Raw genomic sequence first — 144,179 nt, 5'->3', positions numbered from 1 at the left:
CCGAGGTTTTTTTGGGGGGAGCCAGAGGGTGAATTCTTCATCGCAACCGTAGCGTAGCCATGACTTGGAGTGGCCGAGGCGTTCCTTCGTGTTTTCCGTGTTGACTCGACCAACCAATTTTTTGCCTCACTGAGCCTGCTTATTTGATAGGGTGTGATCACGCAGAAGCACACACCTGGCAGCCGAATGAATGGCAGGCGAGACTGCCACACAGGGGTCCTATTGATGACATCATTGCCGGGCTTCTGGTCACTCCACCCTGTGTGTGTTCACAGAGCCGTTCACTTGCACCACGGCCCTTTCACAGACGTGACGCCTCTGCTGCTTGTTTTTTAAAGGTGATTCAATTTCGTTGGCTCCGTCGCTGCACAAAATAGGTTTTCATAAGAGATTCTGTAGATTTTTGCCAGCACAGTGAACAATGGAATGCCTGTGACCTTCGGTCGGTTCAGCGCGGACGTCTGTAAGCGAATGAAAGCCCACTTCGACGCTGCAGAATGGGCCACATGAAATGCTGCAAATGCAAATAAATGCTGCCGTAATGACGCTGCTCAAACGGCCGATCCCATTAAATGTAATAGACGTGATCCAAACATGCCCCCCACCCCTTGTGAGAGAAATTGCTTGAAAATTCTCGTGTGAGGAAAAGTTGAGTTCAGCTCAACTTTGGCTCTAACGATCGGCAGATTATACAGTCTGGGGACGATGAGTGAGAGGAGAGCAGCGAGACTGCCAGCTTTTGATAACTGCCTGGGACGTGTGTGCGAATCGAGGGTTATGAATCGGTGGGTGTTGCTCAGATGACAGAGCCATTTTTAAATCAGTACCGACTGGAACATCTGGATGATTATTAAAACCATAAAGATTTTGGACAAAAATGGGGCATTCTGAGTTCCTCAAATGGTTTTGATGGCACTTTATGATCTCCTTTTGAAGTCTTTGCATCTGATCTATAACTCAGACTATAGATTAGCGTTTCCTCCGTCGCACCCAATCAGAACGTACATAAGATGAAGAAGGCAGATGAAACATTGTTTTGGCCCACGTGCAAAATAATACATGTGGTGGAAAAGCTAAGATTGTGCAGAACCCTGAACACACCATCCCCACAGTAAAACATGGTGGTGGCACTATCATGCTCAGGATATTTTTTTATAGCAGGCACAGGAAGTTGCTCAGAGTTATTGGACAGATAAAACTAAATACAAATCTAATCTTCAAGAAAACCTTTCAGAGGCTACAAAGATTTCGAGTCTGGGGTGAAAGTTCAACTTACAGAAAGATAACAAATTCCAAATTAAAGTTGTTGCACTTTGTAATTATGATATTTCATGCAATTATCATATTTAAAAAATAAAGGAAACAGCTTGTCAGTTTAGCAAACTGCTTCATATGTGTGTTCTCAGCAGGAGCAAGACGTAAGTTTACTGAAACATGTAACTGTATATATCCCTAGAGGCAAATAATAAAACTTTCCCCACTTAGTCACAGAATAGAAAGTAAAATCGCTTTTTGTCATGAGTTAACCTCATGTTGGAGCAAAAATAATTGTGTTTGTGTTTGAATTCTTCAAATAAAAATTACCATGAGATCAAAATCCTGACCAAGTAACACTTATCACAAGTTACAAGGTTAAGTTAATAGTTTTACAATTAAAACTGCCCTCCCCAAGTTAAAGTACATACATGGCTTTGGTTATACTAGTGTAATGTAATATCAGATCAATGCACAAACTGTAACATGTTTTCTGTTACAAAACAATGAGGCAGTTTAATGCCTGACCTGATTTGAAAGTCATGGCATAAGAAAAGGAGTGATTTCTTAGACACGAGTTGAGCAGAATATGGCCAAAAGACTCTCCTAAATTTCCTTTTTCATGTCTTTTTTTTTCTTTTATCCCCTTCACATCGTCCTATCCCACCCCTCTTTTTGCGGCTCCTGACCCACCCAGTCCTGCACACTCCCCTCCTTCCTTTCCGCTTTTACCCACAGACACTTGCTTTTTTGTATGAAAGGGGGTTAACCCGACGAACAATCCAGTCTGTCTTTTCCCGAAATAAGCCAGTGGGAGAGGGATCGGTGGAGAGTAAGCCAGAGAGATTGGAGCAGAGAGGTGCGCAGCCTCTGGTTATAAGTCTCTGGAGTGGGACCCCGACAGCCTTCAGCTCCAAACACACAGCCTTGCTGCTCGCCTGCCTGACCTGACTGACTGACACACTGAGTTTCCCTCCACTCCCTCTCCCTCTTCTGTCCTGCTCCTTCCCTCCTACTTTCCACCCTGGAGAGTGAGAGTGCACAGATTGGGAAGGTGCTCCTCAGACCTGCGCCTGGATCGCTTGAAGACAGCATAGAGAGGATTTTTCCCTTGTCCTTCACTTTCATTCTCTCCCTGGGTTTTGCCGTCTCTTCCAAGCACGTGGTTGGACTTTGTTTTTAGATTTTTCTCTCCAGACTCAGAAGAAAAAAAAAAGAAGTTTGAAAATAGAGTTTGCTTCATCTGCAGCAGAGAATATCCAGTTTTTGAGGTTTATTTATTTACTTCTTTGGTTGTTTTCATCCTTTTTGTCTATTCGACTCTCTGCACTTGCAGCAGCACTGGACCAGTTTAGAGTGCCAGCTCTTTGCCCTGAAGGACGCCTCTGCTTATTTTTGGCTGCATGTTTACTGACTATCTGATACTGCCACATCCTATGGGAGACACGCGTGGCTGAACCAAGGAGGGCGGCAGAAGAGAGAGACCCATCTGAGGAGCACACCTACAGCTGCCCTGACCCACCTGCCCTACTACCCCCCTCCAACCACCCCCCCGCCCCCCACACAGAGGGTGAGGTAAGCGCTACCTGTGCTCACATTTCCTCTGGCTCCGCTTGCATCCTCACGTCCTGTCATCATTCCATTTTATCACATGTGGCTGAGGTGAGCCGGGCCAAGAGAAACAGAAGGAGGGAGCAGGAAAGGGGGAAAAAATGTATAAAAAACAGATTCAGCATCTCAGTCATAAGAGCTGAGTAAATCTCCTCAACCCTAAGCTAGTGCACTAAGTACAAAACTCGAAGATTAAGAAGAATGTGGCTGGAGTTTGATCACCAAACCTCCCCTTGACAACCTTCGTTTGAATGTCCTTATAGTATGTGTGTGTGTGTATATATATATATATATATATATACAGTATACAGCTCAGTCATCTGGAAAGTAATGGCATTCTAAATTCTTCTTTGTGGCTGCAAATTCCAGCCCTGGACTTAGATGGTCTTCCTTCATCCCACATGTTTTGGGGGTGTCAATAATAATAATGTTAAGCAGGCGTGGCATGTCTAAGAACAGTGAGGCAGCAGGTTATGTTTAAGAACAGATGCGATGCAAATGGTCTTCAATGGAATGAATCTCACACAAATATGTAAGTGATAGTATATATATATGTATATATATATATACAGTATATATATACACACCCATGATGCCAGAATTACCAACTGCTATTATTTGCTTCTCTCCTTTCTCTACTCCTCTCATTTCTCCTCCACTGTTGCTTAATTCCATCCATTGTGACGCCTCTGGCAAGCGATGCTGCATTCCTTTGGTAACAACATCCCTTCACCAAAAACTCAGAGAGGACAGATAGTTGTGACTCCAAGTCTTTGGGTGTCCCATATGGAACACAAAAAGTCTCTGAGAGGAAGAAAGGAAGGGGGAAAAAAGAGGAACCAAACACAGCGTTGCCAAGAACTCCTGTTACGATGACGGTTAGTGCGCCAACTTGTAGGTCACTGCACCGGGAAGCGTTCTAAGAAAAAGCCTGTTGATCCCGACTTTTAACATCCAAAAACGGTTGGCACCATCTCTCTATTTTCTGTCATGTGTGGAAAGAAATTGACTACAGGTGTAGAAATGAGTCAAACTATTGCAAGTGTTTCTGCAGGTATTTATATCTACTGTGACACGGAATACACACCAAACTCAAAGAATGTCATGCTTCACGGGATATGACAAGACTGATGTCCCACACTCTCTTTGCCTCGACTGAACTAATTCTAGGTTAATGAATACTACTTTGTGCAATTTGTTGTAATGGTTGCTGTAGTTTTTTTTCCTTCTTTTTCTTTCAAAAGACAAGCATGTGGGTGATGCCATCCTTGTCTGCTGTTGATAAAGCAGTCCTTTGCTCCAGGCTTTCAGTGATTCACAGTGTCCACCGGGTGGAAGATGGCCAGCCATGGCTCTGACTGGAGGCTGCGAGCAGCTCAAGTGTGCGCTCGTGCAAGCTATTTCTCTCTAAAACCACATATGCCAGGATCCAACCAGCTGCCTATTCATGCCTCTTGTGCAAAGTACCAAAGCGCAACCGAGCGTACACAAACAACAGTCATGCTGGATGTTGTCGAGGGCACACGCGGTGTACTTTAGCTATTGTGAAGTGCAAACAACTGCATGAGTTTAACACTCACTTTAAAAACCTTTTTTTTTTAACAGAGTAACACACCCCCACTCTGTTTTTCTCCCTCTGTCTGTTTGTCTGAATGTCTGCAGAAGGGATATCTTTGGTTTCAGCTGTCTCTGCACTGATGACCTTTCAAGCTCATCCTTTCTGGCTTGTAAAACACCCTGCAGTTTGTGACCACAAGGGGGCAGTGTAGCTTCCAGCTTCCCATCCAATGCTCACTCAAAACACATGGCGTTGTGTACAAAAGGAGGATTCATGTTGAACCGGTGAATATATTTAAGGTTGCGTCCTTCCGCACTCACATTCTGTGAGCGTAGCAGCCACCCTGCTGTCCTGAGTCTGTTTGAAGGATGCAAATTTGCTGTTCAGTGTTTATTTCCTTTCTGCTCCCATAAAGTTTTTTTTTTGTGCGTGTGTGCTCTGCTGAGATTCGTAATGCTTTTACTTGTGCACTTCTGTTCAAGACTCGGCCAGCACATGTGCCTCCACTACTTTCAGCGTTAACAGGAAATGAAGGAGAATGCCAGTCATTCTGTAGCAGAAGCAAACGCCCTACTAGCCCTTTACTGTACTGGAATCCAAAACACCTCCTGGACGCAAGAACACACACAAAGAAGCATACGCACACACTTCTCTTATCAGAGTCTTTTGTTCCATTATGCCTCTCGGGGCAGAGAAAGTGAAAATGGGCGACTGCTATCGTTTAAAATCAGGCTTTGAGAGTGTTTTTTATTAAGTACATTGCTCCCCCCCCCCCCCCCTCCTTAGCTAGAATCTGTAATTTCAACCCCAAATGTTCAATGAGTCTTCAGCGCACATTAGAAGGAATGCTAACCAGTTCTGGTGAAACACTGAGTGAGGAACTGCAGTGAAGGGTGGTGGGAACCGAATACAGGTTCTGGTCTTAATCAAGGCTTGGACCAAATCGTTCAAGACTAATAGGCTGGATTTGTTTTTCAAACTAAAAAGGGGAGCGAGAAAGAAAAGACAGGCTCAGTAAAATCTATAAACACTTTTTTTTTCTGTGCAGATGCTTAAAGGTTTGCACTTTTGCTTCATTTGATTTGTTTATTCAGTTTATGCTTGTTTTTACTCAACCGGTAGCCCTCTTGGCCTGGACAGCTAGATGACATATGTGGAAATTAGTCTGCATTGAGCCGATATGGTGAACTGACACAAATATCTTCCCCTTCAAACCGGATGGGGCAGCTTCTTACTAGAGAGACTGTTTTGACTCTGTGTGAGCCAAGGGACCAGCACATGAACAAAAGGGAAATTGAAAAGTAGAGTCTAATTATCTCTCAAGTGGAAGCTTCACTTATTGTTTTGTGATTTATTTGCCTGCTATTCCATATCTTCGTTTATCAATATCCCTCTCGTGGTTTCAGCCTCTCATAACTGTCTGGAGCAGAGGAAGTTTTTCCACTGGGTTGGCAGCAACAGGAGGATGGAGAGAGAGACAGGGAGAGAGAGAGAGAGACAGAGAGCGAACAGTAGGGAGGCTTGGCAGACACCCCTTGTTATTTTTCCTCCGCCTCCCATTGACTCTGTCAGCGCTTGGTTCGGTCTTAGACGGGGCCGTGAGAGCAGAATGGGTTGAGAACAGCGTCTATCAGTCAGGACTTATCACAGGAACTCTGGTAGAACAAAAACTGTGGTCAAGGTAGAAGTTGTCAACACCACATCACCACGATTTCCCCACCCCTAATCTTTTTGGCCTTGTTACGATTGTCAAAGCAAATTTGTTTTCTAAGGCCAGATGCTGATTGGCATCACTGAAATGCAGACAAGGAACAGAATGCATTAAAAGCGAGGCAGTTTAAGTTCCCTCAATGGTCTTTTTTTTTTTTTCTGGAACAGCATCTTGCGTTTCCAAACGGAATCCCAGCACAAACAAAAAGAACTGCTCTGCTGGTCAGACAGAACCGCTGGTCTATGGACTGTGATATCTTCATTTTTACTGCTCAGTCCTCGTTTTCTTTGGTTTTCACTCATTTCTGATTGGATGCTGTTTCACTTGACATTTCTGATATCTGTGGCGGCCTTCTGCCATGCAGGAGTTGAGTCCGTAAAATGAGGGGAATCGATAACACAAGCTAAAAATGACCTAGTGGAAATTGGGTACTTGAGTGGATTTGACTGAATTTTTTGTGTTTTTATCTCTTTGGTTAATTATTTATCACAGCAAATGAGTGCTTCCTACATTGAAGGAAGAAAAGATAATCTCAATATTTATCAATACTTTGATTTGTCAGGTGAGTGACCAGTCAGTTAAAGTCGTTACGAGAATTGTTACTTTTATTTTTATTTGTCATAAATCATGCAATTCTATTTCCTGCCAATATATTTAGTGTCATACTGTCATGGAAAAGTAAAATTCCCTGTCATGATGGAGCAGAACGTCAGGAATTTTACCCCACTGATCTCAATATACGTGACTCTTTTTAGAACCTGCTCACATAAAAAGTGAAAAGAAACATCTCTAAGCTATGCCAGAACACTGGTGTTGTGCATCTGTGTTGATATTTTATTATTTGAAGTATTGAATTTGCCTTTATATATATATATATATATATATATATATATATATATATATATATATATATATATATATATATATATATATATATATATATACACACACAGTAAATAGACAATTATTTTGTCAAGAAATGTCTTATTAGACATTATGAGGTAGTTGTCCTTATTTTTTCATCTGAAGAATAGAAATAAATAATTTTACCCTATTTCCCTTTACATGTTATATGTCATCCTTTTAAACCCACTCTGAGAAGCCTTAATGTTAGACATTAGTCACTTTAATCCATTTATTTGGGTTCACAACCCTACCTTGTATGATTTGTGCAACTCAAAACCCTTAACCCTTTCCATATTTAATGAGCCTAGTACTGGATTAGTCCATATTTGATCGAAGGCAAGATTAGCAAAGCACTCAGCTTGGTTGCGTGTTATTACCCAGGCCATTTTTGAGCGCATTGAAATTGTGCTGTGCTGGTCGGTAATGGCAGTAAAAGCACGGGTGTCTTATAATCATTCGATGCATGTGGGGAGGCTTAGTATACCCCTCCTGTTTTTTACTATGCTACCTCATTGCCCCTCTGTTCACTGTCTGGCAAGGGTTTTGTTTGGGGCTTTCAAAAGCAGGACATAGGGCCAACTCTTTACAGGATCAACTACTCAGTATAAAACTCCCATTATCCCTCTTTTCATCATGTTACAGACAACCCTCCAAAGTCAAGTATTTATTTTTCTTATTTCACTTTTGATCCATTATGGATATATATCTCCCTGTTGGGTCAATAGCGAATAAGAGGTTGGGAACAAGTCCTCTGAGACTGTTAGAAAAGCTCAAGACTCTGTTATTGTTCAGTCTGAACTTGAACAAGACGTGTGCGTAGGTGTTCGTAAGAAGAAAAAAAAGAAAACGAGAAAAAGAGACCGGGGTTATTGTGGTGTTAAGATCCCCTTGGATCGGGGTCGTAAAAAGTTTTTTATTTCACAGAGACAGACTCTCTGGAGTAGGAAATGGATGCTTTGCAAGTGACACATGCATCATATGATCGCACGCGGAGGATTTCTCCCCACTCTCCGGTAGAAGGCAACAGCTTCAGAAAAATATGTGATCAATCAACAAGGCTTGTTCCACCACTTATGTCCAAAACTTTACTGGTGCCTTTTATTTTATTCAAACAATTTCCTGTGTCAGACCCACTTAAATATGGTAGTTTCTTAATCTACAAATAATACTCAAGATGACTGCCCGTGTCGTTCTCTACTGGAGGAGAAAATTCCAAACACCTTACTTCATTGGGGTTTTCTTTTTTTAGGACGGGGACATTTTTATTTCCTCTCCATCGTGCACAACTGACTGGCAGCTTGAAACACACAAAAGAAGAGGGGAATCTTACTTTATATACCATAATACTGAGAAAGAACAGTAAATGTAAAAAAAAGAGCAGAATTGGGATAACTAAGAACCTATTAACATTGTTGCAAACCTTGGAACTAAAATCTGGCTTACATTTATAAATACCAGAAGTGAACATAGTTTAATATTTGAAAGACAAGTTCAGACGTCATCAACTTCCTCCTGACTAGCTCCACTCTGCCAGTCTTGACTGGTTAACCCTGATTACAGGTTGATTTCTTAACCTGTAACAATAAATCACAAGTTAATTGTGAATTCTGCGGCACTTCTGAGAAGCTTAATAATAAACCATCTGGATGACAAACCATCCGGCTTCCCAGATTTCAGTATTTTTTCGACTGCGGGTGCATTCAAAACGTGTATGAAGCTGTTTCTCCGTAAAAACCAAAAGTCGTGGGTGGTTGCTTCAAGGAAAACATTTATATGTAAAGGCAGATCTAAACACAGAATTAATGATCTTGTGGTATTTTGCATGGGAAAGCAAAACAAGGAGTAAACAAACTGGTGGAAAAGTGGGCCTTCAGAGACATTTGTAGCATAGAAATTTGGCATTGTTTGGCACACATTTTTCTGATGTCTGGAATTCCATAAATGATTGTCATTGCACACAGTGTTTTCAAAATTCTACATGTTGGTCTAAATGTCTCTTTTTATTTAGATATATGTCTTTTGTTGGTGAGACCTTCAGCCCCCAGGTTTGAGATAGTTTTTCACACACACTGTTGGAGTTAGAGGAAATTGAATTCAAACACACCATATTTGTGACCTCTGTTAGTTCCAAGACCTAGAAGCTGTGGGTATCTGAAGTGGTGGATAGTTTGGTGAACAGTATGGAGCACTGGGGTCACTTTTACAGCCTATTCAATGCTTGGTTGTTCCAGGTACTGGGTGGATTTCACCAAGGTTACCCCCTTCTTCACCAAACCTCACTGTTGTGTTTATAATCAGGAGAGTACCTAGTGGTTTTCCAGACCCCTCCTGCTAATGGAAACCCTGGGACAGCTCATACAAACTAGTTCTTCATGCCTAGGAATGCCTTGGAGTCCCACAGGTGGAGTTAAAGAGTGCTGCTGGAAAGGGAGGCATCAGGAGTCCCTTCCTAGACATGTCACGTCCATTCTACCTAATCTCTGAAGTAGAAGAAAATAGACAGACTGCAGGGAAAGACCCCTAGCCGTTGCAGTTTTGTTAATTTTTTCATCATTACCCCGTACGAAGCACCTCATTAAGAAATAACAAACTCCCAGAAGTGTATTTAATTTGATCAATTAAATGTGACAAAGACTTGGGTACAGTGAATTGATCAATTGAAAAGCAACCAAAACATTGGTTTTCAGAATTCTTTTCATCTCATTACAGCTGAATGCCTTTTCTCCCAGACTTTATGTTTGGATGTTGTGGCTCAGAAACAAAATCTTTTCTATGCAAACCATGCGCCGATTGACCAACTTGTATTTCATACCGCAGTGCTCAAAGGCATTAATGAAAGTACAGCACAGCCATTCCTTCGGGGCTTTTGTCCTAATCATTTCCTGTAATCACCAGCGTAGTGAGGCGATAAAATGGAAAAGCAACTTTGGACTTATTTCAGCTCATTTGAGGTAATTCTTTTTGAGCGTTGCTTTAGGGACTGTGCTGTTGACTAAACCTCGGTCTGTAGGGGCGTGTGCATGTGTGTGTCTGCGTAGTTACAACTGAACTCCCCTTGTTTTGGTTTATCCCTGCTATAGATGTAATATGTCGCAGGGTTAGACAGCATACATGATGCAGTTTGGCTGCTTAAAAAAGCAGCTGGAAATGAATTAGTTTCTCAAATAGTCCCATGAGGGGTTACAGTTCTGCTTCAAGAAAACGACGTGCTAAGCAGAGTTTCAAAGGATTTATTTTTTTTATATGTCGTAAAGAGAAAGACCAGGAATTGTTGCATTAAAAAGACTGCTCTCTAGCTCATTGTCAGCCTTTAACTTAAATTTCTCGGTGAATGCAAAGTTATGTTACAGAGGTACGGTATTCAAGTGACAGGCAAGTTACAAATTGCTGTGAAACGGCATGAAACTGTTTTGAACCTTCCTTAAAGTGCCAGACATGCTAAAATTACTCCAGGAGTGTATTGACAACTCATCTAGCAGGTCCCAAACAACCGTCCATAAAACATTTAAAGCACTGCAGACCTCACGTGTCTGATCATGTTTCAACATTAGGTTTTAAGGCGAAAACAGCGACTGTCTTAGGGGAACACAAAGGCATCACATATGCTAAAAACATCTTGATAGTCCCCAAGACTTTGCTTGTATTACAACCAAAGGTTGTAGTATGATGAGCTGGAGCTGATTAGTTGCTTTTGGACATCTGCGACTTGCCGTAAGTGACAGAGTCATTAATTTTGCTCTATGCCACAAAAAATTAGAACATTTAAAAAAAAAAAAAAAAAGTGAATGAGAATGTCCACCCATCAACTCATCACCTGAGACTCAGGAATACTTACGTTATTCAGCAGAACAAAATTTTGCCTCTGAATGGCTAGGAAGAAAAGAAGGTTTTGGTCTGAAGTTAAAATTTGATTACGATACTGTGGCATGACCTTAAAACAGGCCATCCATGATATTTTGAAAACAATCCAAGCTAAATTCTAGAGCGGGCCAAAATTGTTCCACAGAAATGAAAAAAGCAGAATTGCCAGTAACTGCAAATCCTTGATGGCAGAAAAAGTATTAGGTTTAGGGGGAAATTACTTTTTCACATACGGTCAGGTCGGTTTGGCTGGTTTTGTCCACATGTTCTGCCCTTTACTTTATTGTAAAATAGGATCTTAGTTTTAAATTTTGTGTTAGAGTAATACGGCTTTTATTTTGAAGGTCAAGGTAGGTCTGGGACAGGAAGTCAGCCATTTCAATAGTTTTCTTTTGCTCAGTCACACGAGGTGAATCTGTCACAATCAGCTTTTTGTTTACGCCATCGACATCACCGTCTGTAAGTTTTCATTTAATATTCAAGAGTAGATTTTATTTGATATCTTACTTGTTAAGAATGTGTTCTTTGTTTTAACTCTTTTCTACTCATAATAAATGCAGCTATTTTATTTATGTTACAGTTTACTCCATGTCATACGAGTACTTGGGTCACCAGAATAAAGCACAAGTAAAGAACCTGCATCCGGACTCAGGTGTTCATTTTATTGGAGTTGGACTTGCTGCTAAATTGTGTTGGTAAACACACAAGGAGAGCAGAAAACCACAAATAGATGAAATTGTCAGCTGAAACCTGGAATTTCTGTTTACTCAGGTCATGCTTGTTAAGTGACCTGAAACAAATAATCGTGACAGACGAGCAAAAACAGAAAAAAAAAATCTCTAAGAGAGGAAACACTTTTTCCACATCACTGCAAATGTTACACAGCAATACTGGTGTGACTGTGGCGACAGCGGTAGGAGTTTGACCTATGACTAGTAGGTTGATGGTTTGAACCCCAACTCTGTCCGTCTCAGTCATTGCATTCTCTGGCTAAATATTTCCCTGCCTGTCTTCTGTCAGACTACCCCAGGGTAACTGTGGCAAAAGTGTATTTTTCCACCATCAGAGCATGAATGTGTGTATGAAGGGGTGACTGAATGTTTTGTAAAGTACTACACAAGTACAGGCCATTTACCATACTTCATTTCTTCAAATCAACTATATTTAGCAATTGGTTAATTCATCGGTGCAAAGATGCAACATTTGAATTCACTTGAATGGGATTGGTTTTAATAAAACAAAAGCTAATCTAAAAATGCATTAGTTTTCCATTAGGCAAAGACCCCATGAAATTAGTCCAAATACATACATGAGCCGAATGAAATACGGGATTTCTGGTAGACGATGTATTTCAGAGATGGCAAAGTGAGAGAACACAAAAACTTCACCTCAAGCTGATAATAACCATGCATGTCTGTGATTGTTTGAAAACTGAGAGAGAGCTACAGAAATACAGCCACCTCTGGAGGATGTTCTCCGGCCAACCAACATAATCCTTAATTACAGAGGGTTTTGAATCAATTACCACTTACTTTCATGTGGTTTGCAGATGGCAATGCTCCTTCTTGCGCACCACACACTTTTCTTGCTCCTTTGTCTGCAAGATGCCTGAAAAAAAACAAAAAAAACTAAGTGCAGCGTTGCCTCATTGATAATTTGAACCAGAAAAATGATCATTTCCTAACAATAGGGCTGGACTGTTTCACCGAGACAAACCCGAAACCAGTCCCAGCTTCGCAAATTTTTAGCTGGATCGCTCCCAACACTGGGCAGAAACCGCACAAACCCTGGTCTTCCTGACATGTGGTGAAAGTGTGATAGAGGTATGGAAAACATGAGCAACGGGGATAGAAAGGAGGGCTGACGATGGATAGAAAGTAGAACCTGATGAAAATGGAATTTGGAACGGGACGAAGTGATAGCAGAATGCAGACGAGGATGAGTGAAAGAGCAGGAATGACGTGAATCAGATGGAAGCGTAAATGAGAGAAGAAAAAATCACTGCCACTTGATTTGAAACCATGTGGCGTCTTTGTAGTTTAAGCCAATGTCAACAGAAATTTTTAGGGGGTCATGTGTTTGTTTAGACACTGAGTATTTGTGATGAATTACCCTTTGCCACAGACTCATTGTTCATCACCCGGGTGACATTTTATTCAAGCCAAGTGGAAGGGTCAGTAATGCCCCTGAAATCCTGCAATAGGATAAATGTTCAACGCCGACTTAAAAGTTGAAACCTTTTTTAAGTGTTAAGTGATTACTCATTTTGTCGCACAATATAGGATCCATCCAATCTGCTGTTATCAACGTTATTTACAGAAGATTAGGCTTCATCTATGTTATTTTCTGACTAGAAGGTGAGCGGGATGAATGATAAGGAGCAAGACGAGGATGCGCTGATGTCTGCCAGATTGTTGTATTGAGAGGATGTGTTTTGAATACTTTGTCCCTGTCTTGTGACCGGCTCCTGATTTAAACCTCATGCTTGAAGCAGAGGCATTAAAGAGAAAGCGGGAGTAGAAAGTTCTGAGGGCCGCAGTAGCATTGAGAAATCTTTACATTTTCTCTTTCTTCAGTACTTCTACCCCCACCTGGCACTTTGAAGGCATTTAGTTTTTCAAGCCTTCTGTTTTTTACAACCGGTGCCTGCTGGACTTTCACTCTCACCCCTTTTATCAACATCAAATCCAGCTGCTGTTTTTGAAAAAGACGCAGAAAAGAAAAAAAAATGAAGCAATAAATGATAGGCTGATAAATGTATGTAGCGAATAAACTGGCAACATGTATGAGCTTGTGTTGTTTACAAAGGCTTTTAAAGTGTTGGTTTTGCAATCTGATAACTTGAATTTGACTTAATTTTTATGGCGGCCTGGAATTTACAAATCCTGCATTGGCTGTGGGGTTGGCCTTCTGCATTTTTGCAACTGATGTAGTTTCTTTTTACGTCAGGAATGGTAGAGTCTGGAGGTCCATGACACCTAGGTTGCAATCTGTAACCTTGCCACAAGATGTCACTAATATGCACAACTCAATAGCCGATTTAACAAGGCACTTCAGGAGCAGAGTTGAAGAGAGACACCTTCTGGATGCCTCAATGTGATTTCTGAATGAAATCACACTGCCAGCATTCATTTTGGAGACCATATTGGTAAGACATGAAATTAGAAGTGGACTCCAGATCGGATTATAGCCCATAGTTAGTTACCTTTACTAGTTCACCCTTTAGGCCTGGGTAAAATCCTAGCGGGGCTCGCATACAAATGTTAGACGGGGAGACACCAAAAGCAGCCCCTACTACCATTTTTGCCTAGGTATTGCTATTATTTAAGGTTTTCATTTGGTACATATTAAAGTAACAAAACACAATCCATCAAATCCTTGAAACCCTTTTGCAACTGGCTTGCAGATAAGAACATAAAAGTTGCAAACCTTTCTTTAGTGCACAGATGTTTTCTGTTTGCAGCATATAAAAACCGACATCTGTAAATTAAAGAAATTTGTAAAATATTAGAAGCACTTGGAAAACCATAGATCTGTATGCTTATTACTTTTCTGACAAAGGATCAGTCATGACATTTCTTCTAAAGGGATGCCGAGTGGAAAAAGCCAGGTGTAACAAAGTAAAAATCCACCAACTTTTTTTTCTGAGGCGGTACCTGGTCCAAACTCTTTTGCCAAATGTAGGAAGAGTTCATATTCCCCCTCCAAATGAATACAGTATTCTTTAACAATTTCCTAGTTAGATTTTCCAAAGGGGGGATGTATATATGTGTATCTTATTAAAAAAAACAGACTCTCTGGCATCTCTCTCTTGTTCCCGTATTTAATACTCTTGATCACAAATGTTTTTTTGTCTTTTTATTACTTCCCCCATAATCACATGGCTCATTTTAGATTACAACTCAGGTATTGCTTTTACTCCAATACCACATCCATACTTAAATGAAATCTCTTCGTTGATGTTTATGCATAAATTCAGAAGAGCCAATACAGAAAAATGGGAAGGTTTTACAAAGCCAAACAGAAGCAGTGATTTGAAGATTGTGGTCTCAATTACTATCTAAATTGAGATTGTAACCAAACCACGTGCTAATAGGACGTCAACAAACCGTAAAATATATGATGCTAGTGCCTTTTTGTTACTAACAGCGTCTGTTTGTGTCCCTTTTGGGCAACTTCACTTCCTAGCAGTTTGAGTCGCGTCTCTTCTGATTGCCTGTTTCTGATTCACACCTAAATATCCTTATCAAAGAGACAGGATGCCTCCTATCCTTTAATAGTGGAGCAACCCTCTGCATATCTGCTTCATTTGGAAATGTATACATATTTTAATGCATTAACTCTACAGACGTTAACAAGGTGTAAAACACATGACCCTGGTACAGAGGCCTCTGTCCTCGATGCGGTCATTACGGGTTCGAGTCCCAGCCAGTACTTGGTGTGTTTTTTTCTATTTTTCATGGTGAACACAGAAGAAAAGTTCACTATATGCACTAAATAAGTCCTTCATAAAATTAAAACGATAAGTAGAACTGTGCTGAGTCCTTTGGGTTAAATTTATATGCGGTGAAGAAGAAGATGAGCTTGAGGCTTTGGGCTGCATGTGGGTCTTTATGAAGCTACACAGTCACACCATGGAACAGAATACTTATATATTATAATAGCAATAAGATAATCCAACTGCATTGAAGACTTTTCTCCTATAGAGGACACTTCCTCACTCAAATTGCCAGGAAGTGAAGTTGCCCCGAAGGGACAAACGCAGACTCTGTTTGCGCCTAAACAAAAAGTCACAAACGGCGCATATTTTCCATTCCTGGATTTCCATTTTTTAAATCTAGCTAAGCACACAGTCAGATTTTTTTCTTTTTTTTTCTCCTGCAGACCAGCTTTCAGTTGATGGTATTTTTGCAAACTGCCCACACAAACAGTTACGGTCTTTTGGAATTTTGGGAAATTCTCAAAATGTATATTTGTATAATACTTATATAAATATATATACAGTTTCCCCTGATTATACAGTTTTCACTTTGCGTCAAGAGTTGGCATGAAAAACACCTCTGGTTTGGTCACATTTATCGACCTGTTGGTCATATGCATTTATAAGAGGAAGAGCACACCATGGAGAGGTCACCAGTCAATCACAGGGCAACACAGAAACACCACAATAGAAAAACCATGAACCCACACACTCACTCCTAAGAGCAATGTAGAGAGACCAACTAACATAAAATACTTTTATTGGAAGCACTTAGAGAGAACCAATTCATGGTTGAGGAGAACATGTAATCTCCACACAAAATGACTGAGCAAGTACCTTCTTTCTGAAAGGCAACAGTGTCAACTATTGTGCCAAAATGCAGCCCCAAATAAATTGTAAACACAGTAAATTTTATGTTTTAATGAAGCATCTGACCTAGTATCCAGGGTGGAGTTATTAAAAAATATATTTTTGGTGATTTCTGTGAGAAAGAACTGAATGAATTTATTGTGGATTTTCTCGAACCCAGATAACAAAAATATACAGAGCAGCATTAGCCAAGATTTCAAAATCCTGGAACAATTATTATGAAGCATGGTGGTGCCAACATTATGCTGAGGGTTATGCTAACAGCACAGCCGCATTGCATCAGGCATGTGAAATAACAAAGATGTAAAGATGGACGGCTGCGTCGATATTATTCGACTTCAACTTATCAGTTGAAGTCTAGCTGATATTACTAGACTTCAACTGGCTGATATTACATATCAGCTAGATATATAAATATCTAGCTGATGTGAGTCTCACACAACCAGAGTCACACACCAGGCTGTGCTGGTGTAGATTCTCATTGGTCCAGAACCTGTTTAGGAAGAAGGCAACTGGAGTTTTTGTCTTATTTATTGGAGACATTCTTTCAAGCCTTTTGGCTTGTGTCTGGAACTGTGTGTTCCATAAAGAACAAAGATCCAAAATAAGATAGGGCGCTTGTTTGTACAAGGATGCTAAACGTTTCTGCAAAGTGGGCTGCCTTTTCGTAAGCTATAATAAGGAGACACCAGTTTAGCATATTTGTCTTAAAGCAGGATAAAATCAACGTTCCAACCACCATTGAGAGGAGGATTTTTTTTTCATTTGCTTATTGATGTTGCCTTTAGCAGTATGAACACTTCATCAGCTGTCATAGTGATCTCGCAAAGATTGTATTTGACCCACAGTTGTAGTCATGTTACTAACCTTATAGGCAGATTTACTGTTTACGTTGCTTGTGAAAGAGCTACTGTGCTACATAACAGAGGACCAGAGCTCCACCAGGCAGAAGCTTGAGGCTAGATCCTTTTTTTTTCTCCTCACTGCAGCTTTCCATGTTGATCACTGGTGCATGTCGGACCATTGGGAGAACAACGCATGGGAATGTACTCGGCAGAGTCCACATCGATTAATCTGCTAATCTACTCCATGTGACCCTCCTCCTGCTTGCCTTCACCCTTACGTATTACACAGCTCAAAATACGATTATTGTAATGCTGCCGAGGTCCTAAAATTGGCCAAATATTTCCCAGGCCAGTGAGACACAACAGCACGCTCCAAGACTCTGCTTGTCTGCTTATTTTGTTCAGCTTGGCACATCCGAATGTTGCGTTTTGCTAAGTTCGTCAAACATTTTTGGTACGTCATGGCTGGGTTGTCTTTTTGGCAGCACGGTGATCCTTGTCCATCATCTGTGAAATACATAAAAGCTCATTTTCCCAGTGCTGAGACTCAAACTTTAGCCCTTCAAACATTCTGAAGGGAAAGTGCAAAGGCCCCACTCCTGCCTTGTCTGCAACCTCAGATGCACTTCATCCTTTGTGATCCCTGCATCTTTTCTGTGTTTCTCCAGCGGTGCATCACTTGCTCCACAAAGCGGATCTGGAATGTGTCTGCAATCATTTTTCCTCTGCCGTGAGAGTGGAGTCCACTCAGTACAACAAAGTAATTCTGGTAGTACAGAAAGGCAGCACAGACAGGGAATATAATTGATTGGGTTGTTTGTTAACTGATGGCATCAAAAGATATTGAAATGGAAACTGCCTGGGCTGTTGTGATAAGTGTATTAGTGCTAAAACACTTGTTCTCTTGACTTATGGTCATTTGGGAAATCAAATTCTGAACCCAGATGGTAAAGTTTTTTGTCTCCGCTATCAGTCTAGACATTTATTTACACATCTGTGCTTGCCCGATAAGCAAATTGTTGCCATTACCTTACGGGTGCGAGAGGGCAGTTGTGTTTTTTCCCTGCTGAGTAAATAAATAAGCAGTGAGAGGGAGAAAGAAAGAAAGAAAGAAAGATACAAAGAAAGAAGGAAAGAACTAGAATTCACCAGCAAAAATGAATGCAACCACTGTGGGAGATGTGGTGAACATCAAGAAGTGGGGGCGGATGGTTGGATGGGTGGGTGGGGGTTGAGGAGGGAGAAATTTGGCAACACTGATGGAAACAAGGTCTGGAATCGGCTCTCGCTCACACATAAACACACACGCACGCACAAAGAACGGAGCAGACAGAGGCACCCACCACTTAAGAGACATTGCAATAGCCATTTTAAGGAATTCCTATAAAAGCCACAGACGTTATTAGAGCTTGTTGAGGAGAGAAAGTTATGACAAGGACAGGTTAGGAGTACAGGAGTAAGAGGAAGAAAAGGCAAGAAAAATAAGTCAGACGGTGTTTGTTTTTCAGTTCTGCTTTTTCTTTTACATTTTTTGTCTTTTTTCACTTTCCTGTATTTCAATGTGAGCAGAAACAGATCTTCTGCCTGGGGAAGTAATTGGTGGGTGACAAGAAGGTGTGAATGCCAGTCGGTAATTAATTTAGACCCTGAAGAGATGCTTCCAAATGCTTTAAAGTATGCCTTTGATTAAAAGTTATATGCAGTTGTTATTTTGTCTGATTCTCTTGCCATTTTCTTGTCATTTGTATTCAGTACAAGCCCAAATTAGTTGGTCCTAAAGGCTGAAGCTCAACGAGAAGTTAAGATCAAAGAGGATGTCTGCTGTTTAAAGTCTCACAAATGTCCCACTAACTATACAAAGACATTTATACAAAACTTTAAACATTCTTTTTTTTATATAACATTGAAAATAAAATGTGGCGTTGCAGCTCGTCAATCATTGTTTCCTCCTCCTCTAAACTTATGAAGTAGTATTAGTCGTCCCTCTCTGCCTTGATTGCTGTGTTTACAATACTATTGCAAACCACACACATGATGAAACATCATGGCGTATACTGCAGTGGGAAGGCCTTCACAGGAGCTCAACTCTGTGTGTCTTGTGTACCGTGAAGGCCGTAATCGAAAACGAACATCCCGAAACCACGTGGCCGACGGTTCAACTTCAGTCCGACACGTAACCCTTAACTGGGCCCTTAAACTTTTAGCGGAATCTGTAAATCCGTGGTACTGGCCACATATCTTCTGACGCTGGACCTTTTTTGGTACCTTGTTGCCAGAAGATGTTGGAGAGTGTTTGAACCGTTACATTTGCTTTTTGCTTTACTTCATAAAACCTGACTCGTCATACCAACCGACCGTTTAAACAAACTATCAAAACCCAGCACCGACCTCCGACAACCATCTCCCGTCAAAATCTTTCAGGCCAGACCATCGTGCAACAGGAGCAGAAGGGGGGCGTTTATCTGTCTGTCTTGTGACCTTAAAATGTCCACTCAAAGCCAACAACCACAAATGCATCAATGCATTCCGTTGACTGTTATTCTGGCATTATGTCTGTTTGCACTGCTCTCAACTGAGGAGCTATGAAAAACCATCTAAACACAACTATTTCATACCATACAATCCTGAGCCAACATTAGCAGAGCTGAATAAGTGCAAATATGGTGTAGGCCAAAGCAGATGTTGGAGACTGCAGGTCTCATCTCTTTAGATTTTTTGACTGTCTTGATTTGTTTTGTCCTTTACTTTTTAAAATGTGTTGTCTTTGTAATATTCATTTGAAGGGGAGAAAAAAAACTCACCAAATAACAAAAAAAAAGTCACTTTCTTAACTTACCGCAAATATTATCAGTCAGTATGTTGATAAATGTTTGTTTATCCCTTCTGCTTAAATAAAAGCCTTTTGATTGTAAAGGAAGCAAAAGTAAAACAGATTTTTTTTTTGTATCGAATAGTTTTGACCCACAACCATTTTTCAACATTGAACTTTAGCTGTGCAATTCTGTTTTGTCTAAATGTAGTCCTGGTGTTATCATGTAGGCCATACTTAATCCATTTTTTTAATAAGTAATGAACTGAACAGCAATCCTTGAAGTGTTATACAGTACAGACCAAAAGTTTGGACACAACTGTGTGTCCAAACTTTTGGTCTGTACTGAATATATATACAGTATATATATATACAGTAAATATTTATATATATATATACAGTATGTATATACAGTATATATTCATATATATATAAAATCGGTGAAACCTCCTGTACATCACATTGTTCCCATTTAATTAGTCAGAAGTTCAGAAACCATCTATTGTTTTCCTTCTACTCTACGGTCATACACTGCTTTGTCTTGGCCCATAAGATAAAATCCCAACAAATGCATTGAGGTTTGTGGTTGTAATGTGACAAAATTGAAAATAATGTTCAACAGGCACAAATAGGTATGAAAGGCACCGGGTGTTTTTGTGTAATTTAGGTGAACTGACTCTTTGAGTAACCACGACTACCCAGTTAAATCTAAGTGAACAGAACTTTGTTTTTTTTCCTATTTTTTAAACAGTGTTACATATTTTTGTCTATAGAGTAATATTAATACATACTGACATTAGGGGGTGTAAACACCTTCAAAGTTGTTTCAAAGACTTTCATAGATTATTAAAGAATCTTTTTTTATTGGATTACAGCTTGTTTCTTTTGTAGCCCTTCATCATAAATATATTTCCTTACAGGTACCTCCGACACAAGAACCTTGTTCTTAAACTGATGTCTTAAACACAAGCGAATGCCCCAGTCTGATTTTTTTTTCCTCTTTAAAATACACACACACAAAACAAAGGGACTCGAGGTTTTCAGCCGTGCAGCTCAAAAACCTAAATAAACACGCAAGCTTCCAAAGCATACACAGTCGCATTAGAGCGTCGCGTCAGACAAGTCCTGGAGTTATGCTTCCTCAGCAGTGGATGAGTGATTTGAAAAGAAAAGCGAGGTTTGTGGGTAAATACTGCACATACACTGAGGCACTTCAGGTTCAACAGCGGGCTTGCGAGAGATTGTTCGTCTTGCTCTTGACGGATCAGGAAACCTCAGTCTGATAGCCATCATTCTCACACGCTCTTTAACTACCTCACAATTCCAATTCCTTCTTTGAGCAGAGATTTCAGGTCCGTTCAGTGATCCACATGATCACTTCCCTCCCCTCTGTCAAATAGCCCCTTTTATTCCTTTGCTGAGAAACAATGGCAGAAGTCCTCCATCTGGTTGTAGTTTGAATCCTGTGCCAGTTTGAGTGGGAGTGATACAGAAACCTCGGAGGGGCTTGGGAAAACATCAGCTCGCAGTCGAGAACACTGGGTGCATATTTCGAGCTACTGTAGCAACAAACATACTCACTGAAACTTACACGCAGACACACGGACTGGTATGGAAAAATGCAAGGCCATATCTGCTTTTAAGGTATTATTGAGTGAAGTACGGGGACTAGTGTGTTTTTGGGAAGCCTAGAATGAAAAGACATTGTGTGATATGAGAGACAGAGGAAAAGTGCCTCATGTTCCGGACCAATGGGAAGAACAGCGATGGAATGCCCCATAGTTTTTTGAATGGATTTTGTCTCACTACACCTGTGGAACTAATAGCAATAATAGCAAGCCAGTAAAGTCAGATGTACTATGGAAATATTTGCTGGAATGAAAGAGTGGGAGAAGGTTCTGTTTGGAGGTTCATACCTTTGGAATGACGTGCTGTTTGGCCAGGTCTTTGGACTACCATTAAACGGAAGATTTTGGGAACGTGAAGGTTTTCTTCACAACAACTCATTGTTTCTGTTTGATGAACCGTAGCCAGATTGAATAAAGTATGCAAATGCAGCAGTTGCTCAAGATCATTAAAACCTTACAGTGCACCCAACTGATTTAACATGGGTTTTTTTCCCACTCCTCAACAAAATACCTCAGCAATTTCGGGAAAGTGACCTTATTTTAAACTAAATGAGGAGCACCAAGCTGCGTTGTGGATTTAGAAACATGTGTCTTCAGTGTGCATGAAGCCTTTTTAGAACCAGATGAAGTGCTTCAAAAATGCATGGCTTTCTTGCTAAGACACGTTTTTCTTCTTCTTTTTGTTCTCACCCGACAACAGTGCTATGCCAAAGGTTTTATGAGGGCAGCGAGGATGAGGAGCCAGAATGTGGTATGGAAATGGTCCTGGTAGCATTAGGGGATTGGTTGAGGCTTTCCACTGATGCAAACACTCCCCTCTGCTTCTCACTTTGTATTTCTTTGAAGTCAGAGATGATTTTCCTTTGGCCTTTTGCAACTGTGGAGCAACATGAAGCGGTTAGGCCCACAACTGAATCTGTTACAGTGCATGTGTACATGTTTCTTATTGCATTTTATTGCATTTTTCCTATTATCTGCAAAAGAGACAACATTGTTTAACTCCTTCTTGCAGTTCTAGTTCTACTTGCCATTGATGTATCTAGCCTTCCTTTCTGAGCCGCATCAAAAAGATTTGGTGCAGAAATTGTGAAGCTAAGTTAGTTTTTGTGGTTTGTACAGGATTTTATAATCAGTTGGCAGGGTTATTGTAGATGTCCCTGCAGATATCCCTGGTTCTTCTCAGATTCATATGAATCACTACTGCCCCTGGACAGTTTGCCAATCTATCAGTGTGCGTGTGTGTGTGAGAGTGCCTAAAGTGCTTTGAGTGGTCAGTATGACTACAAAAGTGCTAAATAAGTTCAGCTCATTTTGAGGTTTTTCTTCAATAAAAAGGTTTATTGCATAAATGAGTTCATACTCCTGAAAAAGTTACTAATTATTGAATTCTATTCACAAGCAGATCCTAAACAAACTTTACTTTATGTCTGATAAGAAAGCTTGACAGAGTAGATGAGCGATAAGTGTTAAAAACAGCAGCAACTAACAGCGGCTGACACCAGACGTGACCCTTTGAACCTTCCAAGCACTTCGTAATTGGGTACATTTCCGAGGTCACAATCGGTCACGGTGAGCGCACAGCTGGAAGTCAGGAGGCAGTGATGGTCTGGTTGCTTTCGACTGACGGATGCTTAGCTGGTGGCTAAATGCCACCTTTAAAAAAAAAAAAGTTCAAGGAGACATTAACTGTGCTAGGTCCGATTCCTTCCAAAGGGGAAAAATTCAAAATTCTCCCAGAGATCTAGGTGAACGAGTCATGCTCAGAAAAGCAGCAGAGTTTTCGGTCTCACAGATACATCTCCCAGCAGAAATGTCAGTTCGTGCGCAGTCAGCTGACTGGAAACAAAGCCTGGTCTTTATTTCCCTGTAAACCTTGGTCACCAGAGCTACCAGTGGGCAGACTCCTTTAACTTTGTAGATCAAGCTCCTTCTAAAGCTTTGGCTGTGTGCTGGGCAACCCTATATCACACAAATCATTCCCTCACTTTGACTTTCATCTTTATTCAACTTTGATATCACAGACAGAAATGCTAACGTGGGAGGAATAAAAGAAGGAAGGGAAAGAACTGGAAATGTGGAGGTTGGGGGTCGAAATGGGGAAATAATTGGGGAAGTACGGTCTTCCAAAAGCCGCATCTTTTTTTATTAAGCTTGAAGACGGCATTCAGGTTTGGAGATCAAACGTTTGTCGAGTTTTGTTTTTTTTTAGGCCCGAGCGTCGAAAGCGCTGCGAGGGCCTATTGTAATCATAGTGTTAATTATCATTATTTTTCTTGGCACAAATGAACTGGCGTTTTGGGGGCTTTATCATATTCAAAAAGTCACTAAACTTGGCGGAGGGGTCAAGACTGTGAAAAATGTACGTATTTTAAGGTCGATGCAAAAATCGCAAAAGAAACAGCTCAACAGCGCCACCTGGCAACACTCAACAGTCAAATTATGACATCACTTAAGCCACGCCCCCAGAGAACAGGAAGTGTTATGTTTTACTGTGAATGGTCACTATCTGACCGGTTTGACCTAATCAACATGAAACTGTGTCCAGAGACCGAAGACAAGTTGGTGTGATGTGGTTTCCAAGCCTTCCCAGTTTTGATGGAGCAGGTGGGTATGGCAGCGTGGCAAAGTGACCTGTAACGCCGTTGCCATACGTTTGGCTCTAAATTCCACAGTTTCGAGCTGAGGTGCATCAAACTGAGCTACGAGTTCCGTTCGAGGCTGATTGCAGCTTTAATTTTTATGATTATTTTCTTAGACCACAGGGCATGAAAGAGCTGAGGTTTCCTGCAGCTGCCTGCGCTCCATTACCCAAAGATGCAGAGCAGCTCTCCTTTGCCAACTCTTTCCCTCTTAAACAGCCTTGTCAGTAACCGGATGCCAGTTCAGATTTTTTTTGTGAGGCTTGGTGAAAGCAATTTACATCGTTTAGCAAGTATGCAGGTAATAATTTCTCCTCTAGAAGATTCAAGAAGCAGAGTGCTAGACCTGCTGCTCATGTAGTCACTGCTGGGTTTTATAGCCGGCAGTTGTACTCTCTTACCATTAAGTGTTCAAGAGGAACTATTAAATTTTAAAAGCTCATTAACAAGTTGGATTTCTTTTTGTCTCAAATTGAATTACTTCAACACTTCTTTATCTACAGAGGACTCTGGTTTCCTATCTGATATGAAACATTGAAATTTTTTTCTATGGTATGCCAGTACCAGACTTCTTTCTTCTCCGAGGCATGTGAGTCTGCGTGAGCAAACTTCCAAATATCTAACTATCTTTAACCAATGGCAAGTTTTTTAATTTTATGCTAAATGTTATTAGTGACCACAATTTATGTTGTTTAGTATCAAAACACCTCAGTCTCAGGAAGGTAAAGTTTGTCTCTTAAAGTTCCATCCATCTGCTCCTATTTTGTGAGTCTAATAATAGTGAGCTGAACACAAAGGTCACTGCTTTATACTCAACACCATAAATCTATTTATTTGGTTGCATTTTGAAATATAAATGATTAGGAAGCTTTGTCAACATACCAAGGCTGGTGAAGTTGCTAATGATTGTAAAGATAGCATGGACTTCAAGATTTCCTATTGGCACCGAGCTAGAAGGCTATTTCACTGTTCTTAATCTTTCTGGGCTTGTACACCAATTGTTAAAATGTAAGCTACTTCACACCCAAACATGATTATGGAACAAGGAATGTAGATTGAAAGTCTGTTTGAGATTTGTAAAAACCTTTAGCATTTTTAATTTCTGTTGGAATTAGCGTAGAATTAGACTAGCATAAAACTGAATTACATGATCTTGTCACACCTTGATTATAATGAAGAGTTAAGCGTTTACTGGGCTTATATAGATAAAAAATGTACCTTTAGTTTTTTTTACAAATACTGTTAAGATTTTGTCTCATTCTTATGAAGCTGTTATTGGATCTCATGAGGTTGCTGTATCGTTACAGTCATACGTTACACGTTTCATAGCGAAGTTGTGCAATAGGTCTTCTTTTTTGAACTGCGACTGATGATTTTAGCAGTGCAGTGTGAGCGTCATTTTATTTTTCTTCCAAAGCAATAAGGAATTTATTTAAAAAATCACAAAAAAAAAAAAAAATCTTTGGGGGGGATCTTCGTTTTTCGGAAAGAACTTGTAAAGTTCGGAAAGAACAGCACGCCGCGTAATCCAGATGTCTCAGAGACAATGCCCTATATTTAGACAACATGTGCACCTTGCACTGCCTGCAAAGACGGCAGCACCAGTCTTCGTGTCTGTTTTCATTTAGTAGCCCTGGATGGGCTCTGTCTCAGCAGCTCGTCGTCCACCCCCAGAGAAGCTTAGGCATCCAAGGATGTGTCTCGTTCCTCTGTCTGTTGTGTAAGTTTTATTCCTCTGTAACTCTCATATTCCTCCCACCAAGCCCTCCCGTCATCCTCCGCATGCCAAGCAGAGAGACAAAGACGCTACTTCATCCCCCCTTTGGTATGGTGATTATCTAAGTGAGGGCCCGTGAATCTAAACTAACTGCAGACTCTGAAGAATGTCCCCTCCGTCTAGCTGCCAGGCCTGAGATAAACACATCTGATCTCGCGAATCACCTTTTAATGAACCATGAGATGCGTGCGGACTGATGGCGTCTCTTATCATAACCTCTCGAATCGGGCTCCATTATGTTAGACAGACAGATGTCAGCTCAATTAAGCCGCAGTGCTTTCAGATCCCACAGCGCAGAAACCTGCGGCTCGCTTCTTCATTAAACGGTTGACTTTATTCATTAAAGTGATTTGGTTATTAATAAATCTGTCCTCGCACAGACTGGATGTGGTGTTTTGTTTATCGCTGGCAGGAGCCTGGAAGTTGATCTCATTCAACACTCCACAATAATCTAAATGATTACAACAAATAAATTTTTGGTTTTTTTCTTGTTGTAATCATAAACTCTCCTCTCAATTGTATCATTCTCCAGAGCAGACCATATGCATCTTCCAGTCTAAATTTATCTTATGGTTTTCAAATAAATGTTTTCTTTTTTTATTACGTTTTAATAGTTTGTCTCGAACATTCAGATAGTGCAGATGACCTTACAGGTCATGTTTGAATGATATAACTTTGGGAATTTTCCCCTCACCGTGAACTTTCCCGTGCTGACAAGCCTTTCATCATCACATCTCGTCTCGCTGCAACCGAGGCATTCCACTGTTGTGTGTCTCTGATCACCACCTGATGACTGGATTGTGGAGATAAGAGACGAACATGCTCAATGTAATCATCAGGAAAGGAAAACTGAACAGTAGAGTCATCTGAGATTGGTTGATTAAGAGAGACAGATCTTTCTTTTTCACCGACAGCGTCAGATGGTAGGGAGGAGGGAAAGCTGAGTTAACCCCTGTATCTCAAAGGCATCCTAATCTTGTCCTCCTACAAATCTGAGTTGATTTACTCGTCTTCTCCATCTTCACTACCTCACTTTTTCTTCTCCTCCTTAAAACTCCTGGTGAGACTGGACATCTATGACAGTCTCACCAGGTTAACTGATTGTTTACCAGCAGTAAAAAAAAAACAGAAATAAAAACTGTGATATTCATTGAGATCATCGACGCTTGTCTAACTTGAGAGAAACCTGTCTTTATTTATTCAGTGTTGTTTTATGAGGTACAGCCTGTCTGTTGCGTTGGCCTAGAAGCCTGATATTCATCAAACTGACAAATTATTGCATTCTTGATGTTAAACCAACTTACAGATTGAGCCAAAAGTAAATCATTTTGCAAATAGCTTGCACGATATATTCTTTCAAGAGGATTTATGAAACAACAAAACTCACTAGATGTTGTGGTGGTCTGTCTTAGCCTTTCTGTGGACTTAGGCTCAGTTTCCACCTGATTTTGTCTTGGTCTTGTAATTAAACATTGTAATATTATTCAGCATGTCAAAACATGGTTATAAGTAGTTATGAGCTTAAATACTATTTTATCAATCAAATCAAAGCAGTTTTTTTTGGTTCTGTATGCTTCCAAATTAAATCAATGTGAAAAGATGTTTAATATTATTTAATTTTAAGAAGTACTCATCAAATGCAGAGAGAGTTATTTATAAGTATTTTTGACAATTATTAATGTATAGTTTTATCAATACATTCAGCCACAACCGGACCTTTGAGGACATTTGGGATCTTGAAGATGCAAATGATTTGACATCCCTGATCTATTGAATGGTAGCTAAGAGCTTTTTGGCTGTCAATTTGTTGGTATTACAATATTATTTATAATACTCATATTTAAAACTAATGAATTTGAGGTATTTTATACACCTTTTCCAGATGTTCCAATAATTGTGACGGGCGCTCTGTACAGTTGCGCCATAAAAAAAAAACCCACGTGAAGCGTAAATGTAGCTCTTGCAGGCACACATGTACAGTGAATTAAGGCCACAACTCAGCATAAAATCACAAGTTGATTCAGACAACGTGTCTTACATACTCATATGAAGTAGAACTGGGTAATATCCCAGTTCTACTTCACTTGTCGTGAGTGCCTGACGCTACCCAGAGCTCCCAAAGCTGCGTGCTCTGACCTGTTGTGCTCTTTGGTGGCTTTTACAGCCTTCATCGGACCAGACTTGTGCTCACTGCAGACAGCGCCCGAGGGACACATCAACTGGTTTTCTCACAGCTCTTACATGGCCCAGTGTGTATATTTCAGCAGCAAAATAGCCTTTTTTTTATGTGTTTCATGTTAAAAAAGCAGAATGGTTATGACTGGGGAAGATGTAAAACTTTCACTCATCGCATGCTCGCGCCACCGACACTGGATTGCTTTTTTTTTTCTCTTTTTTTTCCAGGACATTGCAGCCATTAAAATCGACGAGGTCAAACACCAGGAAATTCCTGTTTTTGGAGATAAAACCTCTTTTTTTTTTTTTTTTTTACATTCACATCACATTTACAACACAATGCAGACATAACTTCTGCAAAACTATGCAATCATCCTCTCACAGACACTGGGCTATGTTTTTACAGCCCAGCAGTGGATCCTGGGAGGCGTGAGGCCAGAACTGGCGGGGTCTCCTTACACAGCGAGCCGACTCAGCCAGCAGCTAATAAAGGCTCGCATTGATCCCGATGGGTGGGGTGGGCCTGGGCACAGACCACAGTCGGAGGAAGCAATGTGCTGCACGCTGGTGGTCTGAGTGAAAGGCATGCATGCGTGTCAGGGTATGAGGTGCTTTGTGTGTTCTTTTCTGCTGGCAGCGGCTGGAGATTTAAGTGAGTGATCAATCAAACAAGGGCCAGTGAATTGTTAATGGGCCTTAAGTTGGATCCAAATTATCTAATGAACATCCAGCTGAAATTAAAAGGGATGAGGGAGCAAGGGGTTTTCTTGAACGAACATTATCTTCCCCCAACGCTCCAGAGCTCACAGACACAAATCAAGGATACGGACTGAAGAACCCCTGTCCTGACTCCAGATGAACTTCTGTGCTTTGACCTTAACCTTTAGATGGATGTGCTGCTATAGCTGATTTCAATGCACGTATGCAAAGCAATATTTGTAAAGTGCACCGTAGAACTCAAGGGATTGCCTTAAGAGATCACTTCCAACGGCCCAGTTCTCTGACTTATCTCCTAGATTTATGGACGCCTTTCATGGCAGCTGGATTCTTTTAATATTTACAAAGTCATAATCTCAAGAGAATCTACCTTGCGTGCTTTTGTGTAGCAAAGTACTCTGTGTGTCTGGTTAACAATGCACATTTGGTACAAGACATGAAAGGAGAAAAGGCAACACATTCGTCTTGTTTCACCGTTGGCAGGTCATACTTGTTTGCTTTTTATCTTTTGCTACAGAATCACAATCATTCATGACCAGCTGCTCAAGGTGGCTGATATTATTAGTGCTTTTGAAATAAATACACCTATTATCTGTATAAAACTATAGATATTTAACTATCTACAGTTCGCAGTTTGTGGAAAGCAGCTGGTGAAGCCTTGGGCCTGTAATTTTGCTTTTGTTTCAATGTTGGGTTTCACCACTTCTGAACACACATTGGCCATCACTGCCTGTGTTGTTGTATATCTACACACAGTCTTAAGACTTGTTGCAGTTTCAAAGTTTACCTATGGCACAGCTGTCAAGAATGAAGAAAAAGATAGAAATTGGTTTCTTTCTCCTTTAAAGTTGTGTGTTGTATGTATGGGGATTTGTAGGCAGTGACTTGGGGTAAAATCCCCCAAAGTATTGCCATCACTTTTTTATAGCTATCTTAGGTGAGCCAGTCATATTTTCTACTTTGTTAAAAAACATATTTTCATATCCTTTATATATAACATGTAAAAAGTTGTTGAATGTCAAGCTTAGTTATGTTTTTATGTAAACATCTTTACCTTTCCCTTTCAATTTCCACATTGTTTTCCATCTGATAGAATAAAATAGGTATGATGGATGGATGGATGGATGGATGGATGGATGGATGGATGGATGGATGGATGGATGGATGGATGGATGGTATTTTATATTTATCTGCTTCTTATTTTCTCACTGTATGAGTGCATTTATCACAACAATTTTAATACTTTTAGCCACCTGACTTTAATCTAGAATCTTTTTTTTTTTACAGACAAACTATAGTTTGGGCCTCCAGGAACAATCTTTATGTTTCTGTGCAAATTGTGATTCTTTCTGTAAACCTATTTAGCTGATGTGGCAGGTTTTGGCCAAGATTAACAATTATAGATAGATCTAGAGATTGGGGTGTAATATAAGATTAACTTGCACCACAACACAATGACATGGTGAGGTTCTATCTATTTACAACCATACAGAAGTACAGATCAGAGCAATTTTAAGTCTGAGACCTTTGAAGTGAAATAGAAAAGACATTTGGGATGATTTTGCTTAATTCTTCTTTGTGGCACAACTCTTTTGCAAAACTATCATTATACAGTATGTCCATATCTTGTTTATGAGCCTTTGAAAATAAGTGGCAGTTTAATGTACCATTTCTGTTCAATTAAGTCAGTTGTTCCCTTCAGTGGCATTTTTTAAAGCCTCTTACTTAAATGACAACCCAGAGGTAATACTATATCATTTTTGTTATATTAAATATTTTGCTACCACACATCCTAGACTTCTCAAAATTGCCAATTAGAAATGTAATATAACAGAATGACTCAGTGTAGTGTCAGTGCCAGAGGGGCCCATGTTGAAGCGTTCAGGCTGCAGCACAGTAGCCTTTAGCACAGAGGCATTTCGACTCTTTCGGGGGGGATTTAACCGAGATTTCCTGCTCCTTATTAAATTTTAATCTCTCTTCTATGTCTCCTTTTCTCCATTTTGGACAGAAAAATAGTCCTTCCTCTGTGTTGTGCTGCCAACCAACAGTGGCTGCATGTGTTCAATGTGTGCATCTGCGTGGAAAACTGTTTTATCAGCAAGTCGAGTGAGCATGGGAAATGATTGGCAGAGGATGCATATTAAGTGGATCGACGAGGAGATAAAGATCTAAAGCTTTTATTCTCCTCTTTCCATCTGTTTCTTTCTTTTTTTTTGTTCAATGTCTTGCAATGATTTCATGTCTCCTTTATAATTTTCCCTACTCCAGCTAATGCTCAGGTCTTCCTTTAAACATCATTAAATGCTTTACACTTAAGCTTCAGGCACCAAGCTCAGTGTTTTCATGGAGCATAAACTTGGACAGATGCAGACTACTAGTGATTTTAACTTTGTTTTTCCTACTTGGATATTTGTCCCAGCTCTAGTGCAGCTTAAAATTGTTTCCCAGTCCTAGCAAAAAAAAAAAAAAAAAAAGAGAGTGTGGAACAATTGACAGTGTGTTATTGTTAGCCCTCTAGAACATGTCTCACCTTCTGCACACACATTCTTAATTACACCCACATGCTCCACTCCCACATGGACTTTGACCATTTCAAAGTTATTGAATAACTAAGACACAATGCAAAACTGTTATTCCAGTTTCTCCATTTGGTGAGAACTGTGGACAGTTTACATGACAGCTTGTTTCAAAATTATGTGTTCATCACAACTAGAGCCCATGATTAAAAGTCCATGATTCATAAATGAATTCATTACTTTTGGGTAAAGTAAGATTAAAATGATGCGCTCTATAAAAATGTTGTATGAGCTCCTGTCACATGTTGGCTTGTTATATTTTCTGGTCTGTTCTGTGGAAAACTGATTTTATGGGTCCGGATCAGACAACATGATGTCTGTACTGTCTGCCAGTTGATAACAAGAACAGTTCTGTATAAAACATTCATAGCCTGAGCTATGAATCCAGGTAAATATTATATTGCCATGACAGCAACATGTGCACGTTTTGCTTCTTTTTACATTAAATGCTGAAAAAAGCAATCAGAATTGCGTTTCTGACTTATTACATTTCTGTCACAACAATTCTGTGGGCTTGTTCAGGGTATGCTAGAAATGATAACACACCAGCATTTTACAGATTCAACTATTTTATGGAATAGAGGTCATCATTTTTGATATTTTCCTTCTCTTTCCTGACTCAATACAAAACACTGTAGTGTGGATTGCAGGGGCATGTATGTATATTAGGAGTTGCCATACTTACCTAATGTGTGTTGCCTTTTTGGAACTAAAAGTTTGTTCAAGAAGTGTTTCTAGAAAATTCAAATTTCTGTTTCAAGTAAACTACACTGAAGCGATTTAGCAAATATTAAAATCTTTCTTGACCAGTTGTAGGAGAGTTATTCAGTCTCTTATTAGTTCATACTTTTACAAAATAAGTGGCCAAAATCTCTGTTTTGGAGTGATTTGGAAAACACAATCTTGCCTTTTACTTCTATGTCATACGTTGAAGAATTTAAATGAGCTGATGTACACATTCTTTCCCCTTCTGCTCTTCTAAGTTCTTCCCTCTCCACCTTTTTGCCGGTACATCTAAGTTAACTGCAGGAACAGAATCGCCAAGTGTTGCCCTTTTTGGCAGCACACAATAGGAGCATTCACACCAGCAATGGGCTGTGTGTGGAGAGCAGGACGCTTAAAGAAGAGAGAGGAGGAAATTGGAGAGGGGACTCGGGGTGGAAAGGCCCTGAATTTGCCAGAGGAGACCTGTATGGCACGACGAGAAGGCAATCATACTGATTTACAGGAGATCGGATTCCTGGATGCCCTTGAAGTTTTCCCACTGGTGAGGTGAGGTCATCTCCTCAGTGCTCTCTAACACACAACTCCCTTCATAACAAAGTCGTCCAGACATAAGTCTGCATCAATGCATCAACTTCTTATTTTTCACTGGACGAGAAAAAACAACAAAGAGAACTTAATGTCAGTTTTTGTGCCTGTGAAAGTTTGGTGGTGACTCTTGAGTCAATGAAAGGCAGAATATTTATTGCCTTGGAAAGGTTTAAGCACAGAGGCCTTTATAAGATTATTTTTCTACTATTTTCTCTCGATTACCTAATCAGGGGCTTGTATAGAGTTGAGGTGCACTGCTGGGGCAGGAGGAAATCTGCAGATGTCTGCGTTTACCTGGAGACTCTTGCTTTTTTTTTGTTTTTCTCAGTCACAATCCTCCTTCTTGTTGTGCATATTGCGAACCCGCTGGACCAGGGGTAACTTTCCACGCCGCGCAAACTCAATCTGCAGAAAAGTTGAGATGACAGAGCATGAACTGGCAATGCGACAGATATCAGTCAGGCGAATGCAATGAACTGGATGCCTTTTTACTGGCCTGAAACATGTAATTGTGTAACATGTAACATGTGTGAGACCCCAGAGATCCGGTATTGTGTCAGTAATTCTGCCTTACTTTGACTGCTTCACCTTTCATCCTGTGCTCAAAAACTTTCATCTGCACAGTGCATCAGCCCTTATTTAATTATTAGCATGTCTGGTTCTGCACTCAAATTTACTCCCAGTGGTACTAACAGCATGTTCCATCTAATGAAGTCATCGAGCAAATAACAACCTTGAATTTGACCTTCTCCCATCTTTTCTCTTTCTGCAAACTTTCATCATTTTATACACTTTACTCCTCTCGTTTTCTTACAGTTTTACTACTCAATCAATTGACATGAGCTCATACTTCTTTGAATGTCTCTTGACCTTTGTCTATTTCTCGCCTGCTAAACGACAGAAAAACATGAGGATGGTCCACATGTGCTATCTCTTTGAAGTCACTTGGTTCTACTCATTTTACCCTTTTTACTGGGTGTTAGGTGTTTATAGTCCGAATCGATGTGAGCTGCAGAAGCAGGTATATGGAATCGAATGCCATTAGCAGGCTGCTATTGCAAGACTGCTGTCACACTTGAGTTTAGGCTACATGGGTTTAAATGTGAGAAAATTAAGAAAATCTTGTGAAACATACACTCTTAAGTTACATATGTATAACTTAAATAAAATGTAGTACGTATATAAAATTAAACCTTGAATAAACCCTGGTAATTTTGGTTTAAATGACTAATTTTGTCAAAATTGCTTTTGGCATTTAGGAATGTCAAAAAGTAGTGTTTTGGTTCAACATAAGAAAGCCTAACACATTGCACTTTTACTCTACACCTGAGAGTAAAGTTGTTTTATTAACGTCTGATTGGCTAAAGTTAAAACCTACGTGGAATTTGTGCTTAATTTGGCACAACCTGACATTCCCAGACATATCTGAGTTGCTCTGAAATCATCCTAGTTCCCTTTTGATTTTCCTATCAAAACCCCTCTGGATGTCAGAACACCGACCTTCATCCAATCAGACTAAACACGGCATGTGACTTAAAATCGAGCGTGTAAAAGAAAAAAATATCTGATGATGAATTTTGACAGACACATTCTGCCAGAGCAAATAAGCATGAGCTCTGAGACTATTTGATATCCAAGGCTAGTTTTGGCATATCTTGAAGCAGACATTGGATATTGTTCTGGTTGGTTGGTTGCCTTGGTGGCATCCCAGCATACACACACACACGCACACACACGCCTGCGCACGCCCACAAACCGAGAACAGACTTACCTAAATCTTGTTAGATTTAGGTAATAAAGCTACTTGGATGGGATTAAAACCTAATATTTCAAAAATAATTGAAAAAGGTAAGGAAAAAAGAACAAAAAAACAAAGCGGTTTCATATGCTTTGAATGTTATTGCAAGTCATTAAAGTCATCTTGGAATGAATGAACCACCCATGGAACTGTTTTTGGAACAGAGGACAGTCTCAGAAAAGCAAAAAGGAGCTTTTTAATGTTCCCTATGACATATCCTACTTCAGTTTGCTTTACAATATGCCTTACTTTTACTCCAGTTTACTTAACTAATGATTTAAGGGAAACAAAACCGCTTTAGGCAGGAGATTTTTTTTTTTTTTTTTGCTGGCAGAGAGAAAAAAATAATAATTTTCCTGAACAGCAACCAAACAAAACCTGAAATTTACCACTGCCACCTAAAATAACAGATGTTAATTTCACATTATGCATGCAGATTTTTGGCCACCTTTGCACGCAATCATGGTCGTGTTATGGTCAGTCTGTTTCTCTGGTGATTATTTTATAATGTGGAGAAGTGTGCAGTGGATTCAAAGACACAGGGACTTGTGACCACAGCTCAAATAATAGGCCACGATCTGACACCTCCAAGTGCTCATCAGGCTGAGGGAAGAATTACCTCATTGAAATGAGGCAGACGCCAAATAAACCTCAAAATACTCAGTTTTCAAGTTCTAGACTTTTCTCCTTTCTGTTTATCATATTATTGCTTTTTTTTAAATACACAAGTCTTTCAGGTAAAAGCAGAGCTGACTGCCACAAGATTAATTCACCTTTAATTTGCATCTACTATGATAACATTTTGTGCTGCAACTAATGACTTAATATAACGGATATTTAATCTACTCACAACTTCATGTAAAGAAATGTGGCTATGTGATATTGACTAAAAAAATTGATATCGACTTGCACTAGGTAGCTGAGATATATTTTCATTCGACTCGTCTCATCTTCTGTCATATCCCATCTGAGTTGTCCATCAGAAATATAAGTGATTGAAATAGGAGAAAACATATCATCTGAAAAACAAAGATCACACACAGTTCATTTAACTTACTGCAGACATTTAGTTGCTATGGCTACTTATTTCCATAAATGATCGAAATTCTTTATTACAGAGGCAAATGACATGATACACAAACTAATTTCAAGGCACTTTGAAAAAAAAAAACAATATTCAGGGAAGGAGTTATCATGAAGCTCTGATCGACCAATCGGAGATGGATCTCAGGAAAGAAGTAGCAATGTATGCTACGCAGTTTAAAATAAATTACTTCTATGAAGCTACGAAAAATGTCAACAAACTATTATTATTGACAAAATATGATCTCCTGATATTGAGCAGTTTTAATATTAAAGCTTTCGAATATGTAATCATTCTATTAAATAGAAAAGACAGTTTCACATTTCAGTTTGTGTCGATCAGTATTTGAAAGTGGCTGATTATGAAGTGTTTTACGTCTGAATTTCTATGGTTGCAAAGATCATTTCTATTTCTTCATGTGCTAACAGGTGTTCACGCAGCACTTGTCGTGTGCGTAGAATTTGTTAGGACGTGAAAGTATTCACATTTTGAAGATCTCTTGAAATCATTGGCGAATGATGCAGTTTGTGTAGGTTCAGATGTGTTTATGTACATTGCAGTTTATTTACAGGTAGAGCACAGAAGGATGTTGAAAGAAAATGGAACAAGTGTGTACAGAGACGGGCAAACGAAAAGAAAACCGGGTTAGAAAAATAATTGTACTGAAGGCTGATTTCCATAAAAAGCAAAACTAAACTGGTCTCATAATTAGCATCTATTTTGAAGAAATGAAAATCACATATCTGACAGATGATCAATAAGAAAAAGTTGGTTCTAAATTGCAAATTTCAATTCATTCCAAAGAGAGACGACATTCATTATTTCTACAAAATGCAATTATTCATCATTCAAAACTAGGTTTGGTGATGACAAAGTTATTTTTTTGTTTTTTAAGGAATGAAATGTGCATCCCACCGCAGACCATAATGTTGCAAAAGTGTAATTCAGACACGTCAGCTTGATGGTATGGCCAGCAAGCAGCCTGGGGGTTTTAAACCAGTTGCAATTTTATGGTTGGAATTCAAAGTGGAAACGATCTAGAACAAGATGCTTTTCTGCAAAATGTACAGTGCTTCGCAAGTATTTAACTTTTTACACATTTTGTCATATCTCAACCACAAAAATGGATGCATTTTACTAAGACATGATATGATAGGCCAACACAAGTCCAACATCTTGGTGAAAGAGAAGGAAAATCAAACTTTGCTTTTCAAATCCTTTTCAAATGAAATTCTAAAAAAAATTGCATTTGTATTTAGACAGAACCACCTTTCACTGCTGAACAGTTGAACGTGTTTTGGCTTAAGTCTCGACAAGCTTTGTACATACAGGCTGAATTTTTTCCTGTTCTTCCGTAACCCTAGTCAGATTGGACAGTTTGTCCACATAGGAATTTTCTATCTTCACAGACAAACTGCATTTATCAACTCTATTTACTAATTACGTGACCTCTGAAGGGATTTACCAAATTATTTAACACAAATGTGCACCTTTGGTATGACGTAAACCATTTGTTCCATTCTGTTGTGGAAATGCTATGCAGATGTCGCATGAGAACGCATGAAAAACAGCTAAGACTATGTATTTTTGTTACCTTTATGTTTATCTTTTCACCTATGGTGTTAAGAGCCATTTTGCAGGGTCTAATTAATTAGACCCTGCATAGCTGCAGGTTGCAGAGTACTGCTTTATACCAATGAAATACTTCCATCCATCCATCCATCCATCCATCTTCTTCCGCTTATCCGAGGTCGGGTCGCGGGGGTAGCAGCTTCAGAAGGGAGGCCCAGACTTCCCTCTCCCCAGCCACTTCTTCTAGCTCCTCCGGGGGAATCCCGAGGCGTTCCCAGGCCAGCCGAGAGACATAGTCCCTCCAGCGTGTCCTGGGTCTTCCCCGGGGCCTCCTCCCGGTGGGACGTGCCCGGAACACCTCACCAGGGAGGCGTCCAGGAGGCATCCTGACCAGATGCCCGAGCCACCTCAACTGGCTCCTCTCGATGTGAAGGAGCAGCGGCTCTACTCTGAGTCCCTCCCGGATGACTGAGCTTCTCACCCTATCTCTAAGGGAGAGCCCAGCCACCCTACGGAGAAAACCCATTTCGGCCGCTTGTATCCGCGATCTCGTTCTTTCGGTCATGACCCAAAGCTCATGACCATAGATGAGGGTGGGAACGTAGATCGACCGGTAAATCGAGAGCTTCGCTTTTTGGCTCAGCTCTCTCTTCACCACGACGGACCGGTACAGCGCCCGCTTGACAGCAGACGCTGCGCCAATCCGCCTGTCGATCTCCCGCTCCCTTCTTCCCCCATTCGTGAACAAGATCCCGAGATACTTAAACTCCTCCACTTGGGGCAGGACACCCCCCCTGACCCGGAGGAGGCACACTACCCTTTTCCGGCTCAAGACCATGGCCTCGGATTTGGAGGCACTGATCCCCATCCCGGCCGCTTCACACTCGGCTGCGAACCGCTCCAGCGAGAGCTGCAGATCACGATCTGATGAAGCCAAAAGGACCACATCGTCTGCGAAAAGCAGAGATGAGATCCTAAGGCCACCAAATCGGACCCCCTCAACACCTTGGCTGCGCCTAGAAATTCTGTCCAGGAAAGTGATGAACAGAATCGGTGACAAAGGGCAGCCCTGGCGGAGTCCAACTCTCACCGGAAACGAGCCCGACTTACTGCCGGCAATGCGGACCAGACTCTGACACCGGTCATACAGGGACCTGACAGCCCGTATCAAAGGGCCCGGTACCCCATACTCCCGGAGAACCCCCCACAGGGCTCCCCGAGGGACACGGTCGAACGCCTTCTCCAAGTCCACAAAACACATGTAGACTGGTTGGGCGAACTCCCATGCACCCTCCAGGACCCTGCCGAGGGTGTAGAGCTGGTCCAGTGTTCCACGACCAGGACGAAAACCACACTGCTCTTCCTGGATCCGAGGTTCGACTATCCGACGGACCCTCCTCTCCAGGACCCCTGAATAGACCTTGCCAGGGAGGCTTAAGAGTGTGACCCCTCTATAATTGGAGCACACCCTCCGGTCCCCCTTTTTGAACAGGGGGACCACCACCCCAGTCTGCCAATCCAGGGGAACTGCCCCCGATGTCCATGCGACATTGCAGAGTCGCGTCAACCAACACAACCCCACAACATCCAGAGCCTTAAGGAACTCCGGGCGGATCTCATCCACCCCCGGGGCCCTGCCACCGAGGAGCTTTTTAACCACCTCGGTGACCTCGTCCCCAGAGATTGGAGAGCCCAACCCAGAGTCCCCAGGCTCCGCTTCCTCAGTGGAAGGCATGTTGGTGGGATTGAGGAGGTCTTCGAAGTACTCCGCCCACCGGCCCACAACGTCCCGAGTAGAGGTCAGCAGCACACCATCCCCACTATAAACAGTGTTGGTGCTGCACCGCTTCCCCCCCCTGAGACGCTGGATGGTGGACCAGAATCGCCTCGAAGCCGTATGGAAGTCTTTCTCCATGGCCTCTCCAAACTCCTCCCACGCCCGAGTTTTTGCCTCAGCAACCGCCCGAGCCGCATGCCGCTTCGCCCGCCGGTACCCATCAGCTGCTTCCGGAGTCCCACAGGCCAAAAAGGCCCGATAGGACTCCTTCTTCAGCCTGACGGCATCCCTCACCGAAGGTGTCCACCAGCGGGTTCGAGGGTTGCCGCCGCGACAGGCACCGACAACCTTGCGGCCACAGCTCCGATCGGCCGCCTCGACGATGGAGGCACGGAACACGGTCCACTCGGACTCCATGTCCCCCACCTCCCCCGGGACGTGTTCGAAGTTTTGCCGGAGATGGGAGTTAAAGCTCCGTCTCACAGGGGATTCCGCCAGACGTTCCCAGCAGACCCTCACAACACGTTTGGGCCTGCCAGGTCTGACCGGCTTTCGCCCCCACCACCGGAGCCAACTCACCACCAGGTAGTGGTCAGTGGACAGCTCCGCACCTCTCTTCACCCGAGTGTCCAAGACATACGGCCGCAGATCCGATGAAACGATGACAAAGTCGATCATCGAACTGCGGCCTAGGGTGTCCTGGTGCCAAGTGCACATATGGACACCCTTATGCTTGAACATGGTGTTCGTTATGGACAATCCATGGCGAGCACAGAAGTCCAGCAACAGAACACCGCTCGAGTTCAGGTCGGGCGGGCCGTTCCTCCCAACCACGCCCCTCCAGGTCTCACTGTCATTGCCCACGTGAGCGTTGAAGTCCCCCAGCAGAACAAGGGAGTCCCCAGGAGGAGCACTCTCCACTCTCTAAGGACTCCAAAAAGGGTGGGTAATCTGAACTGTCGTTCGGCCCGTAAGCACAAACGACAGTCAGAACCCGTCCCCCCACCCGTAGGCGGAGGGATGCTACCCTCTCGTTCACCGGGGTAAACCCCAACGTACAGGCGCCGAGATGGGGAGCAACAAGTATGCCCACTCCTGCCCGACGCCTCTCACCTTGGGCAACTCCAGAGTGGAAGTATGTCCAGCCCCTCTCAAGGAGACTGGTTCCAGAACCAGAGCCGTGCGTCGAGGTGAGACCGACTATTTCTAGCCGGAACCTCTCGACCTCACGCACTAGCTCCGGCTCCTTCCCCACCAGAGAGGTGACATTCCACGTCCCAAGAGCCAGTTTCTGCAACCGAGGATCGGACCGCCAGGGTCCCCTCCCTCTGCTGCCACCCATCCCACACTGCACCCGACCCCTTTGGCCCCTCCCACGGGTGGTGGGCCCATGGGAGGGGGGGCCCATGTTTCCTCTTCGGGCTGAGCCCGGCCGGGCTCCATGGGTAAAAGCCCGGCCACCAGACGCTCGCCATCGTGCCCCCCCTCCAGGCCTGGCTCCAGAGTGGGGCCCCGGTGACCCGCGTCCGGGCGAGGGAACACCAAGTCCAAAGTTCTTGTCCATCATAAGGGGTCTTCGGGCTGCTCTTTGTCTGGTCCCTCACCTAGGACCTGTCTGCCTTGGGTGACCCTACCAGGGGCATGAAGCCCCAGACAGCATAGCTCCTAGGATCATTGGGACACTCAAACCCCTCCACCACGATAAGGTGGCAGCCCATGGAGGAGAAATACTTTGAAGTTGTAATTTACAGATATGAACATTTTTATGTGGTGTTAATATGCTATCGTATCTTTTGTGTGAGATATTCATATGATATACTGCAGATTGAATATGTTTTATTTATTTTTTATGGTAAAAGCCATATCTCATACCATTTAAGCTGCCACAAAAGCCAAAAGATACGTGTCAAATGACTAGTTATGTTATTCTTCAAGTTTCTACACTTGAGCCTAAAAAAGCAATTAATTTAAAATTCAAAGATCTTTTTAAGACATGTTTTTAAAAGACAGAATGTTTGGCTGATAGAGAAAAAAAAAACACGTTTGTGTCATGTCTGGGATTTTCTTTTCTACAAGATAAAACAGCTGAGTAAACATCCTCCAGAAGCGGTAATTTCATGTGTTCGTGCCAGCAGACGTTTGAGCCCCTTTTTAAGTTTAAAGGCTTTTCTTGGCATCGTGCACGTGTGCTTGCCTTCTTAGTGAAAATATTTAGAACCTGTAAATGCTGTTATGTCTAGACTGAGCCAGTGCTCTTTATGCGTGTGAAAACGGCTCCGTCCGCCTCTCTTGGTTTGCTTTAGATATTTGCAAAGAGGGGGAAAGTTTGGTGAAAGAAGGTGGCGGTGGTTGAGAAGCCGCCTGCCAGCCGTGTGGGTTCATGGTTGAGTGAGAATTCATTATGGTCACCGCTGTGGCTGAGGTTTATCAGAATTGGATGAATCAGCTCAAAGTTTTGTCAGAATTAAAGTTTGGTTCTCTCCGAGGTCTGTGGTTGGAACCAAAACTATTCAAGCACCGCTCGACCCGATTGTTGTATTCTGTCGTTTTGTAAAAGTTGACCTCACGCAACGTACAACGTTGAGGTGCCGTTCCGTCCGCTAGTGCAGGCTCGTATTTTCACCGCAAAACAAGCACCTCCTCTTCCTGACTGTGATGCCAGATCCTCACGCTTGGGTTTATCTGTGATCTCTCTGTGGCACGTGGTTTGGGAAACGTCTGGCAGTCTGGACCGGCACATGTACGGCTTAGGGGGTAAACGTAGGCCCTGCTCCTTGGGTCAAACCTCTCCGCCGCTGTTCATTTCATTAGTGGGTAGATGGCGCAGTGAGTGCTTGGCTTCAGTCGTTGGGGTTGTCTGTGTCTCTCTGGCGTGTCAGCTCAGTCCTCTTGAGGTGCTGCTAAATTACGGTTTGGAAGCTGCCGCTCATGCTTCGGTAGTTGTTGCAGCCCTCCTGCGTTTTTTAAGACATTGCACCAGAGCCGCATAACTCATGTTCATGAAAGGTGATAACTGCAGGCATCACGTCAATGTCAGGTGGTTTCTAGATATAGGTCTGTGAGGTTTACTGAACAAGTAGAGGTTTATCTTCAACCTTTTATGGTCTACTTCAATATTTTGGACTACACTGTGACAGTTTGGTTTTTTTCACATACTGAAGTAAATATCTCTTGAACTTATTCATACTTTCTCATGTTACAGTGACAAGCCCCAATGTGTTTTATTTGGATTTTATGTGACAAACCAACAGAGTTGTTAGGTGATCATTTCTATTTCGTCCCCTTCACTCTGATACAAAACAAAATCCAGTGCAACATATTAATTAACAGACTGCTGATCTCTATAACCAATATACGAAACACTTTAAACAGCATGAAACAACATTGGACGTCACCCTGAACGCAACTTCTCAAATAGAAAATGTTTTAATACCATGCTGTAGGGATGTTTATCTTCAGCAGGCTGTTACTGGTCATAGATGGTGGGAGGAAGGATTTTAAAAAATACATTTTGGGCTGAGGTGAAGGTTTGCTGTCAATTGCCAGTTGAGCTTTTGGCTATTGGCCATATAGGCAGTTGCCAAGAGCAGCATTAGAAATGGCCTCCTGTAATTTTGGATTGTTTAGAGATTGGCTGAAGGTGGGTCTCGCCCACTGCACTGTTTATATAAGAACCACCACTGGGCAAAAATATAAATCAATGGCTCTTATCAAGACATTTTCATGAGTTAGAGTCATATTTCTAACCCAGGGAAACAGGAAGTTCCTACACCTCAGATGAACAAAATGAATGAAAACAACGAATTATCAAAAAAAAAAAAACTGATGCCAATGTTGTAACACAAGTGGTTTGGTACAGAAAAAAACACTAATATTTTTTAACATAGTTTTTTTTCCAGAACATTTCAATGCATTGAAATTTTTCTTTGTCTATAAGGTTTGAAGATGCTGTTTCTCTCTAGATTTCAACTCTTTTCCTTGTAAAACAGCGGGCATTCAGACCTGCCTCTTAAATTGCTGCGCATTTGCGCTGAAACCACAGGCCCCCACACCAGACAAGCTTCCTTGCCAGCCAGCCAGAAAGTCGGCCAGCCACCAAACACTGTCTCACTAATACTGTCTGCCTTCTCCTATTTATTTTTCTTAACATCTCTTTCTTTGCATTCCTCATGTTTCTTTCGAGTGAAGATCTGTAGTCTCCAAAATGCATAAACAAACACGAGTTACAGATATTTATGATGAATCTCAAATATACAGCTAAAGGAATTCTTTGGTAAATGGCCGTAAATCAAGAATTTGGGCTATCTAGCTTTAGTTCCCAAAAGAAATCGCAGACTTCAGGCTAATCTCAGCACATGTGGTGCCAATGAACGCACCTCATTTTCTAAGTGCTTGTGATTTAAAGCGTGCCATGAATTCCCAAATTACTTCCAATCCTGTTGCCAATTAACCATTTTGTGTAATGAGATGTAATTGTCAAATTAGAAGATGTCAACTTATATTCATATGAACGCTGCGCCTCGGCGCAGACGTTCATTGCGCAAACTTTTCTCTCTCGTGCTGAGAGGAAAACAAGCAAATGACAACCGCAAACGCTGTGGAAGTAACCGTCTCACAATTACTTGAGGACAGAAAGATCCTTCTTCCCTCTATAAATTACCCAATTTCATAGAAAGAGAAACTTGATGCTGCTACTGCACACACATGTACTGACATGCATGTATACCGTAGAGGAATGCGGTGACAAATATAGAGTGGTGTGAAATATTTATTTGTATGAGTGGAACTTTTTCACATTTTGTCACATTACAACTGTAAAACTCAGTGTGTTTTGATTGGGACTTTATGTAGAAGAACAACGAAGGTAGAGGATCATCTTTAAAAATATGTTTTCCGCATTATTTTTGCAAAGAAAACTCTTAAAGGATAGTCTTGTAAAAATTTTACAACACATACCGATTTGGACTTAGCCCTGGGCTTTGACTGGGCCATTGTAAGACGTGAGTACACAATTTGATCTAAATCATTTTGTTGTAGCTCTGACAGAGTGTTGAGTGCTATTATCCCAGTGGAAGACAGACTTCCATCCCAGCGGCAAGTTTAGAAATCCTCAGATCACGATGCTGCCACCACCATGTTTCAAAGTGGGGACGGTGCGTTGAGTGAGATGTTCATTGTTAGTTTTCTTGTACACGTAGCATTTTGCATATTGACTGGAGTATTTAATTTGGGTCTAATATGATCTGAGCACCTTCCGTCACATGTTTGGTGAGTCAAATTATATGTGTCAAACTTTAATTTTTGACTGTCACGACTTCCTGTGACCTGTCCATGGTGAACCTCACTCGGAACGTTAACTGGAGATGGGCACCAGCACCCCTCTCGACCCCACTAGGGACAAGAGTGTTAGAAAATGGATGGATGGATGGACGACTTCCTGTTAGCATTATTTTTCCTCGTGTCGTTTCCAGCAGTACTTAATGAACCCTTTATGCAAGGCAATTATTTGGTTTATTGTATTTGCTGCGTACCTTCACTAAAACATGTTAGAACGCTCTGTGTTTCTGCTTAATTTTGTCTTTTCCACTCAAATATTCATCACCTGTCTTTTGCAAACTTGTTATACAGCGCTGTAAAAGTACAGCACAGCTGCGTGCTAATTGCCTCAATAAACCTCTATGTAAAAATGTTTGCTATGCAATAAAAATTAACCACATTTACAGAATTTCCTTGCCTAATAAAGTGGTGATATGGTTGGCATTTATATGCAGTTAGTCTGAGCCTCAAAATACATTTTGCATTCCAAATCATTAAAAACCTAACTCTTTATCCCAAATAGGGCTTAAAAGCTTGGGGGTAGAGTTGGATTTGGAATGCATCTTGGTTTTGCAGGTTGAATCCAGTTGCGCGCACTTAATATTGCATGTTTTTTAGGACCAAAAACATGCCAAGTGTCCTCAGGTGGTTTTCCTGTTAACATAGGGCCATGGCTGTAAAAATATTTGGCCAAAGGCAATGTGGCCGTCTTTACCTGAGGTTAATTTGAGTTGACAGAAAGGCATACTGTGGATGCCTAAGATCATTAAGATCTAAAGTTGTCCCTGTTGCCGGTTCAGTTAGAAAAATAAAAATAAAAGCATGCTGCTGTTAACGTAAGCTACATACTGAATGGAAAGAAGTCTGTGTAAATATATTTGAGTTTGAAACTTAGGGAATTAGAAACATGGCAGTCATGATATAAGGCTCCACAGCCACCACTCATTTCACGGCATCTATTTTCCAATGACCCAGATTATATTGCGATCTTTTAAAGTGGTTTTTACTAGTAGTTTACCAAACTTTCTTATTTTCTGACCTCTTATTGACCCAGTTATCCAGTTTTTTGCAATGTGTTTCCAGGCATGTTATTACTACTATCCAATGCCACATTTACACAGAGCTGGTTTTCAGTGAAACCAAAACATTTTTGTTGAGATCAAGCCACTCGTTTACACGTCTCCAGTGATTGGACTCTCTGACACCGGCACTTTTTGAAGCCCGCTCTGAGTGGGAGTTTTCGGGAACACCCCCGCGGAGGCGTGAAGAACTCCGCAGACGTGAAAGCACACGTGCACAGAACACACGGCTGCAGTTTGTTCTATGTATGCAAGAACAAACTCAAGTAAAACAATGGCGGATTGCATTGTGTTGCATATGCTACTTAACCTGTTCAGTCTAACATAACATTTGATACGGAATATGTATGTGTTGCATGAACACTTGGTTCATTGGAAATGGGTTACCGTTTTCTATATGAGGTAGAAGTTAGTGAGGTGGAAGCTAAGGTAGCCAAAGCACATGCTTGCTTCGACAACATGCTGAAATCACAGTGCCAATTGGTGCCTTAGGCTTTAACAACAACAGATTAAATGTCTTAGCGATGCTGTCTAAACATGGAACTTTTCACCAGTCAACATCCGAAAAGATTCCAGACAGAAGTCTTGAGTAAACATAGCATAAATGACCAGTTTTGAAGGGCCAGTCAGAATTTTACTCTTGATCAGAAACAATATCAAGCATAACCTAATTATAGTGACTAGTAGTAGTTGTTTCTTATCATCTTCAAAGTCTGCTCACCCTTCTAAGACCTCATGAAAATGTAATCTACCAGGCCTTTCTAACCATAAAACAATAATTCACTAGATATTTCTTCTGATTCAGATTTTATGTAAAATTGTACATTGTTAGAACTTGGCTTGTTGCCAGGTGGCGCCCTGTTACCTAAACATACTGTAATTCACATTAGCTCCTAAGAGCAAGTCATTCTTTCATAAATGTTTGCAGAAGCAGTCTGATTTTTCACATTGGGGAGTATGGATGTGATTAGACACAAATTCAATGACTTGAAGGAGTGAGCAAATACTTTAGCAGTATGATGCACTTTAGAAATTTGTAATACTTAAAAATAAAAAATTATGAATATTTATCAATGGAAGAGAGTTGAAAAAGGTTCATTGAAGCTCATAGATGAAAGCCTTTATACCAGAACGAGTTTTCAACTTGTCTTTCTCTCTCACCTACAGATCTTTGTGTGTATGAGAAGCTGGGGATGCCGGTGACCATGCTGTTGGCTCCTGTCTGCTTGCTGCTGATGCTTGGGGGCCGTGCTTTTGCTGGAGGTTACCCCCCCATCCCTCATGTGAAGTACATGCAGCCCATGATGAAAGGACCTGTTGGGCCTCCGTTTCGAGAGGGCAAGGGACATTATGTTGGTAAGTAATCCCTCTTTCCACTATCATTTGTTTTCACGTTCTGCAAACCACACGGAGGAACAGACCACACAGCCGTTCTGCAGCCTAATAGGTCTATTCTCTTTCTGTAAATAGACCTAATATTTGAAACCTATGTTCAACGTACACAAATATCCCTCCTCTGGAATCTGGCATTGCTCAGTAGGGGCCTATTAAAGGTCCGATTGCCAAATGTTAGTTGAAGTGAGTGAGCGGGGCTAGTTGTTCCTCACACCATCTGGATGCCGTTACTTCAATGTTTTTAATCACATATTTTCCAGGAAAGAAAATAAATTACTTAAAAAAACACTCAGGGGAAGGAGAATAGAGGTGAGGGGATGGGTGGTAACCATCACTGTACAACAAATGCATACTATCGGACTTAAAGTGTACCTGACCAGTTCTGGATCATGTGAGAGGTGGCGAGTGTAATCAGAGGCCCAGTTTTTAAAGCAAATGTAAGTACATAAAAGGGTGTTAAAAAAAAAGATGAGTGAGATGGGGAGACTGTTTGATGGTGACGTTTAGCACCTAACTCTCCTGTTGAAACTTCAAAGATCTGTCAAGAGCGTCAACAAGACCACAGGGATTCCTTTTTTCCGTAAATAGTGAGCTCAGACCTGAGAACTAAACACTGCTCTTTGATGAATGGTTCAAATAGGATGTATGATTATACTGCCACTCAGTGGTCAAGAGTCCTCACTACGTCGCTACACTGTCACCTGACTCACAAACATGCAGACTTTCAAAACAAATGAACGTGCTGAAAGAGAAAAAGACATTTCTTGAATTAAAGTGTCTTTCATAAAAAATAATGCTCATTAAATTCTAAAGAACGCAAATAAACAAAAGAATCGTCTTCTGTACCATGTAGCAAAATGAAAGGTAAGACTTAGAAATTAGGTCGGATCTTAAATGTCCCATATTATGTTAATTCATTTTAAAAAGTATTTCAAAAAAATAGATTAATTAATCAAATAAACATTGCAAATTAGAATTTCCTTTTTAATTCATCAATAAAGAAATAGAATGACTGAACAAAACTTTGTCACCATAAACACTGAGTGCATATAGAAAGCAATTTCTGAATGGCCAATGCTTTTGCTTAACAGCCTTTGGTAAATTACTGTCAGTATGTTTTTTGGTATACTTTCTAGTAAAATGTGTTTGATTTCATGTTTCCTATTTCAAAAGTACAAATGACTTCAAGACTTATGCAGTACCAGCAGAGGGGAGTAAAAGCTCTAAGTTAAATGTTGAATATCAGAGCTAAAGCTCTAGAGACTGTTGTACTGAAAGGCACTTCAACAATCTAAAGTCAAATCCTCAATCGAAAAGGTCCTTTCTGATTTTATATCTGAAATTTAATGTTCCTATTTAGGCTTCTGCATCTTTATATGAATTGTGCTCATGTATCCCAAATATTATTCCTTAATTTGTTTGTAATTAATTTATTCATATTATATTAATGAATCTATATCTTGTCAGTTGTTGCATATGTATGAAAAAGAAAACAATAAAAAGATTGTTTAAAATACTTAATTTAATGTTAACATCGTGACATGGTGTCAGCAGATGTGTGACATCTAAAACAGTTATTGTAAGAACAATATTAGTATGATAAAAATACTGTAAAAGAGAGCTGCAAACAGGATTACACTGTGGAATAACTTAAATGGCTTTAGTTCTTTGCAAAATAAAAAGAGGGAAAGCAATGATTACTCTAACTACTTGATTCTTGTTTTTTAGATATGCCACCTATGATGAAAGGGGAACCAGGTCCTCAAGGGAAACCTGGACCAAGAGGCCCTGCTGGGCCACCAGGATTACCAGGAAAGCCTGGACTGGGAAAACCAGGTCTCACTGGACAACCAGGGCCTCAGGGACCTCCAGGGTTTACAGGAATTGGTAAGCCTGGACTCCCAGGTCTTCCAGGAAAGATTGGGCCGAATGGAATGCCAGGAGTTAATGGAGAGGTTGGACCTCGTGGTGAGCCAGGACCCCGTGGACTTCCTGGGCCCCCTGGTGTCCCAGGCCCTGCTGGTTTATCACTGAATGGAAAGCCTGGACTCCCAGGTATCAGAGGTCCGCCTGGAGCTCGGGGTGAGCCAGGATTAAAAGGTATTTCTGGCCAACCAGGTGAACGTGGACTTAAGGGTGAGAATGGTAATGGGAAACCAGGAATTCCAGGTATCAGGGGCCCACCAGGTCTAAAAGGCAGTACAGGACCCCCTGGTTTTCCAGGTATTGGCAAACCAGGACAGAAAGGTTTACCAGGACCGCCTGGATTTAAAGGTGATGAAGGATTGCCAGGAAAACTAGGAGAACCAGGACAGCCTGGGCCACCAGGTCTACAAGGTCTTCCTGGGCCAGCTGGGTTGGGGAAGCCTGGTCTAGATGGACATCCAGGAACACCAGGTCCTGTGGGTCCTAAAGGTGAACAAGGGACTCGAGGAAATCCTGGAAATCCTGGCGCACCCGGCTATGGAAAACCTGGTCTAAATGGGCCAAAAGGAGAAAAGGGTCATGGTGGATTTCCAGGTGTCCCTGGGGACAAGGGAGAACAAGGAATCATTGGTCCAATTGGGGTGCCAGGTCTTGATGGACAACCAGGACCACAAGGCATTCAAGGTCCAATGGGACTTCCAGGAAAACATGGAATGCCAGGGCTGAAGGGAGAGCTAGGACCCAAGGGACCCCCAGGACTGCCTGGACTCAAAGGTGACCAAGGCCCCAGTGGTATCTCTGGGCGACCTGGTTTCCCAGGGGAAAAGGGCATCTCTGGACCTAATGGTCCTATTGGTAAACCAGGCCCTAAAGGTGAGTCAGGGCAAATTGGCCAACCTGGGAATCCAGGGTTGACAGGTTCTCCAGGGCCTAAAGGTGAGGTAGGCTTTATAGGGACTCCAGGAGCCAGAGGCCAGTCTGGAATTCCCGGTCTCCAAGGGCCTATGGGTCCTATGGGCCCACAGGGTGCCCCTGGACCACGGGGAGAAGCTGGACTTCCAGGGCCTCCAGGGTTAGGCAAACTGGGTGACAAGGGAGCAATGGGTCCACAAGGTCCACCAGGAAAACCAGGGTCTTCTGGGCTTAATGGTATGACTGGTCCACCGGGTCCTCCTGGACCTCCTGGCCCTCCAGGAAATGGCCAAACTGTTGCTGCAGGGGGCACTGATGCAGGACTGGGTGGGGAAGAAGTACCTGGGGACAGGAAGGGTCCTGCATACACTCAAGTTCTCTCTGCCTCACTAGCGCCAGCGTTCACTGCTATTCTCACCACACCATTCCCACCTTCCTCTCTGCCAATCAAATTTGATAGGACCCTGTATAATGGACAAAATGCTTACAGCACTTCTACTGGCATCTTCACCGCTCCTTTATCTGGCGTCTACTACTTTGCGTACCACATGCACGTGAAGGGAACTAGCCTGTGGGTGGCTTTGTACAAGAACAATGTGCCAGCCACTTATACCTATGATGAATACAAGAAAGGCTACATGGACCAAGCATCTGGCAGTGCAGTCCTAGAGCTTAAAGAAGGTGACGAGGTATGGGTTCAAATGCCCTCAGATCAAGCAAACGGCCTTTACTCTACCGAGTACATCCACTCCTCCTTTTCAGGATTCCTGCTCTGTCCCACATAACCTTTTCTTCTTCTTCTTCAAAAAAGTTCCTATATTTGTGACTCAGATCAGCATTACCCAAGACACCTGCAGCCATAATAGAAACAAAAGAAAACCCATAACATATTAAAAAAAAATATTACAATCACATTATTTCTTTCACCTCCAACAGTCTGTCTGAAAAAACAAATTGTGAATTCTATATGAAATGTAAAAAGGCAGGGGAAGGATTGTTATACTGTGTTCTTTTAATGTCCTTCAAATGTATGTTTTGGGTTATATTTTGTGATGTTTTTAGCCTATATTATTTTAATTATTATATTGTCATATTTTGCTATTATTTGAACCTTGTCATCAGTATCGCTTTTGTCTGTTGGATTTAGACTTGTAAGTGCCTTACACGTAATGAGTGAGTAACAGACCTTCCCGTGTGACTGCACATACTGTCAGACAATATGGTCACCAAAACGTGGGGCAGGAGGGAGACATGTTTCCCGGCAGCAGTCGCTTCTGTGTGTGTAATTTAAATAATTATTTGAAGAAAAAAAAAAAACCCTGCACAAAGAGTAACACTTCAACACAAGATCACAGTTTGTTCTGTGAAAAGAAATCAAGGCATTTGGTCCTCCAACACTTTTATTTTGCCCAACTTCTAAATTTCTATAGAGAAATTTATACTTTATTATTTGTTGGTATATGAACCTATTGGGTGCTATTAAGTTTCTCTGTGTTTTTTTGTATTTTGAGACAAATTAGGATGTGAATAGAGTTTGTATTTACATGCAGTAAGAAATGTATAACAAAAGCATCTGCAAATGGACAGTAAAGTCTGTCTACTGTTAGATTAGCTTAGATTGATTTTTTTTCCCCATTTGCACTGTTTTATTGCACCAGAGATTTTGTTTTCCCCAATACTCAATCTTTCATACATCTGATTCAGAAGGATATCCTATAAATGAATAATTCTACATCACTTACCAGTTCAAAACACAATGCCAGAAATGTCCCGTTCTTCTTATTAGAGAAAACAAATATGTGAAAATGGTAAAAGCTTGAGTGTACTCCAGAACCGGAGATGCTGATAAATTTCAAACAAAATGCCTGTGACTATGCCATCTGTGATTTTTGGCACTTCTAGTAAACATATGTACAGAGGCTTAACACTGTAAACTGGGTTATATAGAAAAAAAAAATATCGTTCTTTAGATTGATCATGCTTATTTGCTAGAAGGAAAAAGAGTCACCTTTTAGTAAAGAAATTCCTTACAAGCTAAAATAAGAAAAACTATGTTGTAATATATTTTTTTACCTCTTCAACAATAAATGAATCATATAGAGGCACAGCTGGCTAATTAAAAGAAAGGGTATCCAATTTGCCGATTCTTTTGAGCTTTGCTGGAAAAATAGAGAACCCCATTGGCTATTATCAACAATAACAATAGGATTTGTGCCAATCGTTTCTTGAAAATATTTCCCGTACTTAGCCGAGTTTAATAAACTATTAAATGTCATATTTGTGCGTCATTGTATAGGTGCAGTTCTATTTACTATGCAATTAATAAGGAGGCAAGAGAACATTTCCATTGTTCCAAGATTGATTCCAAGATTTTAATTTGTCGGAAATAATTTTCCCCAGATTGAAAATAAAAAAACATCTCCATCTCCATCAACCACCTGTCCTGGCTTTCTAAATTTGCACAACTCTTTTCCAAGGGCTCCAAATGGCCCCCGGGCCGCACTTTGGACACCGCTGTTTTGGAGCCTTGCTAACCTTGGAGATTCTGTTTCCATTTCCTATGTTATAAAGATTAAGATGCATCTGTCTCAAATTAATGGCTTCTTCTGTTGTCTTTTACATTTTTATAACTGCCCGCTTTGTCCCATCAAATCTGCACCACATGTAAACGGGAGGTCGTGGAGTTCTAAAAACATAAGCTTCTACAGAGTCTGATCGACTTACAATTGCAAACTATGGCAATATTGTCCCTGTATGGTTTGGCATTGGTGAGATTAAAGACAATTATTTATGTACAGGGTTTTTCTTAACCCCTCTGAACAAAATCCGGTTAAGTTGAAGGTTGGATTTTTTCCAAATTATTTCATCCGTAAGAGGAGTATTTATTATTATGTACGTTTACCAGCCGTGCCAACAACTTGTGATGTACGTCCAGAAGTCTGAATAAATAAGGATTTTCTAAGCAAATAAGAAAAGGGACCAGCAGAAGTTCACCAGTTGTGAAACACAGGCTGTGTAACATTTAACAAACCCCCAGTTTATTTCTAGAAGAGGCAGCAGGTCCGAGGTAAGAGCTCTGTGTTTACTCACTACTGCTGGATGAAACATTGAAGATCTTCCGGTCAATAACTGTGTGGGTGTATGTGTGTGGTGGGTTGTTTTTTTTTGGCTGTGTCATGTTGTCCCGTTCAAAAGTCAGGACATGAATATTTCAACGAACATAATAATAAACTTGAACAAGCTTACAAAGTCTTTGGAAACGCTATGATTTCATTAATGCTCCTCAAGAACGCTTGAGAATCGGAACATCAGAATGCTTCAGCTCCCTCTGGGTTTTGGCAGGAATTCCACAGGAGGTTTTACATCACGAGTCTCTGCTGAGAGGAGAAAGAGAAATAGCTACTGAAATAGATGATTCATGTGACATGGAAAACAGCCCAAGCTGAAACGAGATACTGATGGTAATATCGAGGAGCATTCATGATTAACACTGAATTTGCTGTTTTTCTACGTTTTGACTCATGCAAAAGGAATCACGGCTTGCTGCAAACTCTGAGCTGAACCAAGTCAAACAAGAAAAGTAAACAGTTTTTGAGATGTGCCGATTTCAGTAGCTGTTAGCAGGCGAAAACACACAGTGCCCAGCCGGGGCAAAATTTGTCATATTTGCAGTGCCTTGCAAAAGTATTCACGCCTTGAACTTTTACACATTTGGTACCGTCACCAAAACCTGCAGTGTATTTTATAGTAAGGATTTATGTTCACCGCTCCAGATGAAATACTTTGCAGAACCACCTTTCACAGCGATTATTTCATTCACACTAGGGATCCTCTACCAGCTTTTTGCACATCAAGAAATTGAAGCTCTGTGTCTGCGAACGTCGACTTTCAAGTGTTGCCACAGCTTCTACATTAAAAATGGGTCTTAAAGAAGGCATCTCCAAAGCGTTATACTGCCGTCTCCTCCCTGCTCGGCTTGTTGCAGTCTGTACTAATACTTCTTGTGGCTTTCTTTTTCAAGAACTTTTTTTGTGGACTGCAAGGCCAGTACATGTCCTGTCAAAAGGATTCTTGCACCTGATCTGTGGATCTCTGCAGCTCCTCCAGAGTTACCATGGACTTCCTGGCTGTTTCTTTGACTAATCCTCTCTATGTCTGCGACCTGTCACTTTAGGTGGGCCGTTGTCGTCTTCGCGGCTGTCCCGTACTCTCTGATGATCTTACACATTGAATTCCACCTTCAATATATTGGATTTTGTGGTTCCAGCATGAAACGTGGAAAGGTTCGAGTGATACTTTTGCAGAACACTGAGTTAAAGAGAAAAGCCCAAGTCTGCTCTTTTATTTCTCTGAAATCCAACAGAATCTGCTTACGTTGCCCAAACACTTGTTACAGTGAAAGAAAACAGCTTTACACCTTAGGTAATGGAGATGATCTTTGTGCCAAACTTTGAGATCTGCAATTAAAAGGAATGTGTGCTGTTAGACAGATTTTCTCCCCCCATAATTGATCCAGAATGCTGTCACTAAACAGTAACCCTTTAAGTTGCTCTAGAATAGCACTGCGAGGATGGTGCCTAATCAGTATTTTATACCAACACAATGCACTTACCCTTTCCTTCACATAGCATGAGCACACCAACAACTGCTTGTGTATCATTCAGTACGGTTCTGTATCACATTCTAAGACTTGTTTTGTGCTGTATGTTTTTTCTTTGTGTGTTTGTGTGTGTGTGTGTGTGTTTTGTTCTTTCGAACTCATCTTTTAGTTTTGAACAAAAGAAGCGCTGATGAGAGTCACACGTGCTTACTGCTCTCTTTCCTTAAGTTTTTTACAGACAATGTCACTTGCTTGCTGAGTTTGCATTGTGTGCAAATCATTTAACAAGTGTCAGTGAGATCCTAAAACGCAAATTATATATTTGAACTTGTTTTCCTTTTTGTCTATATTAAACAACAAAAAAGAAAAACGAAAAAAAAAAAAAAAAGAATCCCAACAGTTTTGCTTCGGTTCTTTAAGGGATATTTGTTTGTTTTTATTTTCAGTAAACACAAACGGCCATTCCCATTTGCACATGAAATTAATGGAGATGTATTTATACATTACTGATAATTTAATAGAGATGCCAAAACTGACCACCGAAGCCTAGAACATACAAATGGTATTTAATAGCATTGACTAGTTAATAGCCTTTGTAACATGTAGCTAGCATTCTAGAGTTGTTTGTGAAGGATTACTTGTGAACGTTTATTTTCTTACGTGTCACGTACAATGTAGTAGTGTATGTTTTTGTTGTTGTTGTTATACATGACTATTGCTTGCACTCTGCAATAGAATATGGGTATAAAATGCACTCCTTTTGATTGAAAATGTTTGTCTGCTTATACAAAATCTACAGTACTTGATTGTATTGATAACACATCAATAAAAATAGAGAAAGAAAACCTTGTGTACTCTTGTCTCATGCCTTGAAATACATCTCTTTGTGTGTGTGTAATCATTTTATATAATATAGGAGTATTTTAGTTTTTAATTTGAATTACTGAAATAAGTTAACTTTTAAGCGATATTCTAATACACTGAGATTAACTTGTGTGAATGAACAACACTTGTTACGGAGCAGATTTAAAGAACAGTATTTATTTTGTGTGCTGCACGGTTGGTTGTGGGAAGCTGTTGCAAGTAAGTAAATTGCCGCTAGAGGGAGCCACAGAACTCCAGCAAAGATACAGCCAGACTTATCTGAGGGATTACTGAAGGTCCCAGGCGGATGTGCCGATAAACCTTTGAGCCAGTTAAGATCCAAAAATGTACAGTAGATCCAAAAATAAGCACCTTACCAAGAGTACCTTGCTGTTAGATTTTAAAAGTATCAAATAAATACGAGGTCTGACATAGCATTGTAAATATGGAGAGATTAAAGATATTTGAATATGATTTAAGAATTAGCTGAAGATATTTTTTTTCAGTAATCTCAAATTTCATAGATGGACGATGGAGGATTAAATAATCTTAAATAAGCACGCTTGTATTTGTTTGGAATTTGATTCTACGGACACGTGACAAGTATATCTATATATAAAACAAATAACCCACGAGCATAGGGATGATTTGTTGTTCTAACTTTCTGGAACTGTCGTCACCATGGTGAGCTGTCATTATTCACCCGGATTCCTCTTACGTCTTACTGACGCAGCTCTCCGTGTTGCGTTTGGATGATTCTGGTAAACTAATGTAGCAATCGGTTTTTATCTTTGTTTTGTTTCAGTAGGGGGGGGGATAAAAAGCATTTTTCAAAAGTTGTATTCGGTTAGTTATCTATTTCGTTACAGGTTCAAATTTAAAACCGTCATATCAATTTTAAAGATACATATAAAATATTAAAGTTAATTCAAGAAAAAAGTTTCATCAAGAAGAACAGATTCAGAAAAAGAAAAGCTGAATTTCCAATAAATGCCAGTGTTTAACAGATTGTTATATTTTATATTAGATTATAGTAATAGATTTTTTTTTTCCTCTTGTAGCACATAAATGCAATGGTAAATATTAGTAATGGGTCTTAATTTGGGTGTGTAAAAATACAGTGTGTCCTTAATAAGTGATCGTTTGACATTTCATGTTTTACAACATTACAAAATTAAGAAGAATGTATTTTTTTTTCATTTGACTACGTTTTTATGGTGAATGGCAAATTTTTACTACTTTTTTTTACAGTTGCATTATTCTATGTCTGGTTTTTCTGTTATCATTCATTTAAAAGGTATTAATTCGTCTAAAGGAAGCTATATATTCTCCATTTTTCGTGTTTACAAAGGACGCATTTTGAAGTAGCTGCCAAAACAAGTCCAATGAAAAGAATTTAATGGTTTCCCATACTTCACGCAATTCGTATGTGCCCAGTAGGAATGTGTACATGGCTCTGAAACTGTTTTGTTGTACCTTCTAGTAGTTCGTATGATACAATTTCCGACGGTCCGCAAAGGCATCGGGAGTCTCCTCCCCTCCATCATAGCCCGACTTCCAACGAGAATTGAGGGTGCTACATTGAAGAGGAACAAAAAGGCGACCTGACAGCGGTGTTTTCACTCCCTCCACTTTCTCCGGGGTAGTTACGGGATTTCAATGTTCAGCCTGATCCTTGTAAGTATTCATTGAACAAATTACGAACATTGGCTTTCAATTTCTTTGTATGACTAATTAGAAGAGGGATGTTCCATGATACGAAGGTTTCTACGATACATGGCAGCCGCAGTAAGTTGCATGAGGGCTTGCCTGATAAGGCGAACCACTATGTTAGCCTAGCTTCATAGCTTAGACAGCCACGACTCTCGCCGCTTTTACACATAAGGTGTATTACGAGGCACGGAAATGTTACCAGTTTGTTTATGACCTCAGTGTTATGGAGTATACATCTGGGAAAAGTCTTAAGTTATTGAGACTTTCTCAGATTGAACGTTGCTAGTGGTGACGGCAAAATGCGGAGTTCGGCTAAGCTGCTAGCTAATGTAGCGGTATTAGCGTGCTATTGTGACCACTGCCATTTCCTAGAGGAAAACGGAACATTTCGAACGGGTTTTTATTGAACTGTCGGCAAGAAAGTCCACCGTGAACGTTTCAAAGGTGTTTTTTGCCAAAGCTAAATATTATTCGTTGTGTCACATTGGCGGTTAATGATACCTTTAATTGTACATTAAGCTTGCGAAACAGCTCAAGCTTAGCAGATTGTGTTGTACGATCTAGTTTGCCTTTAACCAGTGGTTAACGTTTTTTGTTTTACAGTTGCTTCAAGTGTAACTTTGACCGCATACGTACTATTATGACATCTTAATTTATAGCAAGTGGTGGTCATCTTACGTTCTGGGATTTAGTTCTTTCACAGAGTAACGTCAGTAGTTGTGGCACAACAGTCGTGGCTCCCAGATGGCCAAGACTGGCAATAGTTTAAGGCGACTGAGTTAGCCGGTTCCACCCTGAGTGACAAATGTTGACTCAATTGTATGGGTTGACCTATTTGTTCGAAGCCGTGACCCAAGCCACCATTTAAACTTGCTCTGTTAGTTTAAACTTTTCAAATAATACCTATATGGCTCAATGACGTATAAGGATTTCCACCAGGCTAAAATAAAAATTTTAAAAATATGTATACCCATTGCAATTGCTAGAACATTTGAAATGTTGAGCACATATAAATCATAATTTCACTTTAAAATTATGCCTTTTCAGAGGTTTTTTATCAATATGATTTGGCTTTGGTCTTAAAAGTGTCATGTGGTGCGACCGTGATTTATCTTAAAATAAGATATATTCCATGCTGTATTAAACATTTGTTTTATAAGTTTCCATTTATTTAAGGTGTTTAGAAATAAAGTTTATAAATTTCTTTACTTTTTTCTGGAAATTATGACATTTTTTCCCCCCAAAAAACTGTAAAATTCCATTTATAACAGACTTGACCACTATTTTTCTTCACCATTTCATCAAACTGTGATAATATATATATATATATATATATATACCATTCACTTGAGAATACTGTCTTAGTGATTCATATTTCTGCTCCAGAAACTAGATATTATTTTTTAAATTTAATAGAGTTGCTTCGTTAAGTGGTCGCACCACATGATGTATGGTCGCACCAAATGACTCATATAATAAATGTAGACCAATAAACAGGTCAAAATCTTTTTATTGCATACAAATATAATAACATCCAGTAACAGTTACAAAAACAAGTTTTTTGTGTTCTTTTGTGTCTAAAATTGGTGTCTAAATTAAACACACCAATTTAATTTACATAAAAATACAGGCAGTAATAAACAACTTTGTAACATTTCAAACATTGCAAACATGCTTCTTTCAAATCTAAAAGATTTCAATGAACTTCAGACTATCATGTTACTGCTGGAGACTATAAAGTCTATTTGAACAAAGAGAAATGCTTATTTTCAAGCATTTGTAAACCTTTCCCAGTCTTGGATGTTCAACCTGGAACTCCGTGATGTTGCTGGCTCAGGTTCTGAAATGACAGCGTGTACATCTTTCTTGTAGTAAAAGATTACATCTGGAGTTCGTGGCCAGGTGAACATGTTCTTGCCATCAGACTGCTGCATGGTGCTCACTTGGACCTCTTCTCCTACATCTTGAAGTACCTGGCCCACATATGGTACCTCATCATAGCTCACAATCACAAACTTGCCACTTAAGTCTTGAAGACTGGCTTGTTCCTTTGATGGTTCAGGACTGCTTGGTGCAGGTTCAATGAAACACATAGTTTCTCTCAGGTTGACTTTTACTGGCTGGTAACAGAGGCATGTTTTCATTACTGCATGCTTGCAGAAGCATGACACTTCTCTGTGACTGATCTGGGCTGCGCATGAAGACAAAACCTGGTGTATCTTCAAGGTTCCTTTCACAGCAGTTAAATTTTCTGGGATCAGCTCATCATACTTCTGTATGCTTTCATCGTTAATCCAGTGGTAAGTAATATTTGACCCAGATTTTTTGGCTAGCATCCCATACAAGTCCAGGGGTGTCTGCAGCTCACCACCACGTCTAACGTAGAGATCAGCATCCCTCTTTACAGCGCCACCAATGCCATCTGGGGCACCCTTTCCATGACACTTTTCTGAGTAGTTCCATGTCACGTGCTTGAACCCAGTCAGGAAAGGCACAGTACTAAGGAGGTAAAAGTTTGATTTGTTTCTATACTGTGTAACAGGTCCATCACTGATAATATGAAGAACTGTAATTTGTGGACTGGTTTCGCGAAGCTCTTTCAGTATGGGCTCCAAATGTGCCCACACTGCTCGCTCATCATGACGGAGGCTGTTTGACACTGTAGCATAAGATCTGGTGCTGTGGGCTTTGTAGAGGACAGCGGTGTGAATTGTGGCCTGTTTTCGGCTGCCTCCAAAATGATAAGACTGTATTTCTGTGCTCATCTTGCATGAGTAATTTTCAGAAAAGTCAATATGTAGAACAGCTTCTGATTCAGTCAGATTTTGTTTTAGGTCACGGAACTGCTCCGTTTGGTGGACCCAGTTAAACTGATGAATGGCAAGTGCTTCAAGCTTTTTCTGAAATAGTTCTTTTAAGTCCTGGATTGTTCCTGTATAGGTTTTTTTAAAACATTTGCAAAGGTTTTCTCACCAGTTGTTGACGTAACCCTCTCCCACTGTTCCCAAGAAATCTCAGTGCAGTCTGTGTCAGGGAATTCAATTTCATCAAAGCAGCACTTTACACATACACGATCCATGCATGCTTTGCTTTTGGGGTCACATACGATCATTTTCAATAACTCTGAAACACTGCTGGTCTTCAGCAGTCCTCTTTTAAATAGTTTGCTTACTAAAAGATTAATATTTTCATGTTCCATACAAGCGCAGGTATCTCTATCCCTGGTCTTTGGTTCAGTGATAAAGAATGGACGTTTTCTTAAAAATTGCCTGTATGACAGGGAAAGATGTGGCTCCACCTCTGTTTGATACTGTGCATGGAGTTCAATGAGTGGTTTTGTTAAAACTCTTCTCTGCATTTTTTGTTTATTTTTGGTGATGGTGTCTCTCTTCCCTGATAGAAGACGACTATTTTCATCTCTGGTCAGAAAGTTGACAACTGCTTGCTTTCTCTGTGTTGACAGTTTTTTGGATCCCCTTGGCTTGAATTTTTCACTTACATTTGCTTTTTGTTTTGCCATAATTCTCTTTACATTTTTTCTAAATTTATCATTTAGTTGTTTCATCTTAATCATTTGTTTCTTTAGATGGGTGAGCTGTTTTTTCAGTTCATGTTTCTGTTTCTGCAGTGTTGCACAATATTTTTTTTTGTGCTTTCTTTCTCTTTTTTGGAGTGGAGGACGTTGGTGGATTAAAACCTTGCTTAGTAAGGATGGGGTCTGTCACAGCTTGGTTGGCATTTTTGAGCTCTTGTGTTCTCTCAAAATCACCTAAGACAGGTGGAATATCCTCCATGGATGGCAGGGTTATATCTAAAACAGCATTTGCCATTTTCTTTCTTTTTCTGTACGTCTGGGATGCAGCCCTCCATTTCTCTCTTTGTTTCTTTCTCTCTGTTTGATGCATATCATCTGACTTTACATATATGATCTTTCCTTGTTGCTTTCTTCTTTGATAACTCTCTCTTCTCCTAGCTAGGTATTCCTCCCTTGCCACAGGGTCAGCATTAACACGCTGCCTATGACGAGCAGTTTTTGCTTGACTTGAGAGTGGCATCTAGTAAAATAGATGAAAACAAATGACAAAATACATGCTGTAAGTACCCCTGTCAAGTTATATGTTCCATTGTATTTTCATGATATTGTTCAAAATGATTAAAACCTATTCTGGAAATAATATTAAAAAAATAAAAGCACAAAAACTACCCTACAAAAGCATAAAAGTGTCATTACAAACACAATACAACGGTCGCACCACATGACACTACTTGGTCGCACCAAATGATATTTTCATGTTCAGTCAACATTAACAAGCAAATAATTAGCCTCCTTAAAAAACAAGCTAGCTTCCAACACAAGGCTAATATGAAATTAATATTTAAAATAGATATTTGTAGGAATATTTACTTATTAATAGTATTTTTGAGGTTACACTACATGATATCCAAATATGGACACTACATACCTACTGCTAAAACTGATACTTTTTATCAAATTTGAAAAAAGTAACAAACCTCTTTGCTGGCTCAGGGGGTTCTTGGCAGAATGTTGGCTGATGCAACTTCCTGTTTGTGGCTGGAATTCAAAATATAAGTCCAAAAATTGGAATTTCTTGACGGTCGCACCACATGACATTTTGCTAAATGGAGATTTTCGGACAAAGTTTGTTTAAATGTTATAATTGAATTATAACTAAAAATGCTCTGAAAATTTGTATAGGATGAAGAAAACACTTTGAAAATCATGCCAAATAGGAAAGAAAATATATTTGAACAGATTTAATGTTTTTTTAAGACATTTTTGAAACAGTAATGGAGTTCGGACAGTCGCACCATATGACATTTTGACACTTTAAAGACCAAAAAAATGGCCAAAAAGAATAGTTTTTGGAAGGTTAAAGTAGGTGTATATGCAGGAGGTATATTAAATATCTGTGGTTTATTTTTATGCGCTTAAACCTATTTTTAAGTGTTAAAAGTAGAACTGGACAAAATAAATGGGCGTCTTGTCATTGAGCCATATGTGTATATTTTGAACAGTTGGAAATCTGAAATTCTGGGCAATTGTATGTCTATCAATTAACACTCAAATATTGGGGGGAGGGAGAGCTAAAAAATGATCCTGTATAGATTGTTAATTGAAATTTAGTTTTATTATATGTACTTTTCAGTAAAACTTAAAAGAATCATCTATGCATTTATTAATACATGACTGTGTACTTGTACTCTGCAACAGTTTAAGGATTAAGATCACTTCAGGACATACTTGTTTAGTTTTTTGGGGTTTTTTTCATATGAAAAGTTCTGACTGTACTTTGCTGTATCCCAACATGAAATGAATAGACAATGCACTGAATTCTAAATTTATGTGTGTTATTAATGTGGATTTTAGAAACTAAAATTCCACAATAGCAAATAAGCAGGTTTGACGAAGATAGCAGAGTCCTCTAAAAGGAAAATCCAACAACTGTAACAGAACAGACTCGCTGATAGAAACATACCTGTTCCCCTCACAAATCAACCGAACTGACACCTTGTCTAACAGTTTACACACAGCCATAGTATTTCCACCAGTAATTTACTTTGATGCAGAAATTGCTGCTACAATCGAGGTTGGACGGGTCTGTAATTTATCCTTTCTGGTGTTTCTTGAAACAGAAAGCACCCCTGCATTTTAGCTTTTGTGGGCTGAAGTGAAATGAGGAAATGCAGTTGGGGGAGGAAGTTGACTTGAGCAGCTGTGACACTAAAGGCCACTGCAAATTCCCATGCCTCGCTGGTTTTTGATTTATGGCTGCTCAGTGATTCCGGTTTCGGTGCTGGTAGTAAATTTCAACGAGAGGGTGATACGATATTGACGCTCTAAACATTCCTGCCAACATGGGTGGATAAGTGAATGAGTAACAGGTAAGCTAATTATACATTCCTGCTTATGAGTGAGCCACAGCAAGGTGACCCACTTAGCTTGTAGTGGCAATAGAGAGTGAGGTATAGAAACCTGTGATATAAAGAGCTTTTTTTTTTTTTCTTTTGTTGACACAAAGATTATCCTGATGGTGTCTAATTGTAGCAACTGATTCAAAGGTTTGTTTCATGTAAGACCAGAATACCTGACAATCTTGAGTAATGCCACCTCAACTCTTTTATATGACTCATGCTTCAACACATACGGAGGTCATTCCTGCTGGTGAGCTGGCTTTCATCTTGAATCTAATTGGCGCATGATGCACTGGCCAGTCTAGACAGAGATCACACCTTGCAGTCATACGGTCTCATACTGCAAGGTATATGCTTATAAATGGATGTGGTGAATGAGACTTTGAGCTAGAGGGAATCCCATGTCATGCGGCTTGTCATGAGAAACCAAGTCCCCCCCACCGCCCTCCCACACAGACACACACTTGACTTGAATTTTCAGCTTCTTTTTTTTAAAGTGTGGTAGATTGAGTCCTAGTTAAACTTGAATGTCTCAGTTCGCAAACCTTTAGATGGGATTTCTTTGAGATAAACCTAGTCGTTGGTGCATGTTTGTGTGTTTTCACAGCAGAAACTTTTTTTTTTCCCCCCAGTTTTAAATCCTCGTTGTTTCCACTGCAGGACGTGGGCCAAATAAATTTTTCCCGGTAAGGTGTTGGGACTTTGTGGATGTACCTCGACACAAATGTCAAGGTTTGGTTTATTTGAGAATGGATGTCAAACATTTCTTAGCATTTTGTTTCTGTCATCTCCCACTTTAACTCAGTCGAAGACTCTATTTTACTTGAAATTCAGATGGAACTGCTGTTTTTCAACCATAATATTAAAACTCAAAATGAAAACTAATGTTTTATTTTGCTTGGATTTAAATAGATTAATAAACAGAGGCTGACTAAGTGAGTACTTCTCCTGTCAATGTCAAATCTATCTCAGTTCCTCAGCATTGAGTTTTATTAACCAACTTTAGGCTGAAGGAAGTGAGGCACACTGCAACGCTTATTTGGTTAATTTATCTTTGGGACACAGAGTTCTAGATTTAGCTCCTAAGGCTCTGTACATTTTCTGACTTTTTAGAGTGATTTTAAATGTTTCAGAGTGTAACCTCTGTGATATAAACATGGTATCACTTTACAATAATGGGCTGTAATTCTGACCACAGTACAGTTTCCTCTGCTCTGCTACAGATGTGAACAAATGGAAAGGCTGATTTAGCATAATTTGGTTTGATTAAATTCCATCTTTTCTTAGTTTGTATTGACTTTACTAAAGTTACAAAGTCTAACCGCTGAGGCTAAATCATTGGTATGAGTATATTTTTATTTGCCCCCCCAAGAATGATCAGAGTTCCAAGTTGCTTAACTTGAACCTCTAAAGTTATTTCTGGGGCTTCCAGGTAACTCAGCTGAATGTGCAGTGGTCTTATCTTATTGCCCAGCCCCAAGGGGAGACTTGCTTTCAAATAAAAGTAAGCAAAATAAAATAACCATGCTTTTAACTTGAGAGCAATTTTTATATAATCAATCTTCAAACTGCTCAAGTTATACGAAGAAAAAACTGTCGTGTTTTATGCGTACTATGTTACAGGAAAAAAAAGGTAGTGTTTTATCTGTGTAGAAATACACTGTGGCAGAAGGGGAAGTTCTCAGCCTTGGTTACCGTAACTGTGAAAGGCGAACCCCATGTACTGTAACACGATGCCAACTTATCAAAGCGGGTTACTGGGGGAGAACACCACCTGTGTTGTTGCCTGCTGGCTTTAAGCCCATCTAGCCACGGGGATCCTGTGAGTGTTGAAAGGTAGGGTGGAGAAGGCCTGTTCAATGTTGACTGGCTTTACATAGTTGTCTGAAATTGTATTTATTTTCATTTTTGTTTCTTTTTTTATAAAAAAAAAAAAAACCCCGACATAATGCAATCTTTGGCTTCGTTAAGGGTTATTCTTGTGCATTGAAGTTGTGATCACTTCTCACCGTGCGAGCAGCAATCTCCACTTTTTTTCTTTTTTTTTTTTCTTTGAACATTTGGATGCTCCAACTTTTATATTGCAGCGCATCACACTGTGTATGCCTTTTCAGTTTTTCTGCATAACGTATCTGTTAATGAGTCATGCTGTGTTCGGCACAATATTCGTTTACAGTTGTTGCCGTAGCGTTCAGTTAGAGCAAAGACACAGACTCGTTGGGACGGTCTGTCAGACTAACACCTCATGTAGATGCTGCTGCTGTGGTGTTGCCTGCTGAAACTATAGCAACAGGTAGGACTTGACCCTTGCTTTGGGTTTTTTCTTCTTTTTTTTTTTTATATGAAGTTGATGCATTGATTCAAAATCTGTTTTGGTCTAACGTGCTGGGGAACATGTAAACATCAATCTTGCTGTGTTTCTCTTATTACCTAGGCATTAATTTGCCTCATGCTGCAGCTGTTTTTTGTTCTCCCTCTTAAGAAGCTTATCAAACACTTAAACTGACTGACAGCTTCTCCCCGAATGACTCTAAACTTGCATGGTCTTCACGAACATGATCTCAGAACAAAATGGATTTGTACCCAGTAGCTGTGATTGTATAATTAAGTGTATTTTTCCTATTAAGAAAGTTGCCATTCTAGCAGACGGACCTTGATGTCCTTTTTCAAACATTAAGGTCTAACGCTGCATGTCCAGTTTCTTGCTAGCCTCAAATATGTGAATGTTTAAAGGTGTTGCCTTTGTTCAGATCTCTTCACAAAGAACATCAGAATTCCCTGTAGAAGCACTTGTTGCTACCACAGAGATAATTGTTGATATAGCAACAGGCGAGTCCTGATGCAGCTCTCCGAACTCAGCGTTTGCTTCCAAATGTCAGCAGAATTGATGCTGCAGTGGGACCAAACCTCTTGGTAAATATTTGTGCAGGCGCTCTCTTGTATCTGTCAGTGTTGGCATTCTTTTGTAAAGTAGATCTTTATTTTAGTGGCTCACCTATACATCCTGCTGTACTACATCTCTCTGGTTTCATCACATGTATATCAATAATATTCAGACGAATCCACAGTCCAGACAATTAAACAACAACAATCTTTTTAACTCTCAGACGATAAACTCTCAAGTTGATGGTTTGTACAGACAACTTCATGCAGCATTTTGGACTTTGAGCATTGGTTATGGCGCTCCAACTAACCTGTTCATTGCAGTTTGGGTGGAAGTCATTATGTAACATCTGCTCATTCCAAATGTTCACATTTACCCAGTGTAACACTTGAGCAACAGGAGAGGGTGTGTATGCCAACAAAATACCAAGAACTAATTATCAACTTTTTCCTGGTTTACATGAAACTTTTTAAAATGCCCTTTGCAGTAAAACTAGTAGGTGTAACGCTAGTTGTTGTTCTAAAAGTCACACATTTTGTTAGTTTTAGCCTAATGCTTACATTCCATCCTAAAATATTAATGATTTTAAGTTTGTAAACGTTCTTCTGGAACTAAAAGCAGCACATAAACTTGTTTCACCACTAAAACCAGAAGCAACAATGGAATTGGAACAATGTTTTTTTTTAGTTTTTTTTTTTTTCACCAGTATTATTTTCTTTTTTTAGCTTGATCATAATTTTGGGTCGGTGTGGTTGACAATATAAGTATCTGAAGAAAAATGATACTTTATACTTAGTTTCTAAACTAAAAACACACTTTTGTGGTCTGAAGGATTCATGAACAAACTGTTTGATGCAATTTTTTTAGTTTAGCAAAAACAGATATAGATCGGAGAAATGCTTTATTGCATAAATTGAGATAATCAAAATGGTCCTTTAGTTTAGTGCTGATGGTAAGCCATGAGTCGGGATGCCAGCTTCGGCCTTAGTGCACCACATCGTACAGCCTTATCTTATTGTACTTGCAAATTGCCTTTTCCCTATCTGGTTCCCCAAATGATGTCACACAAAGTTGCAAAAGTAAATGGAGACGTTTTGGTTGTTTTCCGCCAGCTGACGAGCAGGCGGAAAACAGCGTCTTTATTAGTCAGCTGGGGCAACTCGAGAACTTTTTTTTTTTTCTTGCGTCAACAGAAGAGTTTCCAACATGGATTCAAAATGGTGGCAGCCATATGCAGCAAAAGCAACAAATGTGCTTCTTTTTGTAAGTTGAAATAAATTATCATTCATAAAAGCGTCTTTTTTTGTGCCTTGGCTAGATTGCCAAAGCACATTTTTGGCTGGAACAGCAGTGCCAGTGCCCCTCAGACTTGTTAAATGTTCCTAGTGTATTTAGAAATAATTTTGAGTTTTATTATGTTGTCCCACTGGTTATTTAATACTGTAGGTAGATATGTTTTAATTTAATGAAGAAACTAAGACGAAAAGGACTGCTTTGATTGCTTGGTGCTTGTTCTGACACTACATTTCTGTTCCCTTCTGTAAGCTCTTTAGCCCTTTTCCCTGCCCTTGCCCACCCTCTGAGCACTATCATAAGGCTTTGATCGTTGCATTGTTTATCTGTGCTCACTCAGAGGCTGTAAAGCGATGTGATAAGTGGCCGTAACCATGCAAAGTACATGTGTGCTGGGTGTTTCTTTTCATAGGAGTAGGGAGGGGATTTCCATATTCCCCCTACCCTCTATAATTCCCCCACCTCCTGTTTCTAGCTTACAGGGACACACGGAGCCAGAACAACAAGCACTCCAACTGAAGATTAGCTTCTGTCCTCTGGGGATACAGCAAGGCAACCTGTTGTGCTGAACAGGGTATAGTCAGCATGGCCAGTTTATCATAACATAAACACAGCAAATAGTCTTTGTTTAAACCCCAATCATTTAGATTGTCAGCTAACTTGACTTTGGAAGATATTGTATAAATCCTTAGATTTTAAGTGGCAATTATCAAAAAGAAAAACCTAGGTTTAAGTGAATATGTGACGCTAAGTTGATTTTTCTTTATGGAATTTTGAGGTTTGCACACACTAAATTTATACTAAGCTACCAGAAATAGGGGATCTAATAAAGAACAGCTCAAAACAAATGACTGCTAAATATTGTGCACTTGAAAATAGACATGCTGATGTCTGTCTGTAGAAACTGCAAGCCAAACAGGAACAGACCATTTTCAAAAGCCAAACTGTAGCACTTTAAATTTAATTAAAATGTACTGCTTTTGCAAACCGTTGGTTGAATGTGTAATCTTTTCTGTATAGGGCTGCCCACATTTTGATTACATCTACTGAAATGGCACGTATCCTCTCTTCTGTTATTGGTTAGAAAGCTCAGTTTGCTCACAAAACTGCAGTTTTTACTGTTTGACATTTTGTTTTTAGTTCCCCAAAAAGTTGCCTATGTAGACTTTCTCTCTGGACTTTCCACATTCTGCTGTGTTGAATCTGGTGCAACTATATCGCCAACGCAGTGTCAGTTTGTGCATTATCCATATCGCAAAGGACTGGAGTGCAATAATTATGGCTAATATATTACAAGTCTTATGAACTTGCACTGCAAATGCTTATGTTATAATTAGACAGGTGGACTGAGTCTCATTCAGCAGCAGATGCTCACATGGGACAAAAATTATATTACTTACAATGTAAAGGGTCACAGAGCGACATGATGAGAAAAGAAACATATCGCCACTAACATCATGAACGTATTCATTATTATTGCTATTAGATTTTTCTTAAGTCATGCGGACCTGGTTACCTTGAGACCAGATACTAAATAGAGCCAGAATGTCACAGGACAAGTGAAACTCTTGCCTTTTCTGTAATTTCTTTTAGCTTGCCTTTGCCTGGCTGTCTCAGTTCATTGGGAAACTCCATTATTTACCAGAGGTGATGCCTCCTTATAGTAGAGCTGAACTTATTTGGCCTGAGGGTAATTATTGGGCTATAGGTCTTGACATCTTGACCCATGGGAGTCCCAAGCAAACCTTGCTTGAGCTCTGAAAGCAAGGTTTCACCCACGTTATGCTTAACCCTTAATATGAACTGTTTTTCTTACAATAGTCCTTTATTTCTGTATTGTAGTACAGCAATCAACTAAATTTACAATACCAAGTTAGCTTAAGGTTAATTACTTATCAGAGACTTTCTTTATTACCTGCTCTGGGAGGGAATTTCATTTCTTGTTGCACTGATGAATAAATATTCTAAAAAATTCTGCTGCCACAGAAAGCAACATTTGTGACTAGTTTTGTATCTTTTTGTAGGAATGTTGCATGCATTGTGCATCATTCTGCATATCGATCTAATTTTAGACTTCTATTAAACACTTCCCACCCACTTTGTGGGTGGGAAGTCACAAAGTGACTGTAAAAGAAACATATTTTTGGTACAGTCAATTGTGAAAGTTTATTCCTCACATTTCTTGTTGGCCTCTATTGTCATATTGCAATGTGAGTCATGTTTTTGAACTGTATACTTTCAGAACCACATTCATGCTTTTAGTTTTGATATTTCCTGTCCGGCTGGTTGCACTGAGTATTATTCCACGCCACTTACGCATGTTGTGACTTTTTAACATGCATACTTCTAGAGATCTTGTAGACTCCACATATGAATGATTAGCAAATGTACCTCCTGGTTTCCTTTCTTTTTTGTGTGTTAAAGATTGTTTTTCTCGCTTGATTTTCTTTGGATAAATGCAACATTGTTAATGGAAGATTGGGACACATTTCTGTGACTTTGAAAAAGGAGTGTTGAAACAATTCAACCGCACTTTAGATTGCGACATTCAAATTAAATAACAAGCTCATTAAGTAGTGAAACTCATCACCAATAAAGCATGACATACTGCGACAAAAGTTGGTATTCATAAAAGTTTGGAAAGAGGGTGAAGAGTGTTTGACTAGACCCTTGGCATGGCACTGCCTGAAAACCATCCTTTAGGAAACAGTTCAAGCACTCTCATCTAAAGGTTAGGGGTGTGCTAAGTTTTTATATACAACAACAAAAAGGACCATTGAAGTGGAACATTGCGCAATTTTTCTCTCTCTCTTTAATTATCTTTTAAGGCGAACAAAGATTCTGTTCTTGGAAACATTCTGAAAGGACATGTTCTAGTGCTTCCCACATCCGTTCCTGGAAAAGTGGCAGAATTCCGTCAACAAAACACGTAGTCACGCAGCATCCACTGCCTTGACGTATCACTTTCTGCCGAGCCTGCTGTTTGCAAATCCCCAGGAGAGGGCAGGTCGTGAGAGGCACAGCAACAGTCTGGGATCTCCGGAGCTGAATTTTGCATATACGCCCCAATCTTTCAATGCTGGCCTGTCTAGGCATGCCTGGGGATTTGAGTGTTGTGCTTGTTACACTAGATAAACTGGTGAAACTAAAAAAGGAGAGGTTTAACTAGAGTTGCTTATTGTACTTTTGTCTTTTCCTTTTTGGTTTTTGCGTTTGACTTTTGTATTCCTTCAAGCATGATGAATAGCAGGGTGTTTGTCACTTGCTGAATTCCGACACAACTTGTTTACAACCGCATGCAGTATTTGACTCCATATTCTTGGGGTATTTCCTTGCTTTCATTTGTTTTTTTTTAATAAACCATAACTTTTTCCAAATATGTCACACTTGTAGTCTTTGCAATTGTCTTTAAACCTGAACATTTTAAACAAGAGTAACACGAGTAGTCCTGGGAATCGGTTTAAATTCTGTTATTCAAATGGTTAGTAATACTTTCTTAAGATTTGTCTAAAAAAAATTATTGTTTCAACTTTTCCTGGAGGTGTTGTACTATCACTGCAATTCCCCTCCTGAACACCAGCTGTCACTGCTGAGAAAATGTGGCCGAATAGCAGGAATATTCCTGAAAGGAACTAAAATATTTAGTTGCAAGGTATAGAGTCTCAAAGGCTGGTGTGATCCTCACCATTGAAAAGACCTAATATCCACAGAACTTTAGGCATTTCTTTGTATTTTTTTTGTTTTGTTTTAAAAATGTTTGTTTTTTCAGTGAGTTTAAGCGAGAGCTGCAATATGTTACTTATTCAGCTGTTTAAAACAAGCAGCAGCTGTAGACCAGGTGGAAAGAAATTTTGAGCTGCGTCATTGTTCTGCATTTTACTTTGTCGGAACAAAGTCAGTTAGTGTAATGAGCGATGTGCTAATCGCATATGGTCCACCCAAAAACAATATTTCAGAAGTAGAACAAGAAGTAAATGATACACCATTAATTTAAACATGGATGACCTTAGACGTGAAGTGTTTGCTTTTTGAAGACTCCTTAAAATCCGAAACTGTCTTTATCACGAGTTCTTACCAAATATGAAACCATAGTCAGCTCTTGCACATTACATATTAAAAAGAAGGTGGTTATTTTCATGCTATATGTTATTTGCACAACAGAAGAGGGGAAACCCTCTAAACTCAAGCAGAGATTTTCCTCTGGGTCTGCAGCTTGACCCCTCTTGAGAAAATTCATACCATAAGTGTGAACGTCGATCTAAAGAAGTTAGAGTAATAAAGTATTCTTGAAATACATATTATAAATCTATCAGTAGACAACTGTCATGTATTGTGTATGTGTGTCACCTCAGAAAGTTCCCAGAAGTCATTTGCTGTCGATATGAAATCGTAGAAACAAAGGAGGGGGAAAACTTGAATCTTGGGTATTTTGTGATCAATAAATTTGTCTGTTTCATCATTTACAAGTAAGGTACACAAAAATTCTGTCATTATTAGTTACTGCTATCTTGGCTGATTATTGCTAGTTAGTGATTTTGAGACTTTTATCTAGATCGGTGTTGCCTAAAGACTATCTGAGAAATACGTGGTCTTTATGTAATGCTAAGTTTAGGAAGAACAGATGACCATCAACTATAAAAATTAAGCATATCCACACTTTGGTTTTTTTGTGTTTGTTTTCTTTGTCTTCTAAGGAACATTGTATATTTACCTTCATTAATAATATATTTTGGATATTCTTGAATACAAGTTTAGGAGCAGCAGTCAGACGTGTACCTTGCTGTGCATCAACTGTTTAACAGTGATATTTATATGAATAACTTTAACTATAAATCAGGCATTATATATAGGATTCAAACCGTATAACCTAAAGTTGCGTGGTTTAGAACATGTGCAACATCTATCGTCATGCATTTATTTTTCGGACATTCCTGAAAGTTCCCATTTTCACTAAGTGGCATTTTGACCAGATTTTCCTGTTATATTACTACAGTGACGTTTAATGAAGTCTTAATTTCTCTACATGATTGGATTGACATTCTTGGACTATACATTTCTAATAACTGGATTTCAATAATGTCAGTATGCTTTCTATCATTTGTTGTGAATGGTGAAAAAAAAAAAAATTCCCACTGCAAACAGAGCTTGTTAAGGCTTCTGATTGGGGGGGAAACTTTTAAGGAGAGGAGAGGAGCAATACAGTAGCCATTTCTGTCATTTTGAAATGTTAGAAATGGCAAACTTGCCAATCCATTTTTCTAACATTCTCAAAAATGTCCATCAAAATGTTAAATCAAAACACTTCAGAAAGGACAAACCGCCTTCCTGAAGAGCCCTTCTCTTTCGAGGGTTCAGGTGAGTTCAAGTGAAATGAAACCTGTGTTGGACCAGCGGTAAACACTGATCTAATGGTTCTGGCTAATGGAAAAGCAAGCTGGTTTTGAGAGGTCTTGAAATTGAGGTCCTTGAACTTTGCTTACACTTTTTCTTTTTTTCTTCTTCAACATTTGAATTAGTCATAGCTGCTGTGAAAGTTTGGGTTGAATCAGCCCCAGTTGGAGGCGAGAGCTGCCGAACCATCCTGTGTTTTTTTTTTTTTTTTTTTTTTTCTTTTGTTTTTATATTTTTTTTTATTTTGCTTTTCTTCCCCATTTGGTCTGGTTTAATGTTGCGAACTTATTCTTTTGTCCCTGCTCTCTTGGATGTCAAAGATTTATCAGCTTTTTTCTTGAAACTGTACTTTCTTGAACTCATTGTCATTTCCAGAGATACCAGTTATATTATTTAGTACTTGGAGAGGTCAAAGGGATGTTTATGTCTGACACTTTGTTCCTCTTTTACTCCTACAGATGGTGTCTGCGTAGTGTTAAAACTGTCAGCCACCACCCCTCTCAATTTTCTCCATTTTTTTTATTTTTTGTTTTGTCACAATTGATATTGGTACTTACTTTTTTTAACGAAAGTTCAGAATAAAAATTAATTGGGTGCAGAAGACAGCCTGCTGCTTTCAAATTTACGGGAGCCACCAAATGTCACGTCTGTGATGTATGTCGCTCTGCTCTCCTCCTGCCAATGGACAAGGATTGGACACAGAAAATTAGGCCTCCGGCTGCTTCAAGGCGGCATAATCTGGCCGTGCCCGGTCTGGCTCCAGACAAAACATCAGCGAGGAGACACACAACCTCAAACCACCAGACGGAGATGCATATAACATCTCTCACAAGAAGGTGGGGGAAGAAATGCCCTCAGACATTCATGTTTACTAAAAGTCTGTTTTGCCATCACGGTCCTACTAGTTTCTGTGTATGTCTGACCAGACGCTTAACCTCATGTGTGTGTTTGTGCGATCTAATTTTAGTAAAACACCCTTTCGTCCATGTAGCAAATGTATTCCCTGAGCCGGCTTCTGTGTGTTTACACTACTTACTTCTGTATATGTTGTTCTTGTTTCAAGAATCATGGCGATTGACCACCTGAGTGCTATCGGGTGTCAACAGAAACTCTCGTTGTCCTTGTTAGTTACGGAGTCATGTTGCATTGAAGTGCTTAACAAAGTGAAAGGTTTTGAATTAAATCAGCTGCTATCAATTCTATTTCCAAGCCCTGCAATCTGTTGAAACATTAACGCCGTTACAATGTCCGTCATAAAGGATAACATGTATTTTTAACCCTGGTCAGATGATACTTTATATTCAGATTTCTCCACAGCTGAGGCCACCTAAACCAATGAGTCAGCACCTGTTGGATACCCATGCCCTGATTCCCATTATTCTGCTTCTTTTATCGCATGTTTTGGTTTGCATGTCCCTCTCTGTTCTCAGATACCGCTGTTCTTATCATGTGGTACCGCTACTCCCTGCTCAATACCATTTTATTCCGCCTCCTTCTGGTCTTTCTCATTTTGTCACTTAAAAAGACGTGTGCAAGTAGTTAGCTTTTTGTAAACTCCATGCTATATACTGTTGGCTTTTGTCTTTCCTTTCTTTTTCAGTTTTAGCAGTGCTTCATCCACAGCACATGTGATGTGGGAATGGAGCACAAAGTAGCCCACTGTGTGGGCCTCTGCGTGTACATAGTGACCTTTTACCCAATTTAGAATATATATTTGTACAGCCAGGCATGCACAAAATAGCAACTGCTATGTATTTCTTTTCTTATATAGCTATGTGTGTACATGGCAGGGACTTACAATGCAAATGCTTTTGAGCTGATCACTTTTTTTGTTTGTTTTGAACACCTGCACTGTAACAAGGGGATGAATTCCAATAGAGATGTGGATCTTTCAGTGTTTAGTGATTAAAGTCTGAAACCAATTTTTCTAGCAAAAACGCTAAGATTCTGTTTAAATTATGACTGAGAAGAGGAAGTGCAGTGTAAACAGAAGCTTAATTTAAAACAGTCTATAAGGTTCCATAGTGCATCAAATTCCATCAGTTTATTTAAAAAGAAAAATAGGCGTGTGCATAAAATTCTGCAACTTAAATTCCCAGCATCGGGTTTTAGCTTAGCTGTCTGGATTTTCTTAAATAAAAATCTGTCAAAGAATTATTTAAAATGCGCAAAGATGGCCTCCTACGGTAGCCGAGTGGACGCATAATGCGACTTGCAGTATACTCGCAAAAACATTCAAGTTGAACACATCTTTAAATTGTTTTTTTCATTTTGAATCAATTCAAATATCCCACGAGTAGTTTTTTTGTTGTTGTTTTTTTTCCCCCTTTGTTATTTCCAATTTTTTGCACCCCCTTAAATTTCAAGACTTCTATTCCGTTCTCTGGGATTTATCAGGAGTCAATTACATAAGAAAGTAAAAGCAAGTTTTAGTTTACTCATGCTTTTTGGAGATAGTGGAATTCAACAACCTCTGGCTATGTGCAGGATAATGTAGAAACATGCTGATTTTCTGTAACAAGGACAAATATTACAAGGGACTTTTGGAGGTATTGATTTAAAAAAAAAAACTGGTTTAAAGTGATTTACATAAAATACCTCTACCACTCATTCACTATAAACTCAACCAAAGATGGCTGGCTTGTCACTTGGCAGCTCTGACTGCTAATTTATGCATCACGGCTTGTTTCCTGTGTGGTTAAACATGCTCTGTCGTCTACAAACCAAGTGCAAGTGCATCTCATTCTTACTACATTGAAGCGGTTCTTGATCGCAGAACCAGTTTGCAAATTTCAACTGTAGTTTGCATGCCTTCCCGACAATCTAGTGACGACAGCCCTACAGGCAGCTGCTTTGGTCTGATGTTGCCAAGTTTTACCTACTTCCTTTTTGAAATCACCCCCACCCCAATTTGTTTATCTACTTTGAGGGCCCAATAAAGTCAACTTCCTTTTACTTTTTTTTTCTTATCCTGTTCTGCATTTATTCACTCTTTTCAAGTCAGGTGAAAATCCAAAAATTTGGAACGTAAACAAACTTGAAAAATTCAGTGGGTGGTATTGTTTCAGGATTAAATGCAATCTAAAGAAACTTTGTTGAACGCAAATGAAGGCATGGTGGTTAACTCAAAGTGTATATCTTGATCCTTTGCTCATATTTATCAGGGAAATAAACATGTGAATGCTGGAGCAACCAATATCTATAAATACTGTTGGTTACACTTTTTTTTTTTTTAAGAAGTTGTTGCATAAACACTTTTCGGAATCGTTGCGAATTTTCAGTTAACTTCATGAATTTTGTTTGCTTATCTGCATGTTAAGTGGATGGCAAGCTAAAAGGGAAGTGAAGATGCTTAGGCCTACTCAGACTTCATTAGGCATAATGGAAATCCCGCCCCAAAATAAAGCCCTACTTTCTTTCCTTTTTATTTATTTATACGCATGGTGACATTCAAATTGTTCAATTCAAATGACAATTCAAATTTGTTGTCTTTTTGTCTCTCTAATTCCTGCTGTTTGCTGAGTCTTCAAACCAAACAATATGACTTCTTTGCATCTGGTCAACCATCTCTAGTCTGTTTTTTTTTATTATTATTATTTTTAATCTTTTGACCTAACCTGTCTTTGTGGAAGTCCTGTCTGGTCCTTGTGTTAGTGTTTTGCTCTGTTCCTGTTTATTCATCTCCTTGTATCTTTGTGTCTCATTGCTAATGTTAAAAACAACCAGCAGCCACATTTTTTGACACTCCTCTCCATTTCTGAAGAATCAAAAGTTCATCAAGTCCTTCAAGTCCCCATTCTTCAGCTGTCTGCATGCAACCCTCCTGTTCTGTTTTTGGCAGCTCGAGGGTGGTAGTTAAAGGCGTCACAGAGGATCTCGGCCGTCACAGAATGAAAGGAGTGGGGGAAAGAAAAAAGTCGAGTCTGTCTTTGAGAGTGTCCTTATAGCTGTTGCCAAACACAGAAGAGGGAGAGAAGAACCGAATAGTAGAATTTACAGTGGGTAGATGCGTCCCTTTGACTCTGGTTGGTAGTTGACTGCGGATAAGCGGCACTAGATTGGTGGGAGTTGAGGAAAGATGAGAAAGTTGTTGTGGTTTCTAAGAATGGCATCATATTCCTGGATCCCTTGAGCTGTGTTTCTTCTTCATAAAACCTACTACAAGGGAAGCAGATTCAGTTGAGACGCATTGAAATTGGCTTTTGCTCTCGTAAGCAAGAGAAACAGTGATTCAGAGCCGAAGTCTGGTCATTTTTGAAGAGTTAAAAAGGGAGCGTGGGACTGAAGTTCTGGCTCTTGAATCTTTGCCCACCCTTTAATCCTCACCTTGTGACTATGGCCTGTGCAGTGAAAGTCTGAGCCTTCTACCACCCACTCTTGTGTGTACTTAGTCCTGATAGCCAGCTCCCCGCAATCCCTCCTTCCGCGCAGGCCCTCACACACACCTCCGTGTGATGTCGCTCTGAGACGGTTCCAGCCAGTTTGCGGCAGCTGGCTTTAGGCTGTCGAGGACTTGGCAGCGGTTTGAGTGGCAACTCCCTAGCTAGTTACAGACCAGACATTACCTGTTCTGGGACGGAGTCTTCTGAAGCCTGCGTGTGCGCCAGCCCTGCTGTGCATATTATTAGTTTCCATTTGGGTGACAGGTGGTGAATTTACAAAGTGTCGTAATCCAAAGGTGTTGTAATTTCACAGCTAAATAAAGCAGTGTTACAGACTCAAAAATGTGCTGCAGGTTGCAGGATTATTTTTTGTAATCAAAATGAACTTGCTGGGTAACTTTCTGGTCATTGTTATTCCAAGACCAGAAAATTTTATTATTCTTCTGCGTATAACAGGTTGTCTGCACATACTTAAATGTCTTACCTTTTTTTAAAAATGTAAGATTAAGGCCTTAAAATGTCTTAAGTTCATTAGGATAAAAATGTAAGTCAGCCTGAATACGTTACTCACAGCTCTTATATGGGTAAGTGCACATTTATGGTCAGCTCCCTGGACAATGTTTGTTTCCACCACTTGTGCTGCCAACCCAAGATTTTTAGCGTGGCACTCTGGTCTTCAAGACTGCAGATATGTCTGAAGTCCCCCTTATATTTGTAGGCTTTTTGGCTTTGAATGTAACTTACAGTGATATTAGAAAAAGGTCTTAAATTTGACTTTCTGAAACCCGCAGATACCCTGTGTACCTTTTGTTCTAGTTTTTTGTTGATTAAACATCATGTAATTAGATCAGTCTTAGTCACTGGAAGAGGAAGTGATTCGTTGCATGTTTAGACATCTCAGATATGCTGGGTGTGTGGTGTCCTTCAACCAATGAGACGCCGCCTGCACTGCATTTAGCTAGGTGTGTCCTTTTTATTGAAGGTTTTAGTCACTCAAGTTTGTATTTAAGATGATTAGAAACGGATGGATGTGCTCTTGAAGAGCTATCATTATTGCATTTTAGTGTGGACAGTGACAGTGGAGACTTTTGGCCGCATTGCCATTGCCTTGTCCTTGAATGTCACTATTTATTGTGGAGCTAATGGAATAATACGAGATATTAGGACTTGAATATATTGCTTATGATGAGGGATGCACACATTGTTCATCGTTGACCTCTAAATTTCAATATGTCTCAAACTGTAATATTTAATCGAGCTTTAGAGCTGCAAACACACACCAATTGAAAAATAATAATTATAAACTTTTTAGTTACTTTTAAAGTTGAATCCATTATTATTGAATTTGATTAGGATGGGATGCTTGTATGATTTAAAAGAAATTCGAATAAATCTCAACTGCTGCGTGCATAGTCCAGTCAAGACTTCTGCACTCATTTTAATAGCCCTTTATTACACTGCTGAATGGAAAGCCATTTTCTATGGAGAGCTAAAAAAAATAATGCATAAGATATTTGGCCCAGTCATGCACATCCAAAACTTGAGACAATATTTGTTCATCTGAATACAGCTTATAAAATATTTTATTTCAGCTCATGGACTTGTTCTAATTTAAGGCACTGTGCGCTACCTTAAGCATTTACTGCTGGCTGAGGGAAAAGAATCAATTAGTTTGGTTTTTGGATGTATACTGAGTTTAAAGGTAACATGAGGACTCTAAGATCTAAAGCAAGCTTTATGTATCAGAAAGGGGGGAAAAATGGAAACCAGTGCTTGGGGATTTTTATTTTCTGGGTTTTTTTGCATTAAATTATTAGAATAAGGACATAGTCTGAGGTAAGAAACATTGAGTTGATTTTGTTCTGAGTCTGTTTGTGTTTAGTAAACCGGAGCAGATAATTTTTAGACTTTTATTGACAGAGACAAGGTTCTGACTCAGTTTGGAGGACATAAATGACTGTTTACCTCTCATATTTTGAACACAGGAAGTATTAATTAAAAGATTGACACTCTGCACGTCTTCTGACGGACAGTGCTGCTGCTGCGCAGCACAAACTTGCGGACAGGAATTAAGCCCAATGATCCGTTTTTAGCTTTGTTGTGAAAACGTTTCAACACGATCTGTGTCTTCATCAGAGTCGCAAGTGAAATATCAACGGCGGGTCACACAGTCTAATAAGCAAGCAGTAATTACATTCTGAGAATAGCATTTCTGCATTTGTGGTCGTAAGTAGGTGATCATGTGGACATCCTCTGCAGAACAACTTTTAACATTTTGTAGTGTGAGAAATGTGTACTTTCCTTTTAATTTAAATTGATCTGTTTTAAAAGTGTGATATTATTATTATTATTTTAAATTTAAGAATCCTTTTTCCCCTCTCTACGCAGGCTTTCTGTGTCGACTTCAGCCGTACCTATATGGCGTGTGTGACCGGAGAATTCTGCCAGGCACAGCACCTCACCTCAGTGGAGAAGTGAATCGGCCGCCCCCCGAGGGACTACGCTACCCAGAAACCTCCCTGACTGCCAGCACATTAGGAACTGCTGACGTTTTTTCCAAAAGGCCTCCCTTCCTCTCTGGGATATCGCGTAGTCCTTGGCCTGACTGCCCTGCCCTATCCCAACCAATACGAAAAATATTTGCTTTCCGCTTTCTCCTTGAACAGCCAATCACAACCAGCTCTCCTGAATGGGGTAAACTCATTGGATGACTTTTGGATAGTCTCATCCTTTTTTTTTTTTTTTTTTTTTTTTTTTTTTTCCTCTTCCCCTCCTATTTTTTTGTTTCAATTTCCTTTCAATTTACATTTTTCTCATCCCAGAAAACTGTGGACTAGTTTTGTTTGGGTTGTTTTTTTTCTCTCTGTGTGCATCATCCCTCAGTGAAGAACTGTCGTTCTCCTGACCCATTCTTATTCACGTCTTGTCCTTTTTTTATTTATTCTACCCTTCCCCGATCACACAAACCTCATAGCAATCTGTACATCTGAGCCAACAGTCGCTTTTTATTTTATGAGTATTGTAATTGTTTTTTCAAGCCGTCTCGCCAACATGAACCGCCCTGCTGCAGTCGAGATTAAACATGAGGCCATGAGGTTCCTTATCACCCACAATCCCACCAATGCTACGCTCAACAAGTTTACCGAGGTGAGAGGCTTTATTGGTCATCGAGTGCATTCATATTTGTTATGAATGTCTCCGACTAAAAGCTTATTTGTCGTCTGTCAGGAGCTGAAAAAGTTCGAGGTAGACACGTTGGTGAGAGTTTGTGATGCCACCTACGATAAGGCTCCAGTGGAGAAGGAGGGCATACAAGTCTTGGTGAGCATCGCTTTTCCGGGTTTGTCTCTGCCTTCCGAAGTCATTCGTGCTGATTAGTTTTCAATTTGCGCTTTCCAACTCCAGGACTGGCCCTTCGATGATGGTGCCCCTCCTCCCACGCAGATTGTGGACGACTGGCTGAAGCTGCTTAACACCAAGTTTCGAGAGCAACCCGGCTGCTGCGTCGCTGTGCACTGTGTGGCAGGGCTGGGCAGGTACGAATGTCTCAGTTTGTCGTTTTTCAGACAAAAACTTAAACTAAATCCTACAGAAATTGCTCTTTGCTACACATTCAATTCACACAATTTCAGTTAGGTGTTTTCAAGGCTTAGAATTTCCTTGATTTCTGGATAAAGTCTTTAAAAGAGGTTATTACAAAACTGTGCAGTTTGAAAATCAAAGTGCAACGTGACGTCTGATTATAATCCTAAATTTGGAATACAGTATTTACAGTTGAAAGCAGATGTTTTCATTCACCCAATGAAAAAGCCAACACATTTTGTTTCTTGCTCTCTGAAGTTAAATTAGAAATAACTTCTTGTTTTACATCAGTTAGAATCAGCAAAATTATTTCTATTTGCTATATGACAGAAAACCTGGCAAAAATATTTTTTTAGAGATATTTTTTTCCCTTTTTTTTTTTTTTTTGTAAGTTTCTTTGTAAATTGTGTTAAGTATGTCATTTGAGAAGGAAGGTAATTTGCATTAGCATGACCTGTTTGGATTGGTCCACCAGGTTTTCCCCCAGTGTATTTTAAGCCTGGCGGGCCACCAGGATTTAATTGTGCCCCCACCAGGCTAAGCATCGCTTATTTATTTAAGTCTTTTAAAATGTTTGCATTTTTAAAACTTTATAGTTGGTGTTCAGGTATTAATCTTCCAATCTTTCAATAACGCATAATTGCCAAGTGATATTTTCAAATTTCCCTTTCAACTTTAACCATTTTTGAACCCAAAAACACGACGGGCCGCTGGATGAATGACTGCTGAGCGCCCAACCACCGGGCTTAGCAAGTTTTCGGGGGGGAAACCTTGTTCACTATAATAAAGATTTATTATTCCTTTTGATACAGTAACTTATTGATCTGCATAGTATTAGAAATAAAGGTTGTCTTATATTTTGCATGTTAAACAACATTATTGAAATTGAATTTTTTATGTCCAAATGTGATGCTGAAAAAGTTTGAAACTTTACAACAAAAGTGCTTGAGTGTTATTGGAAAAGTGTATCTGTGAACATTAGTTTTTATATCCTGCCTTAGAATTCCAATTAAATTTAGAATTGGGCTTTGACTGGGCTATTCTGATACACAAGTATATTTTAATGTAATCCTGTTGGCTGTAGCCCTGCCTCCACGGTTAGGGTTTGTTGTCCAGTCGTGGGGTTTTTCTTGGTCAGACAAGGCTCTGTTTCATCCACCTGTAACACACTGACTCCTAGATGAGGTCACAGAGTTCACACACTGCTACAGAAAGCTCAGAATTGTGAAGTGTCTGAGAAGTCAATTCTTTATTTTTTTTTCTAATCTTTCTTGCCATCCTCTCACCCTCTGTTCTTCCCTTCACCACCTGTTCCTTCTTCCCTAGACATGACACAGCTTGAGCCGATTGTCTTTTGTCCCAGTGCTGAGTTTCATCTTGTAACTTGAACTGTTGTGTTCTCCTCCTGTTCCCTGAGGGCTCTGTAAATAAAGTCAACAGATTAGATAATCCGTCATTAGTTACAACACTTTCTGTCTGTGACTGCAAAATTAGGCAATTCGATTTTCGCTCGCCATAAAGCGAGGTTGCACGGGTAATGTGAAGTTATGCCGCGTTGTAATCGCACCTTAGTGTGACGGGGAATTACAGTTTAGTTGTGTAAAATAGCACAAGTGTGAAGACAATGCAGGAAGAAGCACATGATGTGGGCGAACTGGTGTGAAAGTGTCTTCTCAGACCACAAGTACTCAGCACACCCAGCAGCTCCTCTAGCTTCCAGGCCTTTTTTTTCTTCTTCTTTCTTTTGCATTGCTGTGACATTCCAGAGGGTTCGTTTTTCCAAGTATTGGTTGGACTGGTATTTTCTGAAACCACCACCAGTCTTTTTCGTAGAGGTTTACTTGCTGAACTCATCCGCGCGAGTTTGGTACAGAGAACGTGTTGAGAGAGATATTTTCATCTGAACTTCATTTTTCTTTTCAATTTTCTAATTCGCTGGTCCTCAGAATTTCTGAGCTAGAAAAGTAGCTGAAGGAAATGCTCCGCTAGAGCTGAAATCTGACCTTGTCCAAGGAACTCGTCCAAGCTATATTTATTTACTTTTTCTCATCCCATCTTCTCTCTGGTGAGCGAGGAGTTGGCCGTTTTACTGTAACTTATCACAAAGTACTAGTACAGCGGCTCAGTAGGGCGCCTGTGAACTTGTACACCCCTGTAGATTTCCCAGGCCTGTTTCCCAGGTTTACCTTCCTCCCCCTGTTTTATTACCAAGGAGCCCTGCGAACCTTGGCATTTCATCTCCTGTTCTCCCCGTTCTTGCTTTAACCAGTCTAATGGATTCCTTTACCTTTCAGAGCTCCAGTCTTGGTGGCCTTAGCCCTCCTTGAGGGAGGAATGAAGTATGAAGATGCCGTGCAGTTCATAAGGCAGTGAGTACTAGTCTTAGAGCTTTACAGACTCAAAACATGATTATTTCTTTATGGACTGAGATTAGGTTAAAAGGTTACAAGCAGTGAATGAGTATATTTGCGTCTTTATTAATATAAATCCAGCTTACCTGGTTGTGGAGGCTGAAGTTGTGTAACAGTTTTTGGAAATAAAGAAGACTTCTGTAGTTGTAAAATGACTGAATCCTTAAGAACTTCATAGCAGTTTACACCAACACTATTTTTTGTGACATCAGGAGGCTATTTTTTGCAAAGAAGCCACTGATTATGTACACAGGAAATCAAGGTAGGTGGTGTGCCACCAACAATCTTCCTACATGAAATGTGTTCTTGGACACAAACTATATCATTTTCCAATCAGAATGTCCATGTAAAGTGAGTTTAAAGAGTATTAAATACTTGTTAAATACTTAGAATTTAATAATTGAAAATGGAAAAGGGCATTAAGCCAAAGTTCTCAATCTTCTCTGCAAACCTGCAAAGCATTCTTCTACTGAAGCGTAAGCCACCTTGTTTTGGTATCCTTCCTGCTCTTTCACTGTCTGTTCAACAACATTCTTGTAAACACGAATTTCTACATTTTATTAATGCCTATTTTTAATGACATATGACACTTATATGCTCTAAGTGTAGCCAAAGAGTCAAATCATCCACAAAAATCTGTTAAATATTATTTGTAGCATTTTAAGTTAACATTTTGTTGCTCTTTACACTTTGTTTCATGGGACGATTATTGGGAGTGCACAGCCTCCTAGATCGATTTTCTGTGTAAAAACAATTTTTAGCTTATATGTAAATTAGCATCCGACGCAAACATGACAGTGGTTTAAAGTTATACAATAGCATTGGCATAAACTGCTGTGACATTTTTGATTTTTGACAATTTAAACATGCTGCACGTTGGGCTTCTTTCAGTCTAGCTAGGCCTGACCAGTTGAAATTCATACTTTTAAAGATACCAAGTAATCTGCTGCAGATAAGACAAAACTGGCTTGTTTTTTCTTTTTTTTTTTTAAAAAAATAACCTCATTCCAGAAATTCTCCACTGTCTCTTTAAAGAAGGCTGCATGGTTGCAATACGAACCTTTTTCATGTGGTTGAACTGTTAGAGATGAGTTAATGAGTTGTAGACACATTGTTGGTCCTTGTTGTCAGTGAGAAATGGTCAATAAGCAAAGAAGTGGATTACTCTAAAAGGTTAATAATTCCTCTGAGTTTGAGTGTGTGCCTTCCCATTTTAGAACTAAAACTTCTTTCCTGTTTTTTGTTTCCTGTAGGAAGAGACGTGGAGCCTTCAACTCCAAACAGCTTCTTTACCTCGAGAAATACAGACCCAAAATGCGTCTGCGGTTCAAAGATAACGGCCACAACTGCTGCGTGCAGTAGGCCGTCCGTCTGTGCATCCGCTTTCAATGCACATCTAGTTCGGAATCTTCCAACAAAGAGAAGATAACAAAAAAAAGAGAGTGCTATCAGTAATTGTTGTGATGATTTGTAAACACTGAGTCATGGTTAATTGATCTGAGAGAAATCGAATGATCAAACAAAATCTGGGGAAGTCCACCAGCCGAACCAATGAATGGAAGGTCAAAGCACACAGATGGGCCCGCCTCCCGGTTCTACAGCTCAACCAAACCACGGGCCAGAATTTTATTTTATTTTAATTTTTTTTTCTCTCCGCTCGAGTCCATCCTGTACTTGTCTTTTTGTTTTTCTTTTTTTTTTTTTCTTTTTTTTTTTTCTTCTCACTTTAAGTTGTAATCATGGGATATTTTACCTTTCATTATGTGAATTTTTATTTTTACACATACATGGTGATGATGTTTTGATTCTGTTCTTGTTTCCTTTCATTGCTATTTGGCCTCTATTTTAAGAAAGAAAAAAAAAAACATTTTTAAACTTTGAACACATTTCGATTGTGTTTTTTGTTTTTGCACAAAACTCAAAAGGTTCACCCTGAAAATGCAGTAATGTTCTGTTTGTTTGTTCTTTTTGTTTTATTTTTTATTGAAAATTTTTTTTTTTTTTTGCTCCTCACTTGCTTCAAGTCACTTTCAGTTTAGGGCCTCACTGAGTCTAAATATATAATATTTATTCGCAAGAGAATTGTGGCAGTGTTGAGTTTGGCAGGGGCAAGGACACTTTGTTATCCAATTTTTCTTTTTTTAATTTTTTTTAAAGTAACTATGTAAGAGCCATGACTTTTTTTCCCCCCTTCTTCTTATAAGTCTTGTTGGAGTGCAATAATCAGTCCACCTCAGATAAGCCCATCAGACCCTGCTGAGCATTCCTCACACACATTTTACATTTACGCAGACATTTCAGACAGGAAATCAGAGCTGCTCCAGCTGGTACTCCTCCAGCTGTCATTCATTTTACCAAATGGGGAGGAGAGGGTTGTGATGAGGTGGGGGGGCTACAGGATTTCCCAAACAAATATGCAGATTTCAGCTCACACACTGAGCCCGGGATCTGGTCTGACAGACGGGGTGGAGGAGAATGGAAAATGGTCAGTTTTTTTTTTTGTTGTTTTTTTTTTATCATTGTACCCATTTTGAAGACATCCCCCCTCCCTGATTCGTATTGGTTCTTTAAAGATAAATAAATTGAAATAAAAAGCATTCTGGTGGATCTCATTCTTTCTATTGCAGTACATACCAGAAGGCTGTTATTTATTGGCAAGCTTGTTTTGGGAGATCAAAATCAATTTCCTTTTGTGGCAACTTTTTTTTTTTTTTATTATTCCTGAATTGCTCTGCTCCTTATAGCCAAGTATTTCTTAGATGGTATCTGCTCATCAAGTATGTCAGTCAGAAGCTGTCCTACATGTTCTTTCCCCACTGGAGGGTGACTCACCACCACGTGGAAGGCACAGGACACCGTGGTACTGAGAAATGACTCACTAGATCTCAAATGGATCACGACTCCGCGCAACACAGGAGACCGATCAAAGCGCCCCCTCTGTTGTTGAAGTCGGGTAATTGCACTCAGAAATCCCCCCCCAAACTCGTGTTTTTGCACTGACTGCTGTTACAAGTGTAACGACGTTAGCTTTAATTATGCACAATTTAATGAACTGCTTGATATAAGAATGATCAGTGAAGTGGGAATGTGTTGACTGCGAGAGCACTGACGGCACCTCAGTCACAGTCTGTGCTTTCAGCAGTGTTGCAGAGCTACAGATGCCTCACCGAAGCCTGCTTTGAATACAGTGAATGCCATCTACAATGAAATCTGTGCCAAGTGAAACAAAATTTGCATTCAGTTTGTTACTCATCGCTCCCGTTGATGTGTGGCACCTTTGTTGAGTAGCAGATTAAGTTACAGCCTAACAGGAACGGAACTGGTGGTAGAAGGGTTCAGGAAGGAGTTTGTCTTGTCCTCTGTGACCTTCTACAAAAATAAAAAAATAAATACTCCACTTTGATATGCTTGAGTTGTGCAGAAGGCATATTTCTAAGTACTGAATACAATTACTATCAGAGGTAAATCAGGAGCGAGAACCTCTTCACAGGTTGATTAAAAAGTAGTTTGTTTTTTTTCCAATGGGCTTCATGTTTTCCGTCTGTGGGTGTCACTAAGAGCTAAAAAGATCTTTGTATTGTAGTAGCTGTGAGTCAGCATGATCTCATACTGAGTCATGCTTACGAAGATAAAGATCAAAGCCACAAACCTGTTGCAGCGACATCAGGGTGGCTTTGTGTTTCTCAACAGGTCAACATTGTGTGTTTTCTTTTCTCTTTACAGTGTCCGGTGTGCCACGTGAACCGGGGTCACGTTTGGGTTCATTGTGCTGTTTGACCGCTGCAAAACAATCTTTTTTTCCAGAGATTTAACAGGTCGATGTAAAATTAACAGTTGCTTCTAATTCAAACTCATCACCACTGCTGCTGCCAAAAGTATTCATGCCTCTTTATCACATTACCACCACAAACTTCAGTGTATTTTACCTTCTCAGGTAGGTCTCTAATATTCTTACATGTATAAAGACTGAAAATACAACAGAATTATACAGTGAAGCACATGTGCATTGGAGATTGCTTTTATAAATTTTCAGGTCACAAGTCAAGGGGTATGAAAACATTTGCAAGGCACTGGACACCTTCAGTGTTTTTAGGTCCGTCGCCAACTTATTGTTTAGGTCCAGTCAATGAAAATATTAAAATAAATGAGGGGAAAAAAGTAAAGAGAGAAACTTCAGGGATGTTTATCTAAGTGTAGGATCACCTCTTTAAATACCTAAAGCACAATTACATTTTCTGATTATTCTCATCCTCTCTGTGACATTGGCTTTGAATGATATCTCATATTTTAAGATTCAATTAACCGCAGAGTGAGGTGAGGAGAGCAAGGAAGACATTGAATTCTCATCTTAAAGAATTTGAAAAAAAAAAGACATGTCAAGAGCACTTATTTCTCATTTTAAAGTTATCTTTTAATTACCTCTTACAGTGTACATACTGTTGTGGTTTATCATGCCTGCTTCATAGATGTTTTAGAAATTGTACAGTTTGTTCTCAGCTTTATTTGTAAAGTACATTTCAAACGGCTCACTGAAATGCTGTACAGTGGAATAAATTGTTGCTCTTGGTCGTATTCTCTCTTACGCAACAATGGAGGTGGCAGCTCTGGACTACAGGCCAGATCACATTATTATAAAGCCATCTAATATGCAATAAATGTAGTTTGGCACTGTGAAGCTGAGATACAGCACGACTTGGTGCCCCCAAAACCTGGATGTATCGTTCATGATTGCTAGTGTTTTCTAAGGCGCTATAATAATACAAAGCTATAGAGCGGAATAGTTCAGCGAGTTTATCACAGCAATAGCACTCTTTGAGCTCTTTGTGCAAAAGCAAAGAGCACCCAGCAGAACCCTAGTCAAGCAAAAAGAAACCAGGCTTTACATTAGCATGAAAGTTGTGAGCTTTGAATGATTTATTTAAACTCTAGTTCTTTTGTTATCGTTTGTTCTCGGGGTTTGAGATTATTGCTTTGTTACCTGCTGCGAGTACTGCGATATTTGCAATATTCAGTTTTGAGTTCAAGAACAAAAAATCATAAAGGGACTTTGGGAAGAGATGATGGATTCTTCAACTGTTGAGACATTAACATACTCTGACACAGTCTCCTAAATAGTATCGGTCTGTGCCGTCATGCCAACGCATTGGGAACGCTGCAACTTCAATTCCAAACCAAAAACATGAGGAAAAATTGTTGGGATTAAATGACTAAGGTTTGTGAATTGAGCTTGCCATTTTGTAGCATTAATCTTCTTGATCAGTAGCTAACAAGATTGATGTTCTTGCTGGGTGTGTTTTGGTGTCATTGTTTTGGTGAGACATTACCTTCAAGGGTAATTTCATACAGCATAAGGCAACATGAGCTCGTCAGGTATTTTGATGCTGTCAAACTGATCTATGATCCTTGGTTCTACCTAGAAACTGATGCTATATTAGCATGAGAAAAGGAGTGGCACTTTGCCAAAGCTTTCTGCAAATAGTTCAAATAGCTGGTAATTTGAACACCGTGCAGCTCATTATTGGCTAAGTCTTCTCCATTTTTTTTTTTTTTTTTTTTATGAATACAAAAGCTAGTTGTCAGCTTTCTTCCATAGCCTTCTAGCTTTGGTTCCAAACATTCGAAAACATTTCAGCAGATCAGGACATTATTCCTGCGGTCCTTCATGTGTTTTCCTTCATCCAGCCGGCTTTCTAATCAAAGTAGACAGTTCTCCTGAACGATGATTTTGTTTGACACCGAATGAATCACCTCGCTGATTAAACTCCACGCTGCTTTTATTTTGAACACACTCCATTTTCAATTAATCATTCGGTTGCACAAAATCAACAGCAAGCCATGCCTGTTAGGCCTGTTGTTTTCTACTCCTCCACAATACGGTACATATAGAAAACATTGCTTGATCTGGCCAGTGATATCAGTTTGATTTCATTTTGAACACGGCAGCATACTGTTAGAATAAAAATATCTAAAAAATACCACATTACATATTTGTGCGTGGGTGGATGTAGAGAGCCCACCCACGCAATTCTTTTTCTATTTGCTTTCCATATACTACAGGAGATAAAGGCCAAAGGGGGTTTGACTCCCCTACAAGAAGAGCTTGATCTCTGGCAGCTCTCCCACTTTCTGCAGAGCCGATCTAGGCCAGCACCAGTAAGCAGCCGACTCTGCGAGATTCCATTGTGAATTGTGGCCCTTTTAAAAATGCATGCTCGCTCTCGGCTCTGTATCTTTAATGAGGTGTGTCTGAAATATTTGATAGGCCTCGCACTCATTTGAAAAACAAATACGTTTATTTCCATTAATATTTGATACGGAAATGAATATATGTAAAACACATACATTAATTAGTCTGTTTTGATCAATTGTCTCTGTCAAAACGTGGAGCGTGTGCTTCCGCTCAGTTGCTCCCCACGGGCGATGCTGCTGCAAATCTTTCCCTGTTGCTTCAGAACAAAAGAACCATTTAATTTTCAAAGATTTAGCTGGGCTTTTTTTTTTATGTAAGTTTGTGAACACTCAAAGAAATTATGTGCTCACTCAGCAGTGGGGCTGATTTATAAAATGGGTGTCACATTACAGTGTTAGCATTTTGAAAACTGTAATAGATAAGGAGAAAGGAAGCCTAGCATTGAAGTTTGAGCGACGGTACTGATTTTACTTTGCAGGCTCTGAAGGATGATTGTTTTTACCATGCAGGTCTTAGTTGTTGAGAACAGTGAGGTACAACTTTATTTCTAAAATGAGATGGAGCTAAAAATGGGACAGTTTACTAATAATTTAGGTGAAATTACTTTTTTGCTGCACACTTTGATGATTACACCAAGGTCTTGATCCATCAATACATCCATCCATCCATCCATCCATCCATCCATCCATCCATCCATCCATCCATCCATCCATCCATCTAACGATTTAATCAACATTTAGGTCTCTACAACCAGGATCTTCAGTCGAAGCCTCTTAAAGTATAATTTGAATGATCTGTCGATCATTCAAATTTTGTTCTTTTAAGTTACTAGAAGCTTAGTTCCCTTACCTTAGTGGATCCCAAACATTTTCTACTAGAACTAACGTTTTAATTCTCCTGGATTCGTTCAGATTTTTTCGTTTTGATTCCTAGTTTTGATTCCCAGCCACATTTAAGTCAGATTGAAGAGGCCGCCGAATCCCAACGAAGAAGAATTAGCTGCAGTGTGTTCGCAGAAGCGATTGAGAGTTTGCCTTCACTTTATTAAAAGAGCTGTCCAGAGAGCTCAGTGAAATATATATAGACATGCTTAAACACCCTCTAGATTCATGGTGCACAATTAATATTCTTAATATTCTGTTATTTACCATCTAGAAAAAGCTGTGGTAATTCTAGCTGACTTAAAACAGGAACATTTTTGTTGGATTTAATGTCAAGCAGTGAGAGAAAAAAATTGTAATGTGTATTTTTATGAAGCTATCTTGCTGCTATCAGTCTAATTCATGCTTTGGATTTCTTTCAAATAATAGCAGATTGCTAGATAACATAAAACCATAGCAACTGATTTCAAGACAAAAACATCTAAACGTTTGAATGACCCAAGCTCTCCCTAAATGATGTATAATTGTAGCCACTTAGGAGCAGGTTGTTTGGGGAGGCACAATTATTCAAAGAATGCCAGTATGAATACAAGATGCTGCAATAATATTCACGAAGGAAAATGTTCCTCCTCTCAATCAAAATCAGTGTACGGCTCATTCTCTGACATAATTTACTAGTTGTGGGCGACGCTTAAATTCTTCGCTACAAAGCAACACAAAATTAAATTTCGAATAAATGCATTCTCTTTCCTCGCCACCAGATGGTGATGAAGATCTAGCTTGGTAGAGTTGCAGTACCCGCGCTGAACAGCAGGGTGCAGTGCTAAGACACCGTCTTCTCAGGCGCCAGCGGTGGGCCGCAGTGTTGATGTGTGTGATGTATTTCGTCGCTGGCAGCCTCCTCGGACAGCTCCAGTCTGGTGAGTCACTCTGCCACTGTATTCAGGATGTTTGGACTCAGCAGCTGAGGCCACGCAGTAATTAATAACCACATATTGGTGTTGGTAAAACAAGCACAGTGAGAGAGTGAAAGAGAGAGCGGGGGGACGCGAGAAAAGGAGCATGTTTGACTTCTCTGTGACTCAACCTACCTGACTCAGAGAGCAGAGACCGATGGGAGGAAAATATTTTTCTGACTGCAGCAGCAGCGGCTGACAGCAAATTATGTTTGCCTTTTTTATTATTTTTTATTTTTGTATTTTCTTTAATACTCCTTCAAAGAGATGACGTTGACTTTAACGCTGTTTGTTTTCAACCAGAAACAGTTGACACGACTCTTAGATGGCTTGCCAGAATAATGGGGAAATAAAAGGTGAGGCTTTACTGATATCTGTAGAGAGAGAGAGAGAGAGAGAAAGGAAGAAAAACCTTTTATGTGGTGAGCTTGTTTGGAAGGGAACAGCTTCAGATTGATGAATCTTAATGTGCCTTGCTCGTTTTCTGCCCTTGGCTTCATCGCAGGGCGCCCGGCCAGCTTTGATGAGGATGAGTAGATGTTGAATGACAGGCGAAGATGGTGCCAGTCAATCAGTCCCTCCCCCAATTCTACTTTTACTCTCCAAGGAGAAGAAGACATGTGTCATCCTCCCATGTGGAATCACACCACTCCTCCCCTCCTTACTATACGTTTGCATTTTCCTTCCCTCTCCATTATTCATCCCTGCTGGCTTAGCTCTACAATATTCTATTTTTGAACTCCTTCTCACTGTCTTTATGCACCTGTTTGCTTATCGGCCCTGCTTTCATCTTCACCGTCAGCCACCACCCCCCCACCTCCCTCTATCCCCCTTTTTTGGGGGTGGGGAGGATTTGCAGCCCGGCAGTGCATCACTGTTTTAATCTAGACTCCCCTATCCCCTCGATTCCCTTTCTCATGAAGCTAGCAAAAGAGAAAAATAAAATGAAGCAGCTCACACAGTTTTTTGCAAAGGTAGTCGTAGGCCTTGAAATGCAATTTTGCAACCACATTTGTTCATGTCATACTACCATCTAAAAAATATTGGTAAAATTAGACGACTCATGTCCCCACAAGATTCTGAAAAATTAGTTCATGCCTTTGTTTTTAGTAGACTCGATTACGGCAATTGCATTTTTACTGCATTATCCAAAGAAAGCAATAAGACAGCTCCAGCTTCTCCAGAATTCTGCTGCAAGAGTCCTTACTAAAACAAAAAGAGATCAGCATATCAGTCCAGTTCTAAGATCCCTGCACTGGCTGCCTGTTGCTCAAAGAATAGAATTTAAAATCTCCTTAATAGTTTACAAAGCACTTCATAATAGAAACCCAGACTACATTTCTGACTTTCTTCAACCATATATACCACTCAGACCTTTAAAATCATCAGAATCAAACCTACTAACCATTCCGAGAGTCAGAACTAAACACGGTGAAGCAGCTTTTAGTTGTTATGCTCCAACACTCTGGAATAAGCTTCCTGCTCATTGTAAGACTGTCCCTACCTTGAGTTTATTTAAAACAAGGTTAAAAACCTTATTATTTGACATTGCCTATTATTAATTTTTTTTAATTCTATTCATTCACTCTATTCAAAATTGTAATTTTTATTTTGTCTATTTTTAATCTGCTTGATTTTTTTTATGTTGTTTTTAATTTTCTTGTACAAGCACTTTGAATTGTCTTTGGCTGAAAGGTGCTATATAAATAAACTTGCCTTGCCATGTGTGATTAACCAACACAAAGTAATTATGGGTTAAGTTATAACACAAAATCGTCTCTCACAGCACTGCTGAATCCATTAGTTGAACATGGGAAGAGCGCAGCACAACTGCACACCTACCAAAACATGACCGTCCACCTGAACCCTGAACTGAGTATTAATCACAGAAGCGCCCAAAGGAAGTATTGTAGCTCTGGGTCTGGAGAGATCAACACCTCATGGGGGTTGATCTCTCCATGCTGTAAAAATCCAGTCCTTTTTTTTTTTTTTTTTTTTTTTACTGGTAAGCAGCAATAAAAAAAAACATCGCAGACACGGCAAAAATATAAAAAACACATTTTACATGATGCCAGAATTGATCTTTCTTTGCACCATGCAAAGTGGTGGCAGCATTGGGGGCGGGGGCGGGGTTGCTATAGCTACTACTGTTTTATAAAATCTAATTGTAAATTTAAAGGGGCAGTATTATGTAATTTTCAGACACATATTTCCATTTTATAGCACAGTAAAGTAGCTATGTTGTCTTCAGTTGATATAAATACACTATATATGTCAAACATGACTTAACATAAATTTGACTAACACTTTGGAATTGGGTCTGTGTCCCTTTAAGAAGCTTTTATTTTTTCAATAGTCCGCCTTCAGCATGTCTTGACAGCAATGCTTCTCATACTGCTGTTTACAACCTTTCTTAGGTGTGTTAGACTAAGAAGTACCGTAGTGTAGTTTGCATGATTAGCTGAGCAGACGTGCAGTTCCACCGGGTGTTTGCTAATTGCTACTGCTGCTCGGCAGGGGGTTGCGTTTAGGCTGCCACAGCCTGAATGGCTGCCACCAGAGATTCAAGGGTTCCTCAAACTTCTATGAAAGAATCAAAGCAAAACTCCAGCTATGCTTTTGCTGGAGGAATAACATTATAAGATGATGTAAAGCTCAGTTTTACAGAATACGCTCTCTTTGATCTAAATGAAAAAAAAACTTTAATAAACAGTCTACTTTGAATATGATAATGACGTAACAACAGCAAAGACAAGAAAATTGAGAAATGGTGAAGAGTCCATGTCTGCATTTCACATCCTACCAGTGAGGAGTAGAGCTGGACCTCTTGTAGACTTCACAAGCAGAAAGGCCAGCTCGGTGACAATATTCATCATGTCTGAGGCTCAACAAAGAAGTTTCAAAAAACACATTCCCCTTGTGTTGCATCACTTTAGTCAGTGAGGAGAACCATAGAGGCAGAGCTCCACCAGGCTAGCAACATGCTGCAGAGGAAACAACCATTTACAACACTGACGTTCTTTCATATAATGCATTACAACAAAGGTGCATTTTGAGACTTCTGTAAGTTAATATTTGTGTCTCTTCTCTTTTCCAGTTCATCAATGAGCTGTCAATACAGTTTGTCTTGTTGGAAAATGCTACCTGAAGAACACCAAAAGGAACAGTCTAACCACTGACCTGGCCAAAAATCTCTGTTTTTAAACACCTTCACCCTCTACCACAGCAACAGTCGCATTTTCCTGTTGTGAAGAAATCTGACACTAAGTGACAAAAATGTTGCCTCTGTTACCTGCCATTGAGTTTTGTTGTTGAAGACCAAGTTTGTTTCTAAATAGACGGTTTGCTATTTTTTTTTTTTCCATTGAAAAACCAGACGCTGTCTACATACGTCACACTCTTGGTGACTGTAGGGGATGTTGTGTGTGTTAGAAACGTAAAAATGGAAAAGTTTATTGTTCATGTACAAATATGCCTCCACACACTTGAAACTGTAAAAGAGGGAAAAAAAAGAAAATGGAAAAGATGTATAATTTTTCTTCCACGCTTTATTATACACATCTTTATTTTGGTCTGTCACATTAAGTCTATATGTTTTTTTGTTTTTTTTTATACGTTCCCAAAACGTGATGAAGTTGAAGGGGCTTGAATATTGTTGTGAAGCCCCGCAGCCAGCCAACGGATGTGTTTTATTTGCTTGTTTTTTTTTTGGTGGTGCCATTTAGCCAGCTGACCCTCATTTCGTTGCCCACTATGATGAGAATGCCACAGCAAACAGAGCAGACTAGTTTGGCCGGAAGCATTTTTCCCTATTTTTTAACACACTTGTCAGCAGCCATATCAGTAGGCCCAAAACTGCCATGAAAGGCCAATCCATCCCAACACAGCAAGTGTTACATGGCGGCTTTAACAAGCACTGTGTCTAATTGGCTGCTTTTGAGTTTTCCATTCATTAGCAAGTCGGTGCCAAACCACTCCATCACACAGGTGTGACAATTTCCTTGATTTTGATCTTTGTTGTTTCTTTCGCCCTGACCTTTTTTTTTTCCTTACATAAATTTGACTTCAACCCACTCCGTGAGTCATCTGAGCATATCCTCCACTTTAGCACGGATCCGATTTGCCATGGAAGCCAATGTGCGAGGAAAAGTGTCGTGCCTCCACACACACAAATACACAACGTGTGCTACCTAATTAGCAACAATTCTTCAGTCCTCGCCCACCTTTGAAGATGTAAGATGTAGGCAAATTAGTTCTGACCTCTTGAATTATGCATGCACTCACAATCATACAACCATCAGTTACTATATTAATGTGTTAAATAATTTTAAAATTACCTAACGTGTTAAAAATACAGAGGAAGATCAGGAGCTTCATAATCATATTATTAGGTATGATAATATTTTGTCATAAATGTCACAATGAGCATCTAACAAAGTGACATTTTTGCTACACATGTGCATTTAGTTCCCTTTGCTTTAGCCAAAAATCTTTGAACACTCAACACTGCAATGCTGGATGAGTTGTACCGCAAAAAACCCTGAACCTTTAATTGCAGCAAAAGCTGTCTTCTCCAGGTTCATGGGAGGCTGGAAGCCTATGCCGGCACTCATTAGTTGGGAAGTGGGCCCTGGTCAGGTGCCCTGTCCATCACAACACAGAGGCTAACATTATGTGTCTCTCTTCTAGGCAAAGCTATTGGCTGAGCTTTTGCTGCAACTAACTGAATGTGCTCTCTTTCACTTTACACCCTTTAAGACCCACTCAGAAGTGATCTGCTAAGATGTGTTTCTCTCCTAGATGAAGCCACTGAAGGAGCTAACACTGCCATTAACTTATTTTTCCTCTAACAGAAAATAGTCCTGGATGAGGGCTTCTGTTTTTCTTTTTTTTTTTTTGCGTAGGCCTATATATGCTCTGTATTCTCAAACCCCCAGTCGGTCGTGGCAGATGACTGTTCACACTGAGCCAGGTTCTGCAGGAGATTCTTCCTGTTAAAAAAGAGTTTCCCTCTCTACTGTCGCTATATGGGTTTATAAACTGGACTTCACTGCATTGTTTGTTGTGTCCACTGGGTTGTGCGATGGGTGGTGGTTGTGTGAGTGTTTGTTTTTCCTACTTTCCTCTTCCTCAGGATGTGACTGGCAGGTAAAGCCTCAGGCTTGTGCTCATCAGCTGCAATCAAGGGTACATTATTCTGAAGAGTGATTTCTCTGCTAGATTGTCAACCTACATTCTTTGGTAACCTGTCAACTAATTGCTCTGTTCATTAAGATTTTGCTTATAGCTTCTGGTACTTAACTCTTCTCCATTTTCTGTTCTTTTGCAGCCAGTGCCCTATTGAAGACCCACTCCTTGACCTCCAGATATGTTTCTGATGCCACACCTAGCTGTTCGCCTGGATCCTCCATCGAATCCTTGCTTGCCTGTCCACTGTCCAACGCTCACCTCTATCCAGGGTGGCTCATAAACAGGATTGCTCACTGCCCCTCTCAGTCAAACTGAATCCTTGTGGATACAGTTGCGTCCTGCTCTGATCTTCACCATCAACCGGAACAGTAAGACCTTTAAGATCTACTTTGTTCACTATGTGAAGATTCTGTTCAGCATGCACTCAAATTCAACCCAGACTGGACTCTTTTCAGCACATTCACTTTGGAATAAACTTTTCTATTGCTGCTTGCACTAGAGTTTCCAATGTAATCGTCAGGGCATTGTTGGGTTTAGGGTAAACTGAATGCATGATTGAATTGTCTTTCTCGTTTTTGCAAAGTGTCTTGAGATGATGTGTTGTAAACCGGCACTCTAAAAAAGTTGATTGAAGTGCTAAATCATATTGTCTATAGAATATGGTAGACTTTGTCACAAAATGTCTTCATCTGTATTAAGGTACAAAAAATAGTATCTGAAAAAAAACCCATAATTTTGGTGTCAGGATCTGTTTTTCTGTGTTTATTTAGAGTTTTCTGTGTCCTTAAGTCTCTTCGTTGTCCTGTCCTCCCCTTGATTGTTCCCAGGTGTGTCTCGTTTCTGTGATTACCCTCCCGTGTATTTAACTCCACCTGTGTTCCTTGTTCCTCGTCGGGTCCTCGTCAATGTCCAGTCTAGTCGTCGTCAGTGTTTCCATGTGCCTGCTGCTCGTTGTTTGGACTGTGCTTCATCATTAAAAACATCATTATTCATCATACCTGGGTCCGCTGCGTCTACCTCACCACCTCACACCCGCATCTTATGACATTTGGTGTTTCTAAAATATACTTTTTCATAGGAACCCTATTTGAAACATTTCTGTATTCGCATAAAATGGTTCTCGTTTGATTGTTACGTAAGGAATGCAGTTAAAGTTGCTAGAAGCTCTATGAAAAAAACAAAAGTTTATTCTTCAATTGAAATTCAAATTTAAAAATACTTTATCCCAAAGGGAAATCAAATGTCGTAGCTCATTATTTTGATGGGTGTCTGAGCTCTATGCTCCGTTTTGCATTGCCACTCAAAAAAAAAAAAAAGCACCAATAAAACAAATATGTAGCAAATATCATCCTCTGTGAGTATCTATGATAGACCACCTTTTGGAGACAGACTGTTAAAACTCCAACAGTTTTATCCTCCCTGGTGTAATCTGCCTTGGCAGACAGTTGATCTCTGCAGAATACAATCACTGCCAAGGAATCAGGCTTGAATGGCAACACTCCTCTGTTGTCTCCCACTGACAATAACCGGGCCGGGTCCATCTCTGCGGTCTGGCTGCTTATCAGAACAAAGGCATCAGCTATTCTGTCGAAGCATAAACCGACCTACAACACTGAATCCCGACATCTCTGGGATGCTTATTTGTTTACACCCAGCGTTGAGCCACATACATTAGACCCAGTAATGCTAACACGCAATAATGGTAAAGTCATTGCCCCGGAAAGGGTTTCTGTTTCAGAGCTGCCCTTCTCCAGCATTACTCCGGATATGATGCTTTGCTCATTGACTATTGCCATTGATATTACAGGGAGCGGATGAGAAGGGGGCTGGAGAGGTGATCTGACTATTATCCCTAAGCTACTCCTCTATTGTAGGCAGATCAAAGGAGTACTTAAGCCGGGCTGCTGGGTGTGTGCATACCATGTCGCTGTAGAAAGGATGCTCAAATGCAAAATGAAATGCTATCCATTAACAGATGAAAGGTGGCAGGCCCCAATCGTCAGACTGAAGTTTAAAAGGGCTAATCAGGCCCCAAGCAATTTCGAGCCATGTTAATACAGCGGAGGTCCAGCAACATGCACAAACCTTTTTCTATTTTTATAGAAGGGGGTTTGACATTTTGAGTGAGGAGTAAAGGGCTGCCATATGTTGTGTGCATGGAGTTAAGGAGATGCGAGCATTATTGTCTGTGCTTAATCCAGTGTTGAGAATTAGAAGCGAAATAATTTCTCAAGTTCAAAAAAGTGCAAATTTGAAATCTAATAGTTTAAAGATAGGTCAATGCTAATACCCAAATTAGAAAAAAAATACTTGCAGTTGTGTATTTTATTTTATTTTATTTTTTTTACTCTTAATAAAATCTGCATGCTTAAAACAACCAAACACCGCAGTGAGGGGGTCATTTGTCTCTGTGATATTAAAACAATTCAGTTTAGTATGACTGATGGTGGTCATATCTTAGCTGATCATTTTATTAAAGGCAATTATCTGTAAAACCTTACATTTGATGCCCCGGGAAGCAAAGCCCTTTCTACTTTCTTCTTCAAGTGGATCTTCACACATTAATTGCATAAGAATTTTAAGAGTCTTGGTGTCATTTTTTACAAACGGTAGTAGGCTGTAGCGAGAATTGGAAAGACAGATCGGGTCTGGTACGCTGTAATGACAGTGGTGTTTCAGTTGTATCAAAATGGAAAGAAATAAAGAACCGAGTGCAAAAACCAAAACTGAAAATCTCCTAATTTACTTGTCCATATGTGTTCCGACACTTTCCATGTCCGAAAAATATGAGATTCCTGACAGAAGCTGTTTAAATTGAGTTTAAAGGAGCTTCCTCCGTCGGGTGGCTGGGTTTATCCTTAACAAAACACTCACAAGTTGCTCCTTCCTTTCAGGTTGTTCATGGTGCATCCCACTAAAAGTAGACGTGGAAGCAGACACTGTTTACTGAAGGGCCCAGATCAATAATATCTGCAACTTGATTTCTGATTAGGAAAAGATGGTGGATGGACAAATCTTCTCTGCAAAGTTGAGGCAATCTTAAACCAGTCTGATGTTATTTTGTTAGCTGGAATGTGTCATGACTCTTTTAAAGATCACTGGTAAGAATCGCTGCATTTCATAGCTTTCATCAGGTCTCATTAGGGTTTTAAGTTATTCTTAAATTATACTCTTTACCATTCTGCACAATTCTCTGCATAATCTTTGCTTAATTAAAGATTAAAATTATAAGTAACTCCTAACATTTTTAAGTCCGAACCTCTGTTTTTTTTTTAAAGCCAAGAATTTGGGACTTTTAAAGCCAACACTTTCCATCCAAATTCAGATTTTTATCAAATGATTTAAGACCTTGGCTTATCATCTTAAAAGGAAGGAAAAAAGAAAAAAGTTTTATAGAGTTTCCTCAACAACTCCCAATTCAAAGTTTAATTGATCGTGAATTAATTAGAGCGCTTTTCAAAAGCGTAGCGGGCTCTGAACTAGCCGAATAAGATGATTGACTTTTAAGAGGCCTATTTGAAATTTATTGACATCCATCAAAATAAAGTGTTTTTATACAGGCTTCGGGGTCATAAACACTGCAGGGTTGTAATTCCCAGGGACAAATTCTGAGGAGTAAAGTGCTGGTTTAGTCCAGTCTCACTATGAAGGCTTTCTGCAAAAGTCTTGTCAGAGTGAAATGTAGGCATATGTGTGCAAGAAAAGTCACGTTTCTGAGGGACTAGATTGTTACAAAATGTATTACTAAAATATGAAACACTAGATGTGCCCACTTCATCACGGCCTGACACCAGAGGTTTGCGACAAGGTTACTCTTTTTGCCTTCAGAGTGAAACAGGCCCTGCAGAAAAGTGTGCACTGGTGCAAACATTTCTGTAAGTTACTACAGAGTTCTTGACAACACCGCCTTGAAAAATTAGGTCATATGTATTATTATAGAATGCAGATGCAACAAAAAAAAGTAATCCTTCTTGAATATGTTGTGTACACCATGTTAACAAATTGCCGTGCAACTCCAGGACTTATAAAAACAAGATATATGTGTTTTATGTTTCATCCAGAATATCATTTTGTATCCTGCTTTCTAATAAAACACACTTAATGACAGTCATTGAGCAGACAGAACCTCTATTAATGTATCTTAAATGAAGGGTGATTGCCGCACAAGTCGTATCAATTTATCTGAAAGTTCTTTTGGGCAACTTAAATCTCCACAAATATGTCTTCTGTGTTTACAAAATGTCTGAAAACCTTTTAAACGTCAATAGTTAATCAGTGCAACTCGTTTAAAACATTTACCTCAATTAAAAGCTGGTGAGTGCAAACTAAACTCCCCTCTAAGCTTCCAGAGAATGAGTCATTTTGCAGCCATGTGCTAATGCATGGCTGAGCACATCAGACTAGCAAGGCTGGTTGGAACTGGAGCAGTTTTCTGTCCAAATGTTCTGCTTTTCAGATTACAAGCTGACATTTGCCGTCGTGATAAATTACAGGCAGGCTAAGCTTGTGTCAGAGGGCCTGTAAATACTGTCATGGAGTACCGGTTTGTTAAGTCTCCAAGCTGCTGAAATCAGACGACATTTCTTCTGACTTCTAACTACTTCCTGTCAAGATCTCAATTTAAATCTTCTCTTTAAGAACTTAAAAGGTAGCAATGTTGCTATCACTTCTTTGTCTTTGGTGTTTACATTACAAACCTAACATCACTCTTTGACATCTTTTTTTCTATCCTGTCTGCCATGTGCTTGTGTTTGTTGTTTCTTGAATTTATTTACTTATTTTTTTATGCATTTCTGGATTTCAGTGCAAATGATTATTTCAAATCACAACTCTGCAAACACACACACACACCCATACAAAAAAGAGATATATTTAACACAATCTTCCCTCAACACTCTAAAAGGGCATCCAGTTAGATATATTTAAGCCAGGGGTCTGCAACCTTTACAAACATAACGGGCCATTTTGCTCTCAGGACAGAAATAAAACTCATTTAGAGCTGCAAATGTTACATGACATTTTGAAAAAAATAAAATAAGAGAGATAATCTTGTAAAAAAAAAATATATCAGGAAATTTATTGTCAATTTTTAAAAGCCAGTGATTTATTTCTATTGTTAGGATTTAAAATAAAGATAGACATAAAAGATGATGGATATTTTATTTAAAAAACCATATGGATTCCAACACAATGACAAGAAAAACATCTTTAAAGGCATATTGCTGATACTTTTAGTGTCCTTCTTTGGGGCAATTTATTTTAAATATCGGAGGAAAAAATTCAAACATGGTTAAAAACCAGAGCTTCTTATTAGAAACGTATAGTTGTTCTGACTTTTTGTTTTGTTTTGTTTTGGTCAGCCAGTGTTAGTTCTTCTTTTTTTTTTCTCTTAAACTTTTTGTGTGTGTGTAGGAGGAAGGTACGAGTCGGTAGCATTTGTTGATTGCCGATAGTCAAAGCACTGCATGCAGCAAGGCTTGCATACTTAATGCTGGAAGGCTGAAACTTCCGATTGCAATCAGGAGGACTGTGCGAAGACGGCAAAGGGAGGGAGCAAACAATAATACATCCAAACCTGAACAAGTGCGGTTGACATCGGGAACCAGATACAGAGAGAGGGAAGGAGGATGTAGGGGGTGAAGAGGAGGCGTGAATGATAGCCGAGTCTAAACAGTGAATCTCCCACCACAAACATTCGCAGTGATCTCTAAATGCATGTATAACTCAACTCTGTTTCTGAGCCACAGCTTATATAGAGGCTTTGTATAAGCCTGCTTAGTATTCCGTCCACTTACTGCACGGCATAGCTGCAGACGCCCAGGATGTCAAGATGTATAACAGGTTTCCTGGTTGGGGCAGTAATAGGAGTAGCTGCGGGGGAAATCAGCAGCTGACAAGAGGTTGAGGAAGGGATGAACTTATCTTCATGCAAATGCACTAGTCCATTATCGTGTGCTTCCCTGAATGTTTTTGCAGTGCACTGCCTTGTATTATATATAAGCGTGCCCAAGCACTTAGCGCTTCCTGCTATGAATTCCTCTTGCTGTTTAATGAGACTTTTAGATAATTTGTCAAATGTTTGAGAACCTGGGTTGAAGCATTTAGCCAAGATCTACAGGGTTAAGTGGGAAGGAGCCACGAGACAAGGATTTGACTGAGATCCTTTTGTTTGTTGCGTTAAGAGTTAAACTGTTTTAACTCTTGTTTGCATCAAATGTGTGCATCAAAATATTTCTGTGCTACATGACAGTGTTGGATCAAATATCTTTATGAAAGTAGAACATCATAACAGAGGCCAAACTCTCCGAAAAGCTCTTCCTTTAAAAGTCCTAACTGTTTTCATAAGTGCTCTCACACTGGATAAAGTGCATTTGAGGTAGTTTCACTAATCTAAGATTTACCAAAGACTAAAAATCCATTATTCAAGTGTAGAATCTAAGTAGTGTTTTCTTATAACCTCAAACCATAATGATCTAATTGTTTTGATTCTTGTGAACTTTCCTTGTGCTTCTCGAATCGGTAGAAATATTTTCAAAAATAAAATGCAAGCATCAAATTTTTTGAAATGTTTAGAAGGTCTCAGATTTCTAAAACCTTCTAAACACAGCTCCCATGTCTTTAAGCCTGGTAAATTATTAAAAAACCCAAACTATCCTTGACTTAGAAAAACAACACTTTAGTGCCCCAATACTTACATAATATGCCAGCTTTAGTCAGTCACAGATATTTGTATTTAGCCTTATGCTTACATTTTCTCGCAAAATTATTTACACTTCATGGAATTTTTCACATTGACATCCGCAAAATTTACAATTTTTTGTTTTGCAATTTTATGTAATAATCACCTAAGTCGACAGGCATATCACGGACAGCCCTCTTCAGAAGCAGCCAAGAAGCTTGTGGTGACTCTGAGGGGGCTGCAGAGCTCCACAACTCAGGTGTGACAATCAGGTGTGCACTCCAGAAATCTGGCATTCATGTAAGAGTGGGAAAAAATGTTGTTGAAATAAAGCCATTAGACAGTTTATTGGCATTTTGCCACCAGCCTCAAATAGTAAACTGTAGATGGACGTGCCCCAAAAGATATTCATCTGTAACTGGAGAGAAAGATGGTTTGGATCGAAATATTATTATTTCTAAAAAAAAATATATATATATATATATATAAAAAATGAAATCTGGAAAACCATAATTTTCCTTCCACTTCACAATTATTTGAATATTTTTATTGAATTTTCAGTTAAATAAAATCACTAATACATTCAAATCCAACCTCAAATCCACACGTCTATTGCATAAACATAGAAACAAAACAACAACAAAATATCCGTGTAGGCATCGTGTCTGAACCTGATCCAACTTCATTGATAACCCAACATATTATTTTTATTTTTACTTTCATTTTTAGACCACTAATGAAAGTGTAACTTCACCTGGTTTTATCTTTTGTTCAATGTCTTCCAGCTCCATCTTGTCACTTGTTGTAGCAGCAGGGTGAGTAAAGGCCAAATCATATGGAATGTAGGATCCTATCGCCACCGCTGCGCTTGTTACAGTCTGAATAAATTCTGCACCCGACTTACTTTCTTTATTTCTTCAACACGTTAAACTATCTACTCCTCTATTTAAACTATAATAAGTATGCTAATGCAGCTTTATGTCGTGCATTGTCATTTGGTTTTCTCTGTGCTGTAGAGCAGGCTTATTAAAGGCGCCACGTAAGCCCGTTCGAACTATCAAGCAAATAATTCTGAACCGACCTAGGAGAAATTTCGGGTCGGGCTCGGGCCATAAATCTAAACTCTATTCTATTGCATAATATCTAAACAAAATACATTGAAAATTGTGGTTGTAGCAAGATGATTAAAAAAAGCCAATGTAGTTGAGAACATAATATTTTAGCAGTCTTATGTTACTCTGTACCCATAAAGTGGTAGAAAACTTGGAAAATTTTACTTTTAATAATATATTAAACAGTCATGTGTTTTTCCCAACCTTGTAGTGCTGATGCTTACGCTGATTTCCACATTCAAAGCAACCTCATAAGACTCCCTTGTCCTGCTTTCAGCAGTGAGAGAAGGAAGACAGGAGAAGGTCTTGGGAAAGGTCTCTTTAGGGCTTGCCCCCTTGTAGCTAATCAGACTCTCTCCCAGGATGCTTCAGTCTTACTACAGACGAATACTTACTAGGGACATAAACGTCTTGAAATAAACCATTTTGTTACTCTTTGACAAGCAGGCCTGGTTGCATAGGACTCAGTCAAGACAGGAAGACAACGATACATTTCTTTGTATACTCCAGATGAGAGTGATAGATGATGAATGTGCTCTATTACTGCTAAATATATGCTACATTTATTTCTAACTTTCATATGACTAAGAGCTAAGCGGTTCAATTTTGTTCAAAAAGTTGCCTGATCTGATTAAAAGTTGTAAATCCTTCGCTTTAGGGTCCGCTCCGTTGAAGAAACCTACTGCTGGCCATCGCATTTGTATTGTCTTAATTTCATCAAACTGTTGAGCAAGAAGTCCAGTCTAGCACAACTGCATAAGACAAATAGCACATATGCTTCCTTTGCTTCTTTCAGCACCATCCGAGCTTGCAAAAGCATTACAGTCAATACATATCTGAGGCCATCTTCCCTTTCCATCCGTTTATCGGTGAGACTCTAAATCCAGTCTGGGATGCATTCCCTGCTATCTGATCCCAGCCTTCACATTGTCTCCACTACACAGCCACACATACATACACAAAGCTCAGTTGCAACACAGCCAACCAGTTTGCATGGTTTCTTCTATATTTCATTGCGTGTCATGTACCAGTGTGAGATACACTCCCTGATTTCATTTATGTGGAGCAATGGTGGCTCTCTTATCTGCGCCGCAGTGAAATAGCTCAGGATCACAGTCGTAAATATGCCAGTCTCAAAGTGACAGAGTGTGCCCGAGCCACGGAAAGTTACAGTGGAAGCTACACTGAAAAGTTTGGAGCCTCTGTAGTGTGCTCGAGTGACTCGGTTGGCGTGCGGCGGGAGCCCGACACCAAAATCACTCAGAATCAGATGGAAGTTTTGTTCCATGTCGATGTATGAAGTTGGAGACTCTACCGATAGAATAAAACATGTTGTTTAAAGTCCTACTTAAAAGATTAAAACATCTGTAGCTTGATTTTGGGTCTGACGTAACCCCAAAACTTTCAAACTTTGACAGAATTTCCATTCTTAGCAAAAGAAGTAAGGCCATTTGTGTTTGATTATTTATATGTTGTAGTAATGCTTCTTGGTGAAAAATCTTTAACCAGTGGATTCCTTGTTTCATTTTCAAATGGTATATTTGCAAAGGAAATGTGTGCGTGTTGAGCAGCAGAGTTGGATTTTGTGGGTTGTGACCATAAAAACTTGCCAAATCCTCCATTTCAAAGCCAAACAGCTTTTGATTTGCAAACCAAACCCTTAGATTTGTAAACCCTTCTGCAAACAGCATGAAATGTCTGTAAGAGCTTGAACTGAATTCAACTAGACTTTAGTTGCCTTTAATTTAATCCCCTAGGAATGGCATGCCTCACGACTGATCTACACGGGTGTATCAGAGAGCTGATGAATCATAGCTTAACCTCATTTTAACAGTAGGAAAACAGACACTAATCTGGCCCATTATCTACTTTTTTGCAGTTGAAAGCAGGCAGTGTTCGAGATTCAGCTTTACTTTAAGGATCTGACAATACTGGTCGAAAGAGCGTTGTCCAACTTTGCCAAGCCAAACTCGTCTTTGCTGTCAAACATGACAGAGTTTGTGTTTGAACCTTCGCGTCCTGTTTACAATCCTGAGACCACGATTTTGAAAAACTCAGTGAAAACTGTTTCATTGGACTCTGTTTTATTTCCTCAGCTGGCACCGACTTATCTCCGTGGAACACTGTGGGCTTTTTCCTAAAGTCTTGATGAGATTTGTGTGCTGCGGACCCACAGGTTGAGCTGTAATCTTAGGAAACTATTGGAAAGAAATGGATAAAAAAAAAAGCACAACCATATAACTTTGCAGGCACTCCAAAAACATCTCTAATTATTCCACAACTTAGTGCGCTCCATCAAAGCAGTGAAAATGTATAATGTGGAGACATTAGTATGCAAGTCCAGATATAAACCAGCACTGCCTGAACCTGCAGTAAATCAGTACACTGAAAATGTACTTTAAACTTGAACGCTTGCAGCTTTCACATTTTATTTATTTGATATATTTTTTAAGGATTTGTGTGTGATAGACCAACGCAACGCAGCATATAAATATACAGTTAAAGGAAAATAACAGATGCTTTTCCCTTTTTATTTAGAACTACAAATCTGAAAACTTCCACACAAATGTATTTGGCCGTGTTCATTCTGGTACCCCTAAATAAATTCAATCAACTGCATTCAGGAGTCATCTGATTAAATAATAGATGTAAATCCCTCTCAATTTAAATTCAAGTGTTCATTGAAGGCCCGAGAGATTTTGTTGTAGCACACCAGTGAACATCGGTGACCGAGGAACACAGCAGACAAGTCAGGGATCAAATGTGGAGAGATTTTGTCCAGGGTTAGCTCATTGCAGAATATTCCAGTCTTAGGACACTTGACATGCGTTTTTGAACCCTTCATCCAAAAATGAAAGGCGTGTGGCATAACTGACCCAGACATGGGCCAAATCACCAGATCAACAAGAGGTCAGCAGTGAATAAAGACTCACATCTCATGTGAGAATTTCTTTTTTCTTTAGAGAAACAGGGAAGCTGGTCAGAGAAGACAGGATCTAAATATTCTGAAATAGTTGAGACGCTGCAAAAACTGGAAACTGATAACGGTTAACCTTCCAGCCGGACCGCCACTCTAATTGTACACTGTAAAAGAAACCGTCTCTATTTACGGTAATATACCGGCAGCCGTGGTTGCCAGAATTTTACCGTGTTTAACTGCATGAAGTATGGTAAAATCCGTATTTATATGGCAAAATAATGTGCTCGATAGTCTATCTAGTAAAATAGCTGCCAAAAATATTGTTCATGTTTTAGAAGGGTCTTGAGAAAGTCCAGACCTAAATCTCAGAATTTTGCAATACATGAAAAAAAAGATTTGACTAACACGACTGAGGCTGAGATGTCTTGTAAAGAATAAGATGGAGAACATTTATCTGTAAAAGAAAAATACATGTATGTTTTCCTGCTCCCATTTGTGGTCTATCACATGAAATCTCAATAAAATACACTTTCAGTTGCAGTTATTATGAGACTGCATGTGAAAAAGGTCAAGGGGGTGTAAATACCTTTGCGCGGCATTGTATAATTTGGCAGAAACTTCCACTGAGTGTGACAGCCACTGTCCGCTGAACACCTAAAGTCTTATTTTAAATTTCTCGAAGCCTCTTATGTTGCTGGCATCTCACAGCCAGTTGCATTCACTAGTCTACATAAGCAGTGCGGTAATTCTCAAAGGTTTAATAAAGCAGAATACTTTTGGAGGCTAAAAAACAGATATGGAGTTTTTAACATTTAAATTATTCCATAATTTGTCTCTAATGCGTGACTAATAGCTTTCTTGCTCTTTTCGTCTTCTGCCTATCTCATCCTCTCGTTCCTCCCTCACTTGGCTGTAAGTTTCTAAAAGGGTGCTATAAATACGTTTTTTTTTCTTCTGCAGTTTGTTATGAAACGTGGCAAAAACAAAAATAAATAAATAAAATAGGGAAAAAGAAAGTGAGGGATAAAAAGCTTCCACTTTGCCAAAGGAAGTTTTAATTGGGGCTCAGGGGAGAAGAGCTTTGCCCGATTTTGGAAATTCTCTCTGCTCTTTACGGAAGCAATAAGCAGCAATCTGATGCCCAATAGGGAAATGAGATGCAGTTACATTGACAAAAATGTAAAAAGGAGGGATGCTATGGACTTTTAGAAACCGCCCGCTTTCTGTTTGTAATTATAAAACAGCTGAGTTTTCTTTCTTTCCCAAAGCAATCCAGCGCTTCTCCGCCGAGGTTTCGCGTCTGCCACACTAGACTCCATCATGCTGTCTGAAGTGTCTCACAGGACTCGAACGCAGAAAACTGTAGAAAGAAATCTCATACATGTAAATAGAAATCGAAAGACGCTGGGTATGAATAAACCATGACGATTTCACAGCAGCCCAGGACAAAACTGTTCCATCCCTCCTGACTAAAAAAGAAAAAAAAAATCTCTTTCCCCCCCCCACAATTCTTACATTTTCATTTCGATTACATGGCATCCTTCACCTTCTCCTCAAGTTCATTCCCACCGACGACGGCCCGTATCGAGTTTCTGTCCAGACTCAGTCGGCAACGCGCGGCCTAAACTCTAAAGAAATGCCTGTCAAAAGTCGGGCCGAGCAGGAGGAGCCGCGCATAACAACAATGGCGGCGAGAGTGACCCTTTGACAGACTGACATCTCCGAGAGTAATTGCCTGTCATGTGCGGCACTGTTTCGCAGTTCACATAAAAGTCCCCTGTGTTGTTCATTTAAAGTTAAGGCGGGGTGGCCAAGGTCGCTGCACTCGTCCAGTAAAGAGAGAGGGATAATTGAACAACGCACCTTCTCAGCTGACTGCCGCGGGATAAAGTGACAGTACAGTGGAGAATGACGGGATGTTAGAAGGCCGCTCTTGATGGGACTGTAAGTGCAGCCTGTGGGACGTGCGACTGTCATGTGCGGACAGCTGGATGCCATCCCGCTCCTCTTTTCAATACAGGCCTTGCAGAGAGAGTCAAGAACAGAACAAGTGACCAATGAGGGGAAAGTCATGTCTTCTCTTTGCCACGTCTTTATTATTTATATGTAGTTTTTTATGAATGACATCAGAGGGAACTGTCAATTCAAGCTAATCTAGTTTTGGTTTTAAACTCCATGAATTTGACAGTCATGTCTGTAAATGTAAAGACATTCAGCAAATTTGACCAACAAGTAAGATTGAGCACTGTGACAAAAAAAACATGGACGTTTATTGTTTGGAAAATCAAGACCATTATGATTTTATTTTGCAACAATGCACCTAATAATGTGAAACATTTGCAGTCAGGTGAAAAAAAAATCCTGAGACCACGACTTTGAAAAACTCAGAGAAAACTGTTTTTCATTGGTTTTATTTCCTCAGCTATCACCGACTTCATTTTCCTATCTCTGAAAAAGAAAGGGACATAATGTGGGTATACTTCTAAAATGAACCTTAATTGAAGCAAAAATACATTCACTAAGATTTATGTTTTGTCTAAGAAAAAAGTTTGGACACCCCGTTCTCCTGATAGCAATTTCCTTCAGGTAATTGCTTAATCATTTCTGAATAAATTATGATGCACAATTTTGCTTACTTCTGACAATGGCATTTAAATATCAGACTACATGTTGTCTCAAACTGTCTTGCCAAATTCCAAAAAAGTTATCAGATTTGAAAGGTAAATAATGGCAACACAGGGCACATTCACAACATATTATTATGGACAATAAAGAACTCCATCATTGTGTCACTTTCTCCAAACAGATGCTTACATTTCAGTGGAAGTCACTGCAACTTCAGGCGTATTTGGTGCAAGACAACATTACAATACTTAAATATAGCTGCAAGAATCAAAATGCTGCATAAAATGACATGAAAAACAATATCAGGCGGACTTTTTTAAAGTTAATATGTGTTCTGGATGTTGTTAATGTACAGCTACTGTATTTTTTTGGTTACTGTAACATCCACCAACATTTTCAAGTACCCAGTGTTTTTATGTTGTTATGCAGGCTGGGCTTTAAATGTGGGCAAATGCCATCCACTGCAGAGAAAAGCTAATTGCTTCGTCTGAGGTGCTAAACTCTCTTTGAGTGGGCTTTGTGAATTAGGCTAGCGTGCAAACGCTACTTCACTTTCATTTAACGGAAAACAAAAGCAATCTTTTGGTGTATCAGATCCTGGATGTGTTAGTTGTATTAGAAGGCTTTGGTCCTCAAGAGATTCTTGAAAGTAGAGAGGGGATACTGGTACTTCCAATGCTTTCGGTCGCTCATTCTATATATAAGTATATTACATCAGTATAATAAGATTTCCAGAAAATGGCTTCATTATCATGGTTGCGGCTTCAAAAGAAAATAAAATGAAAAATGGACAAAAGTGCAATATTAATTCTGTTTTCATAGGCTCGTCACACTCGCCCAGGGGTGTCCAAACTTTTTGCAAAGAGGGCCAGATTTGATCAAGTGAAGATGCCCGGGGGCCAATAGTTTGTTCGGACATTTTATGACTTTTTTTTTTTTACCCCTCCAGGGGGTCTTTTGTGGGCTCTAGTGTCCCTTATGTGACAGCAGGCTGACAGGAAACAGGGAAGGAGAGGGGGGAAGACATGCGGCAAATGTCATCGGGTCCGGGAATCGAACCCGCGACGGCCGCGTCGAGGACTCAAGGCCTCCAAATACGGGTCGCCCTACGCCACCACGGCATGCCCTGGACATTTTTTAACTACAAAAGTTTCATGCAAATACACAATTTTCATTGTCACAATTATCTTTATTTTTCAAATGACAAAAAAACAAATATAAGCCACTCAGGCAAATGAGAACAACTCTAAAAACACAAATTCTGCCTTTCTTTCGTATCTGGAGAGTCAGATAACATTGAACAAACTGTATGAAATACCTTAAATTTACATGAGTTTAAAAATATCTTTGCCTCAAGAACATTTTAAACAGGAGTTATAAGTAATGCAAAGTTGTCTGTTATTATTAAATCTTAAAACAAGTGAATTCTGCTCGTCATTTACAATATCTACAGGTTCATAACCAAATCTTACTCAAGAGTTTAATAAAAATAAGTGCCATAAATCCAGGTGCATAAATGTTCGATTGGCTCTTCACTGCTGATAGTGACAGACGTTGCCGTTCAAAACACTCAGTTTCATGTCCTCAACTCTCAGTGCCACACTGTTACTGCCAGGCAAACATTTTTCTCAAATTCTTGCTTCTTCTCAGGGCAAAATGTTCTCCACCATTTTCATAACACAGTTTTGATAAATGTACCTGCAGTAGAAGGTTTGCCATGTTTAGCTATTAACATTAACTTCGTAGCTTTCTTTGGTGGTATTTTCTTTTGACTCACAGGCCCGCGTGAAGAATCGCTGTTGTGATGCCAGTCCAGCTTGGAGCTGCTTCAGTTTTTCAGCATGGTCACTTCCTGTTAGCTTGTTGTATGTGTTAGCATGTTTAGTCTGGTAGTGTCTCTTTACGTTGAAATCCTTAAACAAGGCAACCGTCTCACAAATTAGACAAGCACAATTGCCCTGATTTTCAGAAAAGAAGTATTGTAATTCCCATCTCTCTTGAAAGCGGCGGCCCTCACTGTAAACTTGTTTTCTTTGCAGTGGCCATGGCAGAAATGAGTGGAGAGCGGTTCGCTGCACGGAGGCAGAGACTGATAGTATTAAAGTGGTGCTGCCACCATTTGGTGAAAGGAGGAATTACAGTTTCAAGTTTTATGATTTATTTATTCTGTTTCACAGTGCAGGCGGGCCATAAATAATACATTATAAAACCGAAGCTGCGGGCCGTATGAAATCTGACCGCGGGCCGTGATTGGCCCCCGGGCCAGACTTTGGACATGCCTGCACTCGCCTCTCCTGTCTAATGTATTTTTCTCCTTGAGTCCCTGTTACTGTGACTGTAAGAATAAACCAGACTTCTTATTTGAAAATGTAGCCCAAAGGACCTGTGAGATAGAATAATCTCATTTCCTTTTTAAAAGAGCAATCTAGTGTTTTCTGTTCAAAAAGAGAGATAATAAAGTCGCTCATTTATATAATTCGACCAGCTCTGATCATGGCCGCCACCCTAAACGCCTCTGAATGGGAACCTTCCTAATCAACGCCATTCATGCAGACCCTTGGTAATGCGAAGGCTTCCCCGCAGTATTCCGGAGGCTGATACAGGCTGACAGTCTCGTTCGATCCCTCTGCAGTGTCTTTGTGTGGGGCCAAAGGCTTCAGTGTCTTGGCTGGCTGCGCATGTGAAGGTTAAGATGTAAGGCCTGCCTGGTGGGGCTTTCAGGAGTTCACCCCCACTTGCTGCCGCAGCCCATTATGCGCTCGCTCTTGCGTCCCTCAAGTTTTAAACTTAATTCGCCCTTTTCACTTGTTTCTGAATGCTTTTATGCCAAGGCTCAGATGCAGGGTGACAAGTTTTTGGGGCATTTAAATTTCGTCTTCATGCTGTCTATGTGGGCCCTCAAAGTGCATGATGGTAAGGAGGAGGGACAGTGCGAGGAAAAGTAGATCGGATGGGGTGAAAGCAGAGCAACTGTTGCAGAGGTGATGTGATAAAAGATTCATAACCCGGCAGATCCCAGGTCAGCCAGAGCCTCTTCAGCCTCTCCATATTACTGGCAACAGCTCCCGGAGCTCAACATGCAGAAGGTGTGCGTGTGTTTCACAGTAATATAAATAGAGAGGTATGGAAATTGCTTATATAACTGCATTTACATTGCCATAGGAAAGTGCTTACTCCCTTTTCCTGTTTTTGAAAGTCACTAAAGGACTTCGTAGTGAGTAGCCCCGCCATTCTTGATGCTAGCTTAAAGAATTCGTAAAGAGATTCTTCAGTAAAAAGTGTTTCTAATGCGACGGGATGGCCTCTCTCCCAATGGACTCTTGTTTTTGTTTTTGCTTTTTGAATCTCTACTTACAACTTGATTTTGATCCATAAGCATAAAATGCAAATACTTATATGTTCGTCTCTGGCCCTACGTAGCAACAAACACCATTAATAGCTATGATGACTATCGAAGAATATGTTGAAAAAAATGTACCCTCTTTTCCTCACAGGATAGTTTGAATTCAACCATATTGGAGAGTTCTGTTTTTTTTTTTTTTAGAATACACAGTCTGTTTGCATCTCAGACAGACATAAGTCCAGACTTTGACTAGGCCACTCCAAAGCATTCATTTCTTTATTCTTTTAGGCACTCGGACACAGAGTAGTTGGTGTGCTTCATATCATTGTCCTTATATATAACCCAAGTGGGTTTTAGCTAAAGGTTATAAGACGATTAGAAATTCTCCTCGAGGCCTTCATGTTGGGGAGCAAAATTCATTGTTCCATCAATTAAGGACAAGTCCTCCAGACGAAGTAGCAAACAGTCCAATAAAATCCCACCGACGCCATTATGTTTTACTATGGGTACAATATTGAATTTCTGAAAGGCTGTCTTGGATTTTAGACCAGATGGTGTGAGCTCTCCCTTTTGTCTCATCAGTCTACACAACATTCTCTCGAGAATCATCAAGACATTTTTGGCAAATGTGAAACAGACCTTTGTTGTTTTTCTGGTCACCTTGGAACTCTCCAGTGGTTGCCATTTAACCCTGCCGTATTGTTCTTGACAAATCACAATATTTGGTTTGAATAGCTTTTTTCCCTCCTTGGTAAACTGCTTTTAGTTTTTTAATCACTTGTGTTATCTTTGCCTAATTTTAAGGGTAATAAAAAAAAGCAAAACTGAAGAAATCTGTAAGGAAGCAAAACCCTTTTTTTATATTTTTGCTCCTCATCTACGCCGATACAAATTCCTGTGATCCAAACCATAGCTATGCTAGCTAGGAGCTACGTTTACTTAGAACTCTGCAGCAGCTTCTAAGTTCATAGGCGGCAATATTGTTTTAATATTATACAAACGCACAGCGCCCTCCAATTCTGTACCGCACTCCATATGTTCAATTGAAATGTTAGAAGCTGCATATGGGTTTATCCATATAACAGCAGGCGCTAACACCCTCCACCTTTAGCACGGCGTGCCTGACAGTGCCAATGAAAACGTTACCAGGTCTTTGAGATTAAGAGGGACAGGCAGAGTGTTCCATATCAAATCAGATGGAAGTCATTTACACCTCCGCCATGCATTCATCATCCCTTGTCAGAAGCCCCCTCCTCCACCTCTTCCACCTCCACCAACCCCTTGTTCTCTCCTGTTCACTCACGCTGTCAAAACATCACCTTTGGCATCTGCTGGGTTTCATATACGAATTCCTCCTCGCCCTCCAGAGAGAAGCAGAGAATTAGAGGAGGGAGAGAAATGAGCGGCCCTATGATGAGTTAGATGTGATTTATAATAAGGTGTTCCTGTGCAAAGTGCAAAAAAGAAGTTTCATTATTCAAACTCTTTTTTTTTCACAGGGATTCTGTAATGATGATATATTGCCACATTACATCCCAGTTCTGACTACTCTGACACCAGGAACCATATTGAATTTGGTTTTCAGGCTCTTTTCGTGCTCTTGGAGAAGAGGGGGAAAAAATGTGCTCCACTGCCAATGAGTTTTTCAAAGTAATGTTTTATTTTTAGGGATACAAAGACTTGGAGGCTTGTTGGGGGAAATGTCACAAAATTCCCTTCTTTTCCAATTGCAGGAATGCAACTGCATCACGAAAGGTTAAGCTTAAGCTTGGCATATATATGTATATGTGGCCCCATCCTTGCCTATTTTAAGGTTGTTTGTGGTGGGAAAAAAATGGGAAAAAAAATAACTTTGCTGCAACACTGTTTGAAATGTGTTGCAGCAAAGTTAACAGAGAGTGCACACACTCGCGTGGCACGTCTTTGGCTGTGATCAAATATCCATAATGCCACTGTTGTTCTGTCACTTTTGATTACACAGAGAGTCTCTGAACGCTCCCCGAGGCCGCGCGTTTTCACCACCACTCTGGCTGTTCTGGTGGCTGCCTCCACTCGTTGTCCTTCCCTGCATTACTTTGCAAATGGTAGGCATTTCTCAACGGATCTGACATCGTTTGTGTTCTTGTTCTAACACGCCGAGGAGAGAGGGGAGAGGAATGGAATGGAATGGTGGGAGGGGATTGGAGAAAGATGTAAAGTTAAGAATGAGGAGGTAGAAGGGGAACGCGGGCGCACACATATTGCCACACAAACACAATGTGTGTTAAAAGACAGCTTTTAATCTTCTGGGTTGCACCATCTGTATATAGTTATGGAGGAGGCTTTTAAAAGGATTGCTTCTGTAGACACCGGACGGCCAAACATCCGGGATAAAAGACAGAACACAAATTGTTAGAGATTCACAAGGCAGTGTTATCAGAATGAAGCTCCGGGCAATTTACTGTCAGAAGCGTATTGACTGTGAGTAACGCTGAAGGAAGCCATGACATTTCACAAGTTCAGAACACAGAACTCATTATAGATCGGAGTTTGTGAGTGTGTGAATGCATTGGTATTGAGTAATTTTTTTTTTTTTTTAGATGATTTTCGATTATCGCACAGGGGCCTAGAAAACTACAGAACAACTTTCTCCAAGCAAAATACTAAGTCTGTTTGTGTTTTTAATTGAAACAGTCTTGTGGTAGAATGGCATTTCATACTTTTTGGTGTTTGCAGAGAAAACAATGCACAAAAAGACAAAAGGAATAGAGATGTTGATGAATTTTATTTTTAAAAATTGGAGCTCTGATTCAACAGGAGAAGTCTGAAAATCACCAGTAGCATCTTGGACATTCATTAACAGAACAGTTTGTGTCCACTGTAAGATAAATGGACCCTTCCAATGGGGACATCTCATGCTAAGCTGTGTAGATGCTGAAGATGTACTCACCTCAGCATGCTAAAAGCTTGAAGTGGCTCCAAATGGCAGCGACACTGTCAAATTCTTCTTAGCTAAAAATTCTTAGTTCTCGTTAACTTAACTAAGAATTATTTAACTGCTTGGGGCAGTTTTAACTCTAATAATGTTACATAAATGAGCAAAAAATATACTGTGCACAGAATGTTTATCTACAGATGATAGATTGATCTTTAAGTATAAAAAGACCAACACTAATTAAGCCCATGCTGGCTCTGACAATTACACTCTTTTTTTCCCAATGCACATAACAATAAAGGTTCATCATTGGAAACAACAGTCTTCAAAGTTAGGATAAGACATCAAGATCCACAAAATTTGCTATATTTCTTCTCGATTGAACCCTACAACTGGGTTTTTATTTAAAACAATAAATAAATGTCAGTACACATGACATTGTGACAGCTTAAACTTCCAAAGTCATTTTAACCTAAAGCATATATAATGAAACCACTGCAGTAGTAGTATATTTTCTATATGTTGATGTCTGCTATTTGAAAGGGCAAACCCTGAGAGTGTTGTGCATCTTATGTGGCTGTATAAATTTTAACAACCTTATGAACCCAGACTCAAGGATAATCTGGGCCTAAGAGCTGCCTTACAGGAAGCAAACTTAGAGGGGAGGAAATTGTGGAGAACAAACTCCTTCTGTGGAACTACTTCTACTTCAGAGAATCTCAAGTATTATATTATGATACCACCATAAATTGGCATCTCTAACTGTAAAATAATACAGCTATGGGTATGGAAAAATAACTAAAGAATAAATGAATGTAGACTTTTATATGTGTTTCTGTGACAAACAAGGAAATTTTATGTTTTTCAAAGAAAAACCCCACAACCTCATTCATTACATGTAACAAATCCACACTTAAATACATATTCACATACTTGAGAGATGCCCGGGGTTTTTTTATGTTGTGTTGTCGAATGTGTTCTTTTAATGAAGAGAATAAAATAAAAGGCACAGCCAGTCGTTTGTTGTTCAACATAGATATTCAGCACTATGCTCAGTGCATGTAAAAAAAAAAAAAATCCTTAAGGGGAACGTAAAAACAAGCTTTATGTTCACACAAACAAGATTAAATTAAGTACACATGAGCAAGTTCATTTCCGTTGCTGCACAGAAAAAAAAGAGAAACAGTTTCACGGTAAAATTTCACAGTGAATTGAGTCATTAATGACATCAGTATTTCCTCGGTGACAAATCTCACAATTCTCTCCAGGTGTATGTGGTAATTACTCTTCGTAAGTCGGGCATTGATTAGACTCATATTTCGTTTTTTTTTTTTATGAGACGTCTCCAGAGGGGTGGAAGAAAATGAGATGGAAGATGTGTGTGAACGCTGCTGAATATTTTCCCTGCTGGTTTTTGAGAATGTAGATCCTTAATGCACAAATATAACTAGGAAAGATCAAGTCCTATCGCAAACTGCACAGAAGTTCACACACATAGATGTAAAAACAATTAAACAAAAATAAACAACTAAGCCGTTGTGCGAAAAGAAAAAGCAAAACAAGTCTCTTTATAAAAATGTACGATGCTACATTTGGATCCTTCCAGATTTCTTGAGTTTGGGTGTTTTCTTCAGGTCATCAAAAAACTTTTACCAGTGGATCAAGTTAATCTGAGCGAATATTTAGCTGATGATTTCATTAACAGAGGAAAATAATTATTTCAATGTGCAGAAACCCTCCCTCCAATTAAAGAAGAATAACCTAAAACATAACAAATAATTTTTTCTTTTCTTTTTGATGTTAAATGTCAAGACGGCGGACACAGGAGTGCAGCTATGGTAGAACGGAAGATAGATTATACCCAAATAATTTCTAAGAATAATATTCCTCAGTGTTCTGTATCTCTAAAAATAATAGATTTCAGACGTACATTGGCATTAATCATTAATCAATTAATAATAGTGAACATAAAACATATGTTCACGTTTTATGGTTTTGTTGGGGCCTGCCATGCAAAGCAATGGCAGGAACCTATTGCTATTCTCCCAAGAAAAGTTTCTTTATTATTATTATTCTTTATTTTTCATCCGTAACCGTTAATGCGGCTCATACCGCTGCGTGCACACCTACAAAAGAGGTATCAAAACGTGCAGAAAATTCACGCCATTCCAGCTATTACTTTTGGTGGGATTCGGGATTAACATGGCGACATAATTCGCAAAAAACTACGAAAAAAACCCCATTATAACTCAATGGGAAAAATCCTAGAAATACCCTATTTTTGAGGATTTGCTGTGTCGTCACAAATTCACCTAGAAATGCCATTCAAATTTCATTTTGTAGATACGTCTGTGATCTCTTCGAAAGTGAAGACGGCTCGTCGATACCAGTTATGGTTTGTCCACAATTTGCCTCTAAGCGACCCAAAGTTTCTCATTTTTGCTCATATTAGAGTGACAGCCGACCTCGGTTCATATCTGGGCACAACATTTCTTTCTCTCATCACTGTAAATGCTCTGAGTGAGGTACAGATATGAATCTCGGGACTATCGCAGAAGACACATTGAACTGTCATACGCTTAAAACGCTTTTCGAATATGTATTACGGTTCCCGAACAAGAAGGATTTGTTTCCAATGCTTTTTTTCAGTAAAGTGTGTTTGCTCAAACACACTTGTGTGTTTGAGAGCTCACAGCTCAGAGCTCACACCTGCTGAGACCATTATTTGCCATAGCAACGGAACTCAAGAGGCTATTGGCTGCTGGTTAGGACTACGAATACGCATCGTTGTAGTTCTATCTATCCTCAGTTGAAACAGATCAGGACTGAGAACTGGCCTTTACAACTACTTGCTGCTTTGGGCTGTATATAACTGATTTAACTCAGTAACTGTTACACATGGGATTAGTTTTACACTTTAAAATTAAGCATATTGAAAATTTCACAATAAAAGCCCTGAATATTTTTACATGACGTAATTGCTCTTTTTTGGCTTTATTTGACTTTTTCATCCAAAGCACTGTTACACATGGTATTAGTTTGGCCCTTTAAAATGAAGCTTAACAAAAATTTCAAAATAAAAGCCTTGAATATTTTTACATCAGCTACTTGTGTTTTGAGCATTATATAACTATTTTAACCGAAGGACTATTACGCATGGGATTAGTTTGGCCCTTTGAAATGAAGCATCCTGCAAATTTCAAAATAAAAGCCTTGAATATTTTTACATGACGTAATTGCTCTTTTTGGCTTTATTTGACTTTTTCATCCAAAGCACTGTTACACATGGTATTAGTTTGGCCCTTTGAAATGAATATTAACAAAAATTTCAAAATTAAAGCCTTGAATATTTTTACATCATGTAATTGCTCTTTTTGGCTTTATTTGACTTTTTCATCCAAAGCACTGTTACACGTGGTATTAGTTTGGCCCTTTGAAATGAAGCTTAACAAAAGTTTCAAAATAAAAGCCTTGAATATTTTTACATGACGTAATTGCTCTTTTTGGCTTTATTTGACTTTTTCATCCAAAGCACTCTTACACGTGGTATTAGTTCAGAACTTTAAAATGAAGCATACTGAAAATTTCAAAATAAAAGCCTTGAATATTTTACATGAAGTAATTGCTCTTTTTGGCCGTATATGACTTTTTCATCCAAAGCAATGTTACACATGGGATTAGTTCGGAACTTTAAAATGGAGCATAATAATAATTTCAAAATAAAAGCCTTGAATATTTTTACATCAGGTAATTGCTGTTTTTGGCTTTATTTGACGTTTTCATCCAAAGCACTGTTACACATGGGATTACTTTGGAACTTTGAAATGAAGCATACTGAAAATTTCAAAATAAAAGCCTTGAATATTTTTACATCAGGTAATTGCTGTTTTTGGCTTTATATGACTTTTTCATCCAAAGCACTGTTACACATGGGATTAGTTTGGAACTTTAAAATGGAGCATAATAATAATTTCAAAATAAAAGCCTTGAATATTTTTACATCAGGTAATTGCTCTTTTTGGCTTTATTTGACTTTTTCATCCAAAGCACTGTTACACGTGGTATTAGTTTGGCCCTTTGAAATGAAGCATTCTGAAAATTTCAAAATAAAAGCCTTGAATAATTTTACATGACGTAATTGCTCTTTTTGGCTTTATTTGACTTTTTCATCCAAAGCACTGTTACACGTGGTATTAGTTTGGCCCTTTGAAATGAAGCATACTGAAAATTTCAAAATAAAAGCCTTGAATATTTTTACATCAGCTACTTGTGTTTTGAGCATTATATAACTATTTTAACCCAAGGACTATTACGCATGGGATTAGTTTGGCCCTTTGAAATGAAGGTTAACAAAACTTCCAAAATAAAAGCCTTGACAACATTTTAAATCGTACCGAACGGTGCACGTCCGCCTCGCTTAACGTTCTTGCGGTTCTCCGCGTGCCACTGATCACGTCGCGGCGTCCTTTGGCGTCGACGCCGATTTGTGGCGCGACGACGCCGGGCCCATGCCCGACGGGCGCGCCTTGGCAGGCCCCGGCTAAATTTCTTCCGAAATTTTCTATTTGGACTTTATTCTCGTAATAAAAAAAAACTTTTTTCATTACCGCCATACCATATGATGGCGGTAATTAATCAAAAATGTAACAAATCAAATTAATCAAAAATTTTGACTTCATTGTTGTATGACTATTCTCATTGGGGCCTGAAATGCAAAGCAATGGCAGGAACCTATTACTATTGTCGGAGAGAAGCGTCTCTTTAATATTCTTTATTCTTCCGTAACCGTTAATGCGGCTCGTACCGCTGGGTGCACACCTACAAATGAGGTATCAAAACGTGCAGAAAATTCACGCCATTGGAGCTATTACTTGTGGTGGGATTTGGGCTTAACGTGGCGACATAATTCGCAAAAAACTACGAAAAAAACCCCATTATAACTCAATGGGAAAAATCCTAGAAATACCCTATTTTTGAGGATTTGCTGTGTCGTCACAAATTCACCTAGAAATGCCATTCAAATTTCATTTTGTAGATACGTCTGTGATCTCTTCGAAAGTGAAGACGGCTCGTCGATACCAGTTATGGTTTGTCCACAATTTGCCTCTAAGCGACCCAAAGTTTCTCATTTTTGCTCATATTAGAGTGACAGCCGACCTCGGTTCATATCTGGGCACAACATTTCTTTCTCTCATCGCTGTAAATGCTCTGAGTGAGGTACAGATATGAATCTCGGGACTATCGCAGAAGACACATTGCCCTCTCATACGCTCGAAACGCTTTTCGAATATGTATTACGGTTCCCGAACAAGAAGGATTTGTTTCCAATGCTTTTTTTCAGTAAAGTGTGTTTGCTCAAACACACTTGTGTGTTTGAGAGCTCACAGCTCAGAGCTCACACCTGCTGAGACCATTATTTGCCATAGCAACGGAACTCAAGAGGCTATTGGCTGCTGGTTAGGACTACGAATACGCATCGTTGTAGTTCTATCTATCCTCAGTTGAAACAGATCAGGACTGAGAACTGGCCTTTAGAACTACTGCTGCTTTGGGCTGTATATAACTGATTTAACTCAGTAACTGTTACACATGGGATTAGTTTTACACTTTAAAATTAAGCATATTGAAAATTTCACAATAAAAGCCCTGAATATTTTTACATGACGTAATTGCTCTTTTTTGGCTTTATTTGACTTTTTCATCCAAAGCACTGTTACACATGGTATTAGTTTGGCCCTTTAAAATGAAGCTTAACAAAAATTTCAAAATAAAAGCCTTGAATATTTTTACATCAGCTACTTGTGTTTTGAGCATTATATAACTATTTTAACCGAAGGACTATTACGCATGGGATTAGTTTGGCCCTTTGAAATGAAGCATCCTGCAAATTTCAAAATAAAAGCCTTGAATATTTTTACATGACGTAATTGCTCTTTTTGGCTTTATTTGACTTTTTCATCCAAAGCACTGTTACACGTGGTATTAGTTTGGCCCTTTGAAATGAAGCTTAACAAAAGTTTCAAAATAAAAGCCTTGAATATTTTTACATGACGTAATTGCTCTTTTTGGCTTTATTTGACTTTTTCATCCAAAGCACTCTTACACGTGGTATTAGTTCAGAACTTTAAAATGAAGCATACTGAAAATTTCAAAATAAAAGCCTTGAATATTTTACATGAAGTAATTGCTCTTTTTGGCCGTATATGACTTTTTCATCCAAAGCAATGTTACACATGGGATTAGTTCGGAACTTTAAAATGGAGCATAATAATAATTTCAAAATAAAAGCCTTGAATATTTTTACATCAGGTAATTGCTGTTTTTGGCTTTATTTGACGTTTTCATCCAAAGCACTGTTACACATGGGATTACTTTGGAACTTTGAAATGAAGCATACTGAAAATTTCAAAATAAAAGCCTTGAATATTTTTACATCAGGTAATTGCTGTTTTTGGCTTTATATGACTTTTTCATCCAAAGCACTGTTACACATGGGATTAGTTTGGAACTTTAAAATGGAGCATAATAATAATTTCAAAATAAAAGCCTTGAATATTTTTACATCAGGTAATTGCTCTTTTTGGCTTTATTTGACTTTTTCATCCAAAGCACTGTTACACGTGGTATTAGTTTGGCCCTTTGAAATGAAGCATTCTGAAAATTTCAAAATAAAAGCCTTGAATAATTTTACATGACGTAATTGCTCTTTTTGGCTTTATTTGACTTTTTCATCCAAAGCACTGTTACACGTGGTATTAGTTTGGCCCTTTGAAATGAAGCATACTGAAAATTTCAAAATAAAAGCCTTGAATATTTTTACATCAGCTACTTGTGTTTTGAGCATTATATAACTATTTTAACCCAAGGACTATTACGCATGGGATTAGTTTGGCCCTTTGAAATGAAGGTTAACAAAACTTCCAAAATAAAAGCCTTGACAACATTTTAAATCGTACCGAACGGTGCACGTCCGCCTCGCTTAACGTTCTTGCGGTTCTCCGCGTGCCACTGATCACGTCGCGGCGTCCTTTGGCGTCGACGCCGATTTGTGGCGCGACGACGCCGGGCCCATGCCCGACGGGCGCGCCTTGGCAGGCCCCGGCTAAATTTCTTCCGAAATTTTCTATTTGGACTTTATTCTCGTAATAAAAAAAAACTTTTTTCATTACCGCCATACCATATGATGGCGGTAATTAATCAAAAATGTAACAAATCAAATTAATCAAAAATTTTGACTTCATTGTTGTATGACTATTCTCATTGGGGCCTGAAATGCAAAGCAATGGCAGGAACCTATTACTATTGTCGGAGAGAAGCGTCTCTTTAATATTCTTTATTCTTCCGTAACCGTTAATGCGGCTCGTACCGCTGGGTGCACACCTACAAATGAGGTATCAAAACGTGCAGAAAATTCACGCCATTGGAGCTATTACTTGTGGTGGGATTTGGGCTTAACGTGGCGACATAATTCGCAAAAAACTACGAAAAAAACCCCATTATAACTCAATGGGAAAAATCCTAGAAATACCCTATTTTTGAGGATTTGCTGTGTCGTCACAAATTCACCTAGAAATGCCATTCAAATTTCATTTTGTAGATACGTCTGTGATCTCTTCGAAAGTGAAGACGGCTCGTCGATACCAGTTATGGTTTGTCCACAATTTGCCTCTAAGCGACCCAAAGTTTCTCATTTTTGCTCATATTAGAGTGACAGCCGACCTCGGTTCATATCTGGGCACAACATTTCTTTCTCTCATCGCTGTAAATGCTCTGAGTGAGGTACAGATATGAATCTCGGGACTATCGCAGAAGACACATTGCCCTCTCATACGCTCGAAACGCTTTTCGAATATGTATTACGGTTCCCGAACAAGAAGGATTTGTTTCCAATGCTTTTTTTCAGGAAAGTGTGTTTGCTCAAACACACTTGTGTGTTTGAGAGCTCACAGCTCAGAGCTCACACCTGCTGAGACCATTATTTGCCATAGCAACGGAACTCAAGAGGCTATTGGCTGCTGGTTAGGACTACGAATACGCATCGTTGTAGTTCTATCTATCCTCAGTTGAAACAGATCAGGACTGAGAACTGGCCTTTAGAACTACTGCTGCTTTGGGCTGTATATAACTGATTTAACTCAGTAACTGTTACACATGGGATTAGTTTTACACTTTAAAATTAAGCATATTGAAAATTTCACAATAAAAGCCCTGAATATTTTTACATGACGTAATTGCTCTTTTTTGGCTTTATTTGACTTTTTCATCCAAAGCACTGTTACACATGGTATTAGTTTGGCCCTTTAAAATGAAGCTTAACAAAAATTTCAAAATAAAAGCCTTGAATATTTTTACATCAGCTACTTGTGTTTTGAGCATTATATAACTATTTTAACCGAAGGACTATTACGCATGGGATTAGTTTGGCCCTTTGAAATGAAGCATCCTGCAAATTTCAAAATAAAAGCCTTGAATATTTTTACATGACGTAATTGCTCTTTTTGGCTTTATTTGACTTTTTCATCCAAAGCACTGTTACACGTGGTATTAGTTTGGCCCTTTGAAATGAAGCTTAACAAAAGTTTCAAAATAAAAGCCTTGAATATTTTTACATGACGTAATTGCTCTTTTTGGCTTTATTTGACTTTTTCATCCAAAGCACTCTTACACGTGGTATTAGTTCAGAACTTTAAAATGAAGCATACTGAAAATTTCAAAATAAAAGCCTTGAATATTTTACATGAAGTAATTGCTCTTTTTGGCCGTATATGACTTTTTCATCCAAAGCAATGTTACACATGGGATTAGTTCGGAACTTTAAAATGGAGCATAATAATAATTTCAAAATAAAAGCCTTGAATATTTTTACATCAGGTAATTGCTGTTTTTGGCTTTATTTGACGTTTTCATCCAAAGCACTGTTACACATGGGATTACTTTGGAACTTTAAAATGGAGAATAATAATAATTTCAAAATAAAAGCCTTGAATATTTTTACATCAGGTAATTGCTGTTTTTGGCTTTATGTGACTTTTTCATCCAAAGCACTGTTACACATGGGATTAGTTTGGAACTTTAAAATGGAGCATAATAATAATTTCAAAATAAAAGCCTTGAATATTTTTACATCAGGTAATTGCTCTTTTTGGCTTTATTTGACTTTTTCATCCAAAGCACTGTTACACGTGGTATTAGTTTGGCCCTTTGAAATGAAGCATTCTGAAAATTTCCAAATAAAAGCCTTGAATAATTTTACATGACGTAATTGCTCTTTTTGGCTTTATTTGACTTTTTCATCCAAAGCACTGTTACACGTGGTATTAGTTTGGCCCTTTGAAATGAAGCATACTGAAAATTTCAAAATAAAAGCCTTGAATATTTTTGCATCAGCTACTTGTGTTTTGAGCATTATATAACTATTTTAACCCAAGGACTATTACGCATGGGATTAGTTTGGCCCTTTGAAATGAAGGTTAACAAAACTTCCAAAATAAAAGCCTCGACAACATTTTAAATCGTACCGAATGGTGCACGTCCGCCTCGCTTAACGTTCTTGCGGTTCTCCGCGTGCCACTGATCACGTCGCGGCGTCCTTTGGCGTCGACGCCGATTTGTGGCGCGACGACGCCGGGCCCATGCCCGACGGGCGCGCCTTGGCAGGCCCCGGCTAAATTTCTTCCGAAATTTTCTAGTTTTTTTTGTGTTTGTGTTGCTGTTTTTTTTGGAATGACATCAAGTGATTTTGAGAGAAGCTCGATTTGTTTCAACATTTCCAGGAGATGATCCTAGTGCAAAGTGACTTGGTTTTATTTTATCGCGTATTTCATCATTCACCGTCTTTGACGTTACCCTTGATGTTTAGTAATAATACATGCATTCATATGTGTAACGTCGTAGCCTGGCTATTTCTTAAAAGGTGACATTTTCAGTAAGAATCAGTTGCCACCTATAAAGTGATAAAAATTGGGGGTTTTCCCCACCTACTTAAAAATAATTTGTGGTTATTATGAGAATACAAATTAACTAAGTAACTTAGCTAAAAAGAAAGCCTCAAGTTAATTGAAACTAAAATTATTTAAAGTAGACTCCAGGAAGACTTGTGACGCCTGGATTTATTTATTTATTTATTTTCAGTTTTCAATATCAATGACGGTAATCCTAAGCGTGCCATCGTAGAAGGCGACTAGACTTCTCAAAGAGGCTAACTTCTGCTAGTATAAGGAGAGTTACAGCTTGTGTGTTGAGAAGGAGGAGCAGCATTGTGAACGTCTGAGCAGGCAGCTGGATGACTTACTTCAATTATTGATCCATGGAAAAGGGTGGGCTTGGAAACAGCAGCTGCGGAGCAAACTTTTGTTTTGTTTGCTGGAAATCACTTTGTGGTGATTTGAAACAAATAAATAGCAGTTTTTCTTTCTAACTTTGCTCCCCGGGGTGACATTATGGATTATTATCTGCTCAGAGTACACACACGATGTACACCTGCAAGCGAGTTTTCTGTTTTTTGTTGTTACTCCCCGGCAACAGTGCTGGCAGCTAACATCCCACTGCCCAGATGATTAAATCTATATCCCACTACTCTAGTGTTTATCTAAGTTAAAACTCAAGACATTAATGGAATTATTGAACACTTCCACCATCAACTGGCCAGTACACCAGTGGTTTCCAATGGAGAATGAATGCAGGCTTGTGGAAAGGCAAACTGTTGTTGTTTAATGTCTTTAACATTTGAAGGAAGACACTGCTATATATATATATATATATATATATATATATATATATATACTGTTTATATATAATGATTAATAGCGTAAATGTTTCTTCTTAGAAAACTTGATATAAAAGCCTGTAATCTTGTGAAAATTTGTTATCAAGGAGTCCTACAACAAATATTCTCGAGATATTATTCTAAAAATCCTTCTGTCTCATTCTTGCAATATTTGCTGTTTTCATGTATTAGCATATATTCCTGTTGAACATGTATGGACTAAGAAATAATTTTTTTTTAATCAAATTTTTTTAATTTTATTTATGTTTGTATCAAACATCGAGTCTGAGATATGGGGAAGATGTTTTTACAGTCGGATTCACTTTTGCAAATGTGTCCGTTGTTCCCACTGTGTGACCCGAGCTTTCCTCCTTAGTTGTGCTGTGATTGAGAATCAAACATTTGCGCTGACTGGCTCTCCCAGATTTGCAGAAAATTATTTTGAGCTTTAATGTTTGATTTAAAGAATTTATGCACCTTAAATAGTTTTCTCTAGATTTGAGGTGTTTGTATTTTTATTTGATTATTCTTTGCATCTTTCCATTTATTCTATGTGCACTTTATTAGAGATATACACACATCTTTTTCTTTACTGTGAAATACTGATCGCTCTGTGCTCCATGTGGCATAAGTAATTATATTCAGATAGATCTTTAAAAAATGACTAATTTGTGAATATTAAAATAGATAGATGCAGTTTACTCCATCTACTATTATTCAGTGCATCTTATATGTTATTTAGTATCTGTATCGAACTCTAATACTGCATTAGAAGATCTTTTTTTTTCTGTCAGTTAGCAATTAAAGCACTTGCTACATATGGAGCATACTTTATTAGACTTATAATAATTTGCTTTTTCTCCTGATAAATAATTCAGAGTTGAGCCAAGACCAAGAAAAAGGTGAAAGATTTAATTTGAAGAAAATTAATTCCGCAGATTTAAGGGGAGAAAAATGTCCGAGGTAGATAATGATACTGTAGCAGAAAGAAACTTCACGTACTATCTGGAGGCGACAGGGTGTATTTCACTGCTAAAAGAGGGAGGAAATTTGCAGCGCTTATGCACTTAAAGTCGCCATTATAATAATGCCGGGGTAATAACAAAATCTTTTTGTGGCCACTGAGATTGGCAGTGTCGCTCGTAGCAGTCCCTCTCCTCCTACTAACCAAACAGGAGCGGCTCAATTATGGCTAATTGAAAAATGTGCTGCATACAGAGTTCATCTGTTCCTGACCCGGAGACATGACTCTATTTTTAAAGCGCGCGGTCAAAGCGGCGCAGAAAAAGCTCTGTTTTAATGTGAACTAAAGGCAACAGGCAAGAGCATAAATGACAATGCAGCTATGGCTATTATGAGTGAGAGACGAGGGTTGATTGTTACGCTTTTCTTTAATTTTGCAATAAACCTACTAATAGAAACAGTCAAATTTAGCAAAAACGCCAAATCCCATGTGACCATGGCAACGTCCTCTACATGTTTGTTGTGTTCCCTTCAGTTAGCCATAAAACAGAACCTGTTTTATGTTTCTTTTCATTCATTATTTTGCTCAATAAAAGACAGTTTTATGGAGTGCACCACTAAATTGTCGTCCCATCAACTGCTGCACCTGTAGATGTAAAATTTGCCAGTGGGCCGCTTCTCTGGTTAATTATTTCCCTTTTTATACTGGGATTAAATTACACACAGGCGGAATGTGCCCGCAGTTTATCCGACCTCGCAAAGCAGTTGGCGACACTAGATTTAATTTGTGGGTGTCAGTAAAAGGGGCTCGACACATGCCTTACCTTTCAGGCTGGTAGTTGTGGAAAAATGTGTCCCCCCCTTTTTGGCTTCACTTTGCAGTTAAACACTGCTTTGACTTGTTTAGTGCACTTCATTCAGATTTTATGCAACTCAAGTGGTACTGGTGTAGAAAGGAAAGCAAATTCAAAAGGGGTATGAATACTTTTGCGAGCCACTGGAATCTTTGAGAAAAATTACCTTTCTGCTTTCCTCTAAATTGCCCGTTCTTGTTCAAAAATGGGAAAACAAAAAAAACAAAAAAACATTTTCGTGACAAAGGAGTCGACAGCAAAAAACTCTTGATTTGATTCTGTTTTCCTAGAGGTGACTCGAAATGAACAAGTGAGTCCTCATTACAAAGCTCCTGTTTACAAAATGCCAGGCAGTTGTGATTGAAGCGTTTGGCTGCGCACTTATGAAAACCCATGTTTTTCAATGAGAGCCGAAATCAAATGTCTCCCATGATTATTCTGCCGCAAAACAACAAGCGGCGATAAGGCCATGTGTGTAATCTGCAGAAAGAGGCTTGTCTCTCTTCTCCTTTCTCTTCTTCTACCTTTCCTTGTCCATCTGCCTTATTCCCCTGTCCAATCTTCTCTCTCCTTCTGCCTCCCAAAAAAATCGAGCTTATCCCAACACTTCCCAGTAATTTTGGATTCCTGTGTTTCTCTCCTGCCCTTTTTGCCGTTGTTGCAGTGCAGCTCTCTGCTTTTCCTCCGTCTACCCTGTTTTCTTTTTTTTTTTTGATTCATCATTAATTCATGCTATGCAGCGCAGCAAAGGCTGAGTGATAGACTTCAACCATAACAAATAAGCCCAAATATCTGCACTCAACAGAAACAATCTCCATTAAACCCAAACTGAGAAGAAGGAGATCTGAAGGGGGGGAAAAAATTGGCTATCAGTTTTTTTGTTTGTTTGTTTGTTTGTGTCTTTGCTTGTCAAAAGGCAACAGTTTCAGGTTTCATAAGAGCTGAGTCTGAAAATACCTCATTCTGTGAGACGTTGTTATTCGGAGTGGAAATGTGTGCCACTTTTTCAGCTCAGAGTGGAAGAAATCTCACTTCGAAATCTTTATCTACTTGTACTTAATCATGCATGTATTTGTTTGATAGGAAATTTTCCTGGACCTCAGAATGTTTTTCGTTTTGTTTGTTTTTTTTTGCAATTAACCTCTTAATTATTCAATTTAATTTTATAAAGAACTTGTTTATTTTTCTGTGTGACGCACCGCTACTATTGAATCTTTACAATACATCTTGTTGAAAAACATTAGTTGACGATGCTACATTAAAAGTAACATACCTCGTCTTGCTGCAGCAGAATACTGTGAATTCTATACACGTAATCTAATTACACATGAAGTCTTCAGAAAAGCAGGGATTCAAAAGTGACACGCATGCTTTAAAGCTTTGGTAGTCCATGTTCCGCCTAATGCCTTTTCATTTCCTTGTATTAAGGTCCAAAAAATGCACATTTTTCAATACATTTTCATAAGCGGAAAGACAGGACAACCACTGAGCCCATGCTAATTGGTTGATTTAAATGTATGCCAAGAAAATGGCCTCTTATTATCCAATGCTGTACAAATATGTATGTTGAGTTTTCTAAAGGCTATTGGCATTTTAATTGGAACCATGTGCTTTGGTGAAGTAAGACAAAGATTGATATTTTAACAATAAGCTGCTCGGATGGTCTGGTGTGAAACGGCAACAGATAGTCTGAAAAGCACCTTGATAAGCATGGTAGAGGGTTTGTGTTACTTTTTCTATTGTTGTTAACGTTGACATTTACAAATTTGAAAAAGGGGCATAATTTGGTCCTTCTTTTGAGGCTGCTGACACATTTCCATCAGACGTACCAGTGCTAGAGTTCAGTCAGCTGCAGATGTTGATAATAAAAGTATTGGAGAACAAAGCTGTGCTTCTCTAATGGTTTGCTAAATGCTAGTCTTCACTCGGGTTGCTGTCAGTCGATGTAAAGCGTCAGACTGAAAACTGCAATAGAGCGTGGGGGGAGTCAGTAATCTCACTAGACTCCAAAAATCTGCTGAAGGAAAATAGTTTAAAAAGACAGCCTGCATTAGAGGGTTTTGGCGCATATTGATCAAAGCACATAAAAGACATTTCATCAGAGCTTCAGGAAATTGTGTCGAGCTCCTCAAAGATGACATATGTATAATTTACCCAAGAAATTGCCTTTGTTGTGCGAGCCGTTTCTAAAAGTTCACACATTATAGAGAGCGTAATCAGGTCATTCGAGTTGCAGAGGCTGAGAAACACTGCCGCCTTTTCTCGCTCCTGATTAGCAGCTGATGTAAATTCGCAGCTCCCCTGAAAAGGCTTTAATTTGAGACTAATTTCTGATAACTGCCTCATCAGCTTATCGCGCCCTCTGCTTGGGAGAAAGCTGCAATTTTGTGTCACAGATTTGGCCACAACAGTGCTTAAAAGTTCGACTCTTGTCAGGGAGCAGCCAGAGGAACTCATTGTTCTCAGACGGCGGACCGTCCTTGAAGTCGCACAGTCTTCCAGGACACTGAGTAGATTTCATCCCCTGAGGAGAGAGGCCGCCTCTGAGCACTTTCCACTGGATCATGTCCCTTCTCCGTGGACAGACCAGCTCTGGCAGGCTGTTTGTCAAAATGCCACATTATTGAGTGTGCCCGTTTTAATGTATCCACCAAACAGTGTGCCCTGTCAAATCTGCACCTGTCATAGATTAATCTGTCAGATTTATTGGTGTGCCTACATGTTCGAGAGTTCCCTTTTATTATTCTTATTTTTTCTTTTTTTACTTCTTTTCTTATCATGGCCAAAAGTGATGTCTGTATCGTTACTAACTGAGACGCTTCAAAGCCTCCCCTAAAACCGCTCGGCCTTACCACAGGGACAGGCCGGGTTTTTTGAAAGTGGCGTTCAACAAAGATGGCATGAGGAATAGATTATATCTGACATGATGTGCTGAAGATGTTGCAGTGAGTTTGTAGAAAATTAGAGAAATCTTCAGAGCTGTGCAAATCTAGTAAGACAGATGCTCCCCTTTTCTGATTTTAGCAACTTGCAACAATTTGAACTGAACTCGAAACTTTTTATTTGGTATCAACCTTTACCTAATCTACACTTTTACAGGACATAGTTGTTTAGATTGATGTTTTCTTTCTCGACTGATTAACATCCATGTTCAGGTGTTGGAGTAACAACTAATCTCAAGGGCTAAAGTTGCCCTTCACTGTTTTAATACCAAGTAAGGCTACAATTAGGAAAGCTGCCTGAGTGGAGCTGCACCTTTACTTTATCGTATTCGGAAAAAAAAAAAACTTTCTTTACTTGCCTACAATGTAGTTTCTGGGCTTATTGTATTATTTAAAGGTCAGATGTCATCCAGGTTTGACTTTTGCGAGCTGCAAATTTGTCAAAGACTTATTATTTATTATTTCTTCTGGGACTTCACCTCTAGTATGCAATGCAGCTGGGTCATCCTATCAAACTAGAATCAGTTAACATGCAGGTGAGCCCAAAAACAAAAACAGACTGCTTTTTGGTCTGTGTCGACAAAACCCAGTCTGCTAAATATTACCAAAACCAAGATTTCTGTACAGGTCTTAGAAAGAATGACACATTATCTGCCAAACAAATCAGTTTGGTGCGTATAAAGCTCCGTAATCATTTCCAACAACCTGTTCTTGCGTTTGTTCACATTTTGCCAACATATTAGTAGAGGAGAAAACCAGGATGAAACAAATAGGATAAATGGCGGCAGAAATTAGCCGTTTATGGTAATTTTCCCACAAAAGGTGAAAGACGTGCTGCATTCCCCTGATCACCCACTTCATGGTAAATTTGAGTTCTTACCGTCTGTCATCCTAAATCAAGTACCAACTGATGGGAAACCTATCACTCAGCCCATTATTTAGATAAATCTAAAATTTGATTGCGTGCGACTGTTCTGTCATTTCAGGCTAATTGCTGTTATCTGAATCTATCTATTTTTGAACTGATATATTCCCTGAAGGTTTCTTGAGTTTCTGCGAATGTTGTAGAGTAATTAGTCATTGTTATATATATATATATATATATATATATATATATATATATATATATATCTTTCACGTGGGTGCAGGGGAAACGTCCTATAGGGACAATAATAAAGTGACACTGAGACTGGCTGATAGTGTTCAATGCATGTTAGACTTGCTCTGTACTCAGTGCATTGTTTTCATTTCAAAATGTAATATTCATGCAAAGCATATTGTCCATGGATCTGTAGAAAACCTGTTATGGCAAGACTCTAAGATGCCTTTCAAAAAGATAATATTTCTAAATACCTGCGGATGTAGGTAAGCACTAACCAGTGCAGACTTGAATATTACTGTTGTTTTATTTTCAACAAAAGCCCTTTTGAAATACCATTTCAGAAGCCAGGATGACACCTCTTAAATCCTGGGGTTTTTTTTTATTTCCTTGTTGTTGTGTTTGAACAAAAGGAAATAGAACATTTCCTGACAAAAAGACCTGCCAAATCAAAACAACATTCAGCATAAGCAAACAGCACAATGTTTACAGCGCTGAAGTAATTCTTTCCAATAAAAAGAAAACTCTCATTGTTGGAAAAACAGAACCACAAAACCACATTCCTCCAGTGACATCAATGTATCTCTCAAATGTGGAGCCAACCTTGTGGTCCATGTTATGAAGCTACAGCTAACATAACCCATGGTCATGGAAAATCACTGGCTTTTATATCAGAACCTTCCACACTGCCATTCTGCTGCACACCAGCTTGTTTTCACATGCTAACGCTCATCAAGGACTGTCGTGGATGAGTCTGAGCTCAGTTTCAAATTGCAGATCAAATCTGTGCAGGTTAAGTCTTTAGTCTTCAGTGATTTTTTTGAGTTTGGTGTGATCCAAGTCAGAATCTGAAACCCTGAAGAGTCACCATCTCTTCACAAATTGCAAACTTATTCGTAAAGTTGAGACATAAAACAATCCGATCTTACTTCTGAGCCACTAGCTTCCAATAAATAAAAGTGAAAAAGCTTTTTGCCCCCAGGCTTTTTCTTAAGATCCATACTTTATGCCTTACAGCATCTGCATGGGATTTTTTAGTTTTCAAAGAAAAAAAAAAAGTTCTCATAAATGAAAAGGGTTAATGACGGTAACAATTACATGAAAGCGAACAACGCAGAAGATGATATTCATGACTGAAATCTACGTACTTAGCCTTTCAGCAAGTCATGATAATGGATTTTTTTTGTGTGGTTTTTTTGAGAAATGTTCTCAGTGCTGACTGTGTTGACCTTCCCTGAGTAGGTGAAGGCTTTTCGCTGTGACGCCTCGCCAGTGGAAATGTTTTTGGATTCATCATGCAGTCGTACAGCCAAGAAAGAAAAGCATCTTCTCCTACTGAAACCGCCTGAAGGCAAAAGAGAGATCTCATTTGAATTATGTTTTAAATAACGTCGACCTCATCATGTGCTAAACACGGCAAAGAAAGGTGTTACGAAGCACTGCGCCGTGGATGACACCTATTGTCTTTTGTCCGGTTTACTCTCTTTGGGGGGTTTTTTGGTGCTAACTTGCGACAACTTGCTTTTCCTGCTTTTCATTTTGCTCATAAACACAAAACATTTTTGTAAACAATTTGCCTAATCATTAGCTACCATCATCCTGTTTTTATCTCCGTCGCGCAAATTATTTTCCCCAACTCCTCGCACGCACCATTTCCCCCCTCCATCGCTTCCTTTGACTTCGGCTTAACCACATTGTATTCACGGGCCGCATTACAATTGCAAATAATCACGTTATTGTCAAAGAAGAACTGCGATAAACAGAGCATGTGTGCATGTTTGTGACTTGCTGCAAAACAGTCTGTTATTATTTTAATGAAGGTCTGTGACTGTTGTCAATGCGTCTCTTTGTGAACTGTCATTCATTTGTCACAACTGTGCCACTGGGGCCAGTCAAGGAATAATTGAATGAGATAGAAATAATGAATTAATATAAATGCATTAAAATGCCTTTTTTTTTCCTATGGAGAAATAAGAGTTTAACAGCTTGCTTGTCCATAAAGTAGAAACTGATTGAAGTGACACTGTGGTCTGTGGCTATTAATACGAATAGTTAAACAGCTTTCACCGAATTATTTGTAAAGGTTTCTGCAGCTGTGGGCAAAGCCAGGGATCTGTTTGATTAATCACTCATAGCACAACCACAATGCTAATGAGGAACAAGCCAGATGAATCTAATTTAGGATTCAGGTCCAGGGGAAAAGTTTGGTAAGTAACAAATGAGGGAAACATGTAAAATATTGAGAGCCCGACAGCTAATTAGCTATCAACTACGTGCTAAGATAGATAGGTGAGGAGCCGACATGTCGGCGTAAGTTTTTAGGTTGTATTGCGTGAAGGAAATACCTTGTTGCCAGCTTGATTTAAGTAAAATGTTGACATTTAACTTGGAAATTCACATTCAAAACACACAAAGTGATTTTAAGCGTATTTTTTTTCCTTTTAATTTGGAGGGAATGAAAACCCAAAATTCAAAATGCAAAACAATATTACAGGAGAGTAATAAAAATAGATTGTTTATACAGACTTTTTTTTTTTTTTTGCCTGTTGAATATTACGTCCATGTACTGTACAATACATGCACTCAATATGTGCTTGAAGCTCCTTTTGGATTAAAATATTTAATATTTTCTAAGAAATTTGTTTTTTTGTTTTCATTAACTGTTAGCCAACATTATTGCACTCATTAGCTATTTAAAACTTTTATACTTTTTATTTCTTGACTTTGTGGTTTTAAATGGAGTCCTGGGTATGTTTTGTACTGACCAGGAGTCAAATCTGCCTCTGGAACTTTTTGTACCTTTTTGCAAAACCTTCGATTTAATGTAAATTTCTGTAATTTACTAATATTTTACTGTAGGGAAATGTAGCATAAGTAGTAGAAGTGGGCTGGAAACATGAACAAGGAAGAACTGACAGCTCCTGACAATTTCCCTTCTCTGGGACAATAAAGGCCATTTCTATTCTGTCGTAGAAATACTTGTCAAAATTGGTAAAGTGGTGAATTTAACAGATTACCACAGATCACATCTAATGTAATTCAGAAGAGAATGTCTGGTTCCAGATCCACGGAACAGCGTTGTGAAAATGTTTTGAAAAGCTTCATTCAGACCACGTTAGAAATCTGTCAGGAGGTCTAAGAGCTTTATAGGCATCGAGGGCTCAGTATGTTGACCTCTGCTCACCTCTGGACGTTTACAGTAGGAGTTATAGAAATGGATTATGGAGCAGTGAAGATTAAACACATTTTTATACCAAAGGTCAGAGGTGATAAAGCACCTGAGAGCCAGGATGGAAATACAAGCCAGATGCAAGGTGGCAACCCTACGCTAGCAAGCAAAGGCATATAGGATTTGCTGTTAGTTTTTTCACGTGGACACTAGATATCTTTCTTATATCAGGCCACTTTTCTTCTGTTTTCGATCACCACATCCTGCCCAAGTGGATGACACGTGTGGGCTTCAGGAGGAGGGACAGAATATTTGCTTCTTAGAGGAGTACTACAGGAAATGAAGAATGACAAAATAGAAACGGGAAGAAAATAGTAATATGAGAAGCACTTGTCACAGGAGGCAGCTGCAGTTTCCATCGGAAAAATTAATAATGTATTCCTGCAGGTTCTGCATGTTGCTCTGTGCAAAGGGGGCTTGGAAAGGCAGAAAGAGGGCAGAAAGAATGGAGATCAGCTTGAATCTGAAAGATATACTGTGTGGGTACAGGTGTTCTATATATCTATGTAGAAGTTAATCAAAAAGACAAGTCTGTGTTATTTGGAGTACTTTGTTTTGGTCTAAACAAATTCATATCCAAAAATATAGAATACATGGAAATAAAAATATGAAAAAAAAGCAAATAGAAAGAAACATTATCAATGGATTGCCTAAGGGGCCCCAAAAGATTGCCTCACATTTACACACTTTTACTTCTTCCTTGAACAAAATTGGAGTCAAGACGTACTTAAAACCAATGTTAACTACTGATTTGTGATGTTCATTAAATTCATTAAACAATTATGAGTTTCAGGAAACAAAGGGAAACAGATTGAGCAAGATTTTTTTGACGACATCCTGCAAATGACACCGCCGGAGAATTGCCCGTCTCTCTTACATTTGCATCATAATGCAGTCATCAGAGACGAAAAGAATGCGTCAGGAATGTCAAGCATCCTCGTGGAACCGTGGGAGCAAGTGAACGCGCACAGTGGCAATTGGGTTTACTGCGCCTTCATTAACTCGAAAATGTGTCTCGCAGCCATCAGTCGCAGACGGCGGTAAAAAAAATTCAGCCAAATCAGTCACATAATAGATGCTTGAATAAATGGGATTGTGCACATTGAGCTAAACAGCGCGCGCGGGCTGAAGCCGCCTCGTTATTACCGGAGAGGCCTGGGATTTCGCAGCCTCCTCCGTGTCAGTCGGGATATTGCTTCTCCAAGCGTGGAGGGTCAGCTCGTTTGCTTTACTAATATCCTCAGGTCCTCTTTTCATTTTCTCAAGGCGTTCTCCTTGTTACTCTGTGCAGCCAGAGGCCTCCGAGTGAAGCTCGGCTGTTTTTTTGTTTTTTTTAATGGGTGGCTTCTTCGCGGGGCCTCGCATTCCTGTTGTATCGTTTCACAGCGGGCAGCCAAAGATAGCGCTGCCTCCTCATTAGCTGTTGCGGGCCCTCGCATAATTGTACCGTTTCACACCCCCCCCCCCCCCCCCCCCCCCCCGCCGTTGTACAAGTTCACGGTGAATCCCTGGGAGAACAGATCTGCTCTTTAAAAAACTCTCCGAAGATCAGTCGGCATTGATTCTTTTAGAAATTTCCAATTCTGTTCCATCCATCTCGTTGCTGTCTTCCTGCTTCGCCTCCCTGTGCCCGTTTGACAGGCTGTGTGTTAAATATTGAATCGTGCCGGTTGCCTTTGGTTACTGCCTCACCCTCTTTTTCTTTTTTGTTTCCTCAACCTGCAGTTAATTTTTCTAGGAGATATGATCTCTGTGAATTTAAAGAAAAGCGTCATGACAGCGAGATGGAAAGGGCAAACAAGGCAGATGAGAAGGAGAAAGCAACTTATCACACTCTAAATAGACACATCCATTAATTATAGACACAGCTGCCTTGTTCCAACATTTTATAGTCTGCTGTGTGTCACAGGGGCTGACTCAATCCATAAGACGAGCGAGATCAAGGACGGGACAAAGCGTGACTCCCACTTTGATATCACCATCAACAGAGTCGCCGAGCGCATTCATCAGATGAGAAAACCTTTTTGATGTTGTTGTACACAGGCACTCTGCATAATTGTCTGCGCTGGATAAGTACGACTGGAGCAAGGTTTTGATTGTCTCTGCAATGCGATAAGTTGGAATTATCTTTAAGTGTATTGTGTTAACGGCGGCGTTTGTCATTTTTAAGGGAATTATTGCTAAATACAGAAAAACAACAAAACGATTAGCACAAGATTTCAAAACGGGGTGGAGCAGCAGCTGGTGGACAATTATGGTCTAGTTTTTGTGCAAATATCTTAGTACACGTGAAATAAGAGAAACTTAACTTACAAGTAACTTTTCAGTCTGATATAGGAGCTTGCTTTACGTCAGTAATATATTACTATTAATGAAAAGTTCTATTTATAAGTGAAATAATCAACCAGTGGAACCAGTACTTTGTCATCAATATTAATGGTATGTTCACTGGTGAATTGTAGTATTACTTTACTTCCACATGTATCACTTTGTACATGCACCACAAATGGAAATTCTGCCACCACGTGTCCAGAAGAGAAGGTTTCTTATTGATTAACTAACTTGTGAGACATTTGGTTGCACAATATTTTATATTAGGGTGCTGAATACATAAAATTACATAATTTGAGCTTCTGGTTAGATGAGATGTACTTGCATGCATGCTGTGTTGGTAGAAGAAGAGTTTGCAAAAGCAAAGATTGTAAATCTGTTATTTTTCTTTTGGCCACTAGTAGAGAAGTACATTTTATTCTTAATTCTCTAATTTTTATGTTTTTGTTTTTATGACTGGCTACAGTTTCTCCCTTCAACATCTCAGCCAAATCAGAGAAATTGTTCTTGCAAATTTGGCTGTGTGCAGTTCCTGTCCAATTCCTTAATTTTATCTGGCAGGAAAGTTTTGGATTCATTAAAACCAGAAGAAGAAAAAAAATGCCGGTCCTTATTTTTAAATGGCTTTGTTTGTCTGAAATGTAGCAACACATTTTCTTTGCAAGTCATGTTCATGAGCTAACTATAGAACTAGAGGAATGACTAACGTCTTCATCGATCCTTCCATTCTCGGTGCCCTTTCCAACCCGTTTGTGTAACAGATGAAGCAAGTCTAACTCAGCTGACATATGCTGGAGCCGGTCAATGCCAGCATCCCTCCCCCCTAAAAACAAAGGACTCACCAAAAATGAACAACCATGGTAACGTTCAGGCCCTGAAAATCCACCACCATTCCACCTTGTGATGTAAATTCAGAAAAAAAGCAACATCAAGCAACCTTCTATTTCTCCAAATCTACATGTGCAGACTGAAATATTTGCTACGTTGTCTTTGCAGAAACCCCAAGCTCAGCCAGATTGAACGGAGAACATCAGCGAAGATCAAAATTTTCTCAAGTCAATGCACAGGTTCTGAAACAGACTGGTCCATTCAAACTCATGATCACACTTTGATCTAAACCTCTTTCACATGTGGGTGATTTTCTTCCATTGTTGCCTTGTACTTAGTGAAGCTTTCCTTCACATTACATCATGAAGTGCAAGGTTAGTTTTCCCCCCAAAAAAGTAGCGTTTTGCAAGTAGGGCAAAAAAATAGACTTTCTGTCTCATCTAACCAGGGCACCTTCTTCTACAAGTGTGCTTTGCAATATTCATGACTTGCGGCAAACTTTAAGTATAGCTTTCTTTTAACAGCCATTGTCTTCTTGTCACTCTTCCGTAAAGGTCGGATTTGTGGAGTGAACGTTTGTCTTCCAATCAGACGACTCTCCTACCTAAGGTGTAGATCACTTCCTCCAGGGTGACCGAGGTGCTTATGACTGCTTCTTCCATTAATCTTCTTCCTGCCTGACCTCTCATTTTAGGTAAAAGACCATGTGTCGGTAGGTTTGTGATTGTTTGGTACTTCTCCCTGTTTCAGATGATGAACTGAAATGCACTTCATTGAATGGCAAACACTTAGGATGTTGTTCTTTGAAGCAATCTTTCATTTAAAAAAAGCTTCAGAACTTTGTCCCTGAATAAATTACTGTAGGTGACTTCTTCAAAGTAATTGGTTGTCCAGAATTTTAGTTTTGGGATAAAGAGGGCAGAACACAATCTCCTGCTAAACTTTGAATATGTATTTGGAATAATAAATGAATACGTAATTTCCATCGACACCAACTGATTACTTTACCTTACTTATACATTGCTTTTATTTAACATGTAAGAATGCAGACGTGCATTACCCAAAAATAACCTGAGAGCAGCTCCGCAAAGATAAAAGGTGTCAATGGACAGGCCAGCCGTATTAACCGCTTCACTGTGGAGTCTTCTTAGCGGCTTCATTAGCCAGCAGATTCAATTCCACCTCCGACGCATTGAGTGCATCTCAAGGTCACTCGTGGCATTTGCCCCTGGAACATCTAGCAGATTTTAACAGATAGGCCACGCTAGGAGGGTCCGTCCCCCTGCATGGGTTTCCCGCTCAGAGAGAAGGGAAGAGAGGCAGTCACAGGCGATTGGTTTGGTAATTTCCAGCGAGGATTGCCGCAAAGAACAAAGTGAGTTCGAAATGTCATCTGTCATATTGTGTGATTGCATGGCTGCAGCTGCCCTTGCTTCTTTTTTTTTGCTCCTTTTTTCCACACTTCCACATTCTTCTCTCTTTCAATCTTTTCGCACAAGCAGAACTTCAAAACTCTCTTTCAAGTGACTGACTGTTTAAAAGTCAAGAGAAGGTTGTTGTGTTCTGCATCACGGTTCTTTTTAAAGGTTGCTAGCCATGTAAACTGCAATCTTCTCACTCACTGATTGCATCAGTGAAACTGAACCAGCGAGCAAAGAATCAGGCACGCAGAGCACGCCTTTATTCAGCTCCGTTTCTTTATTCTAACCTTGACAGGATACACCTTCTCGTTGCTTATAAATACTGGCAGAATGCATTTTCTGATCTTTTTCTTCTTTTCTCTGAGGAATCTGAAGAGAGAGAGAGAGACTTGAGGTAATGGCCTTTAAAGAGTTGAGACATTAAACCATCACAGCTCCAACTTGTCTCTTTTATGTTTCGCTTTGTATAACCCAGTGGTACAGTTTACACAACGCGACTGGCAAACTGTGCCTGTCGCAATTTGGGATTTTCTACCAGAGCCAAAGCAGGTTGGGTAAAATCTAGTGAGCTGCACAAGTTTCCTGTGCATATGCAGTTCAATGACAGACTACAACTAGAACTACAGCAGCAAAAAGAAATTGAAAAACAAAGATTCAGTCAGTACTGATTTGAGATTTTGTGGCACCGGAGGGTCCAAGATGGCTGTGTCAAAATAAGAGTCTCTGTAACTGAGGAACTCACACATCTGCTATTGAACTTAAGCTGATCATGAATTTATTTTAAAAGAGGACAATGCACAACTTTTGATGTGCAGTGTCAACTAAATCACATCTGTAGTTTCATAAATACCCAAAACAATCAGAATCCAGAAACATCAACAATTATACATGTTTTACCTTCCACAGTTATATAACTTACAGACCTGCACATTATTTTATTTTTTTTAAACTTCCTGTTCAGTGATTGCTGCTCTTACTGGTTTTTAGCAAAATTTTCAGTTATCATTCCAGTTGTCATCATTTTAGACCAATATCCTCCTGGTCTGTTTATGCTTGGACAGTTTTTTTCAATTCTCAGTATACTTTTTTCTGTGTGTTTTATTGTTAGCTTTTAGATTTTGTTGGGGGGCGGTGAACTGAAGCAAGTTTCTGATGGTTCCCAAATGAGATTGGAAAAAAAAAAAATAACTGGTAAGTTTTTGTCCTTCAGTCTAATAATATATGTTTCTATAAAGATTACAGATAATAATTGTGGGTGAAAAAGTCCACTTACTTCTTCAGCTGAGAGGCAAGCGAGGGCGAAGCAGGCTTAAAGAGATGAGTGGAATTGACAGAGTGCAGCAGGGAGGCTGCTGCTGGCCTGGGAGTGTCAACAGGCTGCGTCTCTCCCACAGACAAGAGGACATTGGTGGTGAGGTTTGTAGCTCACCACCAGGAATCTTTCATGCCACAGCTTCTCTTTCCTTTACCTAGCATCTCTGTCCAAGATTTATATGTTTTCTAAAATATATTTGGTTTCAAAAAGTTTCTTTTACTTCGAAGCACAGTTCCAATTTTATTTTATTTGTATTTTTTGTCACACAGGTTTTCCTGCTTAAATAAGAGTAGCTGTCCTGAAAACAGAGGACTACGAGTGTCTTATAGGATTGAACTTTTATGAGGTAGGAGTCTGAGCGTGCCGGTGTGTGCTCTGCAAATTTTATGACAGCTTCCTTGGAGGAGCGCGAACAGCGCTGTAACTGATAAGTACGGCTTTGTGACTGAGCCGCAGATATACAAGAGTATGTGGAAATCTTTCTAAACATGTCAGCCGTTGGTTTCAGGTCTCATTGGATGTAAAAAAAAAAAAAAGGAGAAAAAAAAGTAAAAAATAAAATAAAAATAAGCACAGTGGATATTTTTCCGCATCTTTGGTACATTTTAAATTATTTTGGTTAAAAATTTATTTTGTTTTCAGTCCGTGACAGTTGGACAGCCTAACAAAGTGACATGCTCAGTTGTTACTAGAATTGTTCACTCTGTGAATAAATGTGCGGTACAAACAGGTGTGCAGGTTTTCTTGTGTATAACCAATATTCAAACCTTTGCATTTTTGTCCAGCAAAAAGGCTGTTACCAAGAAAACAAGAGGCCAAAACCCAACAGGACATTTTGAGTTTTATTGTCCTGGCCTTATCGTGCAAGCAGTGTCTGAATCTCCTCATTCATTTGTCAGCCCCTGCTTTAAAACAGTTTCTTGCTTTCCGTCTTACATGCAAATGCTCAGCAAGCTGTAAATTGGAGAACAGCTATAAAAATATCATATTTCACATAGTTTGTGAGGTCGCCACAGGGCCAGGCGATAGAACCAATCAAAATGTGCACTGAGGCATATTTAAAACAGCAACCACTTCAAACAAGTCAGTTTTACAGTCTAAAAAGTTGAAATTCTTAAGATGTTTTTTCTTTCATTTATTAAAACTGAAGAAAGTAGGTTATTTATACATTTGTTTTGATTTGACCCCTTTTTTCAATTAAAAATGCTACTTACTGAGCTGGTGTCGACATCATTTAATCCCATCACCATTCATTTTATGAATATTTATATGTGCATTCTCATTATTGTGGATGTGCAAACTTTTTACTTAAAAAACCCGTTACAACTAACATCCATCTTAATAAAGGCCAACTGTAAAACTTTGTATCGTAACATAGAAAATAAGAGCTTAGAAAAATATATCCTCCAAAATGAACAGCAGCAGGTCTTTCATCATTTCGGGCTTTCACAGAGAATCACATTTTGCTGCGCTTTTGGACTGGACCCGAACGCAGCCGTCTTTTGCGCTTTGAGAGTGAACTTCAAAGCTTTGTCGAACTCTCCGACAAGATCTCAGATCAGCGTCACTCTCGACATCATTCCAAAACACCGTTTCATCCGAGGTTTTCTCCTGTAGTTCAGTGTTAACATCTCAAATAATTCTTGCTCCACATTAACATGATTTGTTTTACTGTGAATCCGGCCTCATTCCTGCAATGTCAGACTTCAGTCGGTTGAATTTTGCATGAGCTAACAGAATTTCCGAATTGCGATGTTAAATTTGTCCACCATTTGCAAACAAGATTCTAAAAAAAAAAATAGATGTGCTTTCATTCGTCAACAAGATTAGAAATTCCTTGTGCAACTGTTTTAAATGCAGCAAGTGAGTTATCTGCTGCTACACAGTTTTTACTGGAAAAAAAAAATCTTTTGTTAACAGCTGCATTCTGGACTGTGCCAGTTGTATTTGGCAAGAACTAACCCTAACCTTTAGCACAACACCGACACTTGAGTCATCTTATCTGTTGTAGTTGTGCAAAAATATTTATTTTGTTATTATTAATAGTACATGGGCTTTATTGGAGGTAAACACACATCCTTTGTGATTGTTTAAAAAGTGCACTGCTACAGTGAAAAAGGCGATGCTAAAGGTCATCGGATGGCGCACACAGAGAAAATCATCATGCAATCCGAAGGTATCTTAACCTTTGCTTGTCTTTATTGATTCACCTCACCAAAGAATCTGCATTGATCTTGGCCATGACCTCCTGGAGTCAGTGACTTTCTGTTTTTTTGTAAATTGAGACATCGTGTACAACAAAGCTAAATTCGGTTGCATTTTTGTCCCCATTTTGTTTCTTTCTTCCTTTCTTTCTCTAAAAAAATGTCATTATTATAGAACTGTATAGATAAAACCAACTTTAACCTTTTCACAACTTAATCCTTGACTTGTCTGCTGTTCTCTTTGGTCTTAATAATAATGTTTGTTCACTAATGTTCCCAAAAAAAACAAAAAACATCTAAAGTCTTTACAGAGCAGCTGTATCTTTACTGAAATAAAAAACATCATTAACTGGGTGATTTCTGAAGCCAATAGGTTGCCCTTGATTTTATTTTTGGGGTATCCTAAATAAAAATGTATCTGGATTCATAAGCATGCAACAGTTTTCACTTTTATTTTTTTTTTTAAACATATCTTGACAATTATATATTACTAATATTGGTGAATACAAAAAAAAATCCAAACATAACATATTAAAATTGAAAGGTGTGTTGAGAATCACTGTAAATATTGAAAAATACTTATAAAGGGTAGAATAAAGAATGTAGCTTTGTGCATTTTTGCTCGTTCTTTTTTAATACACTTGGTTACATATTTTTAGCGCTGTTGTTTTTTTTTTCCCAGTAATTCTGTTAAAGTTCCTGTATTTTTGCTCAAGGTTATCATAGCATCAGAATTTCATCCTGCTCTGTGCTCATCCATGACCCTAATAA

General features: G+C 39.5%; 2 protein-coding genes across 3 annotated transcripts; both read left to right on the top strand.

The window, feature by feature from the left end:
• Positions 1-32,638: 32,638 nt before the first annotated feature.
• On the top strand, positions 32,639-55,038 carry col8a2 (collagen type VIII alpha 2 chain). The gene is made up of 3 exons (XM_014470889.2): positions 32,639-32,692; positions 46,528-46,716; positions 48,484-55,038. Exons 2-3 carry the CDS (start codon positions 46,554-46,556, stop codon positions 50,376-50,378), a joined length of 2,058 nt encoding a protein of 685 aa, XP_014326375.1. The 5' UTR covers positions 32,639-32,692; positions 46,528-46,553; the 3' UTR covers positions 50,379-55,038.
• A 1,576-nt stretch (positions 55,039-56,614) lies between these two features.
• Positions 56,615-85,244, top strand: LOC102228768 (protein tyrosine phosphatase type IVA 2-like). Of its 2 annotated transcripts, XM_023345469.1 has the most exons (7): positions 56,615-56,734; positions 79,043-79,348; positions 79,693-79,801; positions 79,883-79,975; positions 80,060-80,190; positions 82,531-82,605; positions 83,901-85,244. In XM_023345469.1, the coding sequence occupies exons 2-7, from the start codon at positions 79,344-79,346 to the stop codon at positions 84,007-84,009; spliced, it is 522 nt and encodes a 173-aa protein (XP_023201237.1). In that variant the 5' UTR covers positions 56,615-56,734; positions 79,043-79,343; the 3' UTR covers positions 84,010-85,244. The 2 variants fall into 2 exon arrangements, with proteins under 2 accessions (XP_023201237.1, XP_014330486.1); XM_014475000.2 differs by lacking the exons at positions 56,615-56,734; positions 79,043-79,348 and having other exon boundaries at positions 79,406-79,801.
• Positions 85,245-144,179: the final 58,935 nt, after the last annotated feature.

The sequence above is a fragment of the Xiphophorus maculatus genome, chromosome 13 (genome assembly GCF_002775205.1).
Source record: "Xiphophorus maculatus strain JP 163 A chromosome 13, X_maculatus-5.0-male, whole genome shotgun sequence".
Lineage (NCBI taxonomy): Eukaryota > Metazoa > Chordata > Actinopteri > Cyprinodontiformes > Poeciliidae > Xiphophorus > Xiphophorus maculatus.
Note: the sequence above shows the minus strand (reverse complement) of the source record. Positions and strands in the feature narration are given on the sequence as shown.

Excerpts from the sequence above, each read along its gene's own strand:
- col8a2 (XM_014470889.2), top strand. The coding sequence starts at position 46,554 with ATGCCGGTGACCATGCTGTTGGCTCCTGTCTGCTTGCTGCTGATGCTT. Across the intron at positions 46,717-48,483 it reads GGGCAAGGGACATTATGTTG|ATATGCCACCTATGATGAAA; the intron begins GTAAGTAATCCC and ends CTTGTTTTTTAG.
- LOC102228768 (XM_014475000.2), top strand. The coding sequence starts at position 79,667 with ATGAGTATTGTAATTGTTTTTTCAAGCCGTCTCGCCAACATGAACCGC. Across the intron at positions 80,191-82,530 it reads TGTGTGGCAGGGCTGGGCAG|AGCTCCAGTCTTGGTGGCCT; the intron begins GTACGAATGTCT and ends TTTACCTTTCAG. Across the intron at positions 82,606-83,900 it reads GCCGTGCAGTTCATAAGGCA|GAAGAGACGTGGAGCCTTCA; the intron begins GTGAGTACTAGT and ends TGTTTCCTGTAG.